Here is a 144179-nt window from a genome sequence, read left to right as displayed (position 1 = left end):
TGCCTACTCCTCTATTCATCTATTAAAGATGAAGTTATAACACACAATATATTACTAGCTAGGATTTCCTTAGTAAATTCCTGTAAAGTTCTGTTGGCATCAGCAACAGGAGGTTGGAGGATTTAGCATTGATTGTTGGAGCCCCAATGGTTGAAAAGAATAAGCTTCAATAAAACAGTTTTGCTAGAACAGTGAAAAGTAATTATTTAAATTCCAGTGACTGGATTCTTTAAAATATTATTCTGAAAAGATGATCAGCTTAGGAGTTATTAGTCCTTTCAGCCCAGTTTAGCTCAGCTCTAAGAAAAATAGGCCGTGATGTAGATTTTCTTCCTTAAGATGGAGAAACGCAAAACATAACAAATCGTGCCACGAGAGTTAGGTAACTATGCAACCGTGCTTTAATGAGAAATTCTTTTATTAAACCAGGGAAGCTAAATTTCCAAATATAAAAAGAAGGTCCTTGGTTAAAAAAAAAAAGAGGTAATGTATGATATTCAAAAGAAGACAACAGTCTCACATGCAGTTTTCCAGATAAAATCATTACAGCAAGTATCAGGAAATGTATTTAAGAAAATTTGCTTGAAAACAAAGTTGGATTTCATTTCAGGCTGTAATCCAAATTCACTACCGAAAAGAGAGAGGAAGCTCTCATTTCCTTTCTTCTTTTTCTTTCTCGATCCTCACAGTTTTATATCACACAGAGGATAGTGAAAATCAACTGCTTGGGGAAAACTGACTATTGTTTTGTCATCCAGCTAGTAAATGAGAAAATTACTAGTTCCATAAAAGTGTCATTAAAACTTTGCAACTGAATGTTAACCGCATTGAGTAGATTTCTTTTATGACTCCCTCATCATCTAACTGAGCACTGGGCACAAGACAGAACTTTGAGATACTCCACTGTATGCTTCCCTCTGTGTAGATGTAATTGTATTACCAAGTTATGCTAAGGTAAATCTTTTTTTCTTTTTCTTTTTTTTTCCTCATTTGAAAATACGTTTATTTCCATTTCCATTTCATTCCATACAATCACATGTATACTGTGCATAACCGGGGCATATAACATTGAATAATAAACACAGCCCTCGCTTTTATAGACAATACCCCCCAAAATACAAACCCAATATGCCACCTTGGCCCACCATACACCCTCTTTCACTCCCCTCCAACTTTCATTCTTCCTTCCAACATACCCCTCTACTTCCTACTTCCCCTCCCCCTCTATCACTCCTCTCTCCCAGTACATTCCCTCCCTTCCTTCTCCTCCTGCCTCCAATCCTCTCTCACACCCTCTCCACCCCTCCTTCTTCTTTCGCTCTACTCCTCCCTTCGGTGTACCTCTATTGTCTACCAATATGTTCAGCTTGTCCTATTTTTACACTAACATTAAAAAGCCACAGTATACAAGTGCAATCATGTGCTTTAAGATCTAAAGGTAAATCTTTTTGATAGTCTTGAGATTTTAAATTTTGCAATAATGGACAACATATGCAATGTGATGACCTGGAGCATAGCACATAGGCAGCTGGCAGTTCAACCCCCCCCCCCTTTATTGCTCCAATTTTTCCCAAATGCTCCCACGTTTCTGGCAAGTCCCAGAGCAAAGTGATGACACATCCCCACACATACCTCAAGCAGCCTCTGGCTGCAATTAGTCTAGCCCAGCACTGTGTACACCAAGGCTGCACAGTAATAAACCCAGCAGGGCAAATCAAGGCATTCAGAAAACAAAGGATCCAGTTAATTAGTCCAGAAAGCCAGAAAGAATGCAAGGACTCTTGGAAAGTTCAAATGTCAGCACTTAACACTTCAGGAACTTAGCGTTTGTTCCAGGGGTGGGTTCCGGCAGGCACTACTGCCGGTTCGCTCATGTGTGTGCTGTGCGCGCATACACAGTCCAATTAAAATTGTTCTGTGCATGCGCAGAACTGAAAAACAAGATGACACTGCCAAAGGCGCTGCCAGGAGGACCGGTTTGGGGCGTGGCAGGCCTGGATCACTGCCAGTTCCAGTGACTCAGGCCGCCAAGCTGCTACCAGTTGGGCCAAACCAGTCTGAACCAATAGGAACCCACCACTGGTTTGTTCCCAACAAATGCCCCTCCCCACAGCATCTCCTTAAGTCTCATTCCCCAGGTGTGCCTTGTGAAGATGGGTTGGGCAGTCTTCTCCTGAATGGCCTGCTCAGTCTGTGCTGTTCTCACCTTCTCTCCACTCACCGTGCTCTCGGATCAGGAGGGGGTGGTCCTTGCTCCTCGCCTGAGCTCTGTCTCTCATGTTCATCCTGCCCCTGTTCCTCCCTGTCTACAAGCTGTTCTAATCTTGACTGGCCCTGCCCTCCCCCAGTTTCCTCTGAAGCCAAGAAAGCCCTCAATTTCTGTCGGCTCGGGTTCCAGCTTGTCTCCCCCTGCAGATTCAGGTTCCAACGGGGGCATGATATTAAGCTTAAAATTGAATTGTTGGGTTCTTGGTGCTCACTGGTAATAAGAGATACCAAATTAGGTAACGTCATCAGTGCAGAGGGATGTAAACTATGGGTTTTGCTCCCAGCCAGCAAATATCACTTCTCGATGCCCTGATGATGCTACATAGCATGATAATGCAACACCTAAAAGGAGAAAACAAACTCAGAGAACACCAGGAATCTTTTGAAATTATACCTACAGGATAAATGCACCAAAATTCAAGGCAGGGTTTATGCCAAGAAATCTCCAATACGTTCAGTAACTTTCTCTTTTATTCAAGACTTGTGTTGCGAATGGTAGATGCCCAGAGAGGAAAGGAGATTCATGTCAGTGTGTAAGAACAATGTTATGAAGCATTATCAAACCGTGGGTTGCAACATTGGGTCTCAGCTTGGATAAGAAGCTTTTTTTGTGTGTGGGGGGGGAGGTTGATGAAGTTTGAGAAGGCAAAATGGGAAGGATGTCAAAAATTATTTCAGTTTTGCCTGGGCATGCCTAGAGCAGTCTTGTCTGACAAAGCAGAAGCAAACTCTGGAACAATCTTGAGAGATAGTCAGGCCCAAGGGCTTAGCCATATGTCAAAATCATCTGCCAACTATCCGAAAAAGAAATTATGACTTGGTTTTATTTAAGGACGATGCACAAATTCATTTTCCTTTTTAAAAGGGCATGATACTCTATTCCAACCTTCGGGAACCCTTGTGTTAGTTTCATGCACAGAAATTACTCCACTAACAAACTTTCGATCAGTGGTAAAATCCTCCGAAGTCTGCTACCAGTTTGGTGACTCTGCTACCGAGCACGCACCTTGAGCACAGGGACATACTTTGTGCGCATGTGCGCCTGGGGCGCACCCACGCAGGGAACATTTTGAAGCCTTCCAAGTCTGCAAAGGTAATTAAAACAGCGAGCGGGGGAATCCGCTGCGCCCTGCGATTTAGATTAGCTACAAAGCAGGAAATCCGACAATTCTAACTAATATAAATCACGCGTCACAGATGATTGTCAAAAATACCTGTTTGCCTGAACCAGTAGCATTTTTTTTTACTACCGGTTCTGGCAAACTGGTAGCATTTTTTTACTACTGGTTTGGGTGAACTGGTCTGAACCGGTAGCATTTCACCCCTACTTTCGATATATTTGAACTTTTGCCAATACGAACAAGCCTGTCTACACCCAGAAATCAGGAGAAGTTGGGAAAAAGCCAGCTTCTGTTGTGCTGAATACATATGCAGCGCACTGGAAACCAGTTCCCTCCTGTTCTTTCACAATCATCTAGACCCTTTAAGCAGGAGTTGTAGACAAATACACACAGCTCTTACCCCAAGCACGCAGTAGCATTGCAGCAAAACCCGATGGCTCTAGCAAACCGTGGGCCAGGGCAGGAGAAGGCAGGAAAGGGCCCACTTCTAATGTGATTCACTGGACCACTGCCACACAAGGCAAGAGCTATACTACGCAAACTTATTGGACTTCCAAAAAAACAAACAAACCCCAGACACAAACAGCCTCTCAGTATGACAGAAGGTCTAGGGACTGCCTGTACATGTCTATTTAATCTATGTCAGGATCCCGACTAGCGAAGCCAAGCCAATCAGAACTCTGGGGCTGAGGTCTTCCTCTAAGAACTTCTTTATTGGGTGCATCATATCGGCACGATCAAATGAAAAACCAACTCTAAATGTTTCCCGCGGTTTCCTTATAATTAGAATAAAAAATAACTCCCTTCCCAAAAGTGACAGATCACGTTGGCCAATTAGGCTAATTGGCAGGCATTCCAGGAACTCCTCCCTGCCTCTATCCACCACTTCTAGAGATGTCCTTGGTTCCCACGAGAAAGTTCTGTGTTTTATCTAGCATTTCATCTTTTTTTCTCCCTCCTTACTTCATGTGGCAACTGAGTAATAGAAAAATGGCTTCTGCCAGGTTAGTTTCGAAGATGACAATCTATTTATCAGCAACTAGAAAATGCCCTACAATAGGCAGGTGAGCAATGGTTGCATCTAAAACATACTTTAGTTACCATTTCTTTTTTGGAAGCAGGAAGGAAAACGTACCACGAGGGCCGGATTTAGATGAAAAGAGGCCCTAGGCTATTCCACTTATGAGGCCCTTTGTCACCTACAAAGCCCTTCATGGTATTGGATCTGGGTACTTGAGAGACCGCCTACTGCCAATTACCTCCACTAGGCCAATAAGATCCCATAGATTAGGCCTCCTCCGAATTCCATCAGCCGGTCAATGTCGACTGGCAACTACCCGGAGGAGAGCCTTCTCGGTGGCTGCTCCGACCCTCTGGAACGAACTCCCCGTGGAGATTCGAACCCTCACCACCCTCCAGACCTTCCGCGTAGCCCTTAAAACCTGGCTGTCGCGACAGGCCTGGGACTAAAGACTTCAACCCCACCCGAATAGTATGACTGTTGTGCTTTTTAACGATGTATTGTTTTCATGTGTATAACTTGTTTTGTCCTTCCCTCCCCCTGAATTGTGAGCCGCCCTGAGTCCCCTCAGGGAAAAGGGCGGCATACACATAAAGTTAAATCCAAATCCAAACCCTTTCACCTCCCATTTTTAAGTTTGTAAATTACATGAGAGACAATAAAATACATCATTACTGTGATATATCAATATATATCAATATATATAGCTGGCCTCCCGACGGAGGGCGGCTCTGTTCTGCGGGCAAAGGCAGCGAGGCCAACCGCCTCCCCTGCTGCGTTCAGCTGCCCAGCTCGGTCCCCTTGCCCTCACCTGCCTTGGTGGGCTCCGCGTCGATGGGGCGGCTACTGGGAGCGGCCGCGCCTCTCGCCGGACCACCAGTGCCGGAAACGTGGGCGGGCTCCCCAACTGCCACGTCACTGGAACGATCTTAACCAATACATTTTTATGTGTGTTTCTTAGTCATATGCGTAGATTTTCTCCTTATTTTCGGTTCAGTGTTTTAGTGTTCACTGTTTTTAGAATAGTGTAATTTTAATTTTGCTAACAATCTGAATGTAGGCCCCTCTTGATCTTGAGGCCCTAGGCTGAAGCTTAGTTAGCCTATAGGAAAATCCGGCCCTGCGTACCACATTAACTCTGAAAGTATGTTTCACAAATGCCTATTTTTTATTCATGCAAATCAAACTCTGCTTCTTATTTGCATGGAGAAAAGGGAAAGTGGAATATTTTACAGTGAAACCTATTTTGCAATAGAGTCAAATAAAGAAGGATGCATGAAGAATGGCCTCGAGCACATTTGCTCTTTGTTCATTGCATGACCTCCTGGGTATCAATTACTTTAGGAATCAAGATAGGATGGACAGGTTTTTTTGTCCTGTTCTTTGCTTCTCCCCCCACTTTCTCCTAACTTTCCTTTATAACCTCAGCAGCACTGTTGGGCCAGCTGTTTTCAAATTATGCATGGGCTGCAGTGGTGGGTTTCAAAAATTGTTCGAACCTACTCTGTGGGTGTGGCCTCCTTTGTGGGAGTGGCTTGCCACCCATGTGACCGGGTGGGAGTGGCTTGCCACCCATGTGACCAGATATGAAGATGCCGATGACACTTGTCAGAACCCCCTTAAATTACCTCACACACAGCACTGGCATTCATAAGAATATGATGTAAACTTCTTTTTTAAAGGGCATCTTAGGTTTGCGTTAAAACAACTTCAACACATGCAATCTTCTGATTGCACCACAAACGCAGTAGTCATCCTTACCTTTCACAGAGGCACTGAGTTTTATAAATATGAGCATGATAGTGTAGAATAATCATATCCAAGGACCAGTGGTGGGTTTCAAAATTTTTTGGAACCCCTTCTGTAGGTGTAGCCTGCTTTCCGGGTCCACTGGTGGAACCTCTTCTAACCGGTTCGGTAGATTTGACGAACCGGTTCTACCGAATAGGTGCGAACTGGTAGGAACCCACCTCTGATGGGCTGTGAAGTCTTTGCAAATTCTCCTTCGGAGGTGCTTGCAGTAGGTGACATGAGGCTCCTCTTACAATGGTCTTGTAATAATGGGAAAAGCATAAACAGAAATAAACAGCATGTCCAGAGGTATAGTAATATGACTGCAACCAGGGATGAAATGCTACTGGTAATAAAAAATATTAAATAAAGTTTTTTTTTTAAAAAAAAACCGTTCCGACGATCGCATGTCGCACAGCTGATCTTCGGAACTTTTTTTTTTTTTTTTTTTAACTTTTTAAGCATTTTTTTTTTGCTACAGGTTCTCCAGAAATGCAGGCTTCCCTGAAACCTGCTAGGCCAAAAATGGGGGAATGGGAGGTGCTGAGAAAGAAAGGAAGGAAAGAAAATAAAGGAGAAAGAAAGAGAAAGAAAGAAAAAGGAAGAAAGGGAGCAAGGCAAAAAGGAGAGGAAGGAAGGACTACAAAGCTGGCACTAGATGCAGCTTCAGAGGATAATCCAGGGCTGGAAGGGACCTGGAGGTCATCTAGTCCAACCCTGCTCCAGCAGGACATTGTTAAAGTGAGTTTCTGTCTTTTGATCCCCCCATTACATGACTACATAGCGACGCCCACCTAGTCACATGATCCCCACGAAGCCCGCCCACCAAGCCACGCCCACAGAACCGGTTTCAGTGAGTGCAACCCTTTCATAAGCATAATTATGATTTTTTTGAAAGCATCTTTTACCTAGGGATTTACACTTACATCACTGCAGTTCTTCACAAGTCAACTCCCAAACGACAGGAAATTACTCTGCTATTGGAACAGACATAATTTTCAAACCTGAATGACAACATCCACAATGGGAGTCAAATCCTCCCAGAAGTCAACCGCTTTGCTCTCAAAGAGCTTCCAACCAGTTTGATTTCAGTTCTGTGAAAAGCTGAAATCCTCCTGGCAGGCAACCATTTTCTCTCAAAAGTTCCCACTGCCCACTGAAGGATTTCAACTCCCCTCCATGTACAAAGGTGGGTCGCTGCTGGCATTACTGCCGGTTTGGCACACAAAAAATGTTGTGCACTGTTTGCGCGTGCCCATTTGCACCTAAAAAGGTCTGTGCATGCGCACGACGTTAGAAAAGGGGGGAATTTCATTTTTGCAATGAAGCTCGTTCTGCGCATGCGCAGACCCAAAAATCAAGATGGCGCAGCCGACAATAAAACCCGTTTGGGGGCGTGGCATGCCGAGTTACTACCTACTTGGCCGAACCGGGCCGAACCAGTAGGAGGCCACCTCTGAAAGGGGAGGGGAATACCTTTGGCAGACTGCAGGAACAGAACTGAAATCTTCCATCTTCATCTTCAATTTCCCCTTCCCCTCCCATGCATGAAGCCACATAAAGGATTTCAACTTCCTTCTGTCCTCTCCAATTGCTACCTTCATTGCCAGCTTTCTCACTGAGTGTCTGGGGAAGCCAGCGGAAACTATTGCAAACGGCAATCACATTATCACTCGGCGCTTGATAACTGGATGTAAGTGCAAACAGGTTGCCAACTACCGTACTCACGTGGCAATTGTATGTCTGCAGCGTAGTGATGGTGTGATCTTTTGTGACAGTCAGAAGTGCTATATATAGTTTGTGCATGCTACAAGCGCATAAAGCACCATTTCCAAAGCCATCCTTATTTTTTTTAAAAAAAATTAAAAACTTTTTATTTTGTTTATACAATTCACATTTTTGCAACACATTACATTTCTTTTACATATCTGTTGTGATTCTTTTATCTGTACAAATAAGACTTTTATAACTATAACTTTATATATATGTGCATTTATATTATTTCATACATCTTTTTTCTTCATTCTATATATAATATTCTATATATTCTATGTATAACAATCTTTATTACATTTGAATCATTTTGTATCCATTTCCTATTATTTATTTGCTACAGTCTATTTCGTATTTGTATCTTTTAATTATTTTCCGGTTTGTAGTTGTTTATTAATTTGTTGGTCTTTCCTCCTTTCTTTTTTGCTTTCTTGCTCCCCCCCGCCCCGCCTTTCCTCTAGCCAATTATACCATAAATCCCATACAGGGTAATATTCAGATTCTTCTTTCTCTTTTAATTATTTTGTGAGCCTATCCATCTCTGCACATTCCAATATTTTTTTTAATTACATTTTCTTCTGTTGGTGTGTAATTATTTTTCCAGTTTTGTGCGAATATAATTCTCGCTGCCATGATTATGTGTAGAATTAAGTATCTAATATTTTTTTCATAGTTCCCTTTTATAATTCCTAACAGAAATAGTTCTGGTTTTAGTTCAATTTGGTGTGTGGTACTCTCCTCCAGCCAATTTTTTATATTTTTTTTCAAATATTTTTTCGCAGATGTGCATGTCCACTACATATGGTAGTATGTTCCGTGTTGTTGGTTGCATTTCCAACAGATAGGTGAGCACATGTTCGCAATTCTCACTGGTGGGAGATGCCATCTGTAGAACATCTTGTACATGTTCTCTCTATATGCCGTTGCCATCATTAATTTGTAATTTTTTCCCCAATTTTTCCCCATTCTGCCAATTCTATAGTATACCCAAAATTTGTCACCCATGTTATCATCATTTCTTTCCAAAGCCATCCTTAATTTAACTGGTTATTAAGGATTATCTGTATGTTTATTGTTTGTAGGCGTATTTTTACTGTTCTTGTTTTTTGTGGTTGTGAACTGCCAAGAGTCATATACCGTATTTTTCGGCATATAAGACGCACCTTCCCCCCCCCAAAAAAAGAGAGTGAAAATCTGGATGCATCTTATACACTGAATACAGCATTTTTGGCCTATTGAAACCTGCCCCCTTTGCAAAAACGGATGTGCAGAGGGTTTGGGAGGCTTGCAAAGTGCTCCTGAGGGCTGGGGAGGGCAAAAATGAGTAAAAAATGGGTCATTTTTGCCCCCCAGCCCCCAGGAGCACTCTACAAACCTCCTAAAGCCTCTGCATGCTCCCCCCTTTTTTTGCAAAAAACGGTCTGTTTCCCCCGCTCCACAGCCCCCAGGAGCACTCCACAAGCCTCCCAAAGCTCTGCATACGCCCCCCCCTTTTGCAAAAAATGAGGCGTACAGAGGGTTTGGGAGGCCTGCAGAGTGCAAAACCTTTTTTTTAAAAAAAATTACCTTTTCAAAATCATAGTGTGTCTTATACTCCAGTGCATCTTATAGTCCGAAAAATACAGTATATAAGATGAGCAGCTATAACAAATGACTGACTGACTGAATAAGATTCTACTGAATTATACAATACTTGCACTTTATGTATTTGTGCTAATGTCTGTGTGTATGCCAGGGTGTTTGTATAATTCCTAGAATAATCTAGTGAACATTCTGTTCCCCTTTGTGCCGAAAGTAGAACTAGAATTGATAGTTTCCTGCTTTCAAGCTTGATGCTTTAACTACGAGATCAAACTGGCTCTCAGCCAATTCCTTTAGCCATTTCCAAGTGAGTTGACATTAACTCTTGTTCTGAACTGCTACCAAAATGTTGGCTTTGCAGTTGCTCACTCTGTGTTTTTTGGGGGGAAAGGAAGGTGCTTTCTCAGCAGCTGGCTGGCTATACTCTCAGTGTTTCAGAGCTCCTGGGCTGTGATTCTCCTGCTGCTGGTTTCCTGACATCCAATCCCTTCCCTTCATTCATCTTCAGTTGCCTGCAGAGTCTGGCTGCAAATTCTTCCTCGTTGCTCTCCCAAATAATACAAATATTATCCCTATTTCAGACACATTATGCAGCTTGCCCCAGCTCCTATGCATAATGTGTCTGTAGTAGGAAAATATTTGAGTCTACAGAAGTTTAAATCGTTTATCTGATACATTCAACATCTGCTTCTCAGCTATTAAGCCATGGTTCCCAATTGGTAGTCTGGGGACACTCTAGTCCACAAAACAATAAATGGTGTGAATAAATAGTGTAGAAAGTCAACACCTACCCCTTCCTAGAAGAATGAAATATTTTGAGGAATATTTAAAAAGGCAGAGTATTATGTTTCTCCAAAGGGAGAAATGGAGAAACACGTTTTTAGTGGCAGAAAGCAACCCCCACTTTCCTTAATAGGCCACAACGGATGCCAGCACTTAAGAGATAGAGGCAGGGGTGTCAAACTCAAGGCCCATGAGCCAGATCTGGCCCGTGGGGTGCTTAGGGCCACCCTGGAAACAGCAAAGGACTGGCCTGAGATGCCTCTGCCAGGGAAAACGGAGCTCGGGAGGGCTGCTGGCAGAATGCTCGGGCCACCACAGTAGCCCCCAACATGAATGACGTCAAGCTGGCCATGCCCATGCTGGCCATGTCACCCACCCCCCTGAGGTCAAACACAACCCTGATGTGGCCCTCAATGAAATCGAGTTTGACATCCCTGCAGTAAGGTATGAATTTTTTCCAGAGCATTTCTTTTGATGACAACAAATGTGTCATCCACATAGTGGTGCCAAAATGTAGGTGTGTTGCTTTGAAATTCACAGTGTTCTAATCCACAAAGGATTGCTTCTGCAATGACCTGATGTTACTCTGACTATTGTCCTTCAAGCAAACTTATACATGCTAAGCTTGCTGAACAGGTCACTGAACAATATTGTTTTTGTGCCATTTTGTGGCAGGCCTCTTGAATGCCAAAACTAGACTGCAAAAAAACAAAACAAAAAAAAACAAGATTACCATAAACTGGCAATTGAAGAGTTATAGCTTTCTGCTTCTCTTTGCTACCACTTAATGCTAATCTGGATTTTTCCTTGAGGAAACTGGTAATGTTAATCCAAGCAATTTTCCCTCATCCAGTATATCAGTGGTGGGTTACGACCAGGGCCAGATTTTCCTATAGGCTAACTAGGCTTCAGCCTAGGGCCTCAAGATCAAGAGGGGCCTACATTCAAATTGGTAGCAAAATTAAAATTACACTATTCTAAAAACAGTGAACACTAAAACACTGAACCGAAAATAAGGAGAAATTCTACGCATATGACTAAGAAACAAACATAAAAATGTATTGGTTAAGATCGTTCCAGCGCCGCGGCAGTTGGGGAGCCCGCCCACGTTCCTGGCACCGGCGGTCGAGTGAGAGGCATGGCCGCTCCCAGTAGCTGCCCCGTCGACGCGGAGCCCACCAGCGGCCAGGCAGGTGAGGGCAAGGGGGCTGAGCCGGGCAGCTGAGCGCAGCAGGGGAGGCGGCTGGCCTCGCTGCTTTTGCCGCAGAGCAGAGCCGCCCTCCGTCGGGAGGCCAGCTATATATATTGATATATATTGATATATCACAGTAATGATGTATTTTATTGTCTCTCATGTAATTTACAAACTTAAAAATGGGAGGTGAAAGGGCCTCATAAGTGGAATAGCCTAGGGCCTCTTTTCATCTAAATCCGGCCCTGGTTACGACTGGTAGGCCCCGGTACGGGCATACCGGTGCCATTCTGGTATGGTGCTCACCAGGGTAGCCATGCTCCTTGAGCTCTTTAGTGCTTTTGCGCACGGAGAATACGGCTCCTGCACGACGCTCTGCCAAACAGCTGGAGCATCGCAGAGGTGCCGTGGAGGCGTTGCAGAGCATCGCAGGAGGTAAAGATGCACGTGCATGCTGCGCATCTGTGCGTGCGCACTGCACGTTTTCATGTGGAGGACGCCGGGGCCCGTTGCACTGTACCAGTTGCACTGGGATCCAGAACCCACCACTGCAGTATGTTCTAAATCTATAAAGCAAGAACAAAAGATCCACTCATAATTACACTACTTACACACAGGATAGGATTTATGGTGGCTTGTTTATATTGGCACTCATTCCAAAGAACTATAGAAGTTATTTGGCAAGCAGATCAGGCTTAAATATTAATGTCATCTGCAGTCAAGGATAGCATTTCCCCAACCCAGTTGGAATATTCTGTTTGAAAGCCACTCTCTTTTGTGCTTCTGTTGCTGGAAAATTATTAGAAGAAATATATTTACCTTTTTAAAACATACATCAGTGCAATATACTTTGAAATGTTTAATTTATGTTACACTACTTGCATTATTCACGTGGCTCTTAAGTAGACCAGTTGGTTTGAAGATTCTGTCTTTATTTCTCTGCCCTTATGGTAAAAGCTCTTAAATAAAGCTCAGACTTAAGTGAAGAAAAGAAAGGGATCAGGCCAAATGATGCTCACTTGATGTATTTAAAGATTTTATTTTGCTTTTTAGGATCCATCCTTCTGACATATTATTCTTGCCAGATACATGGATATCCAAGTATAAAATACATCTAAATGACATCAGCTGTGAATAGCATATGTGCATTTTAACCTCTTGATCGGTGCATCTGGAGATAATCACGAAAGTGTCCTTTATTTAAAAGATAAACAAAATTCATTTTACGTACAGTATATTAAAAAAAATAATCTTCTGTGTTTCATTCATTCATTTGATTCCTAAGTGGCCTACAAGAGCCATAAACTCTTTTACTTAGATTAACATACGCAGATGCTTTTTTGTTTAGGCCAACTATAATAAACTATCATTAGCTGATTTGTTAGATATTGAATTTACATATTAGAGAATGACTAAAATCAACTGAGTCCAATGGAATTTACTCCTAATTAAGTAAATACACAGGGACGCAGTGGCTCAGTGGCTGAGCTTTTTGATAAGAAAAGTCAGCAGTTTGGAGGTTCGAATCCCTAGTGCCGTGTAACAGGGTAAGCTCCCGTTACTTGTCTCAGCTTCTGCCATCCTAGCAGTTCGAAAGCATGTAAAAATGCAAGTAGAAAAATAGGGACCACTTTTGGTGGGAAGGTAACAACATTCTGTGTGCCTTCAGCATTTAGTCATGCCAGCCACATGGCCATGGAGATGTCTTCAGATAGCTCTGGCTCTTCGGCTTTGAAACGGAGATGAGCACCGCGGGGGTGGGTTGCTGTCGACATTACTGCCGGTTAGGTACACCCAAAAATTTTGTTCGTGTGTGGTTGCTTTGCTCGGATGCATGCCAGATGCATGCTCTACGCGCATACGCATCTGCACATATGTAGGTCTGTGCATGCGCAAAATGCTAAAAAATGGGAGGGGGGAATAAATGTGTGCAATGAAAATTGTTCTGCCCATGCCCAGAACTGAAAATCAAGATGGCACTGCTGTAGGAGAACCAGTTCAGGGGCGTGGCAGGCCTGGGTCGCTGCCAGTCCCAATGACCCATGTCACCAAACCACTACTGGTTCGGCCAAACCGCACCTAACCGGTAGGAACCCACCTCTGGAGCACCGCCCCTAGAGTTGGGAACGACTAGCACAAATGTGCGAGGGGAACCTTTATCTAAGTAAATGCACACTATACGATTACAGCCTACTGTAATAGTAGTTTTGCCTACTTCCTTTCTCTTTTTCCTCTTTCCATGTTCTCTAAATTTACTGGAAAGAGTTCAGGATCTTCGAGAGCAAGTATAGGGAGTATAGGGACCAAATGAGATAGGAAAACTCTCTGGTAAGAGTTTAATAATGAAATGCCAGATTAAAATTGTAATCCACAGATATGCAACTTGCAGTTCAGAACAAAATAATGGAATATAATGGAATAACAGAGTTGGAAGGCAGCTTGGAGGTCTTCTAACCCTCTGATCAAGTAGGAGACCTTATACCACTTCAGACCAATGTCGGATCTCTTCCTAAAAACCTCCAGTAATGTAGCACCTAAATCTTCTGAAGGCAACTGGTTCCATTGATTAATTGTTTTCACTGTCAGGAAATTTCTTCTTAGTTTTAGGTTGGGTCACTCTTTCATAAGTTTCCATCTGTTACTTGCCTTCGGGTACTTTAGAGAACAGGTTGTCCCCAGGGGTGGTGTTGTGGCCCGGCAGGAGCCGTTAGCCACCAGGTGGCGGCAGAGCATTGGATCAGAGGGAGTGTTCAGGGAAACACTTGGGAGTTGTTGCAGGATGCACCCCGTCGAAGGGTTACTCGACGGAAGGAGCAACTGAGTACTTACAGGAGATGGTTGCGAGCAGCTGTTGCTCATTGGCATCCTCTCCTGAGTATAAAGAGACTGCTGGTGTCACGCCCTGGTTGCAGAAGTCAACGTTCCGTTCCTGTTCTAGTGATTGTTCTTGTTCGCGTTCACAAACCGAGAGAAGCCAACTTGGATAAGTGGTTTTGAGATAAGAGAAGCCGGGTTTGTATTGTGTTGTGAGTTATAGGACTTTCTGCTGGAGCTATTATCTTTGTTTATTTGGGCTTGGAGCCAACAAGAGCTTGGACTGATTAAAAGAAACCTTTTTAGTTAAGTGGCTTTGGGCTATCATTCCTAGACGGAGAAGGGGGGTCAGAACAGGTGGGTTCCGACATTTGCTACTGCTGGTTCGCTCAGGGATGTGCTTTGGGCACATGGGTGCGCTTGATGGGCACTTGATGTCCGCTATGCATGCATGCGCAGTAGTAATTAATGTTTCTGCGCATGCACAGATGCAAAAAACAATAAATGATAGAACCGGTTCAGGGGCGTGGCAGGCCGAGTTACTAACCCACCTCTCGTTGTCCCCCTTTTTTTGTGACAGCCCCTCAAATACTGGAACACTGCTATCATGTTACCCCTAGGTGAACTTTATGAAATGACCACCATTCTAATTTCTGGGATTCATCCTTCTTCAGAAGTTTAAAACTGTAATCTAAAAATTTAACAAGATTATTCCTGATGTCACTTTGCAGTAAATTGACAGGGGAGGTTGGGGTTTTGTTTTCGTTTTGCAGCAACATTGATCTGTTAAAACGATTTTTTAAAAAAATCAATAGCCAGTGTGGGAACCATCTCAGGATTACACAGTGTCAATTACAACTTGGAAAGAATGCGTTGAAGCAGCTAAACAACTGCTAAAATTAGAAACTTCTTGGAAAGGCGTTTTCTCCTTCCTGTGCACCAGTGGTGGGATTCACTTACCGTCGCTACCAGTTCGCAAACGTGAGCACGCTCAAGGGAGATAGAAGTACAGCAGCTGAAAAGAAAGATAGATAGCGAGCAAGAGAAATTAGACATGTCTTTCACAATTGCAATGCAGACAGGGAAGCAATGGCACAGGCCAAAAAGGTTTGCTGAATATAAATATATTTTATCACAAGTGACTTCAGAGCAGTGGAGGGGAAGACTAACAAAACACCTCTGACTTAAATCAAATAAATATTTCATATATTGTTATTTCCATATTACAATATTACATATTGCTTAGCACTTGGGAAGTGGCCAAACCATAAATGCAGGGATGAAATTCAACAGGTTCTGACAAGTTCTGGAGCCGAGGTGGCGCAGTGGTTAGGGTGCAGTACTGCAGCCACTTCAGCTGACTGTTATCTGCAGTTCGGCGGTTCAAATCTCACCAGCTCAAGGTTGACTCAGCCTTCCATCCTTCCGAGGTGGGTGAAATGAGGACCAGACTGTGGGGGCAATATGCTGACTCTGTAAACCGCTTAGAGAGGGCTGAAAGCCCTATGAAGCGGTATATAAGTCTAACTGCTATTGCTATTGCTATTGCTAGAACCGGTAGCAGAAATTTTGAGTAGTTTGGAGAATCGGCAAATATCATCTCTGGCTGGCCCCAGAGTGGGGTGGGAATGGAGATTTTGCAATATCCTTCCCCTGGAGTCGGGTGAGGATGGAGATTTTACAATAACTTTCCCCTGGTGTGGGGTGGGAATGGAGATTTTGCAGTATCCTTCCCCTGCAGTGGGGTGGGAATGGAGATTTTACAGTATCCTTCCCCTGCAGTGGGGTGGGAATGGAGATTTTGCAGTATCCTTCCCCTGCAGTGGGGTGGGAATGGAGATTTTACAGTATCCTTCCCCTGGAGTGGGGTGGGAATGGAGATTTTGCAGTATCCTTCCTCTGGAGTGGGGTGGGAATCGAGATTTTGCAGTATTCTTCCGCTGGAGTGGGGTGGGAATCGAGATTTTACAGTATCCTTCCGCTGGAGTGGGGTGGGAATCGAGATTTTACAGTATCCTTCCGCTGGAGTGGGGTGGGAATGGACATTTTGCAGTATCCTTCCCCTGCCACATCCACCAAGCCACAGTAGTAAAAAAAAAATTGAATTTCACCACTGAATAAATGTATGTTTTGTCCAGTCTTTTCTAATAAACCTCATCAATGTTTTCACTGCTTCAGCAGATGATTCCTGTGATATTTAATACAGGCAGCCCTTGACTTACAACAGTTTATGTAGTGACTGTCCGTTGTTACAACAGCACTAAAAAGGGAGTTGTGACCATTTTTCACACTTATGACCATTGCAGTCATGTGATTTACATTCATATGCTTAACAACTAATTCATATTTATGATATTTGCAGTGCCCTGGGATCATGTGATCCCTGCTTTTGACCTTCTGACAAGGAAACTTAATGGGGAACCCAGATTCACTTAACAGCTGTGTTACTAATTTAACAACTGCAGTGATTTACTTAAAGGTAGCAAAAATGTTGTAAAATGGGGCAAAACTCACTTAACAAATTTCTCACTTAGCAACATAAATTTTGGGCTGAGTTGTCGTTGTACAGTTGAGGACTATCTGTACTCAATAGATTGTCTCCAGGCAGCCCAAGAGCTTCTCAATTGGACTTTAATATCTGCATTATAATAAAAATACCATTGTTCTCTTACAATGTGATATCATAAATGTACATAAAAGTAAATCTTACAAAATTTAATGGAGGTGATTCAATGGTGCAGTGTTGCATTCGTAAGTTGGACAAAATCAAACATTAGGCAAAAGAAAGCATCTCTGGTGGAAGCTTTTTGATATATATTGGTGGCATCTTGAAAAACGTTTTATTTATTATATATTTTTTCCATAATTGGTTGGTCACTTTAAGGATCAGACTGGTTTTAGCAACTCCAGCTATTAATAAAATGTCTGAAAAACCTACCGTGTTTCCCCAAAAATACAACCTGTCCTGAAACTAAGGCCTTGCCACATTTTTCGTGTGGGCAAAAATATAAGCCCCCCCCCTGAAAATAAGCCCCCTGGACAACCCCCTCCTCCGGCCAGACAGAGCACCGCTCACTGACCTAGCAGTATCCCGGTGCCAAGCCGCGGGAGGGGGGGGGGAAAGGCGCTCACGTTGCTTGGCGCCTTCGGGATACTCCCTAGGTCAGTGAATGGCGCTCTGCCTGGCTGGAGAGGGGTTTTGCTGGATGGCTGCTCGTGAGCGTGCGTCGCCCCTGAGGCTGTGCCCAACTCTTCAGGAGCCCACTCGCAAGGGAGCAGCCGCCCGGCAATCCCAAAACAATAAGCCCTCCCCTGATAATAAGAACCAAGCCATATTTTGTGAGTGAAAAGAAAATGAGACCCTGTCTTATTTTTAGGGAAACACAGTAATAATCATTTCTACGTTTAAGGATTGAGCTTATCAAAAAAAGCTTAGCCTGCTTAAACAATTTTGTATTTTTTAAAAAATTAAAGTGCCTTAATTTGTTTCACATGAATGGAAATAGGCCCGATACAAAAAAAGCCTATCATCTTGAACCTCATAATAGAAATTGAAAATAGGTTTCCTAAAACCATACAAATGTGATTTGTCAATTTGGGCTCAGGGTGTTTTTAATCAACACAGAAATTGACTTAAGGCCTTTGAAATCCCTGTGCGTGTATTTCTCATTAAACAGATATTCTGTTCAGTACATTGTTGCTTTGGCATATATGAATGCAAAGTGGACTTTCATATCTATTGCCTTTTTCCACAGCTATTGCCTTTGATTGTAAGGAAACAGGATTTTCAGAAGAAAACAGGTACTAAAAACTTTTGAAATTATTCCTGTAGCTGTAGAGATGTAGATGGTTCAGGGAAAAAGGGCCTTTTGGTGCAGATGACAATTAGATGCCGTAAAGCTGAAATCCAGTTTCAAACAAACTCAGTTAGGGACATCCCCACTGAAAACTTCAGAATATTTTGCCATATTGCACACTGGATGAAGGGTACCTGCTGATTTTTAAATTGTTCCAAGATGAATAGAATGAAATAGAATGGAATGGAATGGAATGGAACGGAACAGAACAGAACAAAACGGAATGGAAAAGAATTAAAACAAAACAAATAGAATGGAATGGAATAGAATTAAAACAGAAGCACATAGAATAGAATGGAATGGAATGAAATGGAATAGAATTAAAACAAAATGAATAGAATTGAATGGAACAGAATTAAAACAGAAACAAATTAGAATAGAATAGAATAGAATAGAATGGCATGGCATGGCATGGCACGGCATGGAATGAAACAGAATGGAAAGAACAGAATTAAAACAAAACGAATAGACTGGAATGGAACAGAATTAAAACAGAAACAAATAGCATAGCATAGGATAGAATACTTTATTTGTGATAAGACATACAAGGAATTTTTCTCTGCATTCTCTCTGTATGGGATATGGATCGTTCACGATATCCCATATAGAGAGAGTCTTGCTGTATTTTTTCTCTGAAGCTATTCCATAGCTTTAACATTTTCTGGACATTTCACAAAATGTATAATATTAATATGCAGTAAATGAATGCAAATAACAGAAAAATAAATGGCAATTAAAACACAGATTTTAATTTGAGATAGATATTTTCAGATGGCTCTGAAGAATTATAAAAATGATCCTAAATAAATCTCTCTTGAAAGACTGGTTTACTTAATGTTTACCTTCCTCACTTTATTTCAAAGGCATATAGAACAGGATAATCTGCTGAACAGCAGGTAATGCAAAAACAGCTTGAACATGAAACTCAATTATAGATGCTATCTTGCAAACCTTGCTCTACATAGCATATTAATAAATTTATGACTACTTTTTTATGAAATGAGGTAGATTTATATATAGTTCTATATCACTGATGGGATTCAAACATTTTTACTACCGGTTCTGTGGGCATAGCTTGGTGGGCGTGGCAGGGGAAGGATACTGTAAAATTGCCATTCCCTCCCCACTCCAGGGGAAGGTTACTGCAAAATCCCCATTTCCTCCCGATCAGCTGGGACTCAGGAGGCAGAGAATAGATGGGGGCAGGGCCAGTCAGAGGTGATATTTACCGGTTCTCCGAACTATTCAAAATTTCCACTACTGGTTCTCCAGAACTGGTCAGAACCTGCTGAATACCACCTCTGCTCTATATTGCGTAGAATATTATAGAATATAAGAACAGTCCTATAGGCTACCTCTGCTTCTATGGCATTCCTCCTCAATGTCTTCCCATAAAGGACACTCAGATTGGTCAGATGGCAATGGACATAAATGGTGCTTCTGTGACTTTAATCTTGGAAATATGGGATTATCTCAAAAGCAAGGAAGTTTTTTAAGCTTTTAAGACCTTCAGGGAGCTAATGTGTCTCACTACAATGCCAACTTCTCTTATATCTCACCGTGAAGACTCCTTGAACTCAAGAGTTGCCTGGATTGTGTGTGGCTTGCAAGCCACACCTGATGTTTTTCAAGACTGGGGAATGCAGGCATCTCAAGCAAAATTTGTGCCAACCCTAAATAATAAAGTTACCATATGTTTGCTTGCTTCCTGCTTGTAGAAATCGAAAGCTCCAGCAAAGCCTCTTAAATATGTAGAGATGACTGTCTGGAAAGTAGGGAATTGCAATCAACCAAGGTAGCATTTTGGAGATGATGGGAAGGAGGCTACCTGTCAACTAATCAGATGTAACAGACGTTTTGTTGTTTTCTCTAAGCCGAAAAATAGAAAAACTAGAGAAGCCAAAGCAGTTGAAATATTGTAGCATGAGTCATGAAGCAATCTCCATGCCTATCACATAGTGTATCACGTACGAGTCTTAGAACCTGCTGTTACAGATGTCATAACTGGCAAAAAGAACTCTAAGAATATCTGAAGGCAGCGACTCTTCTTAAGAGAGCAAAATATGAGCAAATATAAACGGCCTTTGTTATCACAGTCTCACAAATCTACCTCCCATGTGTCAAGACATCTTAATAATTAGTTTTGGCATCAGCTATCCAAACTTCCAGATCCAGCTGCAGTAAGGAGAACTCCTACTTTTTGACTTGATCCTAATGCCGTTCAATAATGTTTTCTGTGAAGGTGTTTCAACGTGGTTGGAAAAATATACATTTGAATCTGGAAGGTTCTCAAAGAAGTATACAGAAGGCAGGATATAGGACCATGATGGCAAACACATGAGACGGCACATGAGCTGCCACCCAGCTCAGCTCTACCGTGCATACATGCATGCATGGCGCCTCCCGCCAGCCAGCTGTTTTTTGGGGACTCTGCTGCACATGCGCAGCTGATGAGGTACATGGGGGCTGTGTGCACATGCACAGGGGAGTGCATGTAGGGGTCAGGGTGCATGCATAGGGGGGTGAGGGAGCATGAGGTGTGTGTGTCACGTGCATATGCACGGGGGGCAGGGGGAGCACAGGAGATCATACGTATATTGTGGGGGAGGGGCACATGGGTGTGTGTGTGTGTCATGCATGCATTGCATTATGGGTGTGCATGGGTGCTTTCAGCACACAACGAAAGGGTTAGCAATTACTGATATAGGCAGAACACACAGATATTAGAAACAGCCACTCTTTTAGTGATAGCATCCAAAATAAATACATTCCACAAATATGACAGTATTAAATCACCTCTAGACATTGATTTCATTCATATAGCAAAATTTGTTATATATAGCAACCTACAAGCAAAGAAAGAATCTTCTTGAGTATTTGAGTGGACTGATTAATGACAAACACTGCATCCAACCTGATAGCCTTAATTAAATCTCATTATTGAGATATATATTATTGTGTGCGATTAGTGCATTTTGTTTTCTGAATCATATTTGTATATATTTCTTTTCCTTGCTTTCTCTCTCTCTCTCTCTTCTTTTTTGCACCTTTACTTTTTATTCTTCTATTTTTTTTACTTTGCATTAATCTTTACTACTCTAATTAGAATCTTTAATTAAATTATTATTAAAAAGAGAGTAGCATCACAAAAGAAATGAGCATTAGAACTTAGAATAGTGTAATAGATCTTCTTTGAAAGATCTATTACACTATTATCAAATTATTTTAAAAAGTGTTCATCTTCACAACAACAGATCTGTGGGATGCACAAGGACGATTTCTTCCTCAGCAAGAATGCAAATAATAATAATTACTTTTTTTGGGACTCCAAAAGGCTCCAGTAAAGCCTATGAACACCAGTAATGGCAGTACTTACAGTACCTTGAGAATTTCAATCAAAAGGATTGTAGACATGGGAGAAAGAGAGTTCCAACTTCCCATTCTCCTGGGAGGCAGAAGATCACGAACAAAGAAGCCCCTGATAATTTCCTCTCAAGAATCTCTCCCTCACCTGCACCCAGTTAGCATGACAGCTGCCAGAAGCCAGAGAATGTTAGGAAGAATCTCATGGAAACCTCTTATCACTTTAGATTGGGGTATTTTTGCTGACTTCCATCACTCCTTCCAGTGTAGCCTGCACTAATGGTTAGTAAAATAAATAATAGCTAATGTAAGACAATTTCTACTCTAGTCCTTTGGCAAATATTTTGATGATGAGATTATTAGGTACGAGCACATTACTGCAAATTCCCTTTCTGCCATCCCCGGCATGCAACGTACAGTACATCTTTGCAATAATGCAACGAAGCGTGTCTTTTATCAGTTTCACATCACAATCCTAATTCTCCCATTTTTAGAAGCTTTTAAAAGACCATATTGTATGAAAGCATTGCTTCCAATGTTTTGCCTCGGTCGTTTGGCTGTTGTGTTCATTTGCTTGTTTATCTTCTTGTCAGAGCCAGCTGCCTGGCCCTGTCTGATAATAAACTGAAGGATGGATTTTGTGTGGCTATCAAATTTTAGCTTCCTTGAAATACTATATATCAGCATCTGCCTGCTCTATCATGCTTGAGAACCACAAAGAAAAGACATCTGTATGTAGATTACTCTGGTTTGGATAAATTATTATTCGCCTTGGAACCTGGCCATGTTTGGCTTTGAATAAGTTGACTTTCAGACAAAAATGTGTTACCGAGAATAACCTTTGTCTTAAATACACCAAAGGGAAGCTGCATTTTTAAGTAGAACATAGAATCATATGGTTGGAAGGGACCTCAGAGTTTTTCTAGTCCAACCTCTGACCTAAGGCAGGAGACCTTATACTTTATACTATATTGAATGTTCAGTCTACTTTTGAAAACCTCCAGTGATGAAGCAGTCACAACTTCTAGATTGTATTTTTCTTTAGCAAGTGTCCACCCGTTGCTTCCTATTCTGCAATCTGGTGCTTTGACAATAGGCAAATCCAATCATCTCTTCTTTGTGACAGCCCCTCAAATACTGGAAGACAGTCATCATGTCTCCTTAATCCTTCTCTTGGATAGGCTAGATGTACTATTTCCCCTCAATTGTTCATAATATGATGTAGCCTCTAGCCCCTTTATCATGTCTTGAGTGCAGCGGTCAGCTAGTTGCAAATCCACCTGGTGGTAGTTCTGTCTATCCCACATTTTTCTACCTTATTAAGAAATAGGCTGTGATCTACTTTGTCAAATGCCTAACTGGAGTCCAAGAATACAATGTCCATAGCATTTTGCAGGTCCAGTAATTTAGTCAGCTTATCAAATAAGGCAATAAGGTTTGTCTGATATGATCTGTTTTTAACAAACACGTGCCGGCTTCTAGAAATCACCTTGTTCATTTCTAAGTACTCACAGATTCTCCACGGGATTACTCTCTGATATTTCTTATGCTACAGGAGATTTGAAAGATTGCATTCAATGGCTCTGATATTTCTGCCTGCTACTTCAGAATCCTGGGATGTAAACCATCTGTTCCAAGTGATTTGTGCTTGTCCAGAGTGGATGGGTATTCTCATACTAAATTCTTGCCTAGTTTGACTTCTATTTCTGTTCTATCTCCCTCAGTGCGGCTTTTGGTAGCTTGGGCTGTTTCTTCCTTTTGCGTAAAAACAGATGCAAACAAGAAATTAAGCAGTTCTTGAGCTTGTTTGGAGGTTCTAGCAGGGAAGCACAGCTATTGTATACCCTTGACCGAAGATCGGTACATTCCTTCTATCTGGGATGGTCGTCCTCTTCCACTGAGCGCGCAGCTTCGGGAGGGACGCACATGGAGTGGTGAGGGAGGAAGGGGACACCCGCCTAGCCAGCCAGATAAGCTGAATCAACCCTGGCGATCAATGGGGTGACAGATGTTGCAGCCAGATTGCCCTCACATCCTGCTCAATTGATTCTGGCCCTTAGCTTTCCTGACTACATCAATGCAGATTTGGGCTATTTGCTAGTATTCTGTCTTAGCTCTTTCCATTTTTTTAATATGTGACATTTTTGTCCCACAATTTGCAGAGATGTCTTTGTGCACCATGCTGGTCTTGTCTGCTATTTTTTGGTTTTTCTTTCTCTCTTGTACTGTTTTTGTTTGGGCCTTCATTACAGGTGAAACTTGAAAAATTAGAATATCGTGCAAAAGTTCATTTATTTCAGTAATGCAACTTAAAAGGTGAAACTAATATATGAGATAGACTCATTACATGCAAAGCAAGATAGTTCAAGCCGTGATTTGTCATAATTGTGATGATTATGGCTTACAGCTCATGAAAACCCCAAATCCACAATCTCAGAAAATTAGAATATTACATTCAATCAATAAAACAAGGATTGTACATAGAACAATATCGGACCTCTGAAAAGTATAAGCATGCATATGTACTCAGTACTTGGTTTGGGCCCCTTTTGCAGCAATTACTGCCTCAATGCGGCGTGGCCTGGAAGCTCTCAGCCTGTGGCACTGCTGAGGTGTTATAGAAGACCAGGATGCTTCAATAGCAGCCTTCAGCTCTTCTGCATTGTTCGGCCTCATGTCTCTCATCTTTCTCTTGGCAATGCCCCATAGATTCTCTGGCCAATCAAGCACAGTAATTCCACAGTCATTGAACCAGGTTTTGGTGCTTTTGGCAGTGTGGGCAGGTGCCAGGTCCTGCAGGAAAATGAAGTCAGCATCCCCATAAAGCTTGTCTGCGGAAGGAAGCATGAAGTGCTCCAAAATCTCCTGGTAGATGGCTGTGTTGACCCTGGACTTAATGAAGCACAATGGACCAACACCAGCAGATGACATGGCTCCCCAAATCAACACAGACTAAGGAAACTTCACACTGGACTTCAAACATCTTGCAGTGTGTGCCTCTCCATTCTTCCTCCATACTCTGGGTCCTTGGTTTCCAAATGTGATGCAAAAGTTGCTCTCAGCAGAAAAGAGAAATTTGGACCACTGAGCAACAGACCAGGTCTGTTTTTCTTTAGCCCAGGTAAGACGCTTCTGACATTGTTTGTTGTTCAGGAGGGGCTTGACAAGAGGAATACGACATTTGAAGCCCATGTCCAGGATCTGTCTGTGTGTGGTGGCTCTTGATGCACTGACTCCAGCCTCAATCCACTCCTTGTGAAAGTCCCCAACACTTTTGAATGGCCTTTTCCTGACAATCCTCTCCAGGCTGCGGTCATCCCTGCTGCTTGTGCACCTTTTTCTTCCACACTTTCCCCTTCCACATAACTTTCTATTAATGTGCTTTGATACAGCACTTTGGGAACATCTAAGTTCTTTTGCAATTACCTTTTGAGGCTTTCCCTCCTTATGGAGGGTATCATTGATGGTTTTCTGCACAACTGTCAGGTCAGCAGCCTTTCCCATGATTGTGATTCCTACTGAACCAGACTGAGAGACCATTTAAAACCCCAGGAACCCTTTGCAGGTGTTATGGCTTAATTAGCTGATTAGAGTGGGACACTTTGAGCCTAGAATATTGCACCTTTTCACAATATCCTAATTTTCTGAGATTGTGGATTTGGGGTTTTCATGAGCTGTAAGCCATAATCATCACAATTATGACAAATCATGGCTTGAACTATCTTGCTTTGCATGTAATGAGTCTATCTCATATATTAGTTTCACCTTTTAAGTTGCATTACTGAAATAAATGAACTTTTGCACAATATTCTAATTTTTTGAGTTTCACCTGTCTGTCATTTTTCTAGTGTTTCCCAAACGTCTTGCACTGTTTTTGTTATAGAACTAATCTGATTTGGTTTCATTACCTGGGTGCCTTATAATGAATTCAAGAATGGCATGATCATTCTCCCCCCAAATTTCTATATCTTCTACTGCCACAACCATTTCATTTCTATTGGTAAGAATGAAGCCAAGTATAGCAGACCCCCCAGTTCTCTCCTCTATCTTTTATATGATAAAGTTGTCAAGTAGGCACATCAAGAACCTGTTTGATCTTCCACTTGCTGCAGAATTTGTTTTCCAGTTGATGTCAGAATAGTTAAAGTCGCCATTACTGCAGTGGTGTGTGTTCTGCATATGTCAGCTAAATGGTTAACAAAGAATTCATATATTTCCTCTCATTGGTTGGGTAGCCTATAGCAAAGTCATTTCTTTTTCCTCTAATATTTACCCCAATACTTTCAAGAAGACTTCCATCCCTTGTATTGTGTATTCCTCATTTTCCATTGAAAAATGTGGTGTTAAATGTGCCATGTTCATTTAGAGAACAATTGGCTGGAAATTTCTTTTGAACAAATCTCATGGAAACAGTTGAGGGCTGCAACAGAATACCTCGCTGTTATTTCTGGAGAATGTGTTTCTTAATATATACAACATATTAACTTTCTAACTGGAAAAATACACGATTTTGCTTTCTGGGGTGGGGTGGGTCTCAAAAGTATATTGTATATTCTGCTCCGTATAATCTGACTTAATCGTTGAAATTTTTCTCTTGCCACCTTGTCAAATTACATTTCTTATAGTTGACTGTAAACATACAGCAACATATTTATAAAATGCATGAAGTCTATTCCCATTTGAAGCATAACTAACAGGTCACTGCAAAACTGCCAAAATTGCTCTGTGCTACAGAGGCCGTGCTGTTGCTTCATTGAGATGCTGTGTTCAACTTTCCCTGAAGAGGCTGATGGACAGCTATTGTTCAGCCTAAAAATGCAGAAATTCAAAGAAACATGGCCATTTTACTGTTGAGAAGTTGCAAGCAACACTGTGCAATTTGTGAATTGCTTTTGAAATCCTTCACTCCAAAGATCACCAAGCAAAGGCTCTTTTTTCAGAGTTTTGCATAGCTCCAATAGTTCAGCTATTTAAAGTGACCCGAAAGCTGCCATGTTGCTAAAAAAATAATAATATCAAAATCTAAGATAAAAGATTCAGAAAGCTCATGACAGACTAGAGATGCAGTTCAGTGGTGAGAAAAGTAAGCTCCTCCACTTAGTCAGGAAGAACCAAATGCACAGGAACAGAATAGGCAGCACTTGGCTCAATAGTAGTAATTGTGAAAGAGATCTTGGTGTCTTAGTGCAGAGGTCACCAATCTTTGGGGCCTCAGGGACCACTAAATTCATAATTTTAAATCCCACGGACCGCTAATATGATCTACATAATGACCAGCTGGGTGGACGTGGCTAGGTGGCTGGATGGGCGTGGGGAACCTGATGTCACTCACATCGAGGGGGCACCTTGACGACCTCTCATTGCCCCTCCCTTCCCAGCCACTCCTCGTCTGCCCATCTGGGCTCCAGGTAGCAGTTGTTGGAGCTAAGCAGCCACCATGAGAAAGAGTTGGCAAAACAGCTGTCTCCGTTCAAATGGGAGACAGGAAGGAAGCTCAGCAGAAGCACCTCACTGAGGACTACGAGCACAGGCTTTCCAAGCAGAGGGAAGACCTGCGGGAATGCAAGGCCAGGTACCGGTGCCTGGAGGCTCAGTGGGCTGAGATGGTCAGCAAGTTCCAGGTCATGATGCAGCCTCAATGGAGCGAGGTTCTTCTAAACTATAGTCTTAATCTTTAAATTGGAGTGAATCCAACAGAGGTGACCATAGGAGATGGGGGGGAAATCAAGATGGTTGCTGCGATAATGAGACCAAACATTTGCCAGGTTTTGTTATATATCTCAGTGTGCTATGCACATAAAAAACAGACAGGGGAAAAAAAAGACATAACTCCTGGATATATCACACAAGATATGAGAACCAGTAATCCCAGGAGATATTTACTTCACTGTGGTCATATCTGAAGCACCTTGAATTTTGTGTTTCCACGCCTGAGAAAATTATAGTGTAATAGATTATAGGCGTGCATTCGTTTTTTATTTTTCTTAATTATCACAATTATTATCAGTAATAGTAACAATAAAAATAGCTCTATCTTATTGATGTAGTATTGAATATTTTCTATTATTCATGACCGTCCATACTTCAATTACGGTAATTTCTTTGACAACAATAAATAGTACAGAACATTACTTCTGCTTCTACAGACAGAGGCAAGCGGTATCTCTGTCTCTCTGTGTGTCTCTTCTACCCCACCCCCATCCCCGTGTGTGTCTGTATGTATGTGTAGAGATATAGCAAGCACATTCCCCACATCAAGCCAGAAGAGAGATTAAGCAATCAGGAGACAATTAAAGCCAATTTAGAACAATTTTGCAGCTGTGAAAGGGGGACCTTTTTGTTATAGGGATTTTGAACTTATGTCATTTGTAATGAGAAGCTTGTGACTAAGAAAGGAATTAAGGGGGGGGGACTACAGAGAAGCACTAAAAATAGACATGTTTTCCCATTTTTAATTCTCATCACATGGTAAAATATTACTGTTTTTAAAAAATTGCAGCTAGGCATTTTAGTCATACATTCTCATTCCATCAGTCACCCAAACACAATAAAATACTCTGTTCACAGTAAGGCAATGCAGTTAAATCTAATTAAACACTCTTTATGAACTAAATTCCAATAGAATATATTAAGCACTTGAATATAGACACACTTAAACCCACCAAAGTGAATGGACTTAATGCATCTGAATAGGATTGTGGCCACTTTGTCTAGTTAAAGAATGTGGGCTGCAAATCTGTTGTGTACCTTCAAATCTTTCTGTGTCCTTTATTATATGGGTACTTAAACATGCTGAACCAAATATATGATAGTGGTAACATTTAAATAAAAGATCTACTTAGCAGAGAAGTATTTCCATAGAAACATTCACTCAGCTTACTTCCACATGGAACTGGATTATAGACTAATTTATGAAATCATTTTCACTCTTGACAATTTCGTTTCCGTAGAATTATCACATGCAAATTTCAGTGATAATATGTAATGCTGACAACTGGACCTTCACAGCTGAGTCTTTCAACCCTCCCACTAGGGCAAACTATATTCTCTTTCTATTGTTGTCTATCATAGTGATCTCTATGATTTCCACTGTTACTATGGTAAAGTGGGGTGAAATAAGACACCTCAAAAATGAAATGGTATTTTCTATACAGCTAAGAGGTTCTACAAAAGGACTGTCAAACTCCCAGCCTGCGGGCCGGATCTGTCATGCGCTGGCCACGCCCATACTCAGTTTAGCAAAGGGGAAAATAGTCCCGATATGTCACATGATGCCACCATGATAACGTAGTTTGACACCTCTGTTCTCCAAGTAAATAGACCACAGACTGTTTCTTGATAAGATTGAACAATGTGTGATAGACAATATCCCCACCAAATGGATTACAATTGGCTCACCAACTGTACTCAGCATGTAGCACTCAATGGAACTACAGCTACATGGAGGGAAGCGTGCAGTGGGGTGACTCAAGATTCTGTCTTGGTCCTAGTGCCCTTCATAAATGATCTTGAGATGATAAGATAAAAGGAGACCCCACCAAATTTGCAGATGGCACCAAGCTGCAGGGAATGCTAACGCTTTGCAAAATAGACTTGAGATTCAGAAGGATCTTGACAGACTAGAGCAGGGGTGTCAAACTCAAATTCATTGAGGGATGCATCAGGGCTGTGGTTGACCTTGGGGGCTAGGTGGGTGTGGCTGACTGGGTGGGTGTGGCTAGCTTGAAACCACTCCCCAAACTGGTCCCAGTGTCTTAGACTTTAAAAGAGTTGATTATACAGCAAACGTAGATAAATCTTGGAAAGGATTTTATGGGTGAAAATCCAAAAGAGGAAAAGAATTCAAGAAGCTTGGGAAACTCTGGAAAATGTTATTATAAAAGCCCAGTCCAGCACAAGACAACAGAAAAATAAAAAAATCTAAGAAGAAATCAGCATACGGTAGTTGCATAAAGAACTATCCGATAAACTGAAAGACAAAAAGTATAAGTATAAAAAATGTAAAGAGGGACACATAACTAAGGCAGAATACCAGCATATAGCCCGAATATGCAAAGGTGAAATCAGGAAAACTAAAGTCAGAATGAACTAAGACTTGCAACAAATGTCAAAAATAATACAACAAAGTTTATTTCAACATGTGAAAAGCAAGAAAAAAAGTCTGGCCAGTAATGGGAAAAGATGGCAAAGAAGAACTCATGCAATGAAAATAAAGATTCACCCCCTTAAAAAAATTAAACGAAACTTCAGTAGAAACTGAATAAACTGGGGTTTCCAGAAGTCTTGAATGTTGAATGTCGGGGAGAACTGAAAAAAGTAACAGGGCAGAAGGATGTGACAAAGGGCATGCTTGAATCCCTAATAAACTATAGTATTGTGATCAAGATTTACTCTGACAACTGTAATCCTGAACATAAGCCAAGTGTTCTTTGGGAATTGCCCTGAAAAAAGAAAAAAGAAAAGGCTGCAAGTGGCATTGTGATGAGATAATGACATTCCCCAATGGCAAAAGGCTATATTTTTCATGTATTCAGGGTAAAGGCCGGGTATTTCAGGGTGTATGCATATGAACTTCTCTAATTGCAAAATAGACTTGTGAAGTCTTAACAGGACTGCTTTCATCCTTGTTGTTAGTTGCGAAGTCATGTCCGACCCATCACGACCCCATGGACAACGTTCCTCCAGGCCTTCCTATCCTCTACCATCCTCCGGAGTCCATTTAAGCTCACATCCACTGCTTCGGTGACTCCATCCAGCCACCTCATTCTCTCTCGTCCCGTTCTTCTTTTGCGCTCAATCTTTCCCAGCATTAGGCTCTTCTCCAGTGAGTCCTTCCTTCTCATTAAGTGGCCAAAGTATTTGAGTTTCATCTTCAGGATCTGGCCTTCTAAAGAGCAGTCAGGGTTGATCTACTCTAGGACTGACTGGTTTGATCACCTTACAGTCCAAGGGACTCAATGCAGGAGTCTTCTCCAGCCCCATAGTTCAAAGGCCCCAATTCTTTGGTGGTCAGCCTTTCTTATGGTCCATCTTTCAAGCCATACATTGCAACTGAGAAAACCATAGCCTTGACTATATACAGTTTTGTTGGCGGAGTGATGTCTCTGCTTTTTAGTATGCTGTCTAGATTTGCCATAGCTTTCCTCCCAAGGAGCAAGCCTCTTTTAATTTCTTGACTGCAGTCCCCATCTGCAGTGATCTTGATCCTTACTGCTACCAAAACCGTGAGTAAAAGCCATACTACTACATTTCAGCAACATCAAGTTGGTGAGCTTTGAAGACTGTGCACCCAGAGCTGGGAGATACAGGCAATCCTCGACGTACGACCACAATTGAGCCCAAAATTTCTATTAAGTGAGACGTTTGTTAAGTGAGTTTTGCCCCATTTTACGAGCTTTCTTGCCACGATTGTTAAGTGAATCACAGCAGTTGTTAAGTTAGTAACCTGGTTGTTAAGTGACTGGCTTCCCCATTGACTTTGCTTGTCAGGAGGTCGCAAAAGCGGATCACGTGATCTTTTGGGACACAGCAATGGTCAGATATATGAAAAAATTGCCAAGCATCTGGATTTTGATCACATGATCATGGGGATGCTGCAAAGCTCATCACTGTGAAATACAGTCATAACTCACATTTTTCAGTGCCGTTGTAAAACTTTGAACAGTCACTAAATGAACTGTTGTAAGTCAAGGACTATCTATACCTCTTTTTTTTCCAGGGTTTTTTCTGGAACTTTTCACATGCAGCAAAGGCCCTTCACTTTCAACAACGTGCCAAAAAAGAAGCATAATTGGCAAGAAAACTGCATGTTGTAGATCAATTGTATTGTAGGGAGTCAGGGGAAAACATCCGCTTGGGGATTTTATACTCAAGAGTTAGATCAATTCAATTCAAACCTTTATTGCCAGAGTACAACATGTGTACAATGAGTGGCTGAGCAGCTGTGGGTAATGGTCTATTAGCGAAGATGTCTGGGCAGGAGTGAGTCAGAAAGATTAATATGTCAGTCATGGATGCATTTTTCCCCCTGTCTTTTTTACGTCAGGGGAAACAGGCAATACTTAAATGCTCACTTTAAAAAAAACAATATAACAAAAAAAGGCAAATTCCTATTTTCCAGATGTTTGGCATACACTTTCTGCAGTTCGTTGCAGGGGTGAAATTCAGCAGGTTCTGGAGAAATTTTGAGTAGTTAGGAAAACCAGCAAATACCACCTCTGGCTGGCCCCAGAGTGGGGTGGGAACTGAGATTTTGCAATATCCTCCCCCCAGGAGTAGGGTGGGAATGGAGATTTTGCAGTATCCTTCCCCTGCCACGCCCACCAAACCACAGCTACAGAACGGGTAGTAAAAATTTTTTGAATTTCACCACTGGTCCATTGCTACAGGCAATCTTAGGTGAGACTAACAGAAGTTATTAAAATATCTACATTTGCTTCACTGCTTTCCTCTGAAAGTAATAAAATTAACCTCAATAGTTAAGTATACGTTTAATAGTTTATTTCATTAATTGAACTTAGGAGCAAATGGAGAGATATCATTACTTTAATGCCATATATATGTGAGACAGTAAATTAAGCTTTTTAAAATTTTTGTTGTGCTTCAATTTTAAAGCCCAACGTATTTTGTAATCTATACATGTGTTATACTAATTCAGTTCTATTAGCCTCTTACAAATAATTCTGTTGAATTATAGTTTGTGAGATACAGAGAAGTTTATGGTAAATTTCTTAAAATACCTACTTAGCGTTTATAAGATAGGAATGATGTTTCTTTTTAACAAGTCATTGCCATATTTAATAAATAAAAGTTTTGAAGCCATAATATGCTTTATGAGTATTCATATTAGTGGCTGTATTAATTGCTCTTGATTTGCCATGTCTAGACATATTTTGAACTATAGATATCACTTCGGTGAGTAAAATAGAAAACTTAAAATATTAACCAGGATTCTTTAAAAAAAAAAAAGCAGAACAGAATTATCTTTACATTGTCCTTCCATGCCATAAATGGATTTTCCCCTCTATCTTACTTCTATGTCACTACTCCTTGAAATATGCTATACTAAAAATATTCTAGAAAAAATATACGGAATGAGTTGTGGGAAATGTAGATCAGAGGACATAAAGTATTTTGAAGCTTTCCTGAATATTGTGCTCTGTATAATTCACTTTGGGAACTGAGCAATAAGATATATTTTAAAAAATTGAACTCCGTTTAATACACTGAAATAAGATAACATAACCTTTATTATCACTTTTCTGTGTACACAACGGCACACATTAAAAAAAAATTCTGATGCTCACTCTCAAAAGAAACATATAACCAACGAATTAGTTGATATAGACCAGTGATGGCTAACCTTTTTCTAAAGGTGTGCCAAAACTGTGAGTGTGTGTGCCCACCCAACTGCGCATGTGCAATGACTGCCCTGCCTGCGCATGCCTGAGTGACCTCCATTTTTTGCCCTCCCCAGTCTCCGGAGCCCAGGGAGGGTGAAAAACAGGGCCAATGCACCAACTGGAAATTTGTTCCTGAATATCCGATCGGGCCGTTGGGCCTGTTTTTCGCCTTCTCTAGACTCTGGAGGCTTTTCTGAAGCCTGGGGAGGGCGAAAATGGCCTCTCCTGGCCCTCTGAAAGGCCGAAAATGAGCTGAGGGCTGCCATCCCGGCAAATATGGCTCCGTGTGCCACCTGTGGCATGCTTGCCATAGGTTCGCCATCATGGATATAGACACTATCTTCACAATGGATGCAAAAGCTACGAGTGGTGCAAAGGGCCATGGAAAGATACATGCTCGACATTACAAGACAAGATAGAAAGACCTTCACATGGATCAGAGAATAAACAAAAGTATACAATATCATCAAGAGAGTATGGAATAGAAATGGCTGGTCACAAAGCAAGAAGAACTGATGGCAGGTGGACCAAGGTAGTCATAGAATGGATCCCAGTTGATAAAAAAACATCCATGAAAAAGACCTAAAACAAAATGGATCAATGACATCAGCAAGTATTGTGGGCCCAATTGGTAAAAGGAAGCTCAGGACCGCATAGGTTGGAAACATGTGAAAGAGGCCTTCATCCTGCAGTGGATAGACAATGGCTAAAATTATATATACACACACATATACTGTATATATACGTACTGTATATTGCATATACACATATATATACACATATATAATAAGGTAAAGTAAAGGTTCCCCTCACACATATGTGCTAGTCATTCCTGACTCTAGGGGGCGGTGCTCATCTCTGTTTTGAAGAGCCAGCGTTGTCCGAAGACGACTCCATGGTCATGTGGCTGGCATGACTAAATGCTGAAGGCACATTGAATGCTATAATATTCCCACCAGTGGTGGGTTTCAAAAAAATTTCGAACCTACTCTGTGGGTGTGGCCTCCTTTGTGGGAGTGGCTTGTCAGCCATGTGACCTGGTGGGAGTGGCTTGCCGGCCATGTGTTTTCTTTCTTTCTTTCTCTCTCTCTCTCTCTCTCCTTCCTTTTGTCTCTCTGTCCCTTTTTCCTTTTTTTCTTTCATCTCTCTCACTTTTTCTTTCTTTTTTTCTTTTTTCTTTCTTCCTTTCTTTCTCTTTCTCTTTCTCTCTCTGTGTGAGTCTGTGTGTGTTTGTGTGTGTGTGTCAGTGGTGGGTTTCAAAAATTTTTGGAACCTCTTCTGTAGGTGTGACCTGCTTTCCGGGTCCACTGGTGGAACCTCTTCTAACTGGTTCGGTAGATTTGACGAACCAGTTCTACGGAATTGGTGCGAACTGGTAGGAACCCACCTCTGCTTCCCACCAAATATAGTCCCTATTTTTCTACTTGAATTTTTACGTGCTTTCGAACTGCTAGGTTGGCAGAAGCTGGGACAAATAACAGGAGTTCACTCTGTTACATGGCTCTAGCCCAGGGATTCGAACCGCTGACTTTCTGATTGACAAGCTCAGTGTCTTAGCACTGAGCCACCACATCGCTATTATATTGTATAATATGTATATATTAATCTCAGTCCATTTTAAATACCTAGCAGAAAAAAAGTCTTGAGAGTTAACAAGATTGATATTATACGGCACAGAGCTATTGTAGTTTATTCCTTCATGATTTAGAGTATTGCTCTTATAGTTGATAACAATAAGAATAATAAAAAATTCCAATTATAAGTGGAATTAAACTACTGAATAATAGACCTATGAAAATGTTTTGAACTAATCATTATTTCATCTCTTTAATGTCTGTGTGAAATCAAGAGTTTGGAACTGGTTATTTCCAACATAGCACCCATTTTATGAATAAGCACCCATCGGAACAGCTGTTTTTGTGAATATCTACCACATTTTCTGAAACTGACCATTTGTTGGCCTCTTTTTGATCAGCTACCGCAAGTAATTTTTTTAAAAATAGAGATGGAAACTTGAGATGACCAGAGACTTCTGAGCATTAGCACTATAAAATAATGGAAAAAGCATTCTCCAAATACCATTACAACTTCCTGTTTTGTCTTCTTCCATTAAATAAGTGTTTTGAAGATATTTATGTATTTATTTGGTAGGTAGGTAGATTGGTTAGTTGGTTAGTTATTGGGAGTGCAAAGATTGAGTCATGTAAATTTTCTTTTTCTTGAATTGTACTAATTATTGATCTAGAAGGGGAACCCCCCCCCAGAGATAGTTAAAAAGGGAATAAGTAATGTTTGAATCCTGTGGCAATCAGGTTCAATCTTCAATGTACCAATATTTGATTATAATTTATTTAATGCTATAAATTTTATTTTTCTACACTGAATAGACCGCTTCTAATTTGTATTGAATTAAATTCCTTTTCTTAAACTTTGTGTGACAAATACTAGTAGATTATTAATAATGAGTAAGAATGCTTTAAGTTTCAACAGAAGATTAAATATTTCTATCTCATTTCTCATTTCAATTTTGGCTGGAAGCTCTTTCATTATGTTGTGTCACAGCTATTGCTTCACGTTGCAGTTCATGACTCCTTTGTAGGATGAGCTCATGGTATATTAAATAGGGAGGAGCTGCATTATAGACTGATCCTACAGTTCCTCTTTCAATAATATAAATTTGCATTTTGCACAAGCTTTTGCAATCGCAGTAGGGCAGCAAAACAAGAAGTTAGTATCATTCTTTACTATTGTAGTCCAGTGTTATGAGGATGTGGATATTTATGTTTTTCAAATAATCACATTCCGTATTCCATCATGTCATGTTTTATAATGCTTTACAATTTTATTTATTTAATAAAGATTTATAATGCCCTTTATAACATTATCTGTAAGTCTTATTTAGTGCACACAACTGGGACCAGCAAGTCAGTTGTTAAGCAAAGTCGCCGCTAAGTGAAACTGCAACTGTGTTTATGATCTTCAGCTTTCCTCTCCTACAAAGCATCTAGGACAACGCTCTGCAGCCAGCTCGGCCAGCTCACCGCTGCCAGCTCGCCAATGCCAAGTCAATTCTGCCAACTCATCATTGCCAAGCTGTTGCAGGAGAACTCAACATGGCCAAGTCAATATGGAGACAACTTGCCCCAGGCAGCTGGAAGGATGGCAGGGCAGGTGGGCAGATGGGCAGACAAGTAAGCAAATGGGCAGAGCGCAGAGTAGCGGTGGTGGTCAGGCACTTCCTGTTTTCAACCCCCCCTCTCCCACTGCCGCTACAATGTCAAGCTTCAGGCTGCTCAGAGTTTGGAATACTTGGCAGGAGTGAAAAGGTGGCAGCAGAGCGCATCACATTTTCACCCCTTGCCTCCGCTATTGAACTCAGCTCCAGAGGCTCTGGGAGCGCCAGGAGCTTGTTGTGGTGGCAGCAGCAGGGATGTGAAAAGGGGACACACCCGGGCGCCCGCTCTGCCTGTTGTTGCCACCAAATGGCCCGAACTCCAAACGGCCTTGAACTCAGTGTGATGGTAGCAGTGGCAGTAGGGAATGTGAAAATGGGGTGCACCTGGCCGCTGCCACCTTATATATCCTCAGAGCATAATACAGTAATAAATATGCTCTTAATTATTAAGAAATAATTAATAACAAATGATAAGGCTTAATGCTCCATATTTATATTTTATTCAAATATTCATGAAATTGCATTGACTCGTTTCTTCTCACTTGCGTTTAAAATATCCATCATTATATAGGGATCACGTATTAATAAAGGTTCAAAAGGAAAAAGCATCTAAACAATAAAACAATTGCAGCATTTTCAGTTTCCTTTTGCATTTTCTATTGACACAACAAACTAAAGCTAAAAAAGAAAAACATTTTGATGGCCGCAAACCCTTATTTACCACTTTTTAAAATAGTAACTGACATCTGAAATATGTAATGATAAACATTTCTGGAAGCACTGATTTAGACTGTTTGGATTTAATACAGTTGAAACTAGACTTTATTTCTGCATGCAATATTAACAAATGGTAGAACTGATCTTATTTCAGCGTTTTTAAATTAAATCTCTGCAGACAAATTCCCATTATTAATGATTAGAGAGAACAACTGTCTCCTGCAACTGAAGCCCATCAATTATTGGGAGTAATTCCAACCCTGTTAGGCTTGCCAAACTCAAGAAACATGCGGCAATCAAATGCAATAGTTGTAATTATGGGAAAGAGCTAGAGAGGAGGTACTGTAGCTTTGAAATGAATTTGAAATGGCAGCTGGAGATGCTGTGATCTGTGTGGACTTTGGAGAATGTACTGATTTGGCCCACTAAAGGTTCTGTATTTTAGCATTTGCTTCAAAACTATTTCAATTATTGACTCCATTTGTGTGTGTGAAGAAAAAAATTACAACATGCTATAACTAAGCCCTGCATTCTGGTAGCAGTTCTGCCAACTAGCGCGGCTTGTTTGGGGCTTCTATGTGTGTGAATAAATTGGGATAAATGGGAGTCCTATAATTCCTTATTATGCCATGATTTAACATAATGGTTTCATGAGATTTTTTTTTTTACAGTCCAGAGCATGCAGGAATTTGTTTATTCTAATTAGCTACCTAAGAAAGTTTTTTGACTCTTGCTTACAATCTTGCAAGGTCTTCTTGTGAAATGAAATACTAGGCAGAAAGCATTAGGTTTACAAACCTTGGAAAATAATGGTGTTTCATTTGGAATGTAATATTAATGAATGTTAACTCAAGTTTTAAAAGCAAAAGAGGTCCAGCTGATTGCATCTCCTGATGTTGATGGGCTGATCTAATGTGATGGCTTGGTTTTAAGTGCTGAAGGAATTAACAGTTTGCAGTTCCATTTCTATCAGGTTGGAAATATTGTATTCAGTGGTGGGATCTTGCCGATTTAACCACCAGTTCGGTGATCACGCGCTTTGCACGCACCGGTACCTGATGCGCACTGCACAGTTTTAAGAAAACTTACTTTCCGCATTACTGTTGGAGAGTAACACAGCTGAGGCGCGGCAATCTGCTCTGCCACATGAATCAGCTGAGAAGATATAGGTTAGTAAAGCGTAGGGGCGGGCAGGAGGGCCCACCTGATCATTGGAGCAAACTGGTTCGCTTCCAGCTGATCGTCAGAGCTACCGGTTCATCCGAACAGTAGAATCCAACTCCTGATTGTATTGAGTCGGCATAGGACAGTGGGGAAAAATGGTGGACTTAAGGAAACTGTGAGAAAGGAAACCCAAAGACAACAATGAAAGAGCAGACAGTATCAATGAAAAAGGAAACGTAGTGGAAAATGAGATTTTTGGCTAGCCTGTGGAGGTAAAAGTAACTGAAGCAAGGAACAGCTAGTAAATGAACTGAAGAACCTCATGGTGAGAGAGAGACAAGAATGCTACAAAGGCTGCCCCAGAAATAGTTCCCAAAGAAAGCCAATCAAATATAGTGATGACTTGAAGGGAAACAGAGATGAAAGATAAATGGCCTGGGAGCTGCATACTACTGATGTGAGTGGTGGACAAGGAAAGAAGACATATCATAGGTATCTCAGTAGAGTGTAGCAACTATGGAATGTTGTGGTTGTAGGTTCTTTGCAGCACTGAAGGCAAATCTGGACCCAAAATCTGCACAGAAGTGCATTTAGAGTTTAGAATTGATCAAGTAATATGGCCTGGGCTTTAAGGATAATCGTGAGATCTGAAATAAAAACCTTATAATGTAGAATATCTCCATTCAAGGTTCCAAATAGTCCATAGACCTTATTTTCCTTCACAATTCCTTATTTTGGGCTGGGTAACTCTCAACCAGACAGTCTCTATCAGCCCATTCCATCGAAATGGGAGGGAGGAGAGTTAGATATGTTCAGCTTCTTGAAGAAAAATGATAAAGGTGGGACATATTTCAGATTCTGCAAATCCTTATGCTTCTCTTTTTTGTACATGGATGGTGTTATTTTCGCTACACAAAGATTTGCATTCACATATTCCAGAAAGAATGAGGACAAGCTTCACTCCAGAGTGATGAGAACTGAAGCAGCAATCATATGCACAGCTCCTGGGAAGTATATTATATTGAGCTCAGGAGACTTATTTCTAAGAAGTAATGCACAGAAACATTATATTTTTGCTGTACACAAGGAGCAGCAGCATTATCCTCTCCAATTCCTATTTCATCAACTCTGTTAAAGGATCAAATGTCAGTCATATGATGAGATATTCATTAACTTGCTCATTTGCTAATGGGATGTGTGCTGCCATCTCAACCCAATCCAAAAGAGGAAAAAGAAAAAGAAATAGACCACTTTCTGGCATCAATATTCAAAAATCAGTAGGGAAGTACTGAATCATCTAGGAAACTCATCACTGATTTACAGATTGCAAAGGCTATTAAGGCTAATTTGTTTGAGAAATAAGCTGGACTGAAATTTTGTTAGGAAACTTAATATTTCTCAGAGAATAAAAAATTTCCAAGGTTTCTTATGACATTATCTGGAGTAAATTCGATAATGCAAAATGTGTGTGTGTATCTGTTTTGTAAATGCTAGGTATTGATCAATATCTTTCTCCATGGCTCCATTTCCACTACTCACTCTCTGTTAACATTCAGTGTCTCTGATTAAATAAACTGTAGTCTACAAAAGCTAAAGCTACACTTAAATTTTAATCTTTAAAAGTCATTTTTTATGATCTCTGCAGGCTGACTCTTCCCAAACTTGGGCTCATTATCTGAGAACATCTGAAGTTTGACCCCTTTGGTGTTTGAGGACTGAAGGGGTTTAGTTTGTTTCAGAAAAGAAAGGGTGAACCCAAGAGCACTTAATAGCATTCTGGGAAGGGTTTTGCAACTAGTGTAAAGGGGTATCCAGCTATTTAAGTAGAGCATGTTGCTCTGTTTCAATGCATTTGAGAAGTCATGCAGCAATTTCCCTTTCCCTCTTTAGGAAGAAATATAAGAATTTGTGTCCATCAAGGAACAAATTACAGTACGGTCTTGTCATGGCCATCCCAGGAAACACCTGGGAGTTTTTGTGGGCAATTGCTTCAGAGTTGTCCTGCCATCCAGAGCCAAGAATGTGAGGTTCTTCTCTTTAAAGGTTTGAACACAATTTTCTCCTCTTCTTCTTAAAAAAAAAACTGAATCAAACGACGATGCTAAAAAAGAAAACAGTAAGGATCCTGATGGCGGTTGTGTATTTATACTTATAACATTTCATGGACTATTTATATACTCTACACTCATTTGGCAAGCCTAAACTGACTCATTCACGTTAGGCGTGGAAGCAACGGTCGTTCCTCCTTTTTTTCAGGATAGACCTTTTGTGAGTGTCACCGGGGAATGCCACCTCCTTTTTTCCCTGGAAAGAGAAAAGACCCCTTAGCAACTTCCCCACAGCGGAACTTTCCCCACAACTCCGCGGATCCGGAGAAGGGTCGGTTGCCCTTTTGCAGGAGAGCTTTGGAAAAGGGTCTATTATTGCCGGCGGCGACGTCGGTTCGCATCCCGAGTTTATACGCCTCCCTTGTGCTGCATGAAGAGGCGGGTGTTTTCCCGAGCAACTCGTACAAGGGAGAGGGTCAGAAGGAGCAGCCGCCGCGGGTTTTCGTTGGGGGCTGCTTCGGATGGCAGCTTCCAATCCGCCGGTCGCGAGGAAATACGTTGCACGGACCCGATTAACTTGTGGTCGTTTTGTCACTTGGAAGCACAGGGCAACCTCTTAAAAGTCATAGGTTCCCTGCTGTGAACCGCCTGGCGGGTTCGCGTCACAAACACTCCCGCCCTCTTTCCGGATTGCACAACGCAGGAATTTCACATCCCACGAACTTTCACCATGTTGTGTGGGGAAGAGGAGGGCCCAGTGCTAACCAGAGCGTCACGGCGGGTCAGGAAAACCACTGACGCGCACACCGTCCAAGATTTCCCGCACCCAACCCACCCGGGGGATCGTGGGGTGGGTGGCTCCCGTCTTGGCTGTCGGCCCGTGGGGTTGAGGAAAGCCCAACACCCAGCAGGATGAGTGGGGGGGGGGGAACCCGGCTTAATCGCCGCAACCAGGATGGACTTCGCCTCGTAGCCTAAATAAACCGCAATGACTATGTGAATGTTCACCAGTACTACTAGTTCACTAGTAGCCTTAAGGAAAGCCGCGACGTGGGGATGGGTTGACAGGTTTGTTAACTCGTTGGTTTCTTGTGACTGTTTTGGGTTTTTTTTTAAATTAAACTTTCCCTCAGTATCAAGTGCCTCGCTGAGTCACGTCTGCCACGTAGTACAAACAATACTTGAACTTTGCGGGAAACGCGCATCTTCACCTCATCTGGAGATTCCTTCTCCTCCCCCCCCCCCCGCTTCTCGCCGCCTCAAGAAACAGAGCAAAAAAACGGCTTCGCGCCAAATTCCAACCGCCAAGTGAGAGACCCCCCCCCCGACTCCTCCAGCATACCCAGGGGAAAGAGGGGGGGGGCACGTTCACGCACGTCTCCCGAAGGCGGTGACGTCACGAACCCACTCCGTTCCCTCGCGCCCGCTGTCCCTGCCAGGCAGTCCGCGTTCGGCGTTCACAGACCCGCGCGCCTCACCAAGCCGCTCCGTCCCTCCTCCGCCTCCTCCCCGCCCCTCTCCGCAGCTTGCGCTCTGTGCCTGCCCGCTAAATTCCGTTAGCACCACCTTCTCCCCCCCGCCCCACGCCTCGCCCCGCCTTTTGGCCCCACATGTTCGGTCCGGAAAAACTGTTGGGGCAGCTGCCCAAGCTGGAGAGCTACGGGAATATGGCGTCCGTGGGGGATTTTAACGCGGTGAGCGCCAACGTCCCGGCCACCCGGGTGGAGATCTCCGTGTCTTGCAGGTGAGGCGAAGGAGGAGAGGAAAAGGGGGGGGGGGGTTGTGAGGTGCGTTTCTCTGGAGGCGTTTCCCGTTCCTGGACGGGACAAAAGGGTCGGGGGAGTGGACCCACCACGCGTTTCTGTGGGGCGAGCGAGCGAGCGAACGTGTGAACGGAAAATCTGCTTTTGCTTATCTGGCCGCTTGGGAGGGTCGCAACCGTCGGAGTAGCGTCTTATATTTTCTTTTCCCCTTTTCCCTGCTGGGTGTTGGGCTTTCCTCAACCCCACGACAGCCAAGACGGGAGCCACCCGCCCCACGAATCCCCCGAGTGGGTTGGGTGCGGGAGGTTCCTCGACGCAGACTTTTTCTGCGTGTGTCGGTGATTTTCCTGACCCGCCGTGACGCTCCGGTTGGCACCGGCCCCTCCCTCCCCACAAAGACACACACAACCTGGTGAAAGTTCGTGGGGTGTGAAATTCCTGCGCTGTACAATCCGGACAGAGGGTGGGGGTGTATGTAACGCGCACCCCCGCCAGGCGGTTCACAGCAGGAGACTTGTGGCTTAAGGGTTTCCCTGTGCTTCTCAGTGTCAAAAGGTCCACAAGGCCACTAACAATCAAATACGGGAGAGTGGAGAGGGGAAAAGGGTGGGGTGCTAAATTTAAAAGGAAGGCTACTCTTGGGCTTGATGTCGGGTATTTGGAGTAGGAAATGCTTCTGGCGTCGGTCTTTGCTTAGGATTTCCTATTTCGACATCCAGCAAAGGGTTTTACTTCCTTCATGCTGAAAAGTTGTTAAATTTGTTCAGCTCTACAAGGCTGATAACAAATGCACATTTCCAACCTCCTTTTCACTCAGTTGATCTGGTTGGCACTGTACCTGACTGTTGACTGTTGAATGCAAGTTGTGTTTTATTAATTATTTAGTTTACTCACTGTTTGTTTTTTATTATTGCACCCCCTTCCCTGTGGTTGTAAGCCACCCTGAGTCCCCTCAGGGAGAAGGGCGGCCTATAAATCTTAATAAATGTCAAATGTCAAATGTACCTGTAACTAAAGTCTGTGTGAACCTTTTCTTGGTAAAATAGAAAAGAGTAGAATAGAATTCTTTATTGGCCAAGTGTGATTGGATACACAAGGAATTTGTCTTTGGTGCCTATGCCCACAGTGTACATAAGGAGAATAAAATACATTCCTCAAGAATAAAAAGATATGACACTTAGTGATAGCCAAGGTTACTATAGCTATCAAATTGTATTAGGAAACAAATAAAAACAATATAAATTGAAAGATACAAGCAACATGGTTATAGTCATAAGTGGGAGAGATAGATACTAGGAAGGAAGAGAAGAATAATAGTAATGCAGTCTTAGTAAATTATTGACAGTGCTGTGGGAATTAGTAGTTAAGCAGAGTGATGGCATTCAGGAAAAAAACTATTCTTATGTCTAGTAGTTGTTCTGGCGTGCAGTGCCCTATACTGTCGTTTTGAGGGTAGAAGTTGAAACAATTTATGTCCAGGATGTGAGGGGTCAAAACATGCAGAAGATATAAAAGCCCCCTTTATCTTAAGCTCCATATTATTGATTTTTACAATGTGTTAACAAGTGGAACATACTGACTTTATTATCTCTGACCAAACATGCCAATAGTAATGCATATTCCAATTTTCCTTTGGAGCTCGATCAATCAAACTATATATATAGCTTCTATGTATCTTCAAGAGAATTGTTTGAAATTCTGTTACTAGAAAAGGAGTAGTCAGATTTCCCTTCCATTCTACTCACTCTGCTTCTTCCTGCATGGTGATTAAGGAGACGAGAAAATTGGTATTGTGCATTATGAAACCAATATTCATTGCCTTTAATGTTGTTTCCTTCCTTATTTTATTAGGAAATTTTAGATATACATGTTCTGAAGTTTTAATAAAGAATTGTAACATGTGTATTAAAGCTAGCAGTTGAAGGAAGAAAATGGTCACTTCTTATGGTTTAAAAATTTAGAGAAAAGACTTCATATTTTTGTTTCCAGAATGTCTTGGCTTTTTTAAAGATATTATGCCAGTATGGTTATCTCGTTTTCAGAGGCCTTTATAATGAATAAAATTAAATGGGAATTGAATTGTTTTTTTCTCATTTCTGAATACTTGTAAAAAAATTTGCACTAGTTTCATTTTGCACTAGACACAGAATGGCATTATTCTGCTGTTTGCAATATAGGTAATAGGTTTGGTTCTTTTGTATAAGCAAGAGAATGCAGCAACCAGTTTATGATGTTGGGAAAATGTGATTCCAGATTTTGGAAAAGCTCTGAAATCAGACTTCATTTGTTGTAGCAGTTAATTTTCAACCATTCTTTCATTATAGATATATAACTTCCTCCAATTGTTTGGGGAAATGGCCTTTCTTTGGAGGAATTCGTGATAGCTATAAATGGAAGAAGACTGTTCAACAGAGAACACAAAACAGAAATTTTACATTCAAGCTTATGTGACATTGAATAAGCTATTCACTATGATGGCATTTCCACATTGGAAATGTGGAAACAATTTCCTTTAATATCTTTAAAACTGGTACAGAAGAATTTGAAGGAATAGTTCATTGTCAATGGCTTTAGTAAATGTTGCTACTTAAAAGATGATGGGACACATGTTAATAAAGAGCATTAGAAATAGACTGATATAGCAAATCAATACCAATTTGGAGGATGTAGAAAAATTATGTGATCCATAATGTTTGATAGATTCAGCATGTTTTAACATTCGCATTCTAATTAATTGTCTGATGCATTTCATGGCAGCCTTCTTCTTAGATCAAAATATGATGCCCTTTAAAAACATTATTTGTTCATTTTTATTATTTGGTTTTTCTATTCCTTCATCCAAGAAAAGATATACATATATAGATAGCCCTTGACTTACGACCAGAATTTATGTTACTAAATGAGACAGTTGAGTTTTGCCCCTTTTTATGTGGAACCTTACTTGTCACAGTTGTTAAGTGAATCACTGTAGTTGTTAAATTAGTAAAACAGTTGTAAAATTAACCTGCTTTTCCCATTGATTTTGCTCATTAGAAGATCACAAAAGTGAATGCATGATCTCCAGACACTGCAACTGTCATAAATATAAACCAGTTGCCAAGCATCTGAATTTTAATCATGGAACCATGTGGATGCTGTAATAGTTAAAAGTGTGTTAAAAGGTACAGTAAAAGTCAATGTCACTTTTTTCAGTGCTGTTGCTACTTTGATTGGTTACAAATAAATGGTTGTAAGTCCAGCATAGTATTGTACTTTCTCTGCTTTTGTGTACATAATCTATAGAGTTAACTAATTAGATCAAACTAATCTGTTTGATTTATTAACCCCTTTTGATGAGTTACACCAAAAGCTATCAGTAAATTATCTCTGCCCTCTTTCTATCCCTGGCTTCCATGATTTCTAATTCTCATTTGAAAGGTTGTGGGATCCTACAAAGGAGATTTTGGTTGTGCCTAAAAGATTTTTACTACACAGGAGCTGACTTTTAGAAAGTGGAAAAGAGCTGATCTGTCTCTGCATGGTAGAACTTTCAGAATTCGCTTATGTAGCACTTAAGTTTACGTGAAAAATGAAAATTAGAAAACTTTTTTTTAAGCTTGTTGTGAGTGGGTATATTCAGAGGATGCAAATGTAATATCAGAGGTAAAAACCTATCCTTGTGATAGTAATTCCTAGTAAATGTCCCACCATAGCCAATCTGTTTAGAAAAAATTTGTCCAATTGCTGTATTATTGGGGATTGGGGTATCCAAAGAGCTATTAAATGAGGGATTGAATCAGTATTTTATACATGGTGTGATACACCATTCCCTTCTTTTTCTGCGTAGCAAAATGTGGCAACTTGATTGGAAAGAATATACAGGTTGTCCTTGACCACAATTGGGCGCAAAATTTTGGTTGCTAAGTAAGACAGTTGTTAAATGAATTATGCCCCATTTTAGCATGGTTGTTCCATGATTGTTAAGTGAATCATTAGAGTGAATCACATGATTGTTAAGAGAATTTGGTTTCCCTCATTGACTTTGCTTGTCAGAAGCTCCCTAGGACTACAAGATGTTGCAATTATCATAAATACATGCTGGTTGCCAAGTACCTGAAGTTTGATCATGTGACCGGGGATGATGCTGCAACAGTCATAAGTGGTCATAAAGTCACTTTTTTCAATCCCACTGTAACTTTGAGCAATCATTAAACAAATGATTGTAAGTCAAGGACTACATGTAGTGGAATGTTTTTGACCTTTTCTGTTTTGGAGAGAGGAAATCTACATTGTGGGAATGAGTACAGAGCATTTTATACACACTCTGACATTTAGATTCTCTACATGCTTCTAGATCATTTTGTTTTCAGTAATGCACTTAATAGCAAAGCATGTACCAGGTTTTTTAGCATGTCTCTCTCAAAATAGGAAATGTGAAATATGCTCTAGGAGTGTAAAATATTTTTTGCATCAGATAGAAAGGCAAACATTGGTCTATACACTTTTAGAGGTGTCTTGATTTCAAGGAAAGAGATACTTTACCTTTGTTTTTTTTAACTTAGATTTTTCTTATGTTTATAACATAGGAGATGGAATGATACCACTGTGAAATAAAGTCAAAAGATTGTATAGAATGTTGGACAATGGCCATTTCCTGGTTTTTCATGCAGGGTAGTTGAAACAAGTCTAAAGACTGAAAGTAGAGGAGGAAATTTCCAAGTAGTTTTCTGTATGGCTGCAGAAATCAAGTTACATTTATCAGTACACAAGCCTGTGCTGTAGCTCTCTACTTATTGTTAAATATTTAATTTTGTCCAGTGGTTTGTCATTTTACTAATATTGTCTTTGTAGGAGCAGCTGTACTTTGTTTGCAAACAGTTCTAAGTTCCTAAAACTGTAGATTAGACTATAAAGTAAAAAAGAAGAAAAGTCAGTGACAAACACCCTTTTTATTGTTATCAAGAATACTAGGTTAGAATGTTTATGTAATCATCAAAAGTTTAGGTGCTTGCATAATCCTAAAACGGATTAAGACTTTCACTTTAGTATCAAACATAGGTAAAGTTTTATCATGAGTAAATCTTGCTCTGAGATGAGATGGCTAGATTGCTTAACCTATGACAGTATGCTCCCTTTTGTAGTTAAATTGCTGTTTTTATAGTATAATGTGATGGATATTTATTATGTGTATAATTCTGTATTATAAATGATTTGATTCCATTCACATTCATTCACTGTTATAAGTTAACATGATTTTAACATGTCTTTCTGAAAATCATTTGGAGGCTTCCTTGTTGAATTATTTTTATTGCTCACTCAGTAAGCAGGCTGGCCATTATAATGTCTTTATGTGCCCTATTGAATAATCAGTTACGCACTATAAAGCTGAAGTCTGCCTAAGGAAATACTAATATGCTTTGCCTGGTGCTAGGTTTAATAATCTGGCTTTCAGCACCAGCCCTTACTTCTTTAACCTACAGTATCTTGCATGTTTATTATGACTATATATGATTTTATATAATATTTTTGATTTTCACTCTCATTTTCAATTGAAAATCAAATCAATGTGTTGCATCTCAGGTTCTGTGTATATTATATTGAGCTTTCTGCTCTAGAATGTTTTATACACTTGAATATAAGGATTTTGAGAATGTATTATTTCAGTAGAGGGAAAGCATCCTGACCAGTAGAGTCTATGACAGAATCATTAAGTAGTTTGGTTTTCTGATTAAGTGTTCATGAGTGAAATAGTTAATAGAACAAATAATATTACCAGTTTTATTGTTCATGTGTACAGATAACTTACAAATTCAGTGACCATTCAAAGTTATAATGGCACTGAAAAAAGTGACATGACCATTTTTCATACTTAACAACTGTTACAGCATTCTTATGGTCATGTGATAGAAATTCAGGCACTTGGCAACTGGTATGTATTGATAATGGTTGAAATGTCCTGGGTTCATGTAATCTCCCTTTGCAACCTCTGACAAGCAAAATCAATGGGGAAGCCTTATTTTATTAACAACTATGTTACTGATTTAACAACTGCAGTGATTCGCTTAATAACTAATAGCAAGAAGGGTAGTAAAATGGGACAAAATTTACTTAACAACAGCCTTGTTTAGCAATAGAAATCTGGAGCTCAATTGTGGATGTATGTCAAGAACTATTTCTCCTCCCTGGTGTGTGTGTGTGTGTGCGTGTGTGCGTGTGTGTACATACGTATACATGTATGTGTGTGTGTTATTCAGATTTAACTTTCAGAGATGAATTAGAGAGGCTGAAATTAGACCTAGGAATATTCATATTTCTGAGTATTTAACATTTTTAACAGAGTAACTCCATAGCAAGATGGGCGGTAAATTAGCAAATCAATAAATAAATGTAACAAATTAGTATATGAATGCCATAATAAATAGTTCATTGGGATTTTATTAAACCATGTAGTATTTATTTATTAAGAATGCATACCTTTTGTTTTTTCTTCTAAAAATCTGTTCCATAGGAACAGCAGAGACAATAAGGCTGATTATTGCTTAGAACATAGAACATAAATAAAAGAGTTGGAATAGATCTTGGAGATTTTGTAGTTCAATCCCCTGCTTGAACAGGAGACTCTATATCATTTCAGACAAATGGCTGTCCAGTCTCTTCTTAAAAGTCTCCAACACCCACAACTCCTGAAGGCAAGCCATTCCACTGGTTAATTGTTCTCACCATTAGGAAATTTCTCCTTAGTTTTAGGTTGCTTCTCTCCTTGTTTAGTTTCCATCCATTGTTTCTTGTGTTTCCTTATGCTGCTTTGAAAAATAAGCTGACTCTCTCCTCTTTGTGGCAGCCCATCAAATATTGAAACAATGCTATCATGTCTCCCCTACACCTTCTATTCACTAGACATACCTACCATATTTTTCAGAGTATAAGGCGTACCCTTTTTCCTCAAAAAAGAGGCTGAAAATCTGGGTGCGTCTTATACACGGAATACAACATTTTTTGCCTCCTGAAGCCCTGCCTCCTTCACCAAAAAAGCCATGCATAGACTTATGGAGGCTTTCAGAGGGCTCCTGGGGTCTGGGGAAGGCAGAAATGAGTGAAAAATGAGCTGTTTTTTTGCTCAATTCCCCCACCCCCAGGAACACTCCATAAGGCTATGCATGCAATTTCTTTTGACAAAACACGGGCTCATTTTAGCAAAAAACAGGCTGTTTTTTTTGCTCATTTGGGGGGGGCACTCCCCCAGGAGTACTCTGCAACCCCCCTCCCCAAGGCTATTCATGCCTTTTTGGGGGGAAAAAACAGAACCATTTTTGCGAAAAACTTGCTGCTTTGGGGAGGTTTGAAGAGTGCAAAAACTTTTTTTTTCCCTTTTGGAAAGCTCCTTAGAGTGATTGATGAGAATTACATTGATCAAGTGCTATGCCAGCAGAAACAAAATCTTAGGTGCTGCAGATTGTCAGCGATTTCCTTCATGGATAAATACACCTGGAAACATCTACCTACCTACCTAATCTCTCTCCCTACCTATCTACTGTATTTCTCTCTCTCCCTCTATCTACCTACTTACCTACTCTCTCTCTTCCTATCTACTGTATTTCTCTCTCTTTCTCTCTTTCTCTCTATCCCTTTACTTACAAACCTGTTCTGACCCCCTTTTCTGTTCAGTAACGAAAGCTGAGACAAGCATAAAATGGAATGTCCTTTAATTAGCAAGCCCAGACTCTCGGTGTCTGAAAGCCAAATAAACAAACCAATAAGGATTTTGGCAGCAAGTCCGAGAAACCTTGGCAGCAATGCAAACAAACTCTGGCAGCAATCCAGCCTGCCAAGTTCGTTTCTCTTTAGTCCCAAACGTTGACTTCTGCAAGAAGGGCGTGGCACAAGCAGTCTCTTTTATAGTCTGGGAGAGGAGCTTAATGACCATCAGCTGAATGTAATTACCTCCTGTAATTACGTAGTTGTTCTTGCCGCCGAGTAGCCCTTCGACGGCGTGCATCCCGGAACAACTCACAGTTGGTTTCTGGATCACTCTGTCTTGTCTCCTCCCCACTGATTCAAGGCTCAGGCGCCACCTGGTGGCCAACCAGTCTCTCTGCGCCCTGCTTGGAGTCGGAACTCTGTCCAGGGTCCTCCACATCCTCCAGGGCTGACTCATAGGGCCCCTCGCTGTCGGAGTCTAGTGGCAGCTCCAACAGCTCCTGCCAGGCCACAACACTAACCTACTTACTTTCTCTCTCCCTACCTATCTACTGTATTTTTCTCTCTCTCTATTTCTCTCTCTCTATCCCTCTACTACCTACCTACTCTCTCTCTCCCTACCTACCTAGTGTATTTCTCTCTCTCTCTCTCTCTCTCTTCCCCTTTATCTACCAATCTACCTAACTACTCTCTCTCTCTCTCTCTCCCTCCCTATCTACCTACTGTATTTTTCTCTCTTTCTCTCCCTCTCTATCCCTCTATCTACCTTTTTTTATTTACCTCTTCAAAACCTTGGTGTGTCTTATACTCTGGGGCAATGTATACTCCAAAAAATACAGTAATTTCTGCAACCATTCTTCATACGTTTTAACCTCCAACCCCCTAATCATCTTTGTTGCTGTTCTCTGCACTCTTTCCAGAATCTCAACATCTTTTTTATATTGTGGTGACCAAAACTGGATGCAGTATTCCAAGTGTGGCCTTACCAAGGCTTTATAAAGTATTACTAATACTTTATGTGTTCTTGATTCTACCCTTCTGTAGTGTTGCTTTGGCCTCTGTGACTGCTGCTGCATACTACTGGCTCATATTTAAGTGATTGTCCACTAGGACTCCCAAGATCCCTCACATTTATTGCACTTGAGCCAGGTTTCACCTAATCTGTACCCATACAATTGGTTTTTCTTGCCTAAGTGTAAAATCTTACTTTTCTCTAAATTGAATTTCATTTTGTTAGATAGGCCCCAGTCTTCAGGTCTGATGAAATCCATCTTGAGCCTATCTTCTGGAGCGTTGGCTATTCCTGCCAGCTTAGTGTCATCTGCAAATTTGATGAGTTCCCCTTTTATTCCCTCATCTAAATCATTTATGAAGACATAAAAGAGTACTGGGCCTGAAATAGAACCTTGGGGTACTCCATTGGTTACTCCTTCCATGTCGATGTAATTCCGTTAAGGGCTACATGTTGTTAGTCAGTTACAAATCCATCTGGTGATGGTGTTGTCTATCCCATATTTTTCTATCTTACCAAACAGTAGGTTGTGATCTTTGTCAAATGCCTTACTGAAATTCAAATATACGATGTCCAGAGCATTTCACTGGTTCACTAGTTTACTCACTTTGTCAAAGAATGAAATAAGATTTGTTTGGCATAATCTGTTTTTGATGAGGCCATGTTGGTTTTCAGTTATAATTTTGCTTGCTTTAGGTGTTTGCAGATTTGTTGCTTGATTATTTTTTCCAGGAACTTTCTAGATATTGTGTCAGATTGATTGATCTGTAGTTTCCTGGTTCTGGGGTCTCCCCCCACTTTTTTTTTTGAAGATGGGAACCACATTAGCTCTTTTCCAGTCCTCAGATAAGTTCCCTGGTACTCTAAGAACTTTGAAAGATATGGTACAATGGTTCTGAGGTCACACATCTCCCCATTCCTTCAGAACTCTGGAATGTAATCCATCAGTACTTGGTGATTTGAATCCATCTAGAGAGGTCAGGTATTCTCTTATCTTTTTCTTGCTCATTTTAATTTGTATTTCTAGTATGTCTTTTATAGCTTTGTTTTGGGTAAGTTGGGTTGTATTTTCTTTTTGTGTGAAGACAGATGCAAATAATTAAGCAGTTCTGCTTTCTCTCTAATACCGATTACTTCCTTGCCATCTTCTCCCATTAGTGGATTGAGTGTTTCCTTGATCTTTTTCCTTGCTTTTTTATGTGTGGAAGGAAACTTTTAAAAATTATTTTTGACATTTGTTGCAACTCTTACTTCATTCTAAGCCTTAGTTTTCCTGACTTCATCTTTGCAGTTTTGAGCTAGTTGTTGGTATTCTGTCCTAGATATGTGTCCCTCTTTCCATTTACTATTACTATTATTAATTAATAATTACTATTAAATATAGGGATTTTCTCATGTAAAGTGAAATAATTAATTCATGTCTTTGGTTCTTGCTGTGGGTTTGGTCTATATTTGTAGTTAAAACCTCTCCCTCCCTCAGTATATTCCCATTGCAAACTGTTCTCCATGTTATCGACGGAAGAATCCAAGATGGATTATTCTAGCCTGCTAGCTCATTGACTGAATTGAAATTCTGAAGACACGCCTCCCTGGTAATCGTCCCCAGTCTTTCAATTCAGTCTCAGCTCACAGGACTGGCTATCTTGAGCTCCTGTTCCTCAGCTTTTTTCTTGTGTTCCTAAGATTTATGTAGTTTGATAATAATTCTGACCTTATTTTTTCCCATATCATTGATTTGGATTATTTCTGATAGAAAAATGAATATTAGCATAGGGCTTAGGACTTGAATTTCCAGATTGTAACTTAAAGGCAACAACACACCCTATTTTCATTTTTTAAATTTAAAAATAAATATACTTTAAAAAATTCAAATGCACTCCCTATCCTAAACATTTGCGACACTTGTCCCTAGAAGATAATATGCCATTATACTTAAATTTTTGTTAACCTTAGATGTAATAACCTTAATGTTCAAATACATAGAGTAATTTACTATTTTACTATTTACATCAGTGGAGGCCTCCAGATAGGTACAGTGTCATCTTTAAATGAAGGAATTGTATATGGGTTCCAAAATTTATAGGGGATGATATTACAGCAATAGTTTCCTAATCATATAAAATAATTTTTCTGGGCAGTAACTAAAAGGTACAGTATTAACTAGCAAAGGAACATTCAAAATATTCCAAGCTATTTTCAGTCAACCTCATATAGATTTTCATAGGTGGATTCTAATCATCTCCTGATCTGATTTATTTTTCATGGATGCTCTGAACTTTAATAATGAAGCAATAATGAAAAGAATCAGAAGTGATAATATCAAGGATCCATTTTATATTGTCATTCTATATCAAGACTAAGCCTCACTATAGTTGTTCAGCTTGTCCTTTTGAAAATTACCCCAACGCATTCAGTAATCTTGTGAATTCTATGTTTCTTAAACTATTTTAATTAACTCCTTACTCCAGCAACTTGGACAACTTGGCTGCTTGTTGAAGTGGTTTAGGGTGACAATGGATTAATAATAGCATCTTTCCCATCTCAACTCCTCTACATTTTTATTGTATTCGCTATCACTTTTCACATTGTGTAGTCAAATGTGAATAAATGTGATTCATGAATAACATACTTATTTGGCATACAAGTCATGAAGTCACAAACTGGCACTGAGAAATCCCTGGCATAGATTTTATCATGTCTTTATTGTATCAAAACTGATCTTATTTTTCTTTCTTGCAGTTTATATGCATTAGATTGAATATCTATGGCATATTTGTCAGTTTTCCTATTTCACTGAAATTGTAGTTTTACTCAGAATAAATTTGGCAGTTTTCTCTTGAAGCGGAATAGCTGTTGAATATATAGTCAACACAATTTTTAGGTTATCTAAAAATGTGTTATTTAGTGAAGCCAGGTCCCCATTTATAGTATGTATTTGTTAGCCCTTTAATCTAAATCCTTCCTATCTCTTGCAAATTCTAATCTTGTAGTCATTTAGCCTTCCTAATGACCATCATTTCTGCTCAGTGGGTGAATTTTCAGTCCTTTGAATAAATTTTATCTTACTGATTTTCATTCCCAAGTAAACTCTAAAGCATTTGCATGATCTTGGGTTATTGTGTTTATATTACAAAAAAGGATTTCCATATATATGGCAATATTTTATGGGAGGTATTCATACAATATCCTCATGCAAAATCCTTTTCCTGGTGATATTCTTTGTTTCTTAAGCTGCTGTGTAGCAGCCTCAGGGAACAGAGAGAAAAAGCAAAAGCTTGATATGTAAATATGCAGATAGTAGAGGAAGGCTTCTCACAAATGTCATTCTTAGCCATGGAACATTTCTGAATGGCATATTTAAGTGCAACTGGGTTTTTCTGTTCTGCCTATTCCACAGTTTTCTTAAGTAGGTAAGAAAATTATTTTCTTAAATAGTTCTTAACTATTGCTTGAATTGTTAAGCACATTATCTGTCTCTGTTTTTGGTGGAGTATCCTGAGTAAATAGTAAAGGAGGTTAAAAATGAAACCCTACATAATGGCACTTTTTCTGAAGCTGCATGTTAATTTGCTATTAGTATATGCAGCACATAAGAAATTTTGTGAAACCTGGCCTGGCCTATTGGCTAAGTAAGACACTAAAGACCTATCTGTTTCCATGAGCAGTGAGTGAATATAGTATGCTGGCTGGTGTCCTCAGTTACCAATCTGATATTTGCTTTTGATTAGTATTGTTTTTATAATTGATTTTAAATTTGTAATTTTTAAATTTACATATTTTTGAATTTGTGAGCTGCCTAGAGCGGTTTGCAAGTTGGGTAACTATAGAGGCTGAATAAATAACCAAGCATCTTTATTGCTTAAAATGTTTGCACATGAGATAGTCCTGAGAGGATCGTACCAAAAAATTACAATATAATTACTTAGAATAAAATTGTATTGTATTGTGTTCAAAGGCTTATGGTTCAAAATGTAAATTGAAAAAAGCATTAGACAGGTTTACTCCCAGCAGTCTCTCCTTTTCATTAATATAAGTATTATACTTAATTTATTTACTTGCTCTAGGAGATAAATGACATAAAAACACCTAAAGCAATGCTAGTATAATTATAATATATAGTAATTATGGATAAGTATGGATATAAATCAGTATTTACTTTTTTTTTTAAAGGTTTAATTGGCTGCCCTGGGCAGCTCACAAAAACAATAATAAAAAACAAAGAAAAGTAATAAAACCAATGTCCAAATAAAATAAATAAAATCCCAGCTTCTAAACAACATTCAGTACATCAACATTTACAATCACTCAGCTCCAGCTTCACCCCATCCAATTCTTAGGGGAAGAACCAGAAAAGTAACTAAAAAAGTTACGGCCTGCTGAAACTCAGGTTTGACTATATACTGTGACAGTAAGAGTGACAAGCATACATATTTGTTATGTTCTTTTCATGACTGCAAAATACCATCCAGTAATACCATGTTTCCCTGAAAATAGGACCTGTCCTGAAACTAAAGCCTTGCCACATTTTTTGCGTGGGCAAAAATATATGCCCACCCCCCGAAAATAAGCCCCCTGGACAATCCCCCCCTCCGGCCAGGCAGAGCACCGCTTGCCGACCTAGTGGTATCCCAAAGGCGCCAAGCCATGGGAACGAGGTTGGGGGCAAAGGCGCTCGCTTTGCTTGGTGCTTTCGGGGTACCTCTTAAGTCGGTCAGTGGTGCTGTGCTCAGCTGATGAGTGGGGAGGTTGCCGGGCAGCTGCTCTCTTGTGAGCGGGCTCCTGAAGAGCCGGGCACAACCTCAGGGTTGAATGGCTGTGTTGTGCTGTCGCAGCAGCAACACAGCAGCCATAAGGTGACCACACTTGCAAGCAGCCGCCCAACAACCCCCCTTTCCAGCCGGGTACAGCACCACTGACCGATATAGCAGTACCCGGAGGGCACCAAGCAATGCGTGCGCCTGTTCACTGCCCTCTGCCTCCCGCGACTCGGCGCCTTCGGAATGCCCCTAGGTGAGTGAATGGGCTCTGCATGGCTGGAGATGGGGATTGCGCAAGCGGCTTTTCCGTTCCCCACATGTGCGACTCGCAGGCTCACGATGCCCTTGGCTAACTCTACAGTACCTGCAGAGCCAGGGCATCTCTGTTGCTAGCGCCGCTTGCCACTTGTTTTTTTTTTTTTCCTGGCTTTCAAAGCATGGAGGACGGATGCCGCTCTGGAAGTACGCTCTATGGTAGCGTACAACCATAGAGCGTACTCCCAGAGCAGTAGCCTACCTCCGTGCTTTGGAAGCCGCAACGGAGGACGAATGCCGCTCTGGGAGTACGCTCTATGGTTGTATGCCCTGCAGCCCACAACCATGGAGTGTACTCCCAGAGCAGCATCCATCCTCCGTGCTTTGAAAGCCAAAAAAAAAAAAAAAAAAAGCAAGCGGTGGGCAGCACCAACAGCAGAGATGTCCTGGCTCTGCAGGTACTGTAGAGTTAGCCAAGGGCATCGTGAGCCTGCAAGTCGCGCAAGAGGGGAGTGGAAAAGCCGCTCACGCACACACACCCCTCTCCAGCCATGCAGAGCCCATTCACTCACCTAGGGGCAGTCTGAAGGTGCCAAGCGGCGGGAGGTGGAGGGCGGTGAACAGGCGCTCGCGTTGCTTGATGCCTTCCAGATACTGCTAGATCAATCATCAGCGCTGTTCCTGGCTGGGAAGGGGGGTTGCCACGTGACTGCTTGTGAGTGCGGTCACCTCATGGCTGCTGTGTTGCTGCTGCGACAGCACAACACAGCCATTCGACCCTGAGGCTGTGCCCGGCTCTTCAGGAGCCCACTCATAAGGGAGCAGCTGCCCGGAACCGAAAAACAATAAGCCCTCCCCTTTAATAAGCCTAAGGCCATATTTCGTGGGTCAAAAAAATATAAGAACCAGTCATATTTTTGGGGAAACACGGTAATAACCCTATTAATGAATGACAAAGTGAATCATTGGCTAGCAACTGTGACCTTTTTTACTAGATATTTTATAGAGGAAAATCATTCATAATTTTATCTAAGTTAGATGGTGGTTAGTCAAAGTTCAATTAAGGGACACATCTTCCAATGAAAGATTTATTTGAGGTGGTAGATTCTGATGAAGTGGGCAGTATTTTATATGAACTGGATTCTTGTCTCTTTTAACCTAATCAAATTGCCAAGAAGGGGATAGAGATTTGATGGGGAAGTGGTGAATTCTTTGAGAAAGGGAAGGAAATGGTTGTATGCCTTGTCCACAAGAGGGAAATTTGAATCTTGAAATCGCCAACGACGGACATTTTCTGCCCCATCAAGCAGCTATATCAACTGGGAGATAAACTCTGCACCAATTGGTAGATCAAACAAGATCCTGACATGTCTAGTTGACAATTTTGTCAACCAAAAGGTAGAGAAGGAAATAGAGGATGAGCTATCCTGGACTTCATACTTACTAATAGGGATGTAATGATTGAAAGGGTAGAAGAATTTTGGGGGAAGAGTCACTATGTCATATTAGAATTCAACATAATGTAGGCACAGATAATCTAACAAAGTCAATCCATTGTTTTAGATTTAAAGAAAGCTGGCTTCAACAAACTATGAGATTAGGATGGAAATCTTAAAGGGAAAAACAATTCAGGATGTTTGGGAGACACTGAAAAATGAGATTACAAAAAAAAACCAATCAAACACAATACCATAGAGGAAAAAAAGAGACACAAGATGAAACCAGCCTGGTTGCACAAAAAACTATCTAAGAAACTGAGGGACAAAAAGAGCAAGTATAAAAAATAAAATGTGGGGTACATAACTAAAACAGAATACCAACAAATAGTTCAAATCTACAAAGATGATGTCAAGAAAGCTAAGGCTCACCTAGTCTTGCAACAAATGCCAAAAATAACAAAAAAAGTTTCTTTAAGTATGTAAAGAATAAGAAGAAACTCAAAGAAATGATCAGTTCACTAATGTGAGAAAATCGTAAGATGGTAGCAGGCAGCAGGGAGAAAGTGGAACTACTTAATTTCTTCTTTGCATTTGTTACAAAAGAGGGAAAAAGTCCAATCTATCAAAAGTAGCAAAGATAGAACAGGAATGCAGTTCAAAAGAGGCAAAAAAATTAGTAAGATAACATCTATCCACTCTAGACAAATTCAGATCTCCAGGACCAGATGGTTAACATCTCAGGGTTCTGAAGGAGATGGCAGATGTGATCTCTGAATCACTGAACAAAATCTTTCCTGGAGCATGCGGGAACTGACAGAGGATTGGAAACGAGCTGATGTGATTCTCCAATTTTAAAAAAGGAGAACATGTGGAACCAGGAAACCACAGATCAATCAGCTTGACATTAATACCTGGGAAAATCCAAGAAAAGATAATCAGGCACAGGATTTGAATAAGGCAATTACTGGAAGTCAGCAATCGGTTTGTTAAAAACAGATCATGCTAAACAAATCTTATTACCTTCTTCGATAAATGACTAAATTACTGAATCAAGGAAATGCTGTGAATATAGAATACATGGACTCTTCAGTAAGGCATTTATCAAAGTAGATCACAGCCTATATCAGCACCACTACCAGATGAATTCACAGTGTGAATAGAACTACCGTATTTTTTGGACTATAAGAGGCACCAAGACCAGTCTATAAGACGCACCAAGATTTCGATGTTTTTTTCTTCCCCGGCCCCTATGAGCACTCTACAGGTTTGAGCAGAGTTGAGATAAGGCAAAAACTCCCCCATTTTTCACCAAAACAGGGGCATTTTTCCTTTCTCCCAATCCTGCTGAAGTCTGCAGAGTGCTTCTGGGGGGTGGGGAGGAGGCAAAAACACTCCCATTTTGCTGACAAACTGCCGGTTTTTCACAAAAATGGATGCGGGATGGTGCTTCAGGAGGCCAAAGGGGCTGTATTTGGTGTATAAGACGCAACAACATTTCCACGCTCTTTTAGAGGGGAAAAAGATGCATCTTATACTCCGAAAAATACGGTACATCTACAAGGAGGGAAGCATGCAATGGATACCCCAAGGTTCTGTCTTGGCCAAATGCTCATATGCACACTATATAAACATATGCAGTCCTTTAAATTGAAACACAACTGTATTAATTTATGATACTTGTGATACATTTAAGAGTTTTAAGACATTGCTGACTAGACAGTCAAGGTTATGTTTTCTTCCACTGCCTGGAGCCATTATGCCTTGCTTCACTACACTGAATTTAAGCTGGAGGCTATGGCCAGAATTGAAGACCTTCTCTTCAGAAAGGACAGATTAATAAGACTGGTAACACCTAATATGGGGTTCTGAACTTCCTGCTAGCTATTTCATTTCACAACTTCGTTTCATTTAACTGCAATCTGTACTCCCACTAATCTTGATAAAAGTCCACCAATCTTAAAGACTACACTGTTCTATAGCTGTGAGGATTGCCAGACATCAAGTTCATCTACATGGCTAGCATAATACAGTTGTAGACCCTAGCCTCAAGACTGTTGGCAGCCTAATTGACTTTAATATCCTCCCCATGTTGTCTACTTGCCTATTTTTAAGGACGTTGCTTTCCATGCCACAATGAAAGTATAATCTGCTGATTCAGAAGAATCAGCATTCTTCTGCAGGAAAACCATATATAGTTCTGGAGTTAACATCAAATCATTCTGCTATTTCTAATATGCCTCCAGATTTACGTCAGAAATCATTTTCTGTAAAAAGGATTATGAAGAGCATCATTTTGGAGGATTGTGCTCTTGCCTTTTTTTCTAGATACTTTATCTTTCGAGAGCATCCCCCTCCCCTCCCCCAAGAGAGGATGGCATCCTCTCTTCTAGGATTCCAGAAAACCTTGAGATCATTTTATTGATTGAACATCCGGGGGACATAACCAAGTCTTCACTGCCTTGCAAAAGGCCAACAATCATCCTGTTATCTGGAGGGAAGAATATTCCAGGGGTCAGAGGTAACAGTATAGAAGGCAAGTCTCCTGGTTCCCACCCTCTGACATTCCTTGGCTGATGGGCGTACAATGTGGCCAACCTGCCTGCCTGAGTTGAATGTATAGAAATGACTGGCAGAAAGTGGTCTTTTAAGATAACCTTGCCCCAAGCCCTGAAGGACTTTAAAAGTGATCATCAGCTACATGAATTGCACTCAGAAACACTCTGGCATCTAGTGCAACTCATGAGGCAGTGCTGTTACACATGTCAGATTTCTGACACCCTTTTGGATCTATGCAGCTGCATTCTGTACCAGTTGAACATTCTGAATATTCTACAGGGAGGCCCCATATAGAGAACATTGCAGTAGTTCAGACAAGAGGTCACAAGGGTCCAATCCAGGATTGAGCAAAGCTTCCCAATCCAGGAATGGATGTAACTGGCACACCACCCTAAAGAGTGCAAAGGCCCTCCTGGCCACAGTTGCCACCTGCTCTTCTAGAAAAGCCATGAGTCCAAGAGCTCCACTAGAGTGAATATGAGCGACTTAATCTGCATGTTCCTAGCACTGAACCTGCATGTGGAAAACAATCTTACTCCCACCGAGGAGAGACTGGGTTACCAAAATAAGGCTGCTAGGCGAATCTTTGTGGATTTATTAATGGCACAGAAATAATCCCCTTTTCGGGGGCGGGGAAGTGAGCTAACGTCGCGATGACACGACGTTCAATCTTGGAGCTCCAAGATCGCAGTTAATATTTCTGCCACTGTACGGTCTTTTGGACCTAAACCATCTTGCAGAGTTGGTGATAGAAAAGAGTACGTCCTGCTGATCTCAGGGACGCTGCAAAGTCCCTGATTGATCCAGGAGAAGCTCTTATTCCGACGACAGAAACACAGCCTTTGAAGCTGCTGAAGTTGTGAAAGCTCCAGAATGGAAAGAAAGCGGAAAGAGAAAGTGTGTCGAATTGGTGAGGAAATTTTATTATTAGAAAAGAGACTATCCCCCCTAAAAAAAGCTAAATTAAAATTGAAGACAGAAGAGAGAAAGCGGCGAAATTAAGCCACATTCAACTAAGTGTGTTATCTTTTTTTATCTTTTTCTTTTCACGGATGGATTTTTTGCAATGTTCCCTATTTTTTAAAACTGAATGGATTAGTTTTTCTTCTATTTTTTATTCTTCTTATATCTATGGATTAAAATTCTCTTTTTCTTTTTTATAAAGATTGATTGGATTGTTTTTCTTTGTCCATTTAAGCATTTTTTAAAATAAGTTTGGCATATAAAGAAGATATAAAGAGGAATATAAAGAGGGCTGTAACAATAGAGGGAAAAGAAGTAACACTGCCACTTAGAGGCTGGAGGCTTGGAAATATTGTTTTTCTTTTTTTCTCTTTGATCATTTGACACTTCAAGGCTTTTCAGCTTGCTTACTGAGAGTGATAACAGGAAGAACATGGGTTGTTTACACAGGTGTTCTTCAGTAGTTTTATCAGCTGCTGGTTTAGGGGGAAGACGAAGCCTTGACTTGAAAGATTATAATGAACTTGCTTGAAATATAACAAAAAGTCTTGAATGCTATAGTGGCAGTGTTTATAAGTTGGAAGAATGGCGCAACAGGAAAAATAAATTTTAACATTGCAAATGATATGTTTGAAATTCAAAAATTATTAGTAGTAACAGAGAAAATTGAAAAGAGATTGGAGAATAGAACACAAAACAGAAAAACTCGAGGGTAAAATTGAGGATGTTTATCAAATGAAGAAAGTGGAAGACAGAGTTCTAAAAATTGAAGAAAAAATGACCAAAGAGATAAGAAAATTGTGGATACTGACAACAAACTGAGCGTGGTTGGAAATGGTAAGAGCGGAATATGGAAAGGGGAGATAGAAGAACTGGAATTCTACCCCAGATTTCAAAGTATAGAAGAAGAAAAGAGAGAAAAATTGATGGAGGAAAGGAGAGAAATCTTGACAGAAGCATCAGTGATACCCAAAGGCAAGCTGATGGAAGGAGCAGATGGAGGGTCCCGAGTTTTCATAAGATACGAAATGAACAACAATTTACGAAGAGAAGTTCATACAAGACTTACCAAGAAAGTAATCAAAATATTAATGCTACAAATGGCAAGAGACATAGACTGCACTATTACTGGAAATCTACAGGCTGATGCAATGCAAACGTATAATTAAGAATTAAGTTAAACAGTTAAATTTAGAGTATTACGTATAAAATGAAGTGCTAATAGTTATAGTCAAATAAATGATTAATAATGATAGTAATGCATATATATATATATATATATATATATATATATATATATATATATGTATGTATGTATGTATGTATGTATGTATGTATGTATGTATATATATATATATATATATATATATATATATATGCACATATATATATATGTGTGTGTGTGTGTGTGTGTGTGTGTGTGTTTTGTGACTCAGCAGAAGTTTGCTGTGAGTTGAGTCGGGATGCAGGAAGAACAATGCAGTTGCGGCTCGTTAGTGTCGTCTTCTGGAGATAAAAGGACTGATGGTGCCACACCCTGGTTGCAGACGTCAACATTCATCGTTCATTCGTGGTTCGTCGTTCGTTTATGGAGAATTCAGTTCCGTTCCTGTTTGAGTTTGTGAGACACTTGGAGAAGTGATTTTGCTTCTTGAAAACTTGGTGCTGTAAGAGTTTTGTTTCTGCATTCTGCCACGTAACCTTTGTTTGCAAGAGACTTTATCTATGTTTATTTTGGGCTCGCAGCCAGCCTGAGCCGAGACTGATAAAGGCTTTCTTTTGGCAAGCTTTGTGTGACTTTAGTTTTGGAACAGGCTAAGTGGGGGACAGAACATGTATGTATGTATGTATGTTGTGGCCCAGCAGGAGCTGCTGGAGATGCAAACAGACTCCGACAGCGAGGGGCCTTATGAGTTGGCTCTGGAAGAAGAGTGGAGGACCCTGGACAGGGTTCCGACTCCGAGCAGCGCGCAGAGAGACTGGTTGGCCACCAGGTGGCGCCTGAGCCTTGAATCAGTGGGGAGGAGACAAGAAAGAGTGATCCAGAAACCAACTGTGAGTTGGCGACCAGGAGGCCCCTGAGACATGGAGAAGTGGTGAGAGCCGAAGGGAGTGTGCTCATGACGTCAGGCCTCAGGCCACTTTCCTATCATTGCTATATGCTTCAAGCATATACGTTCTCCTCAACAAGACCCCGTATCATTATCCAACTGCTGGACCATATGGTAGCTGCAATTTAAGTGTATTTTGCCTTTATTTTAACCTTGACAGGCATGATACTTCCACTCTGCTTTTCTGGGTATGGATGTAAAACAGCTCTTTTTCTTTGTAACAGTAACAGAGTTGGAAGGTATCTTGGAGGTCATCTAGTCCAAGCATTTCCAACCCCTGGGCTGTGGTCTGTTCAGAACCAGACCATGCAAGTGGTGAGTGAGCGCACTCACGCAAGTGGCGCACACACACCTGCCTCTGACATGGAACTATCCCTTCTTCCTCCCTGCCAGTCCACCGAACCAGAAAGGTTGGGAACCGCTGATGTAGTCCAACCCCTTCCCCCCCGGCTCTCAGGAGACCTATACTGTTTCTGATAAAGTGTTATCCAGTCTCTTCTTAAAAGCCTCCAGTCTTAAGCAGTTTGAGTAAAATGTTTTTTAAAAAAATAATATTCAATTTTGTTTTATTAATAGGAACCTTTTGGATAGAGATACATTTTCAAAATCTGATCCAAGTAAGTATTATTTTGGTATTTCACTTTTGGAATAAAGCAATGAAGAAATGAAATTGTAAATTTACTGTTGTTTCCTTATCACATCTGGCTATATTGCTAAGATTATTTTAACTACTAGTTTAGCTATTCTTTGTTTAGTTTGAGTTATTCCAGGAACTAGCTGAAAATCCTTTCTTATGTATACTGTAGTACTCCGGAATAGTGAAAATGAGATACACTACTTTTTTTGCAAGTTTCTCCTTACCCTAATATTATATATTTTAAAAAATCTACAAAACTTTCTATACAACAAATATTCTTGTCCTTATTTTTAAATTTACAAGAAGAATCGGCAGAGAACAAAGTAATGTAACCCCAATTCAAATTTTATTTTATTTACATGACACAAGTAAAATATCAAGATTTTAAAAAATTAAACTCTGCATAAAATATGAGTTTCCTCAGCAGCTAATTCAAATTATACTTCCAAATAAGAAGCTAAAGGCTCTTTGTATTATAATAATAATATAATAACAATAATAATAATAATAATAATAATAATAATAATAATAATCGCGCAGACTGATTATAAATTGCGGCACAATTCAGTAGCACAAATGATCCATTGGAATTTGTGCAAAAATTATAATATTAAAACAGCAACAAACTGGTGGGAACATCAGCCTGAAAAAGTCACCGAAAATCAGATGGTCAAGATCTTGTGGGATTTTCGCATACAAACAGACAAAATACTATCGCATAATACACCAGACATCACATTGGTTGAGAAAAATAAGGTCACAATCATAGACATCGCAATACCAGGTGATAGCAGGATCGCTGAGAAGGAACATGAAAAAATCGCAAAATACCAAGACTTAAAAATTGAAATTCAACGACTATGGCACAAACCAGCAGTGGTAATTCCAGTGGTAATTGGCACACTGGGTGCTATTCCAAAAGCACTGGAATTACATTTAAAACAGTTAAAAATTGACAAAATCACCATCAGTCAAATGCAAAAAGCCGCACTGCTTGGATCTGCACGCATATTACAAAAATACGTTACGACGTCCTAGGCCCCTGGGTGGGGCCCGACTAGTAACCAATGCCAAATCCGGCGAAACAACTGGCCGCTGTGATACAATTGTATAATAATAATAGTAATAATAGTAATAGTTACCACCACCTTGTCGTGATGGAGGGGCTTGCGTGCTCTAATGATCCTAAGGGCTATGCTGAACAGGTGCAACTATATCAGGCAGGTCTCAGGTGAAGGGCCAGACAAAATTTGCTCCACAACCCATTCAAATATGGTGAATACAAAAAAAGAATGAAATTTATGCCGGCTGAACCGTCGCCCGGATTAACAAGGGTTCCGTTGGATGCTATGGTTCCTGGGCATTCTGTGCAAAATGAGCTACAGGGCTCAACTCCCTCTGCTAGGCAACCAGGGCATGGAGCTGACAAGCTACTGGAAGAAAAAGCGAAAAAGCGAAAAATCTGGACTAGGGAAAAAAACATCTCTATTATCAAAGCTTACTATCAGTCTGAGCCAGCAAAATGTGGATTTCAAAAACGAAGGCATCAGATTTGGAAGATGAACCACACGGATTGTGATATCAGTGAACAAAGGCTAATGGACCAACGATGTGTAATTCTAAGCCACAAATTTTTCACTACAGCAGAATTAATAGGAATTGAATAGAAAGCAACTAATGGTCTGAATATACCAACAAAGAAGAGTAACAACAAGAATGATCTGCAAACTCAAAAGCAAACTGAGGAAGAAAGGGAGGAAGAGGATGCTGAAATGGATGAAGATAAAGAACAAAGAAACACTAAAGAACAAACACCAACAGATATTGCTCAATTAGCTGAGAAAATAAAGGATCAAATGAAAGAACACGTTTGCCAAAGCTGAACCAAGTGGACCGGAAAGAATTGAGAAAGGTACTAGAAAAGCTCAATGAGGCTATGCAAACCTTTCAAATCACTGCATTAGCTGAAACAAACCAGCTGATGTATGCAGCAGCCTTCATACCCATCAAAGAATTGGGTTTGAATATACAAAAGAACCAAAGAGGCAAGAAGAGGAAGCCTAAATGGAAAATTCGGTTGGAATTGAAGATCAAAAAATTTCATGTAGACTTGAGCAACTTGAAGAACCTAAGGCAAGGTCAGCTAAAGAACAAACAGGTCAAGAGCAGCCTGGAAGTAAGATATGATTTGGAGAATAAGGAGATTGTGGTAGTAATTGAAGAGCTGAAGCAGAGGATTATTGCTGTTGCTGAAAAGATTAAAAGGTATGAAAACCGAGTACGGTAACTCAGTTCAAGGAAAACTCACAGTTCAGAGCAAATCAGCACCAGTTTTATAAAAGCTTAGAAAGTGGAGATGGAGTAACAACAAATGAAAAGCCTGATAAAGAGAAAGCTCTGGAATTCTGGAAGAATTGTGGGAAAACAACAAGAAGCACAACAGAAATGCAAAATGGATCAAACATTAAAGGGCATAAAATGGAAGATGTGGAAATAACAAAAGAAATGGTGCAAAGATAGTCAAGAAAAGTGAAAAACTGGAGTGCACCTGGACTAGATGAGTTACATGGCTTCTGGTTAAAGGCACTTATAGGTGTGCACAAAAGATTGGCAGCCCAAATGAACCAGAACTTAAAAACACCTGAAAATGATGAATGGATGACAACTGGAAGGACATTTTTGATACAAAAAGATAAAGAAAAAGGAAAGGACCCTGGAAACTATAGGCCAATCACCTGTTTGCCAACAACATATAAGCTCCTTACTGGTATCATTGCAAACCAAATCTATGAATCCTTGGAAAGAAATAACTTGCTTCCTGTAGAGCAGAAAAGATGCTGCAAAAATTCAAGAGGAACAAAGGACCAACTGATGATGGACAAGCTAATCCTAAAGAATTCAAAGAAAAGACAAACCAACCTGTTCATGGCTTGGATAGACTATAAGAAAGCGTTTGATTCAGTTCCCCATAGCTAGATCAAGAAATGCCTGAAAATCTTTGACATCAGCAGCAACATAGAAAAATTCATGGAAACTTCAATGAACCTCTGGAAAACAAAACTTCTAGCTAATGAAGAAGAACTGTGGTTGAAATTAAATGAGGATTCCCTTTCACCCCTACTTTTTATACTCTCAATGCTACCACTGACAATCATTTTGAAGAAGATGAACTGTGGATATGAACTTGCAAAGAAAGGACTGAAAATTTCGCACTTGGTGTACATGGATGATTTGAAGCTGTTTGGTAAAACAAAAGCTGAACTTAATTTATTAATTGAAAGCACAAAAGAATTATCCAAGACATTGGTATGCAGTTTGGAATTGACAAATGTGTAACAATGGCAACCAAAGCAGGGAAGGTCATAGAAGATGATGGAATAGAACTTGAGAATGAAGAAATGATAAAGGCAGTAAAACCAGAAGAAGGCTACAAGTACTTGGGGATTTTAGAGCCCTCTGACTTAATGTATAATAAAGTAAGGAATTAAGTCAAGCCAAATACATTCGATGAATTTGCAAGATATTAAAGTCCAAATTGAATGGAGGAAACATCATAAAAGCCATAAATACCTGGGCTATACCTGTGATTTGATACTCTGCAGGAATAATTGACTGGACCCAGATGGAGTTGGACAATTTGGACAGAAAAACAAGGAAGCTTATGACAATGAATCATGCTTTGCACCCTAAAAGTGATGTTGACCGATTATATCTACCAAGAGCAGAGGGTGGTCGAGGACTCCTACAAGTAAAACAGACTGTGGAAGAAGAAAAACACAGCTTGAATGATTACATCCAGAAAAATGAAGAACCAATGATTAAGGAAGTAAATAAAGGAGGCCTTTTAAAGACAACTAAGTCAAAAGCTGAATATAAGAAAGAAGTAATTGAGAAGTGAGATGAAAATTGGAAAAAACAAAGCTATGCATAGCCAATACTTGAAAAGTATTGAAGGCAAAGCTGACCAAAAGCTAACTTGGAACTGGTTAAGATCAGGAGCACTGAAAAAAGAAACAGAAGGTTTTATTTTGGCAGCTCAAGAACAAGCCTTAGCCACAAACTACATGAAGGCAAAAATTAAACATGTTACCACCAACAGCAAATGTCGCCTCTGTAATAAGAAAGATGAGACAGTCGACCACTTGATCAGTGGGTGCAGCAAAATTTCACAAACTGACTACCTACAACACCATGACCGCGTTGCTAAGATCATTCACTGGAAATTGTGTCAAAAGTTTGGATTTGAGTACAGCAAAAACCACTGGGACCATCAGGTTGAGAAGGTTTTAGAGAATGAGAAAGTCAAGATCTTGTGGGACTTCAGAATCCAGATTGACAGGCACTTGGCCCGCAACACACCTGACATAACAATAGTTGAAAAGAAAAAAGTATGGTTCATTGACATTGCAATACCTGGAGATGCACAAATTGAAGATAAACAGCAAGAAAAAAATCACAAAGTACCGGGACTTGCAAATTGAAGTTGAGGAACTGTGGAAAAAGAAATCATATGTTGTCCTGATTGTAATTGGAGCCCTTGGTGCAATACCCAAAGGGCTACCTCGCTATTTGGAAATTTTAAATTTATCAGACTTGAACATTTTGATTCTACAAAAAACCACCCTACTTGGAACAGCTTATATCCTTCGACATTACCTTAACACTTCCTAGGTCCTTGGTTAGGACTCGAGCTGTTGAACTACCAACTAGCCCCAAAGGCTGTGAATCTCATCAAAGATTAACCACGCAATAATAATAATGCAATAGCTCCTTTCAAAGCTTCTTCATGATAGGTTTTAGAAACAGAATATAAAAATCTTTAACTAATGCCTTCATAAAGTAGGTAAATTTTTTGGGAACTCTGTTTAGGAGACGTCAGATGTAATGGGCAGAATTGTATCTCAGGCTTTACTCCAAATAGTGAGCAAAGCCTGTTATTTCCAAAGCAGTTCAGACAATTGATATAATTTATGTAATTTGTTTCAATGTATGAAACAATAATACCCCATAATGATGCAGTTGTACAAATAACACATTTATAAAAAATATATTAAAATTAATTGCATCATTATGCAAATACTGTACATAAATATTTGCATAAATAATGTAAATTAATTGCATAAATATTGTACATTACAATGGTAGAATTTTAGATACCCCTTTTCCCAAATGTTCTGTTGAATTGAGATGTTACTGTGGGAATTTTAAAGCAAGATGTTGATCAGTTGAACACTATTTGAATGTAGTTTTGAGATAGGCTGTGTTTAGAGATACGAAAGCTTGGGGGAAAATGTAGATATTTTGTGCCCGTTTTTCCAAGGCCTATTTTGTCTTTTGTTTCCAAAAATTGATAAACTGGGCTATAAAACATTTTTTTTATTTTTAATATGTGACATTCAAGATGTTAAAAATAGAGATGCTTGTCAAGAGGCAAATCTCAGTAGAAGCATGAATTCTATTACACTCAGCCTTAAAATTAATATGCCCACTGTTTTCTTCTTTTTTTCTGTTGTACAGTAAAATATATTACATTTTTATAATAGGCAATAATTTTTATGGCTGACTGTAGTTGGACATATGTGGTGGGAAAGGGTAAAATAAAAAAGCCAAGATTATGACTTCCCCCTTTATCTCCCAGTGCAATGCACAAATATTGAACTTTGAATTTTTCTACAATAAAACTATTTCCCGTGAAACTTGGGGTGGGGACCTTGTTCTCTCTGTTTGCTCTTCCTTGGGGGAGGTATACAGCCTGTGTGTTGTATACTCAGATGTAAGTTAATAGGAATGGATTTCTGGTAAATTTGAGTCTTTTTAGTATACATTAAACGCTGACTCAGATGCCTGTTTTTTTTTAAATACAATTATCTGTTACATTTTTAAAAAAAATAAACAAACACCATATACAAATATTCAAATTCCAGATATTAATTCTAGTTCATTAGCTCTTAAATATAATTTGTGTTATATCGCTTTAAAATCTGCCTAATATTATAGCTTAAATATTAGTCTATACTGGAATATTAATTTACATACATTTGTGATATTGATTGCCTTTTTTTTTCTCTTCTGCAGTTTGTGTTTTGTATACCCAAGGGATGGGAAATAAAGAATGGAGAGAGGTAATGTTTTTTATATATATATATAGCAGTTGAGTACTGTCATATAAAAGTAATATGTACTGGTATGAGAATTTTTTGCTTTCTAAGAACTGGCAAGGACCAGCATAGCAAATCTATACATAAATGCTTTATTACAACTTCCCCAATAATATGCTATTGATTTGGGTTAAGTCTACTCTTCTAAGTTTTGCAAGCTGTTGTTGCCATGTAAATGTCTTGAATCCTTTATATTCAGTCTCTATCACTCAATTCAAATAAAAGACTCAAAATCTATGAAGTAGCATACCACCTTTGCCTTTTTTCCAAATGCTCTTCAACTAGTTGCAATGAGGTGTGGCCCTTTTCTTGTTGCTACCAAGTCCAGGCAAAACTCCAAGCAGGACTCCCACCAGGATATGATGCTCACTGCAGTTTGTGGTCCTGACAATTGGCTTGCTATTTGAAATAGCTGCCAATAGAACATAGAATCATAGGGCTGGAAGACACCTTGGGGGTCTTCTAGTCGAACTTGAGCAGGAAACCAGGAGATTAGCCATGCCAGCCAAATGGTTGTCCAATCTATTAGAGAAAACCTGCACAATTCCGGGTGGCAAGTTGCTTAATTGCTCTCACTGTCAGGAAATTTCTCCTTAGCCCTTAGCTGTATCTCTCTTTAAGCTTCCACCAATTACTTCTTGTCCTGGACTCTGGTGCTTTGGAGAATAAGTTAATCTCTTCTTTGGGACAAACCTGAAGAACTGGAAGATTATCACATCACACCTAGTGGATACAGTATTGCAAGTGTGAAGTCATTAGTGCAGCAAAAAGTGATACTATCACTTCATATGAAATTGATACTATTTCTCTTGTTGATGCAGCTCAGGACTGCATCAGCATTTTTAGCAGGTGCAGCACACTGCTGGCTCATATTTAAGGGGTAGTCCACTAGGACACCTAGATGTCTTCCGCACATACTACTTCTGAACCAGGTATCGCCTATTCTGTACCTGTGCATCTGGTTTTTCCTGCCTAAGTGCAGGACCATACATTTCTCACCATGAACTGCATCTTATTGGAAACAACCCAATACTCAAGTCTGTCAGGATCCTTCTGAATCTTGAATCTTATCTTCCAAAGTATTAGCTGTGTCCCCCATCCCCACCAGCTTGGTGTTCTTTGCAGATCTGGTACGTTTCCCTTCTATCCCCTCATCTAAATCATTCATGAAGATGTTTAAGAGTACTGGGCCCTTTTTGCGATTCCTTTCCTCCTACATCCCTTTTTTCCTATTCTGCCTTAGCATTTCCATTTATAAGCTAAAAGTGGGGTGGGGGGTGTCAATCTGCCTCTGGATGTTGGCACGTCCTTGAAAATGCAGGGTGTGGCTCAGTTATCATAGGCAGTTGGAGCACTAGCTTGTAGGCTTGTGAGTAAAGTTATCAGGATATGAGTGTATGAGGGAAGTAGAGGTGGGAAATATTTCTTTCTGGCAGCAAAGCACAGATCCCAGCCATTCCTCATCACTGGCTCTATTTATATATCCTATATAACAAGATTTGAGCATGAGGTTGAAAGCTGGAAAAAGTTAAGTATTGTATATGTTACCCTACCTTCAGATGCACTTGCCCAGGGGATGCAAAAGGTGTTCTTCTGGCACACCATACCCAGAAATGTCTTTGGACAATTTTGGCAGGCTCACCAATTGTGCCTAGAAGCTTCAGAATGCAACTGCTTGCTGACACAAAATATCCTGTTCAGCTGAATAACTTAAGAACTTATAGAATAAGTTCAACTTATTCTATTAAGTGCTGAACTGATTACTGATAGGTTTATGGGACTCATTTATTTGCTGTAAATGATTTGGGTCCGGGCTCTCCAGAAGGTAGAAATTACCCATGGTGCCTGGGAGGCAATGCTATAGATCTGAACCCCTAAAGAGATCAGAGAGTAGGAACCTAGACAATAACATTTCTCAAGCAGGAGATCCTATATTATTCTGGAAAAATGGTTGTCCAATCTCTTCTTGAAAACCTCAATCAATGAGCCACCAGAAGCTGTAGAGGCAAGCCGTTCCAATGTTTAATTGTTCTCAATGATAGGAAACTTCTCTTTAATTCTAGGTATAATAATTTTCCTTTGGATACGCTTCCATCCACTACTTCTTGTCCCTTCCTCAGTTTCTTTGGAGAATAACTTGACCTCCTATTCTCTGTGACAATCCTACAAATATTGAAAGACTGTTATCATGTCATGTCTAGTCCTTCTCTTTGTTAGACTAGAATTTCCTAGAAAGAAAAAAGGGAAGCGTTTTGCTTTCCTGTTTCATTCTGGATATGGGCTGAAAATCCTTCCAGTTTTGCTGACAAAAAAGGACTTTTTTCTCTCCCAGAAGAAGAGTAGGATATTTATGGAAATGATGTTATGCATATGAGTGTAGGAAGTGATTTTGTTTGTGTACATACTCTATATCCAAACATCTGTAGTGACTGCAGAGCCAAAAATCTTAACCTACTCATGGCTTATATAATAAAGTAGACTGGGAAAATGGCTTCTTAATGGAATCTGAGTGTATAACAAAAGCATAATTTGAAGCAAATTGGACTATGACTTTTTTATTATATCCCTTTGTAGTCAATTTTGGATTTATTAAGTAGAATAATAATAATAACATATTATATAGATCAGATATTCTGAGAATACTTATGTCTGTAAGGACTGAAAGTTTTTGTACCAGTACTTCATTTTAATTAATGTGTCTCATTTCTTCCTTTATCTCCTTTAAACTGGCCTACGATTTGTTCACATGTGTTCATATTTTTTAATTTGATATTTTTATTTGATGTGTGTACAGATATTTATATACTGATGCATTTTCTTTAAAATATTCTTTTATAGTTTGGAAGAACAGAAGTAATTGACAATACTTTGAACCCAGATTTTGTAAGAAAATTTATAATGGATTACTTTTTTGAGGAGAGACAAAACCTGCGATTTGATTTGTAAGTTTACTAATAAATTTGGATTTTGATAATATAAGTGAATTGATCTTTCATAATAGTACAGATAGATATTTCATCAGTAAACTACTTGCATTAGATCACATATTTTATTATAGCAGTTTAAATTGTAATGAAGTGCTGAATTGGTTTTGAAAAACACTGCAATAAAAACCATAAAGGTTTGAAGTGAGAGCTTGAAATAGAAAAAAAAAAAAAAAAAAAAACCATAAGTGAAAAAATATTTTCTAAAATCCTATTTTTCACTATTTTATAGTCTATTTCCAGGTTAAGACAGTGTAAAAACTGTCCTGTGCTGCAAGCAGGTCAGGATGTATCAATTTATCAGGAATTAACTTAAATAACAGCAGAAATTATTTCTTATATCTCTCAAAAATGTAGCAGATACATACATGAAATCATATTGACACAATCTGTTGTTTCTTCTGCCAGAAGATAAAGATAATTTAAGTAATGAGAGTCAGAAAAGAACTCCATGATCTTATTGCCCAATGCTTACACAGATTTGCAGAATTAAACTCAGAAAAATTTCCAATATATTTTTTTATAAAATCAGTTTTGGCAGAATATGTTTCCCAAATTGAAAAATTGAATACAATACCTAAAAAATATTTTATGGTTAAATAAGTATAAATAAGACTTGGAGTTTTTAATTATAACTTTGTATGAAAACTTAGTTTTAAATGTTCAAAAGCACATTCTATCTGCAGACTTTACTGGATTTTTTAAATTTTAACTTAAAAAAGCAGTTTAAGCATATTGATTTTGCTTAGACCTAAAAGCTCTTTTCATCCCAATAGTTTTATTGACATCAAAATAGTTTCAGGCTTGCTGCTCACCTAAAATAACAAACAAAACTTGAATTAGTTATTATCATAAGATATTCTCAATCACAAATCTTCTAAAATGTAGTACATGAGTTGGTTCATATTGGTAATTCAAACTACTATGTTACTTATAGTAGAGACTTTTCTCAATGTTTGCATTCTCATGTAAGGATTTCTTTCAGTTTCTGATTTATTCTGGTTATCTATGGTGAATGCTGTTAGTTCATGCTGCCTGCAGCATGTTCCTTTTTACATTATTTAAATAAGAATAACTAACAGCAAATTTCAACATGAGGCCATAAACTAGGTTTTGCTGTCATGTATCTTTGTTTATATGGTAAATCAAGAATGTAAGTTTGATGCCACATCATAATTTATAATTAGTTTTGCTTGATTACTTAAGAAAAACAAACAGAAATAAATTGATAATGATACCCAAGTACTGTTTACCAACATTTAATAGTATTATTTGAGGGGATCATGAAGGAGTCGCAGTGGCACAGTGGTTAGAGTGCAATAGTGCAGGCTACTTCTGCTGACAGCCAGCTGTCTGAAATTTGGCATTGATTGCTTTGCCATGAAGAGCCGTGGTGGTGCAGTGGTTAGAATAAAATATTGCAGGTTAATTCTGCTGATTGCCAACTGCAAGTAGGTGAGTAGTTCGAGTCTCACCAGGCTCGAGTTTGACTCGGTCTTCCATCCTCCTGAGGTCAGTAAAATGAGGACCCCGATTGTTGGGGGAAATATGCTGACTCTGTAAACCATATACACAGGGCTGTAAAGCACTGTGAAGTGGTATATAAGTCTTAAGTGCTTTGCTATTGTTATCTTGTTAATAGTGCCCACCATCTGGAGCAGAATTCCCCCAGTATTTCAAATTGCTCCATGCATCCTCTTCTTTAATCAAGACTTGAAAATCTGACTATTTCCAATAGGTGTCCAGTGAGGGAGAAGTCAGAATTTTATCTATGCATTTGTGTTTTAGTCCCTGGATTTTTAATATGTTTGGGTTTTTTGCTGTTTTGAAAGCTGTTGTTAACTTGTACACTGTCTAGAGTCACAAAAAGATGCATGGTTTATAAATAAACAATGTTTGTAAGTGACATATGCAATAAATTCTTCAGAGTGATATGCATATTTTTTGTAAATGTATATAAGCATTTTTCAATACAGATGTGCAATAAATACCACCTGTGGGCCGTATGTGGCCAGTGATCACCCCTCTCATACATAAAGAGCCCAGGCTCAATAGAATTTTGTTTTGTTTTGGCATTTTGAGGGGTAGTTGAGCAAAATGGGTGGCATAATATTTGTAGAGACAAATTTATAAGGCAACATTTTATCCCTTGTAAAATACTAAAAACTTGAGATCCTAACACCATCCAGGTTTTTTAAAGCTTTTATATTTTTTAATGCATTTCCAGTGATTTTGTAATAAAGTTGTGAAGCAACGCTTAAATAGATACTATAATCTTAGAAGAATACAAATCAGAAGACAAAAAATAACTTCATAATTATACCATTTATATTCTGTCAAATGCACTGGAATGCCAGTTAGAATCAGGGATTTCTGCTTACTTCCTATGTGTGCTATGCATGTTGTCTATCATTTTTTGTTTGTTGGCTGGTTTTCCATTTTGGAGATACATAATTGATTTAGCAAAGTTGAGCTAAACTTGAAAAGCAGTTTCCTCACGTAGTAGGTTTTATCTTGTTTATTGTCTCTCTATGCTAGCTTTAGAAAACAACTCCAAAATGTCCTTGAATATGTTTGCTTGAAAATATGAAATCTATCATTTCTTTATAGGTACGATGTTGATTCTAAGAGTCCAAACCTTTCAAAGCATGTAAGTGTGTTAATTTAATGTTACAAATTTATCCATACAATATTTTCTATTTGTCAATCTGAGAGCCAGTTGGATATAGTGATTAAGGCACCAGACTACAAATTAGTCTCAACTTAGGCACAAAGGTATCTGGGTAACTTTGAGTCAGTCATCCTCTCTCAGCTACACGAAGAAGACAATGATGAACCACTTCCAAAAATGTTGCCAAGATAACTTGCCCAGGCAGCCTCCAGGAGTCAATACTGAATGAAAACTGGAATGAAGTTCCCAAGAAAGTTTATGAGGTGGGGATGAAGTGAGATATTGGAGCAAGTATTTGTTTAAAGCTTGCCACTTTATGTGTCTTTTTAAAAAGCAGCTATACCTATTTTCTTTTCAGATAAAGTGTAGTAATATGTTCCATTCAAATTAGTAATATCTGTAGCAAATTTCATAAACATAGTTGGAAAGGATTGAGAGTAATGAGTATGTATGATGAGCTCTTGACTTACCTATGGTCATTCTGTACTCATAAACTAATTCTTGCATCCAGACATAATTTGTCACTCACTTCTTAAGTGATCCTGAGTGGCTTAATTTAATTATTCCTGATTATAATTTAATAACTAAATTGTTCATAAGTATTTCATTTCCTGTGCTGATCAATGTAGCGAATATAGATATAATTCTGCAGGTGGAACAAGGTCTAAGCTCCATAACTTTGTGTGATTTTCAGGATTTCTTGGGACAAGTGTTCTGTACATTAGGAGAGATCGTTGGATCACAAGGAAGCAGATTAGAAAAACCAGTTATGTAAGCATATTTTAATGATATAAATTTAGTAGCGCTATGTTGTTGCAAGCCCAATGTTGTTTCCATAATATTTTGATAATGTTTATTTGTTGTCACAATGTTGATCTGAAACTGATAGAACATTTTTAGCTCAGGATTGAACTGTAGAGTCCTTGGTGCTCTCTGAACTTGATGGTTTTCTTGCAGATGTTTTATTACCAAACTAGGCAACATCATCACTGAAAATAACCAAACTCAGGTAGCACCAAGGACTCCACTGATCTGAAATTACAGGTAATCATTATACCCCAACAAGGTCATTGTTTGAGATAATTGTTTTCTCACTCAAAAAGAGGGGACTTCTTCATTTCCAACCTGTAGATATAGAATTTCCTTCCAACATATGTATATATTGTTTCCTCTCCACTTAAATTCAATTGTTGAGTTGGTTTTGAATGTATGATACCTTTGTATTGATTTTTAAAATTATATTGTAAAATAGAACTGCCTGAAATACACTCACATGAAGAATTTAAATACCTTAAATGAAATCAAACATTTAAAAATATTTTCTGTTTGTCATATATTACCTACACATAGCATTATATAAATGTATATAATGTCAAAAGATCAGAAACCAGAGTACTTCTCCCTAGATAAAAAATACATTCCTATTGCTATGAAATAAGTGTTTTATATAAGTCCATGAATTGTAAAAATAAGATATCTGTTTGGCAGATCGAAACTTCCTTGGTGGAACCTGGCTGCCAAAGCAAAAATGGCTGATCGAAGTAGCCTGCAGAAGTGTGTATTTGTTGTTGGAGGGAGAGTAGCTGCTGCTGTCTTTTGGAATGACTATTGTTGCATACATTATGCTTTGGTTTGGCATTATACACTGTTGTGAGACTGTGTGTGATACCTTTATTTATTTATTACATTTATATATGCTGCCCATCTCATTCTGCAAAGTGACTCTGATACATATTGCTGCTTATAATGAATGCTTATAATTTATAGTCATTTATAGTGGCTTTTCAAGGGCTGTGCAGGTAGTCCTCATTTAGTGATTGACTCATTTAGTGCCCAATGGAATTGTAATCAAAAAGTAACTTTGCAGCCAGACCTTTGCAGATCTCAGTAGAGCAAAGGAGAGCTGAAGTACAGGTAGTCTCGGACTTTATGACCATTGGTACTTCTGGGTGTAGATTGTAACTTCCTTCGTTCACCAAATGAAGGGAGTTACAACCTGTGCCCAAAGGTATAGTCTTTGCAACAGCCCCATACACATGTAATTAAAATTTGGGTGCTTGACATTTGTGCCCCACTTAATCAAGCTGCAACTCACCCCACCTACTTATCTTTCTCCCATCTCAGCCACCCACCAGCATGCATAAAGTTGTTATGTATCTGGAGGCCTCACCATGCTCACTGGCTACTTCTTCCTACCTCATCACACCTGGGAAGCCAGCCCCTCTCACTGCCCCCCATGCCCTGGAGGCCTGGGCCTTGTCCCCACCCAATCACACCTGGCTCCATTTACGTTTGACTTTTTCTGCAGCTGTGGCTGGGTTCAGCCACTGCAAGGTTAGAAAGCTAGCAGTTGGGATCTTTGTGAAGGCTAAAAGGACACTTTCTACTCTTTAGCATCCAAAGAGATCACGTTCACTAGGTTTCTAGCTACACCTCCATTGGCTGGATGCGCCTGTTAGAAGCTGCAGAAAAAGACAATGTAAGTGGACCTGGTATGGTGAGGTGGGTAAAAGACACTGGTCTCCTCACCTGAAGTAGATTTCTGCATGCTGGTGGATCCTATAGTCAGCCAAGGCCTCCCAGCCCATGGCAAGTTTCCACACACCAGTAAGCGCTGGACTTCCCAGGTCTCCCCTACCTCCTGAAGTTGTTGAGTGAAGTCACGGTGTCTTATTTAACAACCACTTCACTCAACAACTGAGATTCCAATCCTAATTGTAGTAATAAATTAATTAAATCTATAAGATTATAAGCACAGTCTTATAATGACTGACTTGCCAGTCCCAATTGTGGTTGCTAAATGAAGACTATCTATACCGTAATGCCTAGCTTAATGCTTATATGTACTGGGCTCTTGCATGTTGTCAGCATGTAGAAAGTCTTTGTTGGCTATCTGTATTTGCATTTACTGCTTACCTGCCCATCCTTATTTCCTATGCTTTCGTGCTGCTTTTATGCAGCATGTTTTCATACGGTTGCAGTGTTTGTATATACAACTTATACACAGTGTACATAATAATCTCAATGCTGTTTTCCCTTGTTTACTGCCACATTGTAATCTTAATCTCAATTTGCCTGCGGCATGCTCCTCAATTTTGCTTTGTATATTTTCATAGGATGTTCTTCTCCGTTTTATTGTTGTTATTGCTTTTTTTGCTTGTTGTATGCTTGGGATATATCTGAAAGAAGGATTGGACTGAGTAGGGTGACTTGTGTTAATTTTCAGTTTTTGAATGGCACCCCTTTGTGCTGCTTACATCTCTTCTGAGACCACTGCTTATATTCAGTTGCCTTGTAGCCGTTATGATAATAGATTATATGGCAGAGTTACTGAAAATCTCTTCTCAGCCTTAACCACAGAAATGTCTTCGGACAGTGCTGGCTCAATGGCCTTGAAACGGAGATGAGCACCATCCCTATAGTCAGCAATGACTAGTGGAATAAAATCCTCAGGGACTCCTTTATCTTTACTTTTAATGTATCACACATCTGCTACACATGAGGATGTGTTGTGGTCATTCAAGTTCTCACATCTACTGTGAGTTAAGTGCATTACTATATTTATATATTTGCACTCTTCCTTAATTGAAGAACATTTTCTCTGACTCTGCTTTATGTGAGTAGGAAAGACTGTTTGGTGTAATCACATTATCATTACCTTTGGTTTTGGTTTTATTTAAAATTTTCTTTCATAGTAATTTGAATGTAAATAAAGCACTTCTGATATGTTAAACACAGTGTAAGTCGTGGACATTGTGAACAGTATTCAACCTAATACATCCTCCCACTTTTTAAAAAATTAGTTGTGTTGTTTATAAAGAAAAAAATCTTCACTTTAAAGAAAAGACACTTTGTACCCCCCAAAGCAAAAAAATTGGTAAATTAACATGCATTATTTCTCTGCCATATAAGGTGTGGACCTACCCTACTAAGTTTGCTTGCAACTTCTCTGTGAGCCTATCTTAGTTGATTAGCTTCAAATGCTCCTTTTTGAAGCCTGGAGAAAAAATTAAATTCAAGGAACTGTAGGTCACTATTGCATTGGCTTTCTGTTTTCTTTCCTATCCTTTCAACTAGGGAAAAAGTGCATGTGTTAGTACTATTGAACCGTGTATGAAAGAGTAAACAAGTGTGATAGAAATTCTATTTGGAAACTTTATATTTATATTTCAGTTACCTATATGATTTTTTTTAACAGAGGAATTCCTGGGAGGAAATGTGGTACCATAATATTGACAGCAGAGGAACTGAACTGTTGCCGGGTAAATTACATTTTTTGGTTCACTATGTAGCATGACCAGTCATTCTCTTATCAGCTCAACCTTACATGACAGGATTGTTGTAGGGAAAAGTAGAAGGAAGTTGCATGGTACACAGTTCCTTGAGCTAATAGATGAAAGGTAGGGAGTGAAGGAAAATGTTCTCTAATAGTTAACTGGAATCAATAAAAACACTTTCCCCTTTGACTACAATTCATTACAGAAGCAACCAATTCCCTAAAAAGATGATGGCTCTCTAAAATTGAAAAGATTCAAGAGAGGAGATTAGTAGAACAGGGGTGTCAAACTCAATTTCATTGAGGGCCACATCAGGTTCCTCTGGCAATGACAACGGTAATGGTAGGATGACCACTGGCTAGTTCAGTGAAGAAGGTTGCAACTTCAGATGCTTTTCTTAAATTAGAATTTTAGGGCATGTAGCAACATGTTCACTCCATTTTCAGTATCAAAACACTCCAATGTTTTCCTTCAACAATCTTTATTTCTGAGAATGAACAGGGAATATCATGATTCAGTTTATTATTTGCCAAGCTACTCAAAAAAGAGTTCTGAAATTCACTCTTGCCCCTCTCAGCTGCCATAGATTCAGAACCACTGACTCTGATATTTTATTTTATTTTTCCATCTCACTTGTAACTTTTCCCTCTTGCTGCTACCTTAAATTTTTCTGCTACAATTTTTATTATAATTAGTGTATTCTCTTAACATCTATTTCCATTCGTAGATGATACCACAGGAGAGCAAGATAAAAACTGAAAAAATAAAATGATACTTTCTAGTGTGGTAAAATGAGTATAATGGTATATATATATATAAAACTGATAGGAAGGAAAGGAATCATTTCTCCTCATTAGTAGTTTGGTAGTGAAAATAGTGGCCCTGGGCTTAAAATGTATGATACTATATCCATTTTAGTATTAAAAATCCAGGGAACTAATAAATGTTTTAAAGAACTTTTTTCTTTATTAACTTTATTGTTTATTCTAACTTTATTCTAAGCTATTAGAATATTTTTAAAAATGTGCATATTGTATGTAAATCGTCCTCCATGTGATTTATGAATTAATATTTCTATTATCCCTTTATTTTTTAGGAAGCTGTTTTGATGCAATTTTGTGCAAACAAATTAGACAAGAAAGATTTTTTTGGGAAATCTGATCCCTTCCTGGTATTTTTTCGTAGCAATGAAGATGGCAGGTAGATGTTTTCATTTGTTCTGCTAAATATTCAGTCTTCGCTGCTTTAATAGTGATTGCTGAATTATTTTAGTAGTCTATGAAAAGTTTCCTCTTACTTTCATAGCATTATCAGTTTTTCTTTATGGATCAGTATCCCTCTAAAATATCCATGTAAAAACATTGGTGTCCCAATGGACCACGACTTCAGTATGAGCAAGCAGTGTGCTGTAGCTGCCAAAAAAGTCAGTGCAGTCTTGGGCTGCATCCACTGAGGTATAGCATCAAGATAATGAGAAGTTATAATACCACTTTATACTACACTATTAAGGCCACACTTGGAATATTGTGCCCAGTTCTGATTATCACAATACAAAAAAAGATGCTAAGACTCTAGAAAATGTGCAGAGAAGAGCAACAAAAACAATAAATTATCTAGAGACTAAATCATATGATAGTATGATAGCTAGTATGTCTGGCCTATTAAAGAGAAGGATTAGGGGGACATGATAACTGTCTTCTAGTACTTGGGAGGCTTTCATAAAGAAGGGGGGATTGGCTTATTTGCCAAAGCAATAGAGAGCAGAACAAGAAGTAATGAGTAGAACCTTGTTCAAGAGAGATCCAATCTACAGGGCGGGGCATAACCTTTTCCTAGGGGGTCACAGCAACACTTGTAATAACAACACAAATAATTCATACACCATTCGAAAGCCCATCAAAAACTGAGTTTATTGACACGATTTAATAGTCAGTATGACCACCATTAGCCCTTCGAACAGCATTCAAACGAGGTGGATAAGAACACAACAAATCTTCAAACAGTTCCGTTCGATTTTCCAGATTTTCCAGGGCGGGGCATAACCTTTTCCTAGGGGGTCACAGCAAGATCGACAGCAGTTTACAACTTCCGCGACACCTCATTTTAAAGCCCATAAAAAACTGAATTGAATGAGCTATTAAATGTTAAATTTGTTTCGGTTGAAACTTTGAGAATGAATTTGGAAACTGTGTTGAAAAATCTGGAAAATCGAACGGAACTGTTTGAAGATTTGTTGTGTTCTTATCCACCTCGTTTGAATGCTGTTCGAAGGGCTAATGGTGGTCATACTGACTATTAAATCATGTCAATAAACTCAGTTTTTGATGGGCTTTCGAATGGTGTATGAATTATTTGTGTTGTTATTACAAGTGTTGCTGTGACCCCCTAGGAAAAGGTTATGCCCCGCCCTGTAGAAGCAATGAGAAATTAATTAATTAATGGAACAGCTTGCTTCCTGGAGTTGTGGGTGCTCTATCATTGGAGATTTTCAGAAATAGACTGGACAACCATTTGCCCAGAATGATATATCTCTTTCGATGGGCAGGGGATTGGATTAGAAGATTGCTGAGGTCATTTACAACCTTATAATTCTATGTTCTCTGTAATTTAAACTTGTTGATTATGAAAGAACATGTAATTCTCCAGTGATAAGTTATGATGTTAAGTAGAGGGAACAGTTGTTATTAGATACCATCTCCAAAGCTATAAAAAACATAAAGTTATCACAAACTTCTGCTCTGCGTGCTTTGACTTCTATTATATTTATCTTCTGCACTGATCATGGTTTTTTTAAATTTACAAATGTTCATTCAAACTATGAGACATCAGATCTTTCAGAATTTGTTCTCTGATGGCAGACACTGAATAAATACAAAGTAAAAAATACTTTTTTGTTTTAGTTTCACAATCTGCCACAAGACAGAAGTTATAAAGAACACTTTAAATCCAGTATGGCAGGCATTCAAAATATCAATCAGAGCACTTTGTAATGGAGATTATGACCGGTAAGTGAAGCCATTTTTGTTTAAATGTGTCAAAATTCTTATAAGATCATTCATGTTAGTTGAATCCTTTTAAAAACCTTTTAAAATCCTTTTATACATTTAGAATTCATAATAAATATTAATATTTTATTACATTAAATGTGAATGTTTGATGACCCAGTCTGAGGAACATGTTTACTTAGATGTAAACTCCAATAATCCCATATAATGTTATTAAGTTGCTGTTCATAAGACTACAGCCTAAATGAAATAGAGAACATTTTTTAGTACAACAATAGGCGCTATTCTTTCTACAGATGATTGACAAGCAGATAAAAAGCAAAATGCCAGGAAATAAGAAGTTACTGCTGCTAGTAAACTAAGATATTACTGCTCTGTGTTATTAAAAAGTAAACATTGATGATGATGCTTTCCTCAAGCCAAACTCTTTATTAAATTTTATGGAAATGTCTTCTTGCTTAAAATAGATTGGATAAAAATAAGACTAAGAAGCTTCAACAGAATACATGGTACTCTCATTCATTTCATAACCTCTATCATATCAAGAGATATGAATCTTGAATACATTCAGTGCTTCTTTTAAATAAACTCGATTTAGGTGATTGCCAACATTACTGATACAATCGCTACTTCAACTGATCTATCTTCTCTTCCCCCTTTGCCACCTTCAGTGTGAAACTTCAGGCTACATTATAAGCCACAGAATGGAGGAGGAAAGTTTCAGAGCAGTCTGTCAAGGTATTCTGAACTAAACCAAGTGAAGAAAAAATAGCATTTGCAGTTGACAAAATGAGTTACATGTTTGCATAGAAAATCTGCTGGCTTTCCTTTTCTTCATTTCACTGTCAGCATAAAGAAAGATAAATTAATTATAATATATTTTCAATGCAGAAATGCTGAATTATATAAATTAACCTTAATATTTTTTAAAACAATAACAACAAATACTTAGGAGACTTGTTTAGTCTCACATATATGCCAGACTTCTGATTCCTTAAAAAGACACAGCATTTTCACTAGCCAGTTTTCTTTGCTTTTCATGAATGCCATCCATTGATGGAATGCAAACTATTAATCTAGTGCACAAACAAAAATCACTAATTTGAAATTATGAGTTGTTTGTGTGCATTTTATGAGGTAATACTTATATCAATATTTATCTAGACAAGTACTAATTATTATAAATGATATTATTTAAATAGTCTAGTTTTTGCATGGAAATTAGTTGTGAGCCCCAACCAATTTTCAGGTGAAACAAAACTGAAAAAAGTTATATCTGTAATATAAAGCCGTTGATTTTGGAGATCTGATAGCAATGATTATTCTTAACAGACTTAATATATTGCTTAAAATATATTACTTTAAAGAAAATTGAGAAATACAATTTAACTTGCCATGAAATAAGCACTAAAATATTTCTTTTTGAAAGAAGGCACTTTAATTAAAATTATGGCTAAGTTCAAATTGACATGGACTAAAAAGAGTATTATTACCCAAAATGGTAATATATTCTATGATTTGAAATATATAGCTTTCTGCACCGTTAATTTGTGCTACTTTGAATGTTAAATTTATGGATAAATATGGTTAACCATATATATATATATAGACAACATTTAACATTAGTGACTCAAAGTAACTAGATGTAATTCCTCAGAAGCAGCTTCATTAATTTATTGTATATCTAAGCTGCCTTCCTCAGTAAATTCTGAAGAAAGCGACAATAAGTGACTCCAAATGATCTATTGATGTTTAAGAACCCAATCTGGACAAGCTGATAGGCTTCATCTGACTTGGAAATGAGAAAGAGGTAAAAGCAGTTTTTAAAAACATTGATTTCTTTATTCATGATGCAAATTCAATGAAACATTCCTTCAGGAAAACATTCTTTCATCTTATCAAAGTAATAGTAGTAGTATAGGCTACCTCTTATGAAGAGATCTGCAAAGCTAAGATCTTTATTAGAATTACAAGATGAATGTAATTTATAAACTGTGGCTTCCCATTAAGCAAGATAGTTAATGTTGTATGATATCCATTCTTGTGAATGATTGCTATCACGAAGAATTTGTTCCTGCCCCCGAAATATTTCTCTGAGAGTAGATCCAACATATTTCCAATAGAATGTTATTTTAGTATTTTCTAAAATATTATATGGATAGTTGTATATACTCTAGCAGCAGTATCTGCCTCTTTGCTACATCTGCCTGTCAGTCATCTATAGAATGAGAAGTTGGGATAACTGGACCTACCCTCAGAGAAATGTGTTTTTCAGGTAGGGAAAAATCTTAATTATTTTCATTTATATTTATAAAAAAATATTTTGTTTCATTACATTTATGTAGTTTTGATCATCTGCCATTTTTTTTACATTATATACCTGTAGATCCTTTTACATTCTACACATCTTGATAAGTCATAAAAATAGTAGAATGACTGCTAAAAGTTACCAAATAAATAAGAAGAGATATTGAATGCTTTGTGCCGATGGCTGACAATTTGGTTGTTCCTTATCCATGTATTAAGTTATTTGTTTAATTAAAAAGTTTAGTATTTTAGTTTTTTTCAAAATAAAATATGAAATATTTACAGTAGCTCATTTCTTCATGGCAATAAAATCTAATTTACATAAACCAGTTTGGGGGGTGGGGGGGATAGTTGTGTTAAAGCCAAGTGTTCATTAAATTTGTATTTATATCAGTCCAGTCAACTGATTTATGTAATTTATGTCATTTGCATCAGTTTACTTCAGTTATTTTTTAACATTTGTATTATATATATAACTTTATGTAAATTATGTGAATTACATAATTATATAAATGGTATAAATAGATGTAAATGACATATATTAAGGCAGTTGCCAAGATTGTTTTGAGAACAGTGGATTTTATTATTTGGAAATTAAATCTCTGAAATTCTGTCTGTTGTAATCTGAAATCTGCTGAAGATGAGTCTACAAAATTGAGGTTTTACTATATCTTCTTTGCTGTGGAATTTTATATTTGGCTACCCACTTTTGGAATATCACACAGGTTAAATAAGATTTATATTTTTCTCAGTCAAATAAAGAAAAATTGGCTAGAGTTTTGAGTAACTAGTTGGACTTCAAAGGTTTTTTATAATGATCTTAAAATTCAGTTGTACATCATCTTAATATTTGCTCTTGAAAGGATATCTTGAGACTTCTATAAATGAATTACGTTGCCCTTTAAATTTAAGCAAAATGATTGGCAGTGAAAGGACAGTTTAAATAATTTATAGAATATTTTCTTTATTTTTTTACAGAACAATTAAGGTAGAAGTGTATGATTGGGATAGAGATGGAAGGTAAGTGTTATCTGCACTTCACAAAATGTACAGACAATATAGCATTACTTATATATGGTAGCTGTATGGGAGTGTTATGAGGTTTCATTTATCAATTAATTTTACTGAAATCTGGAAATATGTGTATTAAGAGAAAAGACATGAATCTTAGCAACTCTTACTGCTTGCCGTTTCCTTACTTTTGGTATCATTTATACACACATACACAAATACAAACACACATGTACATACCCTGTACTTCTACACCGAGCATACTGGTTTATAGAAAAAATGCATTTGCCACTTCACTTTTCAGAGTCATGCTTTGCATTTTTATTTCTTCTAGCACATGTGACCCCAACCTTTGAGGCACCAGGGACCAGTTTCATGGAAGACAATTTTTCCACAGACCAGGGGGAGGTGGGAGATAATTTGGCTTTGCTCACTCACCCATCATTTATCTCCATTTGTGTGGCCCAGTTTCTAATAGGCCATGGACCCAGGGTTGGAGATCCTGGTTTTAGCAAACAAAGAAAAGTTAATTTTTGAAAAGTGCCTGATGTGATATTTTTATCAAGAATCAAACTCTTATTACTTTGATGCTTTTGACCCTTCTTTAAAGAAAAAATAGTGACTTAACAACCAAACGTTTGGCTCCTTCATTTAAGTATATATTCACTCCACAGCACTTTGCTTCCCTGTCCAATTAGTTGGCTATTCCCCAAGCTAAGCATTTTATGGGTCACTGCCTTAATTGTTTCTTGGTCAGCAGGCCTCTAAAATTCGTTACTTTAAACATTAACACTGCATTGCTATACAGAAACTTTAATTTCTGTTAACAGTGTGATGTTAGAGAAGATCAACTAGTGGCCAAGTGTAAACCATTGAGAATACGAACATTGCAAAGAGCTTGCTGTTATTATTAAATTTATAGAAATTTGAAATACTCAAATTGATGTCATTGTATTGCAATGCTTGGTTATACTGATGTGAATATTTCTTTGTTTTTTCTAGCCATGATTTTATTGGACAATTCACCACAAGCTATAGGGAATTGTCTAGAGGACAGTCACAGTTTAATGTATATGAGGTAAATTGAAAGAGTTATCTATCTATCTATCTATCTATCTATCTATCTATCTATCTTTCCTTATTTTAAGAAATTAATATTTATTACCTCAAACTTTTACTTAAAGTTTATTAGCGAAATTGAGAAAATGTAAAAACAGTCTTTGGAACCTGACTACTTTTTTCTTCTCCCGTTACTCAGGCATATTAATTTAACTACAAAGATAAATTTGTTCACTACAAAAAATCAGAATTTTATAGAATTAAAATTAATTTCTTTTTAAACCCTTTATACTTCACTAATTAAGACTTATTATTTAAAGTATGATGTATTATCCATTTAATTTTAAACCATAAGAATCTCTTAAATTCAGCATTATATATTGCTCTAATGTTAAATATAACAAGTACTTTTAAATGTCTACACCAGAGTCCCCCCAAAGTGGTCATTATCAATCCCCAGGACAATGGGGCTATCCATTGTTGGTTTGTTATTATTCTTTGCATTATTATTAGTTAAATACTATTTATTAAATTATTTTTATATAATAAACATTTGGAGTCGGGGAACAATCTAAAACTTCTTGAAGAAGTTTTCTTGTTGAAGAATTGGGGAGGGGGGTGGCCTATAGTTTGAGAGAAATGTTTGGGACAGTGTCCCTTTTTGTCTTGGAATTGCTCTTAACATCTGTCTCAATAATCAACAAGTGGTGAAAATCTACAGGTGAACTTCACAAAAATGTCCCAAAAGTGCTTTTTCCAAAAGGCAATTGGGCTTTCTTGATTTTTTCTTTGAAAACATTTTTCTTTTTTACCCAAGAAGCTTAGATGAATCTTGCTATTGTGCTACTATGAGTTACTAGTCAACCTATTTACATAGTACTAAGATTAAAATAGGAGGTAGCACAGAGTCAAAAACAGATTATGTAACAGATCTTATTAGTTGCATTCTTTGACAAAGTGATTAAATTAGTGGAACAGCAAAAGTTAGCAGCCAAGGAGCCGTAGCAAATTCATATTTGCTTTTGAAAACCTAGAAGTGTGTATAATGGATGTTAAAGGGATATACCGTATATACTCGAGTATAGGCCGACCCGAATATAAGCCGAGGCACCTAATTTTACCACAAAAAACTGGAAAAGTTATTGACTCGAGTATAAGCCTAGGGTGGGAAATGCAGCAGCTACCGGTAAATTTCAAAAATAAAAATAGATACCAATAATGTTTTTGAATATTTATTTCAAAGAAAAACAGTAAACTAGCGGTGTATTCAATGAAATACTTCACTCACCTCATGATGCTGATGTCCCGCTGTGATGATGATGTCCCGTGCAGCCGCGGGAGCGATGTCCCGCCTCCTATGACACACGGCACAGTGATTCCTATCATTGGATCACTGTACCAGAGGAGGTGGGACATCGCTATGTGGCTGCTTGCCATAACAAGGAGGAGGTGGGACATCGTTGCAGAGCGGCAGGAGGGGGAGGAAGGGGAATCGTAAGACAGCCCTGCATTACATTAGAACGTGAGGAGGGGGGATGGTGCGGTGCGCGCTGCGCGGCAAACTGACACAGAGGGAGGGGAAACTCACAGGGGCACTGGGCCATTCATGAGTGTCACCCAGCGGCATGGCCCCGCCCCTTTTTCTCCTCCATTTCGGGCAAATTTTTCACTGACTCGAGTATAAGCCGAGGCGGCTTTTTTCAGCCCAAAAAGTGGGCTGAAAAACTAGGCTTATACTCGAGTATATACAGTAGTTGAATTCTAAAAGTGTATGAAGCAAGAAAAAACTTGCATTAATATTGAATGTATTTTATTTACTTCCTAGGTAATAAATCCAAAGAAAAAAGCAAAAAAGAAAAAGTATGTTAATTCAGGAACAGTTAAGTGCTTGGTTTTTATTACTTTATTTCCATCCTTTGTATGTATCCTGAAGTAAGTCATGGGTCATCCAGATGTTCAGACTGGATTTGGCCTTTTTGTTCGCTTAACAAGTCCTTCCCAAGGACCTGGGATAGGCAGATATGGATGTTTTATGGTGTTACAGATATCATTGCAAGATGTAAGCTGTTCTGAGCAATTGTCTGGTGGTGAATTTGTCAGTATTATTATTTATTAAATTTGCTTGCCGCCCACACCTGCCAGAAGTGACCCAGGGCAGCTTACAACATTAAAATGAAAGCATAAATATATAAAATCATATTAAAATTATTGCAGTTAAATTCTGGAAGCATTTGCATAAGGAGCCTCCAAAATTTATCATCACTGTTTAAGATTGCTCAAAATATTAAAAATAGTGAATAGGACTTGGTCTGATACAGTTTTGAGATTTTCACTTAAGACTTAACATAGTCTGGTTAAAATGCTCAGAGATAAATATAAAGCCTGAATAATTTTCTGTTCTAGGAAATAGTGATTAAATTGTCAGTAATAAAAGTCATATGTGAAAGTTTGTAGGTCTTTTAATAAATGTATCATTTAGCAGAGGTCAATAAGTTCTTCCAAAACATTTCAGAAATTAAATATAAATGGCTCAATTATTCTGGGGAAACAAAGACAGATAATTGTACCACTGTTCTTATTCACACATATGAAGTGAAACTAAGAATAATAATCTTGCACTTTGAAAGTTTTGTCTCTCCATGGTTTGTTTCACTATTTACAGAGTTGGAAATCATTAATGCTAGATCAAGCAGTACTTTTAAAACATTAATTTAGGAGGTAATGCCAGTGATTTCTGAGTTGGACAGACAGAAACATTATTTCAGTCATTGACCAATAAAATTAAATTCATTAAAATGAACACTATAAAAAGTATGCCCTAACAAGAACGATTAGCAACCTTTTGTGGACAGAGCTTACACATAAATGTAGTAAAATGTTGCTACTTTTAGGGAACTAAATTTATTTTAATTGTTTAACGGATAGTGCAAACCAAAGATTGAGAACCTTGAAAATTTAAATATTAGAAGGGTAATCTATGATTGTCCCTGTAGAATGTGGCAATACAGAAGAACATGGGCTGTGGTTTCTATGGGGCAATACTGTGTTTCATATGGGATTTTCCTATATTTCCCTTTCAAGACAGCTGGGTGGAGAGTACTAAATCTAGTTAAAATAAGGGTCACCTAAATTTGGGGACAGTAATTGATATAAATATGAGGTTGGTTTAGGTACTCGTTGTGTTATTTGCAATTATATTATTAAAGAAAGTACGGTAGCAATTTCTGTTGACCTTCTGTATCTACCTTTGCCATAGTATTGATCTAGTTTGATCTCACTCTAAGGTTAAAATGGCATCTTTGGAGAAACCATAGAGACTCAGTTTCTTTTGGAACACTATTTCCCAGGAAGTTTGAGGTTGTTTGCCAATATTACATGGATCAGAGGCATACCGTCTGAGTCCATTTCCTTGCATTATAGGAATCTTCCAAACAGCTGTCAATATGGAAATGACAGGACTTTTCTCAATAGTTGTGGATTTTGTAAAGTGGAGAAAAAAGTCGTTACTGATACATACCAGAATCACACAAAATGTTTCACTTAATGTATAATAGAAAGTTTTAAATAAATATAAACTTTTCTAATTTAAAACAATGTTTCAGTATTCTAAAAATAGATGTTCTTTATATGGCTGTTTTGAAAATTAATGTTCATTACTTCTTACGTATTATTTGTTCTCAGGTAACATTGCTTTCCTTCCTAGTGGAAACAGAAGTTTCATTTCTTGACTATATTAAAGGAGGGTAAGTAAATACTCCAGAAAACTGATTAAAAACAAGATTTTATTTGCATTAAGAATAAAATAAGATGAATAGCTATTATTTGTAATAGTTTCTTACAGACACAGTTTTAGGTATAGTTGTCAGGCCTCTGTTAAATGTCAAGGCATAATACTACTAGAATATGTTTATCAGGACATGAAAAATCAGAAATAACAGTTTTATTATAGCAAACCTATAAAGCCTTTATAAAGAATTTCAATGACTTCTGTATCAAATGAAAATTCTGTATATACTACAAGTGTTCAAATTTCTTCTGCCTCTTTCTCCTACTGCTCTTTATAGAAGGGCTAAAAGCAATTATTTGTGGTACCAGCCTGATGTATGTACCAGTCTTCAAATCATGTGAGACCTAACTTTCAAACAGTATAAAAGAATATCACAACTTAGGAGTTTGGATTGTTATTATAAATATTTTATAATTATATTAAGAATATTAAATAAATAATATAGGCTGTGTGATGCTCTGTGAGCTTTGTTGTTTTCCTGCAGATGTTTCATTATCAAACAAGGTAACATCATCAGTGCTAGAAGGGAGTGGGGTTTATTAAGTTATATTAATACAGGAGAATGCAGTTCAGAAAAGCAACTAAATCAATAAATTATCAACCCCCTGATAGATTTAAATGTTAAAATGTCCGCACACATAAAAATATGTAGCAAAAAACTGAAAAAAGTCAAGGTCTCAAAATTAATTTATAATAAGTAATACTAAGTAAGTAATAGTAAAGCACAGCTTATCATTTTCAGGATATGCTATTATGTCCTAATTGAACTCTTCATATGTGGATCTGGTTCATGCCTAACAGTACTCCATTTTAAATCTTTCAGAAATTTACAAACTACTAGGATTATTATACTGTTGTTTTGGTTTGGTTTCTTTTGCATGATTGTTTAGCATGTAATCTAAACAAGGCTTTTGAAACCTGAAAGCCTGTTTTTGCTTTTTGGCATTTAAATTAAAAATATTAGATATTTAGCATATGGTTTGTCTTAATATATGTACTATCCAGGTGAGGATTGATCTGTAATACGCCTCTACATTTTTTTAGTGAAATAATGTACTTTTCACTTTTGGATTAATTTTTAATAGCTGTATTAAAATATATTTTAATATATACATACCTACAATGTATTTGTCTCAAGTCACGTGGATTAATCCTTTGTAGGGGGTTATACTTTTAATTGTAATCATCTGCCTAAATTTATATGATCAATGCAGCTTGAAATTTATATATGGGAACATTTGTAATTAACTATATTTTTATTATATTCCTCATATACTAAACCTCAGTCTTAAACAATCTGTATCATTTATGCTTTCTTTCAATAGGACTCAAATCAATTTCACCGTGGCTATTGATTTTACAGCTTCAAATGGTAAGACTTTATTCACTTTGAGCATACCATTCGGTTTTCTAAACATTTCAATTGTGGGAAATATGTTGATGCTTTATGCTTTCATTTTGGCTTAATGTATTCCAAAAGCTTAATGCAAATAAATTACAGTGGTTTGGAAGCAAAAGTTCTTTTCTCCAAATAGAAAAGTACTAACAATTTCATTCTGCATATTCCCACGTTATGCTAAGGATTTCCCAATCTTAATAGGCATTGCTTCAGGAGGCACTGAATGATGAAGCAAGAAGGGAGGAAATAAAGTCCTTTTATTGGAGACATTTCTATCTATAGAAATGTGGATCTAAGCCAGTACATTCAAACTGAGAATGCATTATTAAGCACTTTAGAGAGAGTTCTTTGTTTTGTTTGCTGTGAAAAATGTTGTGCTGTATTTCAGTAACCTAGCATTCACTGCCTAAATTCCTTTCTGATATATTATTAGAAAAAGATGGGAAGCTTTGTGTTTCTGAAAGCTTTTAATTATCTTATCCATGAGGGGCTATTAAAATTCTATTTGTTTTTGGCATTGTATGCTTATATTCATTTTTATTTACAGTAAAAAATCGAGTCTAAATCTAGGTTTGCATATATCTATACAATATTTGTATGCAATTTATGGTACTAATTTATACATACAAACACACACAGATGGCTCCTTAGGCTTGTTTTATAAAACCAGAAAACTATGGTTTGATATGATTAAAAAAGACATGAATAAATCTAGATCTTAGAATCACATGATGCCTCCTTTCTTTCTTTCTTTCTATCAATATGGCTGGAAGGAATAGTTTTATTAATTACACTTGCCACATACTGTATTATGAAATATTAACTGTACTCAATTTTAATTATTTTTAATTAACTTGAAGGCAGCTTTTATTGCTTATTTTTGTTTTCAAAATCAAATGAGCTCATGAAGCCTAGCAGAAAACTAAAGAAATCAAGTGGTTGGTCCTTTCTAGCCCTATGATTCTATGATTCTTCACATAACCTAGGAAGTTCAAAATAATCCACAGGATCAAGTGCTTACAGTGCAATATGGACATCTGTTATGGACGTGATTATGTAAAATTTTAGATTCTTTTCATAAAGACATTTTAAAAAGGTTCTCTTATTTTTAGAACCTGAAGCAGGTTTATCTGAAGCCGTTGATTTAGAGATAAGTTAGTCTCTCAATCTCCATTTCTCTATTTTGGTGACTATACTAGACTATTTCTTTAGAACGATTGTTGCACAATTTTCAAATTTAGCAAAATTGAAATTGCCGTGATTGAATATAATTTTAAAAATTACCAAAGCAGTATACCTCTTTGCCCATTTAGCCCATTATACTTAAATTGAATAAAGTAAAAACATACTTGAAGAAATACTTAACTTTGCTATACCACATTTTGGAAAAGTTTTCATCACTAACAAATTTATTGTCTAAGTCTGTTTTATTCACTTGGAAAAGAAGGCAGCCTTTGATGAAATAATAGGCATTCAGTTCCGTGTGGGAAGAAGGTAATAAATTTAATAATAAAGGCAGAGATAATCAGAAATATCTATTGATAGTACAAATAATGTCTGTTAAGAAAGTAGAAATTAGAGAGATTTTGCTCATAGAGTCATACCTTGGTCTTGACTGCTTTGAAACTCGTCACATTTGGTACTCGAACATATTTTGATAAGAAAATTTTGCCTCGGTAGTCTATTTGTTTGGTATTCAACATGCAAGCTACATCTTGTCAGTGATGGTTGCTTTGTAACTTGCTACCCTTTCCAGCCAAAACAAAGGGTCATGCATTAGTCAAACAGTAGCTGTTGCCCGGTCCACATCCCCTGGCGGTCTGGTCTTAGTTTGTGGTCATTTTTGGTATTTTTGTGCTTTTTCTCTCTCACCAGTACAATACAAGTAAAGTGAAATTTTATTTTATTTAATCTAGGTATTTATGTTTAGGTTTATTTTTATGTAAATTAATAATATACAAATCTATACCACTTTTTAATATTTTGCCTTAAAAGTGTGCATTGTATTTGGTTTGGGAACACATTTAATTTAATTACATTATTTATTCCTTATGGAAAAAATTATTTTGGTACTTATCATTTTTAGTACTCGCTGTGTCTCCCAGGACCAGTTAATAACAAGTACCAAGGTAGCACTGTATAGAGAACCATATAAACTTACATATAAAGTCACATCTACTAAACATCCTCTACATATTTTTTAAAACAGGTAACCCTGCACATCCAACCTCACTTCACTACATGAATCCATACCAACTGAATGCGTATGGCATGGCATTAAGAGCAGTGGGTGAAATCATTCAAGACTATGATAGTGACAAAATGTTTCCAGCTCTAGGTTTTGGTGCAAAACTGCCCCCGGATGGAAGAATATCTCATGAGTTTGCCTTGGTAAGAAATGTATTTGTTTGTTTGTGGCCATGTTGTCCCCTCCCCTCCAAGCCTCTGATAAAATTGCAGCTTTTAATTTTTGGAATTGTACATCTACTTCGGTTGCTAAACCCATATCCCCGATTTATCAATATCATTCTCATAATGACTTAAAAGCAAGATTCCTCCTAACTTAAAACAGCAGTTTCAGAGACAAAATTACACGACCCGTCTAATAGAAGATGCTGAATTATATTTACTTTACTTTTCCCAAATCATAATGAAATGAAATGCCTCACAAATTACTAAAATAAGCACTTTGGTGAAGGGGGGTGATTATGATTTACAGACTTGTAATTGCAGGTTGCCTTTTAAAAAAATGTTAATGGTCTTGGGATAACTAAGTGAATTTAAAAAGAAAAAGGCTAGAAGTGAAGGATGTATGACCAAGGAAGCACATGTGGATTATCAAGATTCCTATCATAGTTTCCGTAATCTTGTAGCCTCACCTCCCTCCTTATCCGGATTTGGAGATTTTGAGTGGATAATGGGCAAAATGGGCAACTTAAGTTTTGTAATTAATTAAGGAACCGCTTCATCCCTTAAAACTCCTGAAGCCTATCTTAAAATATAGTTTGCCTACTTTTTTAAAATCTTGGACAGCCCATGCAATGCTTGGTGTGACCTTTGTCAGTCATAATACTATTTTATAAATAACATTCTCAGTAATTAATATATTTTCCTGGTTTTAACTTACAGAATGGAAATCCACAAAATCCTTATTGCAATGGCATTGATGGTGTAATGGAAGCATATTATTTGAGTTTAAAATCTGTGCAGCTTTATGGACCAACCAACTTTGCTCCTGTTATTAATCATGTAGCAAGGTAATGAATATGTTTAATATCCAGAACCGAAACTTTATATAATAATAATCAAGATTTTTAATGTAGTCTTCATTAAAATGGAAAGAACTGCATCATGTATTTGCATTTATAATATTACACCATTATTACATAATGTACTTATTTTAGACTTTATTTATCCTTCTTTGTCTCTTTCAACATGAAAATTAATTTCTGTTTTTAATTCTTGATTGTTCATGAATATTTAAGCAAGGGAATCGTTTGGGGTGCAATAGGAAACAGAAACTGTTTTTAGAGGGCATTGGTGCTTTTTTGTTACACATCATAGAACACAGAACATCAGACATTCTGCCTTTCAGATCAGCTGTGGTTAAAAAAAATGAAATCTTAAATATTTTGTTATTCTGGATTTTGGCTTAAAATAACTGCAGGGATTATAGAGTGATTTTATGGATAACTGGTATAGGAATATGCTGTCTCTTTTCTTCTCTCACATTCTATTGGATGTCTGTCCCTTCATTTATCAAGACGTGTCCCTCCTGTCTGTCTCTCCTCATCTACAAATGCCAGTGTTCTTGGTTTTTTTTTTTTTTTTGCTGTTTTTACACATACACCCCCCCCAAAAACCCACTTTCTCTCAAAACATCTAGAGCACTGCTATGCACAGAATAAACTTTTTGTGCATCCATACACTCATTTTCAATTATAATTACATTTCAACAACAAAGCTTATTTTCACAGCATAAACTGAACGAAGCAAAACTTCACAGTGTTTTGCTCTATATCCATCATATTATATGTAAACACAGGTTATGTAGACAGTAAACACAGGGTCAATCAAAATGGACTCAAACGTCTATACACCAATGGACAGAGTATGAGGAATAAACAGGATGAATTAGAAATTCAAGTAGTACGATATTGTTGCCATTACAGAAACTTGGTGGGATGAAAACCACAATTGGAACATACAGCTAGAAGGATTTAAATTATTTAAAAGAAATAGACCAAATAAAAGAGGAGGTGGAGTTGCACTATATATAACTACATCTCTATAGAAATAGAGCACAACAATGGTGAGAACTATCTTGAATGCCTTTGGGTCAATATTAAAGATTGGGGGGGAAATGACATTGCCATAGGTCTCTACTACAGGCCACCCAACCAAGCAGAGGAAGTAGATGAACATTTTGCTAGTCAGCTAACTAAGGTATGTAGGAAGCACACCACAATAGTAATGGGGGATTTTAACTACCCTGACATAACTGGGAAACAAACTCTGCACCAAATGGAAGATCCAACGGGTTCCTAACAAACCTAGCAGACAACTTTGTTTCCCAAAAAGTAGAGAAGGGAACAAGGGGATCAGCCATATTGGACTTACTTCTCACTAACAGAGAAGAAATGATAGAAGGTGTTGAAGCCACAGGAACCCTGGCAGCAAGTGACCATGCAATATTGGAATTCAACATTATGCAAACACAAGTAGAAGAACAAATTCAAACTAGAGTCTTGGAGTTTAAGAGAGCTAATTTCAATAAACCTAGAGACAGCTTGGGAAGAATTCCATGGATGAGAATCCTCAAGGGGGAAAACAACTCAAGAAGCTTGGGAAATTTTGAAAAATGAGATTACAAAAGCCCAGTCTAGCACAATATGAATGAAGAAGAAGAAAAATAACAGCTCCCAAAAGAAACCAGCATGGCTGCATAAAGAACACTCTGAGAAATTGAGAGAGAAAAAAGATAAGTATAAAAAGTGGAAGGGAGGGGACATAACTAAGACAGAATATCAGCAAATAGCCCGAGTCTGTAAAGATGAAGTGAGAAAAGCTAAGGCTCACAATGAAGAAAGGCTTGCCACAAAAGTAAAAAATAAGAAAAAAAGCTTCTTCCAACATGTTAAAAACAAGAAAAAGGTTAAGGAAACAATTGGTCCATTGCTGGGAGAAAGTGGCAAGAAGATGACAAGTAACAGGGAGAAAGCAGAACTATTTAACTCATTTTTTGCATCTGTCTTTACACAAAGGGATAAAACAGTCCAACCTATCAAAAACAGCACCACAAAAATCAGATTAGGAACACAAGTTGAAATAGGGAAGAAAATGGTAAGTGAACACCTGTCTACCCTAGATGAATTCAAATCACCAGGACCTGGTGTATTACACCCCAGGGCTCTGAAGGAACTGGCAGACGAGATCTCAGAACCACTGAACTATATCTTTCAGAGATCCTGGAGCACCGGGGAACTGCCAGAGGACTGGAAAAGAGCTGATGTGGTTCCCATCTTCAAAAAAGGGGAAAAAATAGATCCAGGAAACTAAAGACCTATCAGCCTGACCTCAATACCATGAAAGATTCTGGAAAAGATAATCAAGCAACGAATTAGCGAACACCTAGAAGTAAACAAAGTAATAGCCAAATCTGTCAAAAACAGATCATGCCAAACTAATCATATTGCATTTTTTGACAAAGTGACAAAATTAGTGGACCAGAGGAATGCCGTCGATATAGTTTACTTGGACTTCAGTAAGGCATTTGATAAGGTAGATCATAACCTACTACTAGATAAAGTAGAAGAATGTGGGTTAGACAGCATCACCACCAGATGGATTCGCAACTGGCTGACCAACCGCACTCAACGTGTAGTCCTCAATGGAACTGCATCTGTACATGGAGGGAAGTATGCAGTGGAGTACCCCAAGGCTCTGTTTTAGGCCCAGTACTCTTCAACATCTTCATCAATGATTTGGATGAGGGAATAAATGGGGAACTCATCAAATTTGCAGATGACACCAAGCTGGCAGGAATAGCCAACACTCCAGAAGATCGGCTTAAGATACAGAAGGATCTTGACAAACGTGAACATTGGGCACAATCTAATAAAATGAAATCCAATGGTGAAAAGAGTAAGGTTCTACATTTAGGCAAGAAAAACAAAATGCACAGGTACAGTATAGATGGTATCTTGCTCAACAGTAGTAACTGTGAGAGGGATCTTGGAGTCCTAGTGGACAAGCATTGAAATATGAGCCAGAGGTATGCAGCAGCTGCCAAAAAAGCCAACATAGTTCTAGGCTACATAAACAGAGGGATTGAATCAAGATCACGTGAAGTGTTAATACCACTTTATAATGCCTTGGTAAGGCCACACTTGGAATATTGCATTCAGTTTCGGTCGCCACGATATAGAAAAGATGTGGAGACTCTAGAAAGAGTGCAGAGAAGAACAACAAAGATGATTAGGGGACTGGAGACTAAAACACATGAAGAATGGTTGCAGGAACTGGGTATGTCTAGTTTAATGAAAAGAAGGACTAGGGGAGACATGATAGCAGTTTTCCAATATCTCAGGGGTTGCCACAAAGAAGAGGGAGTCATACTATTCTCCAAGGAACCTGAGGGTAGAACAAGAAGCAATGGATGGAAAATAATCAAGGAGAGAAGCAACTTAGAACTGAAGAGAAATTTCCTGACAGTTAGAACAATTAATCAGTGGAAAGCTTGCCTCCAGAACTTGTGAATGCCCCAACACTGGAAGTCTTTAAGAAGATGTTGGATAGCCATTTGTCTGAAACGGTATAGGGTTTCCTGCCTAGGCAGGGGGTTGGACTAGAAGACCTCCAAGATCCCTTCCCACTCTGCTTTTGTATTGTATTATTACCAATATAAATCACAAATCTCCTATCTTTAGGCAAGCTTTTCCAAGACCAGAACACAAGTAGACACAGTTCAGTTCAATTACAAAACAGGAATTAAAGCAAATGCAGCAATTCATTGCCCATCGCCACTGTGGGAATACAAGGCAGTGGTGAAATTCAATTTTTTTTACTACCGGTTTTATGGGTGTGGCTTGGTGGGCGTGGCAGGGGAAGGATACTGCAGAATCCCCATTTCTTCCCTGGGACTTGGGAGGCAGAGAATAGATGGGGCTGGGCCAGCCAGAGGTGGTATTTGACGGTTCTCCGAACTACTCAAAATTTCCATTACTGGTTCTCCAGAACCTGCTGAATTTCACCCCTGATACAAGGGCCTCATAAAGCTAGAGTGTTTCAGACCCGTAGCTTTTTCTTCACATAAATTAGCCATCTCTGCACAGCACTGGATGGCCTTGAAGCTGAGTCATTGTTGAGTGTTTACATGACTGCCAACTCTGGCTTGAGAATTGCTAATTTTCTATTTTATAAATATAAAGGATCAGTATAAAAATGGAAAGAGGGACATATAACTAAGGCAGAATACCAGCATATAGGAAGAATCTGCAGAGATGAAGTCCGGAAAGCTAAGGCTCAGAATAAACTAAGACTTGCAAAAAATGTTTTTTAAAAAAGTGTTAAACTTTTTTTTCAACATGTAAAAAACAAGAAAAAAGTCAAAGAAACAATTAGTCCACTAATGGGAGAAGATGACAAGGATGGGCAGCAGGGAGAAAGCAGAGCTGCCTATTCAATCTTCTTCAGGAAGGAAAGAAACCCCAACCTACCAAAAGCAGAACTATAAAAGACAGCCTAGGAATATAAATTAAAACAGGCAAGAAAATGGAGAACACCTGCCCATCCTAGACAAGTTGAAATCACCAGGACCAGGGGGATTACATCCCAGAGTTCTGAAGGAGCTGGCAGACATGATCAAGATAATCAAGCAACAGACCTGAGAACAACTAGAAGGAAAGTGTGAAATCGAACAGGTTCCTGATCAACTTTGTTATCCAAAAGGTAGAGGAGAGAACTAGAGAGACAGATATATGGAACCTCATTCTTACTAACAGAGAAGTGATAGAGGTGGTTGAAGTTGCCCGAACTTTGGGGGAAGGTGACCATCTCGTCATATTAGAATTCAGTGTAATACAAACACCATCAATAGAATATAATCAAACCAGCATCTTAGACTTTAAAAGAACTGATTTTAACAAACTTAAAGTGAGCTTGGGAAGGACTCCATGGATGAAAATCTTAAAGGAGAATCCAACTAAAGAAGCTTGATAAAACTCTGAAAAATATGGATATGGCCCAGTCCAGATCAATACCACTGAAAAAGAAAAACAAGAAATCCGGGGAGAAACCATCTTGGTTATGCAAAGAACTCTGATAAACTGAAAGACAAAAAGGATAAGTACAAAAAATGGAAAAAGAGATGCATTATTAAGGTAGAACCCCAACAAATAGCCCAAACTTGCGAAAATGATCAGGAAGCCAAAGGCTCAGAATAAAGTAAAACTTCCAGCAAATGTCAAAAATAATTTTAAAAGTTTCTTTCAACATGTAAAAAACAAGAAAAAAGTCAAGGAAACAATTGGTCCACTGATGAGAAAAGACGGCAAGGAAGTGATGGGCAGTAGAGAGAAAGCAGAACTACTTAATTCATTATTTGCATCTGTCTTCACGCAAAAAGATAATATAGTCCAACCTACCAAAAACATAACCATAAAAGATAGACTAGGAACACAGAACTGTTTGATTTTTTTAAAAAAATAATTGGGTGATTGACTGTTTTAGTGTTAATTAAATTCAGATTTAGAAGCATTCCAAATAATGTTTTAATATTAAAGTGTGAGAGCTTCTTTTTTTGTTTTTTAGATATGCTGCCTCAATAAAAGATGGCTCCCAGTATTTTGTTCTTCTCATTGTTACAGATGGAGTCATTTCTGATATGGCTCAGGCAAAGGAATCCATAGTGAATGTAAGTTACGTTTTGTGACAGACTCTTTTTTTGAAAAATGGTATAGACCACAAACAAGAAGCAAATTTTCTCTTCCTTTGTGAAAGGGGAGGATTTATTGTACTCAACTAATTTTTTTTCAAACAAAAATGAGCATGTCCTTCCATTTTCTAAATCTTATGTCTCTGTATGTCAGTTCCTAAATCTTAATTACTTGTATCTAATTCTATGGGTCTTTCTTTACATGTATTTATTATTTTGATAAGTTTCCATAAAAATTTCCGCCCCTCTCCCTCTTTTATAGGCTTGCGTGAATTGCCCATGTCTGTATTAATTATTAGGGCTTAGTTAGCCCTTAGCCTCTCTCCCAGATGTGGAAAATGTGGAATAACTTTATTCCCTATTCAGCCTTAGATCTTGTCTCATTTTAGTCATCGTAGGCTGACTGGCTGACATTTTGTAGGTTTTTTGGACAATTATACTTTCCCTCTGGCCAGAGCTGTTGCTAGGACTTTGGTGTCATATGTTAGTGTGACTGTTGTGCTTCACAATAGTTCTTACCCTTCTTGACCGCAGGCCCTCTGAAAAAATTGCCACCTCATCATGTCTCCAGTTCACCCTCTGGATACTGGCTCTGGTCCTGCATACTTACCAAGCTGGCTTTGTTCTGGGAATCATTTGATTTGCTCAGCTGTGTCCCCCATCTCCTAGGCATTGAACTGGAGCACAGGCAGGATCTGGCCAATTTTGGCTGCTTCCAAGTCCCTGAGGAGAGGAAAAGAAAAAGGGAAGGAAATGTCCTCACAGATTACAATGAGGCTATCTTCCACATATTGAAATCTAAGTTAATTAACATGTAAGATACAGTTTTTAAATGATGTATGTTGAATCTTTAAAATATCAGAGGTCAACAGAATAATTATAAATGTCATAGAAGTACCCACATTTTGCTATGTTTCAAGAACTAACTGGCCTTTGGAATATATGGGTTTTTATATTTTTACCTTTGAAAATCTGGGTGATGGGAAGCAGTGAGAGAGGTCTGAGATTCTAATTTTCCTCTGTGCTTTTAAATAATTTAGTTTTCTTGTATGAAACTATTATTTCATTTCCTTATGAAAACTTGAAAATACATTTCAGGTTGGTTAATTGATTCAAAAGTAAATAATGCTTGATGAAAATAAAACAAATATTTTATTTAGCTATTTTACTAATGTGTGCTTTTTAATATTAAGGAATAAAATGTATATTTAAAGTATTTTCCTCTAATATCTAAAAATGATGTAACTTTTCATGTGTTCTTCTTTTGAAGGCCGCAAAACTCCCAATGTCAATAATAATAGTGGGTGTTGGACCTGCAGAATTTGATGGTGAGGACCTCAATTAATATAGCTCCTGTTATCTAAAGAGAAGTCTTATACAAATTAGTAGGACAAATTCTGTACTTTTTTATTTAATAATTTGTTATATCTTTCATGTAATAAATTCTTTGACAAAGTGATTAGTTAGTGGACCAGAAAAATGCTGTGAACATAATACTTTTGTACTTCATTGAGGCATTTGACAAAGTAGACCACAACCTATTACTTGGTAAGATAGAAAAATGTACACCAGATGGATTCACAATGGGCTAAGCAACCACACCCAATCTGTACTGCTTAATGGAACTACATCTACCTGGAAGAAAGTATGCAGTGGGGTACCCCAAGTTTCTGTCTTAGGCCCAGTACTCTTCAACATCTTCATAAATGATTTAGATGCCAGCATGGTTGCTGGTCCAGTGGAGGCACCTGAGGCAGGTCCTTGCCCTGTTATCTGGGAAAGGTTTGACCTGCTGCTCCTGAGGAAATGAACAGGAACTTGCAGAATATTAGCGCGCACACCTGTGTTTTAGATCCATGCCCTTCCTGGCTTGTGAAAGCTTCCCAGGATGTGACACGCGGGTGGGTTCAGGAGTGATTAATGTTTCCCTGCAGAGGGAGTAGCATTTAGAAGAAGGTTGTGATCTACCCTCTTCTTAAGAAGTCATTGCTGGATGACTTCCCACCCTGTAGGATAATTTTCAACTTGTCTCCAATCTTCCCTTTTCGGGGAAGATAGTTGAGAAGGTGGTTGTAGAGCAGCTCCAGAGGTTCCTGGATGAAAGTGATTATTTAGACCCTCATCAGTGAGGATTCAGGCCTGGATATGGGATGGAAACGGCATTGGTTGTGCTTTTTTATGATCTCTGGCAGGAGCAGGATGGGGGTAGTACATCCATCCTTGCTTTACTTGACTTCTCGGTGACCTTTGTTGACCATCGTATCCTTTTTGGAGTGACTTCAGAGGTTGGTAGTGGGAGCCTCTGTGCTATCCTGGTTCACTTCCTTTCTCTGTGGCCACTCTGAGTCGGTGTTGATAGGAAGCGAGAGATCCAGCCCTCATTCACTGCTTTTCACATTTCATATCAGGTTGGCTGCATTGATTAATTTCAAATAGTGAAATAATGGGAATATTTTATCTTTTAAGCCATGGAAGAATTGGATGGTGATGAAGTAAGGGTTTCATCAAGAGGAGTTTATGCGGAAAGAGATATAGTACAGGTAAGACAAAAATATTAATGTATAGATTCATTTAAAAGATTTCTATAGCCCCTACCTTAAGCAATATTACCATAGATGGCTCACAAATGATAGTAAAAATAATAAAAACAGTTTTTTTTTAAAGAGGGAAATTCTCAGTTTCACCAATCACAGCACATCCCCAAAGGACTTTATTAGGCTCCATAATCAGATAAGTGAGCATGATAAGTAGAGAAACAAGGCTGGATTATTTTATGGTATCATGTGAAATCTGTGATCCACATTGTTTTGCTGCTGGTGGTATTTTTGTGTGTGCATTTGATCAGATCTTTGGTGAGAAGTAACTTTTCCTGAATTGTCTTTTAGACATTACGGTTGTGGTTTTGATTATTATTATTTTTATTTGTTTCTTGTTGCTTTTTCCTGCATTTGTCTCCAAGTATTTTATTTCCCGTTTTAGTTTTCATTCTGTAAGACACCACAAAAGCAACACTTAAACTCCCCCCCCCCTTTCATTTCAGTTTGTACCATTTCGGGATTACATTGACAGATCTGGAAACCACATATTAAGTATGGCCCGACTTGCAAGAGATGTCTTAGCTGAGATCCCGGACCAGTTTCTTTCGTACATGAGGGTCAGAGGAATCAAGCCATCTCCGGCACCACCTCCATATACGCCACCTAATCACGTGGTGCAGACTCAGATATGAGCACTTTGAATATTGAATACTTTCCAAAATTATACAGTGCTGCCAAGAAAGAGTTCCAGTACAGTGATGCACTTTTAAGAGCCAGCAAGCTCTTTGTATGCAGTATGTAGAATTTTCTAGTGGGCTTGGGAAAAGAAAGAAATAAGTTAACTTCATATACCAAAATGTTCAAACTTGTTGCACGTGCAACTGAACAGCTTTTATTTACAAGAAGCAAAATGGTGAAGTTGTTTCTAAGTGTTACTGTTTCTAACAGAAAATACTTGTTAATATGGGGGTGGGATGAGGGGTGAAGAAAGCACAAGACCACGGGTTCTATTCAAAAGTCTTTGTCTTTCTGACCTAATATGTATATGTATGTGTATATATCTTGAATGCAAATCCTCTGTATCACTGTTTACATGTTACTACTTTTGAAATTTAACTACTTTTTATAGTTATTCTTAAACATTTGTCTTCTATCTTGCAATAGTAAAAATCCACAAGAGAAGCAATATCTCTTTGAATGATTGTCCAGACGAATTAGGTGCAAAGCTAAGAATAGAAAGTGGGGACAAATGCATTCATAGGTCTCAATAATGGAAACACCTCACTAAAAACTCAGTAAAGTATCAACCTGATATATCTGAGAATAAGCTTCCAAGATGTGAATAGTGTAAGAAAACGTATTTTTGCAAGATACTCCAATCCTGAAATAACTTGTGTTTACATTTTTTAAAGATTGATTATGCTGGCATAATAAATGATAACAACAGTATCATGCACTTCTAAGAACTTTTAAGCTGTGTTTCCTCATGTAAGGTGTGAAATCTGTAAAGTACAGTATCTTGCATTGAATAACAGTATACCTTTGGCGTTACATTGCTTTCTGAAGGTGAATATCTTACTATGATTGACAGTTGCTATGAGGTTTGTCTAGATTGGCTATTCAAAAAGGAGAGCGGGGCGGCTGATTTTGAGTTGGCTGAGACACAGTCATATTGCCATGGAGGGCACATAAATCGTGAATCTTATTTAACTTGATTAAAACTGCACAACTGTATTGTTTTGTGCACAACTTTGTGTATAGAACTACTCAAGTGTTTTATGATATGCCTGTTCTTATCTCAATTATCCAGTGTTTTTGCATGTACAGTTTTTACAAGAAATTCACATTTTTCTGGGTATTTGTGTCAAAATTTTACAGTAGAACAAATGGCCTTAAATCTCACAGATATCTTGGAAATGATTGTGAATTGCCTTTTACTTTTCTGTCAAAACTCTGTAATTGCCTTGTAATGTGTAGCGCTCTTTTTGGACACATAACTGTTTGGTACTTTCTTTACTATTATATATGTTACACTGAATAATATGAAATTAAGGTGCGTTTTTAAAGCATGAAAGGGATTTCTTCTGGAAAAGCAAATACATATAGCATCAATAGTATATAATCCTATGTAATACAAAATCTTATATTTTAAAATACAGTACATTAAAGGTCCTTAAAGTACTACCTTATTGGAAAATGCTTCTCTGAATAGTATGAGGAACAATCAAATTATTCAGAATATTTTAAATAATACTACAGATAATAACTTCTACTTCAAAAATTGAAATTGCCAACCTAGATACAATTTGATACTATTTAGATAGGTATATTCAGAATTTTGAAACACTTCATAACTTATTTGATTAAACCAAACAGTGAAAAAATATGGTTGTTTTTTTTTTTAAAAAGAAAGTTGCCAAACACTTAAGAACTAAATATTTCTCTTATTTACATTTGCCAAATAACAACTAATGCAGTAATGTTTCGTTATTGCTTATTGTTAAAAAAATTTCCAAAACAGTTTCTTTAGATTCTATTTTTTTCTGTTTTACAGTTGTGTTATATTGAAATAAAAAAGGCAATTTCTGAATGTGTCCATTAGAATTTTTTTCTCTGGTGAGCTGAATGTTAATATAAAATAAAAGCTGCAAAAATTCTCATTTATTCCTTACGCTTTGAATAATTAATTATTTCAAAATTGATCTTATAAAAGCTTCCTTGCTTTAAGTTGCATCTAATTTCTTGTGAAATCTTGTATCCAGTTAATCTAAACCATTTTTTTTCAAACTTGGCAACTTTAAGACATTGCCAATTTCCAGAATGCAGTTTGAAAAGCACTAATATGAAATGTTGCTCATTTTTATCACTTCTTGACCAAATTTAAAATTATTGTAAGATGTCTTTTTCTGGGCAGCAGATTATAAGAGATATAACAAGTAAAATGAAATGCTTTTTAATTCCCTTATTTGATAGATTCTCAGTGGTAAGTATATATGACCCAAACAGAAAATCTTACTCTAGAACTTGAAATGAAAGACATGACAAGACTATAAGGAGGGGAACAAAACAGCAAAAATTTTGGTTAATGGGAGAAGATAACCAGGAAGTGACAGGTCGCAGGGAGAAAGCAGAGCTGCTCTTTGTATCTGTCTTCACACTAAAGGAGAAAAAATAGCCCAATCTACCACAAACAGAAGTGTAAATAGACAGGTAGATTAGGAATACAAATTAAAATAGACAACAAAACAGTAGGAGAACATCTGTCCACCCTAGATGAGTTCAATTCACCAGGACCAGATAGATTACATCCATTACTAATTTTATTGCAGGTAGACCTCAAGTAATGACTGTAAGGGATCCTGTTAATTGGGGTCGGAGTTTGGGACAAACAAATGAACTGCCTCAATTAATAAACAGCCTTCCCTGCTGTCTCCGGTGTGTTTATTAAACAAATGTAAATGTTATTAAGGGAAGTATAAGATGTTTCAGGGCTGAATGGGACAATTGGCTGTGGCCACTTCACCCCACCCCAGTTGACTCACCGTGGGTGTTTGTCCCTGATTGCCTCTCTTCTGGTGCTTCTCAGCTGCCAGTAAGTCATTCAGGGGGATGTGTGCTCGGTCAGCCCTGCCCTCCACTCTCTTGCTCATGTGAAAGAAAATGGAATTCAAAAGAAAATACTCGCTTAGATTTCCAAAGACACTCTACACCTGGGAACAAGTCATACTCCCAACTTTGCTAACTATGTCTAGCGTTTAGCTGTGCTGAATGCCATGACAGTTGACAACTAGCTGATGAGAAATCCCCCAGCTAGACAAAATTTCCAGGAGTTCGGAGAGCTGAGTCATTTTTCTAGTCTGTGATAGAAAAATAATAGCATGTTTCTCCTTTCTTTTTTTCTTTTTTTTAAAAAAAGGTTTATTTTAAGAACAAGATAAGAAACATCTTCAGAATCCTAAAAACAGAAAGTCTCTCACTGACAATAGCAATTAAATTATTTGAGAGAAGACTTGATGACTTACAGAATGTAGATTAATAGTGAACATTGACATATTCCTCCAAAAGAAAGGATCAGCTATGTATCTCCCTTCCCAAATTCCATGAATGCTTGAGCAGCATTGATTTTTATTGCAGCCCTGAGTGTTTTCCTGAAATAAAACTTCCCAAAGATACTTAAAAATTCTGTTGCAATTCTGTTGCAGTTACGTCACAATAAATCAGAATGGTAAATTGTGAGTTATGTACATGGCTTTGGGCCACCTGAATGGATATTACTCGATTCATATACCTTGAATCAGGATGACTCCTCTAAGAGTCTATGGTTAATGCTGATCTACCATGTAGAAAACTGCTGTCAACCACATAATGGTTCTTGGCCCTAAGGATAAATGCCAACAGTTGAAGTCAAGTGTAGTTTTATGGAAACCGGATGTTCCACTTAACATTTGAGGAGGAGGAGGAAAGGTAAGTAGGGAGTGATGCAAAATGAGCAAGACTATTTCTCACACATGGAAGGGGTCACTTTTCCTATTGTTCTGACCTAGGCTTCACAAAATCACGGAGCAGAATCCTTGTCCCAACAAAACCCCTTTTTATTAAGCTAATGTGAATTCCTCTCATGCACATCCAACAAAGTCCCGGCAAACAGTTTTTCAAGGGTGAATTTACAACCACAGACCTTATCAGGCTTGGAGAGCTGCCAGGCTGATATCTTCCATAGGCAATGCTGGACAAGAAAATAATTGGCAATAAGTCTGAGAGTCACAAACCAATTGTCTCCTGCAAACTCCACTCCCCTTTTGCTCCTCTTTATTCCCTATGGGAGGCACCATTCACCCTCCATCTGTGCCTTTACTTCCGAATCATCCCTTGTTCCTTAGCTGTTCCCTTCTGGCAGCTCTGTGCATGTGCACATCAGGAACAGGCTCCAGCTGTTCTGCCCCACTGATCTCAACTCTGAAGGGAGCTGATAACTGTTGGACAGCCTTGGCCCCATCTCTGCCTCCACCCAGACCACTGGCCCATGTTCCTCCCCAACCTCCTCTGCTGGCCGTTAGCGGGCCACAACATCTATGCTTTGAGAAAGAGAAATTCTGTTATAGGATTTAAGCTGCAGGATTCATGTACTTTCCATCCCAAACTAGCAGCAAACACTACCACTTTGGTGCAAAAGTGCTTATAGGGAACTTATATAACTCTTCTAACAACTCTTAGAGACTCAAATTGTGCTCTGATTGTGGTGGGAAATTGGCAGTTTCCTAGATCTTTCTCTTGATATATCTTGCAAAGCATTTACATTGCCTTCATTACATAGGGCAAGCATCACGTATGATAACTGTTACCAGAAAGATTTGAATTTTTTTTTTAAACAGGCATTTTCACGGCTCAAAAGTCAGTTGATGGTGATTAGCCATAATGACCATTATATGCTTAAGTGTGTCTTGGAGGTTTCTGGATGATTCCGGTGAAAAGCAAAACGTTGTAAATTTATGCTGTAAATTACATCCAGCAATGTTCTTTACATGGTTAATATTTTTCTGCTTCCTTAGGTTTTGGTATGTTGCTGTTAAGTTTTCTTTGGCTGAGGATTCTGGGAAACGTAATTTAATACATCCAAAGAGTATCAGTTTAAAATAAAAGATTATTCTACTGTGCTTGACCCAGGGACTCTAGGAACAATTAAGGGTCATTCATTCTCAGCCCACCTTCCCTCCAAGAGTGAAATAAGGGAAGTCACACACCCTCCTTCCCTGGTGAACTGCCTTCAGTCTTGAGAATATAAATGCTGTAACTAAATAAATAAATAGTACTGACATTTGAGAAGGCTCCTTTTTCCTGTTTTCCTGTGGCATTTGAAGACACCAGGTAATAAGTGCATATCCCTCCCCCCCACATGGCCTTTAGAAGATCATTGGAGACAGTTTAATTTCACCAAGCCTTCAACCCAAATTTGTTATTTGCATTCAACGTTGATAACGTTATCATTGTTTTAAATTTGTTTATACGTTGTAACCTCCCCAGAGTCTTTTCCTTCTGGGAACTATGAAAACTGAAATAAATCAACAAATAAATTGTGTTATTTATTCAAGAGGAATGATACAAATGTGACCATAACTTGCTCAGGGTTAAAATTCTGACTAGACTACCTGCCACGCTTGGGGAGGGGAGGGGAGGGGATAATTCCACGGAATGGCAGAAGCCTCAAATGGATGGTGCTAAACAATGAAGACTAAAAGAATTGACCCAACGTTTGAAAAAGTTGGCCTTTTGTGGCCTTCTTTGCTGGTTCAAAGGAGAAGGAAGAAGAATAGGTGCTCTTCCAGAAAAGAGCAATCCCCTTTTTCCTGGAAGGCCAATTCGATTCTAATGCCTGCATAGAAAGCAAACTAAAAAGATGGAACTTAATGTCCCTTAGAGGATGACTTCAAGCAATGATCTGTGGAATATGGAAAATGGATCAATACCACTTTATAATGCCTTGCTAAGGCCACACTTGGAATACTGCATTCAGTTTTGGACCCCACGATGTAAAAAAGATGTTGAGACTCTAGAAAGAGTGCAGAGAAGAGCAACAAAGATGATTAGGGGATTGGAGACTAAAATATATGAAGAACGATTGCAGGAACTGGGTATGTCTAGTTTAACGAAAAGAAGGACTAGGAGAGACATGATAGCAGTCTTCCAATATCTCAGGGGTTGCCACAAAGAGGGAGTCAAGCTATTCTCCAAAGCACCTGAGGTTAGAACAAGAAGCAATGGGTGGAAACTAATCAAGGAGAGAAGCAACTTAGAACTCAGGAGAAATTTCCTGACAGAACAGTTAACCAATGGAACAACTTGCCTCCAGAAGTTGTGAATGCTCCAAGACTGGAAGCTTTTAAAAAGATATTGGATAACCGTTTGCTGAAGTGGTATAGGGTTTCCTGCTTAGGCAGGGGTTGGACTAGAAGACTTCCAAGCTATTCTATTCTACTGCTGAGTGGAGATTCCGTGTGTAGGAGATAGAACCATAGAGTTAGAAGAAGCAGAGGGTTACTAAATTTCTGTTTCTCAATTTTGGCAACTTTAGGTTGTGTGAACTTCAGTTCTCAGAATTCCCCAGCCGAAATGCTGATTTACAGGGCTGTAAAGCACTGTAAAGTGGTATATAAGTCTAACCTCTATTGCTATTTAGCAAAATAGAACTCTTCACCTCCCCATGTAAGTGGTTCCACTTTCAATTAGAAAGGATTTTCTCCCCTAAATAAATCAAAATTTGCCTTCCTATAATTTAAATTCTGTGTCCTGAGCACTTACCTGAGATTTGATACGCTGTTTATTATACTTTGTATAACTTCTATAAGAAAAAAGGGTTTCACTATTAAATTCCAGTAAGTGAGAAAGTTAAGCTGAACTCTGCATATGACCTTCCTTTCTCCCTCCCTTTCTTCCACATTTGCTATAATAATAGAATAGTTTGAAATAACTGGGAACCATTTGACATGTTCTGTATGGGATTTTAACAGCAGAATTGGTGAAATTGTAATGCCATTCCTAAAGCCTGTTCTTTTGCTGATTATTCTCTTTGCACCAATCTTCATACAGTATGTCTATAATGGTTTCTAAATTCTGACAGTTGAGTATTTTCTAGAAAAAAGATTGCTTTCAGAAAGTAAACATCAACAGATGGATGGGTTTCGTTTCAAAGCTTGATGTGTGAGTTTTGACATTGCCCACTAATTATCAGCTCAGAATAGGAGAAGAACTGTGCTTTGTGTATGGAGCCAAAACCACCAGCAAACCACTACTTATTTTTGCAACTAACTATATACTAGTGCAGGGATGGTGAACCTTTTCGGCACCGAGTGCCCAAACCAGAACGTGCATGCATGTGTGTGCATGTGTGTGTGCCCGAGCGCCAAAAGTTGAAGACCAACTGGCTGATGCGTGCATGCCTGTTTTTTGGCCGTTTTTCGGGTTGTTTTCAGATGGGTTTTGGGCAATGGTGGGTTTCAAATTTTTTTAGAACCTCTTCTGTGGGTGTGGCCTGCTTTGTGGGAGTGGCTTGCTGGCCATGTGACCCTGTAGGAGTGGCTTGCTGGCCATGTGACCAGGCGGGAGTAGTTTGCCGGCCATGTGACCAGGTAGGAGTGGCTTGCTGGCCATGAGACTGGGTGGGAGTGGCTTGCCAGCCATGTGACTGGGTGGGCATGGCCAACTTGTAAAATGTGGTGAAACTCACTTAACAATGCTCTTTCTTAGCAACCAAAATGTTGGCTCAGAAACTCTGGCATTTGAAGCACGCAAGTCTTAAAGCTGTCAAGTTACAAGACCCTTGCACCCCTAACCCTTTGGGGAAGAAAACCCAGGGGTGTTCAAACTTGACAGCTTTAAGACTTGTGGACTTCAACTCCCAGAATTCCTCCTCTCACTCTTCATCTTGATGATGTGCGGACGGGCAGGGGGAGGGAGCTGGAACCGGTTCTAAATGGCACGGTAGATTTGTGGAACTTCTTCTATAGAAGAGGTTAGAACTGGCAGGAACCCACCCCTGGTTTTGGGACTGTTTTCAGACTGTTTTTCAGTCTGTTTTCAGGCCATTTGGGGGGTGTTTTTCGGCCTGAAAACAGTCTGAAAAGCAGGCCGAAAAAGGCCTGAAAACAGCCCAAACAGCCTGTTTTTTTTAAACCAGATGAGCAGCGGGCAACAGCACATGTGCCCACAGAGGGGACTCTGGTGCCACCTCTGGCACACGTGCCATAGGTTTGCCATCATGGTACTAGTGGTTTCAACATAGGTAAGAGGGATGAGTCTATTGGAAAGGAAGAAGAGAGTTACCATGTTTAGCTGCATAGGCATGTAAACATATAATGAGCTCTTCTTATTTTTAGCCCTTTTTGCCAATGCAGGAAGTAGCATTTTTCTTCTCCAGATTTGTAACTGCTCCATGTCATTGTTTAGTGAAGTATTAACGAATATTACAAAGGGGGTGTGCATAAGTGCACCAGCGTGCCTACTATCCCTGTCCCACTGTCCCCATTTATTTTTATTCATTTCTTTCGTTCATATCTATGTTTATAACTATACCTGCTATCTTGTATATGTTTGACAAACTAATAAAAACAAATACAAATTAAGAGATTTTTATTTGGGGTCAAAAAATGTTCAGGTACTTTATAGGTGCTTATGATCCCACCACTCTAGAGTTTGTTAATATTTGATCAGTGTGTATTTAGAGAATCTCCAGCTTTCCATTCCTTTCCCAGAACAACGTATGGCAATTTTCCAGACCTCAAAGATCAGTAAACAGTTTTTCTTTAAATGTCAGCAGCCATCTTTAATTAACAGTCTTAAAAATGGAGCCCAAGGAAGGTCGAGGAACTTTTTGCCCTCAAAGGTTTCTGAACTACATCTCCACAAACAGTCATGAGGGATGCTTGACGTGATCTTTCAAGTCTTCGAGGGAAATGGGTGGTTTAGAAGTATAAATAAATAAGTAAATGAACATTTGAAAAGATTCGAGCTTTCCATTCCAAGTACAGACTCCACACTTTCTTACAAGATAAAATAAATACATTGGAAGCAATGCCTTTTCACTTTCATACATGACCACAGATTTTCAGTTACCTTTTCTTTTATTAAAGGCTCCTGCCATTGCTGCATCTAAGAGCCGAGGTGGCGCAGTGGTTAGGGTGCAGTACTGCAGGCCACTTCAGCTGACTGCTAACTGCAGTTCGGCGGTTCAAATCTCACCGGCTCAAGGTTGACTCAGCCTTCCATCCTTCCGAGGTGGGTGAAATGAGGACCCAGACTGTGGGGGCGATATGCTGACTCTGTAAACCGCTTAGAGAGGGCTGAAAGCCCTATGAAGCGATATATAAGTCTAACTGCTATTGCTATTGCTATTTATTTAAAAGAAACGAAAAAGAATGTTTTTCTCCTTCCTTTGAAGCAGTGGTAGGTTCCGACTTGTTCGGATTCGTTCGGCCAAACCTGCAGTGGTTTGGAACCGGTAGCAACCCAGGCTTGCCACGCCACCCGAAATGGTTATCTGGGCGGCACCGTAGGTGCCGGCATCTTATTTTTTGCTTCTGCGCATGCGCAGAACAATTTTCATTGTCTTGTATTTGTGTGTTCCCTTTCCCACTTGAGTTGTTCGCCGCCCTGAATCCCTTTTGGGAATAGGGCGGCATATAAATAAAACAAACCTCAACCTCATTGTACTATGCATGAGCGCCCAGCGTGCCCACAAGCAAACCGGCAGTAGTGCCTGCCAGAATCCACCCCTGCTTTGAAAGTGATGGCCTTAAATGATTTTATAGAGTCTATTTTACTGGGTATGTGGCAGTGGTGGGTTTCGGATCCCGTTGCAATCGGTATGGTGTAACGGGGCCTGGTGTCCACCACATGAACGCATGTAGCATGCACATGTGTACTTACGGCCCGTGTTGCTCTGTGACGCCTCCACGATGCTCCAGCTGCTCGGTGGAGTGTCGTACATGTGCCGTGTGCTCCATGCGTGGAAGCCCCGAAAACCTCAAATACCGGTAAGGAGTGCGGGCAGGCAGGTGGGCCCTCTGGAGCACTGTACCGGAACGGTACCCGGTGCTCCCGGCAGGCACCGGTATGCCCGTACTGAGGCATACCGGTTGTAACCCACCAATGGTATGTGGAAAATATTTCAACCTCTGAACAGTCTGATTCATGATGATAGTTTTGCCTTCAAAATCAAACACTTGCAAAGAGTCAAGCATTTCCCATCAGGTTCATTTCATTTTCCCTATCTGCTGCTTTGTTTGAATAAGAAGTGGCCATTTTGAGGGTGGGGGAAAAGGATCAAGCAAGGTGAGTCACATTACAGATGAACCTTCTCCTCCACAATCCCTCGTCGAAGGCTGAAAAAGGAAATGCTCCTTCTTGCCATTTCTTCTGCTGCGCTGCACTCTTATTATAGTGACACGGTTGCATCACTGTGATCTGGGCACCCCCTGTGGCTCTGGAGGTTGGGTCAGCCTCAAAGGCCTTTAGTCATCCCACTGAAAAAGAAGCCTAGCAGATCTGTATGTCACAGCTTGTCTGTGTGGGCTGTGAATGCCAAACAAAGGCATTGATACGTATTCTCTTTTGGCCTTAGCATTCTATTTCTCCGCCCCGCAGTGCTCAAATCATTACATAAAGAACTCTATTCATCCTGTGGACAATCTCTTCTAAGAAGTAGAGGAAAACAATGACTCCCTCCCTCTATCCAACCTGCACACATGAACACATGCACAAATACCTCTCAGTCGAATCCATCAGAGAAAATAAATAAGTAAGGGCAACAACAGAAAGGAGGGGGGGATGAGGAGGGAAAAGAAGAAAGGGTAAAACAGAGAAAGTAAGGGTGGGGAATTAAGAGTAGGAGAGAGGGTAAGAAAGAGAAGGGAGGAGGAGAGGGGAAAGAGAGGGGAAGAAGAAAGGAGGAAGGAGAGGAGGAAAGAAGAAGGCAGAGAAGGGAGGTTGAGAAGATGGAAGGAGTAAGGTTCTTGCAAAATAAAATGGAGGAATGGGGTGGCAAGAAAGTGACCCAAACTGTATTATATACATGTGTGTGTAAAAATGAGTACAGAGACTAATGATGGACAGACAAATGTTAAATAGCAATTATAAGAATCTATATCTATGAAGGAATTTGAAAGGGAAAAATAAGAAACTTTTTTTAAAATAAACACCTTTTGGTCTTGGGGAGGAAAAAAAAACCTTTAGTGCAATTGACAGTACTTAAAGGCAAACCCAGCAGGATAATGAACAAGTTGCAGTTTAAATTTATAGTGTAGAATGTATAAGGTAAAGATAAAGATTCCCCTGACATATGTGCTAATCGTTCCCAACTCTAAGGGGCAGTGCTTATCTCCAATTCAAAGCCGAAGAGCCAGTGCCATCCGAAGACGTCTCCGTGGTCATGTGGCCAGCATGACTAAATGCCGAAGGCACATGGAATGCTGTAACCTTCCCACCAAAGGTGGTTCCTATTTTTCTACTTGCATTTTTACATGCTTTCGAACTGCTAGGTTGGCAGAAGCTGGGATAAGTAATGGGAGCTCACTCCATTACGCGGTGCTAGGGATTTGAACCACCGAACTGCCAACCTTTCTGATTGCCAAGCTCACTGTCTTAGCCACTGAGTCACTGTGTCCCTTGAGCCACCTCTCAAATATACCATGTATACAGAAGAGAGCAACTAAGAGAAGAGATCAACTAAGTGAAATGGAAGCCCAGAGATTTGGCCCAGATTTACCTCTTTAGAAAACCCCACCATCAAATCAAAATGACTTGGTTTCTTGCTGTTTTACTCATAGCTAAACCAGCCTGAAGAACCAACATGCCAAGAACATGGAAAATAGTCCAGCTGCAGCAGAATGCCCTGTACTGTTTGTTCCCCGATTAACTGCTATCTTCAGCTGTGGCTCTTGTTCAAAACTCACCCAGAAAATTTGCAAAGTGACTTGCATGCATAATTGAACCAAAGGTCCATTTCATTCAAAAAGTCTGTTTCCAACAGTAGTTAAGAAGACAAATTGGGAATTCACAACAAGAAGACTTTGCCGTTAAGCAGAATAAGTCAATTGCCTCAAGCAGCTAATTCTGACATTAGGAAAGAACAACAAATGTTTGGTTGCAAATTCTTTTTATTGTTATTATAAGAATAAGTCACTGGTTGGTTTTTTTAGTTTTTATTTTTGCACAGAGACTCCAGTTGACTTCAAGAAACAGGCACTTGGTCTACTGCGTCAGGTAATTAAATGTTTAGGTTGTTCCTATTCCCATGATCTGCTTCTTTGGGGATTTTGCCTCAGAGTGAATATTTTGCTGAGGTAACGAAAAACTAGTTTGCATGTGCTTAATAGAAATGTGACACCATTTGGGTTAATCAGGAACCTAACTTGTTATAGAAGAGCTTTTGGGGCCATTGGTGATTATGACAATTCTGATTATACTAAATAACAGCATACTAAAAAGCAGAAATATGACCCTGCCAACAAAAGTGTGTATAGCCAAGGCTATGGTTTTCCCAGTTGCAATGTATGTCTATGAAAGCTGGACCATAAGAAAGGCTGAGCGCCAAAGAATTGAGGCCTTTGAACTCAGGTGCTGGAGAAGATTCCTGTAAATCCCTTGGATTGCAAGGCGATCAAACTGGTCAGTCCTAGAGGAGATCAGCCCTGACTGCTCTTTAGAAGGCCGGATCCTGAAGATGAAACTCAATTACTTTGGCCACCTAATGAGAAGGAAGGACTCACTGGAGAAGAGCCTCATGCTGGGAAGGATTGAGAGCAAAAGAAGAAAGGGACAAGAGAGAATGAGGTGGCTGGTTGGAGTCACTGAAGCAATAGGCATGAGCTTAAATGGACTTCAGAGGATGGAAGAGGACAGGAAGGACTGGAGGAAAGTTCTCCCTGGGGTTGCAATGGGTCGGACCCGACTTTGCAACTAACAACAGCAAAAATTTCTAGTTTGCCTTAACCGTTGACTAAGCTAGCTCTCTCTTCATTGATTAATCGATTAATAGGCACGTTAATCTCATTTAGGTTAATTTAAGACAGCAAAATCAGATCCTTACTGTTTCCTTCTTTTTGACAAGAGAGGAAAACAGTACGGATTTGATTCTGTTGTCTTGAATTAAACTAAATTAATGAACAAAATGATGTGATGATCAAAAGTGCTGAACCAAAAAAACCTCACCGCCACTCCCTTAATTAAATGCAAATTCAGAATGGCATAAATCAGGTACAACTGCCTTCCTCCGGATGAACCACTTATTTTTATATTTTAACATTTAAAATAGATTGGCCAAATAGTCATGATTAACAATTAAGTGGTAATTAAATATTATCCTTTAGTGCAGTGTTTTTCAACCACTGTGCCATGGCACACTAGTGTGCCGTGACATAGTGTAAGGTGTGCCGTGGGAGAATTACTTTATATATAGGCACAGAGTTAATTTTTTTTAACATTTTCTAATGGTGGTGTGCCTTGTGATTTTTTTCATGAAAAAAGTGTGCCTTTACACAAAGGTTGAAAAACACTGCTCTAGTGATAATTCTGTATGAAGGAGGTATTAGGTAGTTTCTCCAGAATTCTCCAGGGAATCCCAGGTTACAGCGGCAAGCCCCCTCTATATTCTTCCCAGGAAAAAAAAAATCCACAGATTTTCCTATCAAATTCCCAGAAACTAAGCTCATCTCAGAGTTGTTAATTATTGCAGATTGCTCCTTTGAATTTTTGACTACCTTCCCCTCGTATTTATTTACTTCTTCTACCTTGTTTCCTATTGTAAACCATCATAAGTGACACAGAGGTTAACATGATGAAAATGAAGCTGTTTCCATGAAGAAAAGGTCAGCTGCCTAGAACAAGAGGGGGAAAAATCTAATGTACTCCAGACATATAAATATCACGGCTCAATTATATCTGCAATCAGGTTCAAAAAATAGCTCATGATAATGGATAAAGACGTGGCTAATTCAAATGGAAGGCCAAAAGTTCAGGCCACTAAGTGACAGAAGGAAGTGAGGTTTCCTCTTCTGCTTGATTGGACAGGTTTTAACTTTTTCAAAGCTTTTGCAGATAAAAAAAACCAGCAGACTGGTAGCTCAGCGGGTGGATCTGGCCCAGCGTTCTTTTGGGGCCATCTTTTAATTCATGGTTTTGTTTTGTTTTTCATTTTTTAAATAATTTATTATAATTTCATAATTGCTTTTCAACATCATTTCCTTCTGAACTCTAAACCACAAATGACAATGCTATCATGTCTTTTGTTTATTAGCTTAGAGAGACTTAGAGAGTACCGTAAAGCGCTGTGGAGTGATCTCAATGGTGGGATTCAAATAATTTAACAACCGGTTCTCTGCCCTAATGACCAGCTGGGTAGGTGTGACTTGGTAGTCATGTGACTGGGTGGGCATGGCCAACTCAACGTCATTCACGTTGATGAGCACTTCACCTTAACTGTTATAATGTAATAAGGGTTAACTGGAGAGGCAGTTTCTGTAAGCAGGGCAATAAAGGTTAGGCTAGAAACCACACCAGAATGTTTCCTTCCTGCCTTCCTTACAGGATTAGCCCTTTAAAGTGGAAAAAAAAAAGAGATTTCTTCCAACAACCGGTTCTCGGAATTGCTTAGAAAGTTGACAACCAGTTCTCCCGAATAGGTGCGAACCAGCTGAATCCCACCACTGAACGGTCTGTAACTCTAAGTGCTATTGCTATTGAGGAATCTGGTAAGAAAATATCTGTGAAATGATGGATTCTTTGTTGCCTTTATACCACGGGTATCAAACTCGATCGTGTCACGTGACGCATCATGATGTATCACAACATTCTTTGCCTTTGCGGAACTGGGGTGGGCGTGGCCTGTGCGTGACGCATCCAGTTTGACAGGCCTGCTTTATGTCTTCCTTAAGCAGAATAGAGAATGGCTTGTATTTTATAAGGTCTTAACGATTTCCTTTTCCCGCTGACCATTGAATCAGAAACATTTCTGATCCCATCCTATATGATTATCTTATTTTTGGTTTTCCTTCAGTGGGTGTGTTCTGTTGCTTTAACTTTATGCCATCCTGAGACATTTTTGAAAGGTCAGTTATGCAAACTGATCAAATAAAATGAAGGGCTGAGTAGATGGAAATTGATTTCCATACACAACTGCATTACAACACTGACAACTTGATAAAAAGGACAATGGAATTATCGCTAAACAACGTGTACATATATATGACTAATCTGCCTCAATAAAAATATATCTGTACTAGAGAGGTATGACATGACCATTTAAAAACAACTCACATAATTACAACTAGGATGTAAAATCTTAAATATAGAACCAATGACTAAAATGCTTAATTACTGTGGGTGTGATGGGTCGGGTACGAACTAGCAATGTTGGGATTTATTCTGGATTTATAATTGTGCTTTAAAAATGTGCTCACTTTGCATTTATGGTTTGAATAGCTACCAAATAATAAAAAGGCTGATGAATATTATTTTCTGTGGCCAAAGGGTAATTATTTATTAAAAATAAGGCAGAATTAAATATTTTGAATGTGATGGTTAGGGGGTATGACCTTATTTTTGTTTCTTCTTTGCATAAACATATTACAAATGATTGCTGTAAATGTATTATGGGGAACTATGAATTTTGAACATTCAACTACAGCAGCAAGATACAAATTTCTTTTAATAAAAGGAGTTCAATCAAGACTGTTTAAAACATAAATATAAACAACACCAACACTCAATTACTTGGTCACTTTTAATAATGAGATTAAAGGAGACAAGATTATCTATTCTAGATAAAGCTTTAAAACCTCCTCTCATAATCTCCATATATTGTCCATATAAAATTTCATATTATCAAACTAATATATCTATATGTATTGTTATTATTAATCATTATTTAACTGTAGCTATTGTCGCTTCATTTTATACATACTACTAGTTTAGCTTAATTTTTAACTAAATTTAGCTTAATTTTTAACTAAATTTAGTTTAATTTTTAACTAAATTTAGCTTAATTTTTAACTAAATTTAGCTTAATTTTTATTATACTGTGGGAAGTTATCATCCAGCCCTCTCCCAGAAAAATGAAATATCCTAGGAAATATTGAAAAGGCAGAATATTTCTCTGGATGTGAAAAGGAAGAAACATGTTTTAAAAGACAGAATAGTTGCCTGTAGCTTCCTGCCCATCCCCACTGTTAATGGGCCATTAAGACGGTCAGGCTAGTCCACTTTACATAATAAAGACTTCACCAGCAGCTACAGGTAAGCATGATAATATTGGCCCTTTACTCAACTGACCACATGGCATCTGAGAACTCATCCATACCTGGATTCAAAACACAGCCTAGAGAGTAGCCCCTGCATAGCCCCATGGGAGTCTGACAACCAATCAGAATACATTTCTTACACAGGAACAGGAAACAGAGAGGTGGGACTGAACAGGTTATAAAAAGCCTAGCAAGCCCCTCTCTCAGCCCTTCCCTTCTTCTCCTCCAACATGAAGCATATGATCACCTTTTCTGTTTAGGACTCAAGCCATGTGACCCTGTCCAACAATAAACCATCTTTCCAAGCAGCCTCCATGTCTCCAGTGTCTTTTTCCGCACTTGGAGCCGAACCCAGAAGGACATTTCTTTCATCAATACATTTTCATTGCAAAACCTTGATTTTAGATCAGTTGAGAGCTATGATTTCTTTTCAATTCACTTGACAGCTACGGTTGTTGCATAAAACGAAGGTGTTTCTTTCAGGAACAGTACTCAGTGTAACATTAAAACAAGGCTTCATTTGCATTAAATATTGGGATGAACACCACGGAGGGACAGAAACACACATAAAGGCCTGTGAAAGGGGAACTCGTTACAATTCCGTAGCAAGGAACATTTTCCTCTCTACATATTCACTTCAATGCTGCTTTAGAGTTTCCCCCTCTCCCCCCATCAGCTCTTCAAGCAGCTATTAGCCCCTCTCTTACACCAGCGGAATCACACAAGTTAATAGCAGGTCTGCTGCTCGAGATTTACATGAAAGTGCCACCCACAGACATGATACAACTAAAATGCAATCGCCTTGCGTGATTAAAAATAATATTGCAACTAGTGTGACTTTTAAAAGAACACTTCCCATTCTCCAGATTCCTCCAGACTGGTGCCCTCCATTTCCCCACCAGTTGAGATTGTTGTGAATTACGGGAGTGAAGCCCCAAAGGTGATTTTTCGGGAGACTTTCTTGTTTTTCACTCTACAGACTTTTATCTCTACAGATTTTTAGTGATTGGGATGAAGGCCCTTTAAATGGTGTGGGAGTAGGAATGGATTTCCAGAGAGAGAGAGAGAAAATTAAACCTCCAAATCCTTCAATGGCCCTCTAAAAGGATGCAAATGACTGCAAGGAATAATAAATCCTTCCATTTCCCACTATCCTGTCAGAGCTGAAGAAGCTTCTTGGATGAGAAGCGAAATGTCTTCAAAAGAAAAAAACGAGCAAGCCCAGTTGGCTCCTGAAAAAGCACCTTTGGGACAACCGTAACCTGGATGACTACGAATCTCTATAGATTTTTATGGGAGTGAAAGCATCAGTTTGAGATGTGTGTGTGTGTGTGTGTGTGTGTGTGTGTGTGTGTCTGTATGTATGTATGTATCAGGGGTGGGTTTCAACCGGTTTGTGGCGGTCCCCGCGAACCGGTTGGTCGGTGAACCCGGAAGTAAGTAACTTCCGGGAACGGCGAAGGGCCCACCCGCCCGCCTGCGCTCCTTACCCGGTTTTGATGAGTTCTGCGCTTCCACGCATGTGCAGGACACATACAGCACCTGCGCGATCCTCCAGGAGCAGCTGGAGCATTGCACAGACGCTAGTACGCATGCGTGCACTGCACGCGTGCATGAGGACGCCGCTGGTCCCGTTCCAACCGAACCGGTTGGAACGGGGCGAGAAACCCACTCCTGGTATGTATGTATGTATGTATGTATGTATGTATGTATGTATGTATGTGTGTCCGCGCTTCCACACTCCTCACTCCCTCCATAAAAAAGTAAATGAAATTAGAATCTAGCGCAAACGCACACACACAAACACACACACACACACACACAGTTCTTAGTTTGGGTTAAATGTATGTGTCTGGTTATACACAAACTAACAAATTAAATGGTTATGCAGAGAACTACCAAACTTTTAAGGCAGGAGTCCCCAACCCCTGGTCTGTGGACTGGCACTGGGCCACAGCATGTCAGGAACTGGGCCCAAGCCCCATCCATGGGATACTGGCAGCATAAGAAACTGCACCCTTCTGGTCTGCGTAAAAATATATCTCCACAGAACCGGGTCCTGGTACCCAAAAGGGTGGGGTCTGCTGTGTTAGGTTCCACCACAAAACCGCGGTAGACTAAAGCGCGCTCGACGAAAGCGCGTACGTGACGTCATCACAGCGCGACGAAAACAGCACGCTGTGAGCGGTAAACTTAAAATTAACGCGTAAATCTAAACCTAACCCCCCCAAACCTAACCCTTAACCTAACCCTAAACCTAACCCTAAACCTAACCCTTAACCTAACCCTAAACCTAACGCTAACCCTTAACCTAACCCTAAACCTAACCCTAACGCTTAACGTAACCCTAAACCTAAACCTAACCCTAACCCTAAACCTAACCCTTACCTTTATGTGAATCGGCTTGCTTTAAAAGCGCTTTTTAAAGCGCCCTTTTTTCTCCGCGGTCGTATTTGTCGTGCTGCTGATGACGTCACGTACGCGCTTTAATCGGGCGCGCTTTAGTGGACCGCGGTTTTGACGTGCCACGGCTGTGTTAACCCACTTTTGGAAGAAATGTCCATCTGGGTTCAGTTCCAAATGAGGAGAAAGACACTGGAAATATGGAGGCTGCTTGGAAAGATGGTTTTAATGGTGGACAGGACCACATGGTTCGAGATGCTGGGCAAAAAGGGAAGGGATGCTGAGAGTGCCTGGGTTTTATGCCGTCTCTGGGCTTTTGAACTTGAGCTTGTGCTCTGATTGGTTGTCAGACTCCCATGGGGCCATGCAGGGATGTAACTTTGTAGGTTGTCTGTGTCCCAGGCTTGGTTGAGCCTTGCTGGATGATGATATAATAAAGGAGCTTTGGGCAATTCCTCCTATGGCTCTGTCTGAAGGGAGTAGATCTTTGATATGTGGAATGTTCCTCAAGGCCTTCCTGTCCTCTACCATCCTCTGGAGTCCATTTAAGCTCATGCCTACTGCTTCAGTGACTCCATCCAGCCACCTCATTCTTTGTCATCCCCTTCTTCTTTTGCCTTCCATCTTCCCCAGCATCAGGCTCTTCTCCAGTGAGTCCTTCCTTCTCATTAGGTGGCCAAAGTATTTGAGTTTCATCTTCAGGATCTGGCCTTCTAAAGAGCAGTCAGGGTTGATCTCCTCTAGGACTGACCGGTTGGATTGCTTTGCAGTCCAAGGGACTTGCAGGACATAGCAATAACAATAGCAGTTAGACTTATATACCGCTTCATAGGGCTTTCAGCCCTCTCTAAGCGGTTTACAGAGTCAGCATATTGCCCCCACAGTCTGGGTCCTCATTTCACCCACCTCGGAAGGATGGAAGGCTGAGTCAACCTTGGCGCGGTGAGATTTGAACCGCCGAACTGCAGCTTAGCAGTCAGCTGAAGTGGCTGCAGTACTGCACTCTAACCACTGCACCACCTTGGACATCCTGTAGAAGCACTTCTTTTTGCTTAATTACTATTTTTTAAAAATGGACTAAGTCTTTTAAAATTGGGCACATATCAAAAGCAGCTTTCTGAAAGCCAACCCTGTTCTTGCTACCCTGTTTCCCTGAAAATAAGACCTCCCTGGATAATAAGACCAATCGGGCTTTTGAGTGCATGCGCTAATATAAGCTTTCCCCTGAAAATAAGCCCTCCCCAAAAATATTGCAACACCGCAGCAACCACGAGGTGACCACGCTCGCCGCCTTCTGCACCTCAAAAATAATAAGACCTCCCTGGAAATAAGGCTAAGCGCTTATTTCGAGGATCAAAAGAAAATAAGACCCTGTCTTATTTTCAGGGAAGCACAAGACTTCATCTCCATTGTGAGACAGAAGTTTCTAAAAGATGCTGATGGAGCATGACTGGAATCTGCTGGCTCTTTGATCACGATGTGAACAGCTCAGTAGCTATTCTGAAGAAGAAATTGCTTCTGAGGCTGACTGAGCATCCAGCCCCAGGCATCGCGCAAAGGAAAATGACTGCCAAAAGCAACTGGGAAAAAAATAAAATATTCCATTAATTGCTTACCATATAATCTTTCTGATTACTTGTGCAAGTGTCAATAGATGTATGTTTAAAACACTGTTAACAAGAAAAGGTTCTCCCTTGTCTAATCCGGATGCTTTAATAATTGGAGCTGAAGCAGATGGAAGAGAAAAGCCAGCTGCAATTATTCCAGTAATTTTGCAGTGTAAAGGTTATCCCAGGGGGTGGGGATTCAATTTATTTTACTACCGGCTCTCTGAGCATGGCTTGATGGGAGTGGTTTGGTTTGGTGGGCGTGGCTTGGTGGGTGTGGCAGAGCAATGATACTGCAAAATCTCCATTCCCACCCCACTCTGGGTCCAGCCAGAAGTGGCCTTTGCCGGTTCTCCAAACTACTCAAAATTTTCGCTACCGGTTCTCCAGAACCTGTGAGAACCTGCTGGATTTCACCCCTGGATTATCCTTATGGCCATAAATAAAAGCAAAGGAAGCTGTTCCTCTTGAGTCTGGGGAGGGTAGTAAACACGCCTAACTCTCTTTAACATTGAACCCAGTGGCCCTTTCCAATAGTAGTAATAGTAATTATAACAACAATAACAATTGGTTTGAGCTTCATGTGAAAAATGTTGCAAAATGTACTGTGCAGAAATAAAGTCACCAAGCAGAGACTCGGAGACAGGTATCTGTAACATGTGGCTTTGATGTGAGGATAGCATCCTTGGCAGGGGTGGTATTCACTTATTTTCCCTACCGGTTCGCAAATGTGAGTGCCCAAGCGTCCACACATGCGCTCAGCCTTCAGTGCATGGCCTCTGACTGCAGGCCCACCTGCGATTTCCACAACTGGTTTGGGTGAACTGGTCCAAACCAGCTGAATACCACCTCTGATCCTTGGTGGAAAGGCACCGTATTTGTAAGTGACATCATCTGGCTTCTATCTCTGGGAGGGCTCAGTTGAGACATCTCTGGTGGAAGACCCGGTGGTATTGGTGTCAAACTATGGTGGAGAAACTAAAGACGAATTCCATCATCCAACCAGTGTAGACTGGCAACTACCTGGAGGAGAGCCTTTTCGGTGGCTGCTCCGACCCTCTGGAACGAACTCCCCGTGGAGATTCGGACCCTCACCACCCTCCAATCCTTCCGCGCCGCTTTAAAGATCTGGCTGTCCCGGCTGGCCTGGGGTTAAGATTCTAACCCCACTCGAATTGTGTGACTGTTGTGTTTTTCTTTTTAATATGTTGTATTGTCTTCATGTTGGAACATTGTTTGTCCTTCCCCCCTCCCCTTTTTTGAACTGTGAGCCGCCCTGAGTCCCCCCAGGGAAAAGGGCGGCATACAAATAAAGGGAAAATGAAAAAAAAATGAAAGACCCTGGGAAAACTCTGTGAGAAAGCATTACACACTAGAAAGGATAAGTGTAACAGGCAGAGGTGGGCTTCAAAAGTTTCAGCAGTGGGTTCTCTGCCAGTTGCAGGGTAGGCGGGGCCATGGGGTGTGTGGCCTAATCGTCCTCCTGCACCATGGCAGCAGGGCTGTTTTCGCCTTCCCCAGGCTCCGGAGGCTTTCCTTGAGCCTCTGGGAGGGCAAAAAGTACCTTTTTCAAGCTCCGGAGAACCTCCGGGCGTCAGAAATGGGCCACTTTCTGTCCTCCCAGAACTTCTAGGAGGCCCATTTTCCCTCTCCCCAAGACATGAGGGGTGCAAGAGTCTAGAAATGTCATCTTACAATAAAGTTAGAGCTGCCTTAGGATTCTTGGTTGTACTCTGATCCAGGGGTGGGTTGCTGCCGGCATTACCGCCAGTTCAGCGCGCAAAACTTTTGCTAGCCATTTGCATTAACTATCTCCTTTCCGCCACCGGAAACACCACAAAGCTGGAAACATTGGTGAACTCTGACATAGTGTACAGTGTTTTGGCCCGCCAGTGCCTAGCGGAGCTGGCAGCAGAGTCAGACAGTGAGGAGGTTGGGGAGGAACATGGGCCAGTCCTGGAGTCTGAGGAAGGCTGGGACAAGGGCTCTGCATCAGAGGCAGAGGTGGGACCAAGACTATCTGGCGGTTCTCAGATGCCTTTGGAGCTAGATAGAAGTGAGGCAGAGGAACAGCTGGAGCCTGTTCCCAGTGTGCACATGTGCAGAGTTGCAGGAAGAAAAGAAGAGCTAAGAAATCAGGGTTGACTTGGGAGTAAAGACACAGGTAGACGGAGAATGGCCCCTCCCATAGGAAATAAAAGAGGAGTGAAAGGGGAGTGGGCTTTTGCAGGAAACAATTCGTTGGTTCATTTGTTTGTTCATTTCAAGAGTGTGAAGATCTGTCTGTGAATCTCAGAGACTCTGTGCCAAGTCTTTCCTTGCACTGCACTGCGTTTGGAAAATATTTACATGGCATCTTTCCAAGCTTTGCTGAATGTGAATGAGAGGAATTCACATTCGTTTAATAAAAGGGGTTTTGTCGGGACCAAGAATCTGCTTTGTACTTTTGGGGGAAGTCTAGGTCAGATCATACATGCATTTTTTTTTGTTAAATAATACAATGAATTATATACTCCCAGAATTCTCAGCAGTTGCAATACTGAGTAGGGGAGTCAGGGAATTAAAATCCAGATTGCCCAGATAAGGAAAGTTGCACTTGAAACCTCATAACCTACTAATGCCTATATAACGCAGGTGTGCAAAATGTGGTCTTCACGCTTCCAGACTGGAGCAAGGAGAAAACGAACGAGCCTGAAAAGCAAAACAATCAGAAAGGAAATGGGAGCTTTGTTGTTAATGAATGAAAGGGTATTCCAATGTTTTTCTCCCACCTATTATTTTGCCTGTTTCTCTTTTGTTATTGTCATTTGGCTGAACACGACTTGGCCCTTTCTTTGGAAACAAACACAAAATACCCTCAAAATACAGATCTGGGTTTCCAATCCAAGTCCAAGAGCTTCTAGTGGTAATTGCAGAGGTCCTTGTTTAGAAAAGCTTTGCATTTGGGGCCTGTCTTTGTTTTCATTGGCACTCTCTGCCATACCAACTGCCAAATGCAAACTCTTTATTTGATACACAGCTTGTTAGAAATACGGTTGATTTATCAGAAAAGGCAGCTTATGTGCTTATATCAGGGGTGAAATTCAGCAGGTTCTGACAGGTTCAGGAGAACCGGTAGCGGAGAGTTTGAGTAGTTTAGAGAACCGGTAGCGGAAATTTTGAGTAGTTCAGAGAATTGGTATTGGAAATTTTGAGTAGTTCAGAGAATTGGTGTTGGAAATTTTGAGTAGTTCAGAGAATCGGTGTTGGAAATTTTGAGTAGTTCAGAGAACCAGCAAATGCCACCTCTGGCTGGCCCCAGAGTGGGGTGGAATGGAGATTTTGCAGTATCCTTCCCCTGCCACACCCACCAAGCCACGCCCACAGAACCGGTAGTAAAAATAAATTGAATTTCATCACTAGTGTATATGCCTTTACTTGCTAGCAATAAGCTTCCGGGTACAATTCTAAAGCTACTTTTAAGATTGCCACGTCCAAGTTGCTTGGCATCAGGTTACCCTCAGGACTATGGTCCCGTGTAGAGATGACCTTGGAGAAGTTACATGATGACCACTGGTGGAATTCAATTTTTTTTACTACTGGTTCTGTGGAATTGTAATGGGATATAAATATAGGTAAAGGTAAAGGTTCCCCTTCCGAAAGGCTATCAAAACCTGGCTATTCCCGCAGGCCTGGGGCTGTTGACCTCATGGCTGATGTCCAGCCCCGACCAGACTGGGTGCATGATGTGGTTTTAATCTGTTTCCTCTGTTTTTTAATTCTTTTTTAAAATTTACTTCTGTAAGCTGCCCAGAGTCCTTCGGGATTGGGCGGCCTATAAATCTATTAAATACAAATACAATACAAATACAAATGTGCTAGTCGTTCCTGACTCTAGGGGACAGTGCTCATCTCCATTTAAAAGCTGAAGAGCTAGCACTGTCCGAAGACCTCTCCGTGGTCATGTGCCTGGTATGACTAAATGCTGAAGATGCACAGAACACTGTTACCTTCCCACCAAAGGTGGTTCCTGTTTTTCTACTTGCATTTTTTACGTGCTTTCGAACTGCTAGCTTGGCAGAAGCTGGGACAAGTAACAGGAGCTCAATCCATTACACGACGCTAGGGATTCGAACCGCAGAACTGCCGACCTTTCTGATCAACAAGCTCAGCATCTTAGCCACTGAGCCACCATGTCCCATAAATATAGTAAATAAATATATGACCAATGATAATATTTTGTTTGTCATAAGAGCCTTATTAATGATTTATAACAACATCAGACCATCACCCAGCAATCACTGAAATTATAAACCTATTTGTATCGTTGTTATTTTGGAAAAATGAGTATTGGATAGGCCTTGGAAAAGCCTTTGCTGATAAAGACCTGATTTTCCCCGCTGCATTGGGACCACAACAATATATTACAGAACTCAGATTTTGGGATTTTATCTTCTTAGCCACGCACATACATGGAGCCAAGATACATAAGATCTAGTTGCAAGCAAGTGTAAGTGAGACAAATGAAAGATATATATTCAGAACTGTGTGTTTTCTTTGACACTTTCGTAGTACTGCTGTGCCGCACGAATCCCAAAGCTGCATGCGATCTGGATCACACATTTCCCAAGTTAAGTCTTGTGATTAAGTCTTGTAATTAAGGTTTCTCTGCTGCCTTTCCTCCTGTAGTGGAAGAAATCAATTCTAGGGCTTCCTTAGCAGGAATCATGGAAGGCAGCTCTAGGAGGATCTGGTGAAAAGATGGCCATTTCTCCGAATGGTCCAGTGGGTTTTCCTCCCCTCATATACACAGGAATTGGCTTGATCTTTTGAAAGGGATGTCCTGCTATATCACGGGTGTCAAACCTGATTGGATTGAGGGCCACATCAGGGTTGTGTTGCACCTCAGGGGGCTGTGGGGGGGCGTGGCCAGGGGGCATGACCAGCACGACACCATTTGTTGAAGGTCCATTTTCAGCTGCAATGGCCTCCAGCCCTTTGCCAGCAAAAAGCTGGGGGGTGGGCTGCGCGTCGCCCACCCGGGCTCTGTTTTCGGCCGCAATGGCTTTCTGCAGCCCCTTGACAGCAAAAACGGAGCCCGGGCAGCCACATGCGGCCTCCCCGACTTCCATTTTTGGTGGCAGAGGCACCACAAGTCAATCCTTCGTTGTTCCCAGGGTGGCCCAACAGGCCGAATCTAAATATCCCACAGGCCAGATCCAGCCCACAAGCCTTGAGTTTGACACCCCTGTTGTATATCAGCAGATTATTTTGGTTTTTGTGGCTAGCACTATGCTAACTGTATAATTGCCATTACTTCTGTGTCAATTTATTAACATCTTTTTTTCTTGTTTTTTTTAATTTTTTGTTCTCTATGTACAATTATAAATATACATTCACATAGTTATTATTCTTTTTTACATTCATCATTCTTATACATTTGTCATTCCATTAACAGGGTTATAGCATACTGTTTGGGTTGCTTTGTTTACCATCCCTTCCACCTGTCGTAATACCACCTTATTTTGCCTTTCTTTTCTCCCTCCCTTCTCTACTTTCTTCCTTCCTCCTCTCCTTTCCCTTCCTTTTTCCCTTACCTCTCTCCTGCTTCTTCTTCCTCTTCTTACCCTCCCTCCTTCTCTCCTTCTCCCTTCCATCTTCCTCTCCTTACCTCTATCTTCCTTCCCTCCTCTTCCTATCATCTCTTCTCCTCCTCTCTTCCTTTCCTTCTTTTTCTGTTGTTGTAGGTGTCTCTTTCAAATCTCAGTTTATGTTTTCTTGGGATGGTATTTGCACAAACCCAAATATAATTTTGCATCATTTCTTATTCACTAATTTATCCAACTATATTTTTCACCCTTTATATCTCGCTCTTGAATATATACTTGTATATTTAATATTTTCTTTTCTGTTTTCCCCTTCTTCCCTCCCCCCACCTATTTTCCATTTAATAGTACCTCGTCTGAGTTCTGTATTTTCTCCTTACTTTCTTTTCTAGGTTCCTTTCTCTAGACATCTTCCTCATGTCTTGAAGTACACTGATTCCTCTTTATCCTTTATTTTCAGTATCAACCTATTCATCTCTGCACAATCCAGTATCTTTTGAAAATGTTGAATTTAAAAAAAATACTACAAAAAAGAAAAGTGGTTTTCTAACTCACGAAGTGGCTTCTGCTGCTGGTGTCCTGGCTCGAATCTGCCTAGTAGATTCGGCCTTTTGTGCAAAAGTTTTTTAAGAGCCCAAAAAAGCATAGAAGAGAGAAAGAAAAAGAGAGAAGATGGCAATGAAGTGACAGGCAGCAGAGGGAAAGCAGAACTGCTTAACTCATTCTTTGCGTCAGTCTTTTTTTTTCAATATATTTTTTATTATTTTTACATTTAAAACAATGCAGTACCGCGAGGTCTGAGTGACTATACATTCACATTATATACAGCTAGTCACAACTATTGACAATTAGCCTACTTAATACATTATCAATCCTTCTGCCCAATCACAATATATACAGTTTGTTCCAGTCTTGTCACCTTGTCTTATACCAGTCATAAAATTTATTCCAGACTTCAAAATATTCTGATTCCCCTTTGTTTTCAAGTTCAAGAGTGAGCATATCTACTTCCGCACAGGCCAATACTTTTCTGATTATATCTAGCTCTGATGGTGTATTTTCTTTTTTCCAATATTGTGCATAAGTTATGCGCGCCACAGTTAGTACATGAATAATTAAATAAAGTATATCTTTCTTATACCCCTCTGGTATTATACCCAGGACAAAAATTTCGCGTTTTGAGTCAGTCTTCATGTAAAAGGAAACTGTAGCCCAACCTACCAAAAGCATAACTCTAAAAGACAGATTCAAAATAAAAATTAAAATAAGAAAGAGATTGGTAAGAGAGCACCTATCTGATCTTGACGAATATAAATCACTGGGACCTGACAGGTTATATCCAAGAGTTCTGAAGGAACTGGCAGATGTTATTTCTGAACCATTGTACCATACCTTCCAAAAATCCTGGAGCACCGGGGAACTACCTGAGGATTGAAAAAGAGCTGATGTGATCCCCATCTTCAAAAATGGGGGGAAAACAGATCCTGGAAACTACAGACCAATCAGCCTAGTATCAATACCTGGGAAGATATTGGAAAAGGTAACCAGAAAACAGATCTGCAAACACTTAGAAACAAATAGATTAGATTAGATTAGATTAGATTTGTTTTATTTATATGCCGCCCTATTCCCAGGGGGACTCAGGGCGGCGAACAACTCAAGGGGGAAAGGGAACACAAAGTACAATACAAGTAGTTAAAATAGCCAAGAGTCACACAGCCACACAAGTCAAGAGGGGAAGGGAACTCATCAACCCCAGGCCTGCCGGCACATCCAGGTTTTAACGGCTTTTTGGAAGGCCTGGAGAAAGGTGAGGGTCCGAATCTCTGCGGGGAGTTCGTTCCAAAGGGCTGGAGCTGCCACAGAGAAGGCCCTCTCCCGGGTAGTAGCCAGATGGCATTGGCTGGTAGACAGAACCCGGAGGAGGCCGACCCTGTGTGATCTAATGGGTCTTTGGGAGGTAATTGGCAGCAGGCGGTCTCTCAAGTACCCAGGTCCAATACCATGAAGGGCTTTATAAGTTACGACTAGCACCTTGAAGCGTATCCGGAGACCGATCGGTAACCAGTGCAGCTCGCGAATTATAGCTAGAAATCTAGCTAGAATTCTATAGCTAGAATTATAACTAGAAGCCAGCATGGGTTTGTTAAAAACAGATCATGCCAAACCGAACTTATTTCATTCTTCGACAAAGTGACTAAATTAGTAGACCAGAGATATGCCACGGATGTAGGGTTGCAGCCTAGAGACAAAAACACGAAGAACAGTTGCAGGAATTGGACATGGCCAGTCTAGAGAAAAGAATGACTAGGGATGACGTGATAGCAGTACTCCAGTATTTGAGGGGGCCACCACAAAGAAGAAAGTGTCAACTTTTTTTTCCAAAGCACCAGAAAGCAAGACAAGAAATAATGAATTGAAACTAATCAAGGAGAGAAGCTGGAATTAAGGAGAAACTACCTAACAGTGAAAACAATTAACCAGTGGAACAGAAGTTGCCTTCAGAAGTTCTGAGTGTTTCATCACTGGAGGTTTTTAAGACTAATTATTGTAAGCAATAATGAAAATGAAATTCTGTTGCCCACCCTTTAAGTTACCTCTAACCTAAGAGCAAAATTATTTCCCTATAGATCATTATCAAATAATAGTCTGTGAAAGGAGGCATTTATGTCTGTATGTCATCAACAAATCTTAACAGAGAAAATGGTTAAAAAAGGAAGAAAGGGGAAAAGAGTTACATTAGTAGACTAAAGAGAACAGCAGTAAGATTGTTATTGTTATGTAACTAATTAAGAAATAAAGAAATGATAGTATATTTTAATGGTAGAAAAAAATTGAAAGTAATGCTCTCTGTGCTTAAATTGAATTAGAGGAGGTATGCTGTTTATAGCAAAATATAGCAATGGAGAAAATAAGAAAGGAAAATTTGGTGTAACTTTGAAGGGGCAATTGACGTTATTGTTTATATATTAAGAAAAAATAACTATAAAGATGGGAAATAATGGAAGAGAGTAATTTGGCTGAAAATGAAAACAAAACTATGATGTAAAAAGGACTATGTAATTGAGAGGATGTAAAAGAAAAGACCCAGACAATTCTTTGTTCCTATAATATGTATAATTTGTATTAAAAAATAAAAAAAAACTTGAATGAAAAAAAACCCAAATCTTAACATTTCTGATGCTCTTTACTCTCAAATGCTCTTAAGCCATTTTGGAAATAATTTTGAAAATTGTATTTAAAACACCATGGGGTCCAGAGGTTTCATGGGAATAATTACAGTGATAATAGTTCTTTATATTTTTTCAACTGAAATTATTGTTAAATGCTACTCATTAAAGAGGAGAGTTAAAAAAAAGGTGTTGATTCCTATATTAAATATATATCTCCTGTAACTTCATAGCTTATTCCCTGATAAAAACTCTAAATCCAGAAATTGCTTGAAACAATCTTCAGATGGGGGTTTTCATGGGAATTTCTCTCCAGATGTATTTTTAAAAACAAACTTTAAAGGAATTTGAAATCAAATAGATGTATTAAATTGCTTTTTGGTTGAACTGCTAAAAAGTTCTGATCTGTCCAAAAGAGATGTTTCCCATAAGATTTAGTAATATTTTTCCTAAACTAGAATAAAATAAGCAAAGTAATAATCTACTGAAATCTGTGAAACGAATCAATGATGTCAGCAGAGGGGATCTAAAATTTTGATCATGTATGTATGTATGTATGTATGTATCTATCTATCTATCTATCTATCTATCTATCTATCTATCTATCTATCTATCTATCTATCTATGTTGGATCAGTGGTGAAATTCAAATTTTTTACTACCGGTTCTGTGGGTGTGGCTTGGGGCACGTGGCAGGTAAAGGATACTGCAAAATCCCCATTTCCACCCCACTCATGGGAGAAGGATATTGCAAAATCCCCATTCCCACCCCACTCTGGAGTCAGCCAGAGGTGGTTTTTGCCAGTTCTCCGAACTACTCAAAATTTCCACTACCGGTTCTCCAGAACCTGTCACAACCTGCTGAATTTCACCCCTGAGTTGGATGTTCATTCAACCCAACTCAACACTGCATGCGTGTTATAAAGCAGGGGTGTCAAACTCGATTTAATTGAGGGCTGCATCAGGATTGTGTTTGACCTCAGGGGGCCAGGGTGGATGTGGCCAGCGTGCCATGGCCAGCTTGATGCCACTCGTGTCAGGGGTTCCTGTGATGGCCCAAGCACTCTGCCAGTGAAAACGGGCTCCCGAGCTCCCTTTTTGGCTGCGATAATCTCCTGCAACTCTCTGCCAGCGAAAAAGAAGCTTTTTCCCAAGCTCTGTTTTTGCTGACAGAGGCACCACGGGCCGGTCCTTCACTGTTTCCAGGGTAACCCTGCGGGCCAGATCTAAGCACCCCATGGGCCGGACCCTTGCGTTTGACACCCATTATAAAGGAAGTGTTTACAGTCCTCATGATAGTATTGATCTCTTAAATACCAGAATTAGATAATGGAATAAAACACTATGTTCAGTCTCCAAAACAAATCCCTAGAATATTTGAAATGTTAAACACTTTTGTTTCGTATCTCAGCAGCATGCCCCTTTAAGCTGCAAGTCTTTGTAATTTTGCAAATAACTCATGGAGCCTCTTTTCTAACTAAATAAATATAGTTTTTCCTCCCTTCCTAGTTCACTGTTACTTGTTGGTATCCCTACCAGTGTTGCTGTCATAATGGATTAATCCCTAGAGTTTAAAAGGAAACGTGTAACATTTCCAATGCTTGCAACCACTTAATATTCCAAGATTTTAAAAAGAACAAATAAGCTAAACTTCAGTGCATTATTTGAAACAAAAACAGTTCTAGGCTGTTCCATTTCCACCTGTTGTACTATCAAGCTTCTGTGAGGTCCAGCTTGAAAATAGTTGATAGGACTAAGCACAAATATATATTTCAAATTAAAGAGACTCCAAATAGGCACTGGGATATCCTCCAGAACCTTTGAACTACAATTCTACATTCCTTGACTATTCTGTCTTACCTGAAGTAAGTTGGTCCCAAACTTCTGCAGAACATGAGCTAGATCCATAGGAGCAATTCTTATTAGAAATAGCCATTCGTTTGCTTCATTTTCTGGATGAGAAGACAAAGTGCCAGATTCATGCTTAAAGCTTCATGAATCCTACCCTGAAATAGCAATAGCAATTGCAATAGTTAGACTTATATACCGCTTCATAGGGCTTTCAGCCCTCTTTAAGCGGTTTACAGAGTCAGCATATTGCCCCCAACAACAATCCGGGTCCTCATTTTACCCACCTTGGAAGGATGGAAGGCTGAGTCAACCTTGAGCCTGGTGGGATTTGAACAGCCGAACTGCTGAACTGCAGTCAGCTGAAGTAGCCTGCAGTGCTGCATTTAACCACTGCACCACCTTGGGAAAACATCCTCCTTCTATCTAAATCAGTGATGGCTAATCTTTTTGTTGTTGCATGCCAAAAGCGATGACAAAATGCAATATGTGTGCGACATCTCCCGTGCCCCTTTCCTCCCTGCGCATGCGCACATGTCCCCCCTGTGCCCCATTTTCAGCCTAGCAGGCCTCCCTGATGCCTCCTGGGATCAAAAACAGGGCACTGGGAGACATACCACACCCCCATGCTCCTATCCACCCCATATACATGCATGCACAAACCCTCTGCCCATGCGCATGAACGCACATCTCCCGCATGCACCCCACTTCCGTGCATGCATGGCAGAGACCTGAAAATCAGTTGGCCAGTGGGAGGCACATGCATATGCACAGTGAAGCTCAGCTGGGGCAATGGCTTGCATGCCCACAGAGAGGGCTCCGTGTGCCACCTGTGGCACGCGTGCCAGAGGTTCTCCATCATGGATCTAGATCATCATACTTTGAAACCATAGCCTATCTGTAACTTGATCATACTAATTTTAACTTCAATAAGTCACAATTCATTGTGCAAGGGTGTCATGAGAAATTGGTTATTTTACAACAAAAATGGATGCTTCGTTCCTGGAACATTCTGGTCCATTTAAGAAGTAATCCATGTTCTTCTTGAACATGACTCCTGAATTAGAGTCCAGTCTATGCCCTAGAACAATGTTTCTCAAGTTTGGCAGTTTAAAGTTGTTTGGACTTTAACTCCCAGAATCCCCCATTAGCCAGTCCACACATCTAGATGCTGCCAAGTTTGGGAAATACTGCTCTAGAAAAATAAGAGTAGAGATCAAGTCTAGAAAAAGCAGTGAGAAAGACTATGGAAAGATGAAATCCAGATAAGGTAATACTTACCTGAACATCGTTCTGTTTTGTAGGCATACCCCTGAGATTCAAATTCTTTATTTTGCTTTTCACACCTTCACAGTTCTTATGGCTTGGCTAAGTGAGTTGCAATCTTTAGAACAGAAATCAAATGAATTCATATAAAAATTGGTCTAAGATACTGTTTCCCCCCCCCCCCACACACACACGAGATCATATTATGTTGTGATAAAGTAGAGGTTAAATTCACTTGTTCCAAAATAATTAAAACATTTTAAAAATGTATAATTTCAATTGAGGACCATTTCTTTGCTCTTCTTCATATTGGATTATTATTATTGTTTTGCTTTTTATTAATGGAGTAGTTGATTACAATGGTTGATAACGGAATGTTCTCAAATTTTTAAATGAAAACTGGAAAGTTAGCCATGTAATTTATCTCATAACTGAGAGCTATTGTGCACAGTCATGTAAAATAAATAACTTAAAACTAAAGTGCAGATTGGAAGTAAGGAATTTAGATTAATGACATTAAAGATTTTTCCCCCCGACTGAGACAGTTGCTCGCTGTCACCTTGCTTATGTTTAATAAAGTCCATCTTGCTGGCTATTCCCTGGCTCCTGTGATCCCTTCAAACCCATCTACAACAAGAAGCCTATCAGAAAAGCAGATATCCAAAATATTTTTCATCAACTGAGATTCAGATTTTTTTACCACTGGTTCTGTAGGCGTGGCTTGGTGGGCATGGCAGGGGAAGGATACTGTAAAATCTCCATTCCCACCCAACTCCAGGGGAAGGATACTGCAAAATCCCCATTTCCTCCTGATCAGCTGGGACTCAGGAGGCAGACAATAGATGGGGGCGTGGCCAGTCAGAGGTGGTGTTTACCAGTTCTCTGAACTACTCAAAATTTCTGCTACCGGTTCTCCAGAACTGGTCTGAACCTGTCAGTGACGTACAGTGAGCTTCATGGCCAGTGAGGCAAGCACGAAAGCCCTGCTGAAGCCCCGGCACCGGGTCCCGCTCTATGGCGGATGGCACCGAGACTTTAAAGCCCTGCCGCTGGGGCCCTGCCACCACTTTAAAGCCTGCCATCGTGGTCTGAGCAGCCATGATTCCCCCCTCCCCAGCCAGCCAGCCCACCCAGCCCATTCCTCCCCCAGTGCTGCGAGCTCCAGCGGGCTGGACGCGGGTGCGATGGGCCTGGCAAAAGAAAGAAAGTGCCAGCCCGCCACCGCTGTGTCCAACAGGCCAGGTGTCTTGCATTTATGGTGGACATAAACATGAAACGCCTGGCCTGTTGGACACAGCGGCGAGAACGTCCCTTCCGCTGCCGTGCTCTGCCGCCTTGCCCCCCCTCCTCCGAAAATTAAATTACAAATTAAATTACAATAATTTTGAATCCTCCCCCTCCCTCCGTCCGATCCACATACCTTTTCCAGCTGTGGATTTCAACTCTCCTCTTGTCCACCTGCCATGATGAAAATGTAAAAAAATTAAATAAAAAAGCAACTTACTTAGGCAAGGCACGATTGGCTGCTCCCAGATCAGGAGGCAGGAGAATCACGTGCCTCCTTTGCATAAGGAATTTTTCACCTTTTAACCCTTGCTTAACTCTGAGCAAGGGTTAAAAGGCGAAAAATTTCTTATGCAAAGGAGGCCCATAGTTCTCTCGCCTCCCACTACAGTTAGCACTAAGCAGACTCAGAGTCACTGTGACTCTGGAGTCTGGCAGCAACTACCTTAGCCTTTTTAATTATTTTAAAAATTCTTTTCTTTTCCTCATGACACTGGTGAGACCCCGCTTCCCCTGCCTCCCCTGACTGCATGTCCCTGGAACCTGCTGAATACCACCTCTGAACTGATTGGGTAAAACTCAAAGCAATGTGAACAATGATTCCAGTTCAGTGATAAAATCATTTAAAATGTAAAGAACTATTAACCTTTTTTTTTTTTATCAAACCGGGCATGGCATGAGTAAGAGCAACTTGCAAGAACTGAGAAAATTCTGAAAGGAGCTAAATGAATGTGGAGCTGTTTTCTGGCAGGACTCCATATGGGGTTTCAATTTGACTAAATTGTGCTACCAAAAAAAAACAAAAAAAAAAGAGGATGAAAAGGTCTTAGGTCTCCCTGTTGTGTTATTTCTGTATAAAGAAAATGTTGCATTTTAGGGCAAAAATTGATTGAGAGAGAGATCTGAAGTGTATAAAAGAAAGAACTCAATTGGTTTTGACTGACTCTAGAACAGTGTTTCTCAGCCTTGGCGACTTTAAGTCCTGTGGACTTCAACTCCCAGAATCCCCCAGCAGCTGGCTGGGGAATTCTGGGAGTTGAAGTCCACAGGACTTAAAGTCGCCAAGGTTGAGAAACACTGCTCTAGAATCAAGAGAAGTCTCCCCACAGATAAATGGGAATGCCATGGAACTAATTGGTGTGGCATTTGGATGTCAGAATAAAAGAATAATCAAAGGGATCTTAAAAACCTACACTATTGTGGATCACCCACAACTTCCATCCCTAACATTTTGGGTATCAGTTGGCCATTTTGAAGGCTGCTGAAAGAAGATGATCTGGAAAACATTTTACAGTTATTCAAAAGCTTTCTGATATATGGAAAATAGACTACAGTACCAGACTACACTGTAGACTACACTGAGCAGTGGCTCAGTGGCTAAATCGCTCAGCTTGTCGATCAGAAAGATTGGCAGTTTGGTGGTTCGAATCCCTAGTGCCACGTAACGGAGTGAACTCCCATTACTTGTCCCAGCTTCTGCCAATCTAGCAGTTTGAAAGCATGTAAAAAATGCAAGTAGAAAAAATAGGAACCACCTTTGGTGGGAAGGTAATAGTGTTCCATGCTCTTTTGGTGTTTAGTCATGCCGGCCACATGACCACAGAGATGTCTTCTGACAGCACTGGCTCTTCGGCTTTGAAACGGAGATGAGCACCGCCCCCTAGAGTTGAGAACAACTTGCACAGATGTGCGAAGGGAACCTTTACCTTTACCTTTTTACCAGACAGGCAAAACCGATAAAGGAAAACTGAGTGACTCATATGTTCACCTTTGAATCACAGAAAGCAATTTACTTGGTATTTCAAAACAGTGGTGGAGAGTGGGAGGGAGATGAAACTTATAATATCGGTTGTTCTTCCATCTTTGTTGATTTTATCTCATTTGAGAAGGCATATTTGAAGAGCTTTGGTGAAATGAAAGAGGATTTCTGTCTGTTTATGTATTGAGAACTTCCTGATTAATTATCCTAACCCCTAATCTCTTCCAATCAATTCTTACTCCAGTGAGTCTATTCCTAAAATGTCCAAGCTACCGTTTATTTCACAAGGATGGCACACACATAGCATTGACAAAGACAATAAAATAAGAAGGTGGAATCTCTCAGAAAGGCATCATTCAGCTTTGATAGTTTGGAGCCAATTTTATCATCTCCTCAGGTTCCCTGCATCTACTTTCCAGCTGCATCTCCCATACCTAATGAAGCGAGATAGCATGATCAATAACATCCAAACTGCCAACACAGTGGTGGGTTCTGGATCCTGTTGCAACAGGTACGCTGCAATGGAGCCCAGCATCCACCACATGCATGTACGTAGCAATAGCAATAGCAATAGCAATAGCAATAGCAATAGCAATAGCAATAGCAATAGCAATAGCAATAGCAATAGCAATAGCAATAGCAATAGCAATAGCAATAGCAGTTAGACTTATATACTGCTTCAGAGGGCTTTCAGCCCTCTCTAAGCGGTTTACAGAGTCAGCATATTGCCCCCAACAACAATCAGGGTTCTCATTTTACCCACCTCGGAAGGATGGAAGGCTGAGTCAACCCTGAGCGGATGAGATTTGAACAGCCGAACTGCAGAACTGCAGTCAGCTGAAGTGGCTGCAGTACAGCACTCTAACCACTGCGCCACCTCGGCTCAGTAGCATGCGTAGCATGCACGCAGCATGTGAATATGTACTTACCACTCATGATGCTCCAGCTGCTCAGCGGAGTGTTGCACAGGTGCCATACACTCTGTGCGCATGCAAGAAAGCCCCAATCAGCTCAATTACAGGTAAGGAGGGTGGGCAGGTGGGCCCTCCAGAGCACAGTACTGAAACAGTACCTGGTGCTCCCAGCAGGCACTGGTACGCCCGTACTGTGCCAACACCAAATGGAAACACTTTCACATCTTATTCTCAAAAGGGGCCATTCATTAGTATGACTAGCACTGTTTCAGTGCCCTTTCCTAGACTAGGAGTGTCAAACTCAATTTTATTGAGGGCTGCATCAGGATTGTGTTTGACCTGGGGGGGGGCATGATGTGTGTGTGTGTGGCCAGGAGGCGTGGCCAGATCAACATGCAATGGTCCGAGTGCTCTGCCAGCCAAAACAGGCTCCCGAGCTCCATTTCCAGTTGCAGAGGCCTCCTGCATCCATGAAACTCCAATTTCACTAGGAGAAGGTTGCAGGAGGCCACTGCAGCCGGAAACAGAGCTTGGGAGCCCATTTTCGCTGGCAGAAGCACCGTGGGCTGGTCCTTCACTGTTTCCAGGGTGGCTCCGCAGGCCACATCTAAGTACCCCACGGGTCAGATCTGACTCACGGGCCTTGAGTTTGACAGCCCTCCCATAGACCAAACCTGGATTGAAGTTATAGACCAGCTTTTGATTCAAAGGCTTCAAACCAGGACTACAGCTTTCCTCCAGAGGAGATGTTTGTGAATCCAGAGAAGATTTGTTTAGTCTTTTTAAGGGATATAATCACATCTCCCTCCTTTGAGTTGGCCACAATCATTCCCTTTCCCAGTGAGGCATCTATAAGCTTGGAGCCTACCTTGTCAGTTCTGTTCAGTTTGTTGAACAAAGAGAGACTGAGTCATAGTCAGCAAATATCTAATGATAAGTTGCTCTTTCAAAATACGTCTTCCTGTTTCTTTCAAGCAAACATTCCAACAAAGGTATGGCTGTAGGTTTTTGTTTAAAAGTTGCTTCTACATTTACCGGTGCATCTTGACAGACATTATATTCATAGGGTTGTGCCCAGTGGTGAGCTGCTGGGGGTTTGCAGGGGTTCAGGAGAACCTCTAGCTAAGATTCTGTGCAGTTTGGAGAACCCCCAAATCCCACTCCTGGCTGGCCCCACCCACCTCACCCCTCTGGTCCCAGGAGTCCCCACAGGGCCCGTTTCAGATTCAGGTAAGTGCAGGATACACACGGAGGCTCGGGGAAGGTGAAAAATGGGCCTACTGGAGGTTCTGGAAGGGGGCCTCCAGAGTCCGGGGGAAGAGTTCAGCACCTGGGGTGAGCAAAATACACTGTGGTGCAGGATGCTGACTAGGCCACGCCCACCCAGCAATGGGACAGCAAACCCATTGCGGGAACTTTTGAAGCCTACCCCTGCTAGTACGGAAAGAAAGATCATACTGTCAAATGTATGTGAAATGAGCTCTCTATGGGGAAGCTGAATGAAAAGTGGTGGGGTTAATCCCAAACATTTTGGCTTTTTTTTTATAAAGGTGGAAAAAAGATGTGATCTAACAGGGTAAGCTAAGTGTCATTTTTTCTTTCTAATGTAGCCCTCCATGGGGACTCTAATCTGTGAGGAATTTCACCATTTATGCCATTCTAATGATTGGAAAGGATAGCTTTATTATGCTTTCTTCCCACTAGGTTTGCTTAATAAAACGGGCACTTGGGAAGCAATCAATCATTGTCAGACAATGAGCGTGAGCAGTTATAATTTAGGAATCATATTAATCATACAGTAAGTGTTAATGCTAAAAGGAGACAGAGCAAGGAGCTCCCACTGGGTCTTATCAAGCAGCCTCCCAGCACCGAGTTTTGCACCGATTTGCTAAACCGTTGCAAGCGCATTTGTGCTGTGTTGCTTTTTGAGATAAGGTGATGCAATTAGAAGAAGGAAAGGAAAGGAAAATTATTTAATCTTGTAGAGGTTCAGAAGGGAGCCTCCATTCTTACCCAGCCAACATAACGTCATCGCTTTCCCATGATAAAAATATTACATCTGCCGTCTGCCGGTCAATGTCGGCTGGCGACTCCCCAGGGGAGGGCCTTCTCTGTAGCTGCTCCGGCCCTATGGAACGATCTCCCCGTGGAGATCCGGACCCTTACTACCCTTCCGGCCTTCCGCAAAGCGACCAAGACCTGGCTGTTCCAGCAGGCTTGAGGCTGTTGATTTTTCCAGCCCCATTCTAAGCTATGAATGTTGTGGAATTTTAATGTTGTTTTTTTTTATTTTTGTATGTTCCGCCTTCCTTTCTGTCTGTAAGCCGCCCTGAGTCTCTCAAGAGTGGGCGGCATACAAACCCTAAATAAATAAATAGATAGATAGATAGATAGATAGATAGATAGATAGATAGATAGATAGATAGATAGATAAATAGATAAATAGATAAATAGATAAATAGATAAATAGATAAATAGATAAATAGATAAATAGATCAACAGGTTTGAATTCAATTCAAGGTTTGGACAAGGAAATAGACTTTTGGAACAAACAAGGCACCATCTAGAGCAGGGGTGTTAAACTCATATCATCATCTCGTGACATATCATGACCTTTTCCCCTTTGCTAAATTGGGTGTGTGCATGGCCAGTGTGTGATGCACCCAGCCCACAGGCTGCAAGTTTGACAGCCCTGATCTACAGCAGCGGTAGGTTCCGGCCGCCATTACTACTGGTTTAGTAGTAAAAAAATTACATTTTTAAAATGAAGATTGTTCTGCGCATGTGCAGAACAGAAAATCAAGATGGCGTCACCAAGGATAGAACTGTGTTGTGACTCGGCTAGAGCCTTGGGAGCTGTTATCAGACTCTGAAAGCGAGGGGGCTTTTGAGTCATGTTTCGAAGAGGAGGAGGGTTCTGGACAGGGGTCTGCCTCCGAGCAGGGCTCAGAGAGACTAGTTGGTCCCCAGGTAATGGCTGAGCCTTGGGCCAGTGGGGAGGACACAAGAGAGACTGAGCCTTGGAGCAGTGGGGAGGAGACAAGAGAGGCTGAGCAAGAACCCTTCTGTGAGTATTTTAAGGATGCACGTAGGAGACGAGCTGACCGACGTAAGGCACAACGGAGGACTCCGAGGAGGAGATTGCAACCAGATGTGCCTCGTTAGAGGCTTCCCTTAGGGATAAAAGAACTGGTCGTGCCACACCCTGCTCATAGAAGTCAACGTTCCTTGATCCTGGAGTGTGGTTTCTTTGCTGTGCACTTCAAAAAGTGGTTTGACTTCTGTAACCCTGATTTGTAGAGACTTTGGGAAGAAGGGCTTTGCTTCCATTTGGATTCTTCTTGTATTTACCATAAGAAAGATTTATGTTTGAGTCCGTTTATCTTCTGGCAGAGACTTTAATTAGTTTAGTTTGGCTCGCAGCCATTTTGAAACTGAGAACTGATAAAGAGAATTCCCTTTCCTTTTATTTGCCTGTCGTCTGTTAACAAGTGAAGGAGGGGGGAACAGAACGGAACTGGTATGGTCACGTACCTGCCAGAATTACTACCTATTCAGTTGAACCAGACCAAATCAGGAGGAACCCACCTCTGATGTAGAGGATGAAAAGTGGAAGGAACAGTGGTGGGATTCAAATAATTTAACAACTGGTTCTCTGCCCTAATGATTTCTTTCAACAACCAGTTCACCAAACTGCTAGAGAGAGTTAACAACCAGTTCTCCCGAAGAGGTGCGAACTGGCTGAATCCCACCACTGAGTTACTAGAATGAAATGTCATAAACTGGCTGGACAGTTTACTTTCATTTCCCAAGAATCTCCACCACTAGTAACTTATAACATCTTCAGAGCATCACAGAAGCCTCACTTGAATTAATATAAAACATGTTCTCATTGGCATGATTGAGATTTAATAAAAATTGGATGTTTCTGGAAGAATCTAGAATACTCGTATGGGTAGCCTTGGCTTGTGAGGGCAATTAGGACTAGGATCAGGGGTAAAATTCAACAGGTTCTGACAGGTTCTGGAGAACCGGTAGTGGAAATTTTGAGTAGTTTGGAGAAATGGAAAATACCAACTCCTGGTGGTACCACCTGGCCCCAGAGTGGGGAGGGGAGATTTTGCAGTATCCTTCCCCTGCCATGCCCACCAAGCCACGCCCACAGAACCGGTAGTAAAAAAATTGAA

General features: G+C 39.5%; 1 protein-coding gene across 4 annotated transcripts; it reads left to right on the top strand.

Annotated features, from left to right (window-relative positions):
* The first annotated feature begins 41633 nt into the window (after nt 1-41633).
* Nucleotides 41634-105964, top strand: LOC106550293 (copine-8). Of its 4 annotated transcripts, none has more exons than XM_014068177.2 (21): nt 41634-41814; nt 63180-63220; nt 69316-69362; nt 72237-72340; nt 74993-75032; nt 75748-75824; nt 76542-76607; nt 79252-79315; nt 80427-80530; nt 82231-82335; nt 85621-85662; nt 86656-86731; nt 88538-88591; nt 90394-90455; nt 91825-91871; nt 94108-94289; nt 95028-95155; nt 100710-100812; nt 102104-102161; nt 103300-103373; nt 103874-105964. In XM_014068177.2, the coding sequence occupies exons 1-21, from the start codon at nt 41681-41683 to the stop codon at nt 104060-104062; spliced, it is 1797 nt and encodes a 598-aa protein (XP_013923652.2). In that variant the 5' UTR covers nt 41634-41680; the 3' UTR covers nt 104063-105964. The 4 variants fall into 4 exon arrangements, with proteins under 4 accessions (XP_013923652.2, XP_013923653.2, XP_087578304.1 ...); XM_087722178.1 differs by lacking the exon at nt 41634-41814 and adding an exon at nt 42342-42691; XM_014068178.2 differs by lacking the exon at nt 76542-76607 and having other exon boundaries at nt 41637-41814.
* The last annotated feature ends 38215 nt before the right edge of the window (nt 105965-144179 follow it).

This window comes from Thamnophis sirtalis, unplaced genomic scaffold, assembly GCF_051295495.1.
Source record: "Thamnophis sirtalis isolate CommonGarterSnake01/CBP01778 unplaced genomic scaffold, rThaSir2_p1.2 scaffold_9, whole genome shotgun sequence".
NCBI classification, from domain to species: domain Eukaryota; kingdom Metazoa; phylum Chordata; class Lepidosauria; order Squamata; family Natricidae; genus Thamnophis; species Thamnophis sirtalis.
This window is presented reverse-complemented; position numbering and strand designations above follow the sequence as displayed.

Coding starts and splice junctions, on each gene's coding strand:
- LOC106550293 (XM_014068177.2), top strand. CDS start 41,681: ATGTTCGGTCCGGAAAAACTGTTGGGGCAGCTGCCCAAGCTGGAGAGC. Junction 85,663..86,655: donor GATTGGGATAGAGATGGAAG/GTAAGTGTTATC, acceptor TGTTTTTTCTAG/CCATGATTTTATTGGACAAT. Junction 102,162..103,299: donor TGGACCTGCAGAATTTGATG/GTGAGGACCTCA, acceptor TTATCTTTTAAG/CCATGGAAGAATTGGATGGT.